We start from the raw sequence: 144,179 nt of genomic DNA on the forward strand, positions 1-144,179 counted from the left end.
AGTCAAGATGACTTTGGTTCTCTGATCAAGGAGGGAGGGTAATGTAGAGCAGATGACAAATCTCCAGGGAAACAAGGAAAGTGGTTAGTAGCAGAGACAGCTATGTTTGGCATATTGAACAGTCAAAATGTAAGAGTTAAATAGTAGGATTCAACACACACACACATATACACAACTCCTACACAAATTAAATATGCACACAAATTCACATGCAAAAAAACAAGTGTCTACTTTTGCTTTTCAGAACCCAGGAAATGTTTACAAAATTAGCCATAAATGAAGAAAAAGACATGAATCCTATCCACAGGTCATATTTTTTATCCTATCTCTATCCTATTCTCTATCAGATGTGCCTAACAAAAGCTAAATGGAAACAAAGCAACTCAAAATACCGAACACAACAAAAACAAAACATTTTCCTAACCAAGCATTTGGGAAACCAGCTTGAAAAAGGGAGGGTAGTGGTAGACAGCCTGCGAGCAGATTTCTAATGTTGGAGAAGTAAAGACAATGCCAGAGGCTGCACTTCTTGGCTACTCTATTGGCAAAATAGCTTTGCTTTTCCATCCTCTTGGGTCCCTGTAACATTTACAATTTTGTTCTGGTATCGCAGAGAACCTGATAGGGTTTTTAATTTGTCTGTGTCAGGCCAGAGGTTACACAGTAGGAGTTTTGCTCCTGGTAATAAGGAGATTGACAATCCATTGAAACACACAAGGAACTCCCCAAACTATTGAAAAAGGTAGGCCAAATAGATTTTTCTAACTTAATTTATAAATTGGCAAGTAAGTCAAAGATTCTATGGCCAAAGGTCTAAGTGAAAGAAGGAATTCAGCGGGATAGTTGGAATACATTACCTGGATTGGTGCTTTGGGGGGACTTGCATTGAACCAAACTAACTTGAGTTTCTGTTGTCTGGACTCATGGGGCATAATAGGACCCATCCAAGGCCCCTGGAGACTGTCTCCCCAAAGATGAAATCCTGAAAGTCTACACTCTTTCCACCCAGTGAAAAGTTGAATCAGAAATAACTACCAACCCCATCAGCTCCTGGAGTTTGCAAGAACCAACTGAATTTTTTTTTTCACTCTTGAGCCTGAACTCTGGGTCTGGACTCTGTCCCTCAGCTTGTCAAGGCTAGCCCTCTATCACTTGAACTACAGCGCCACTTCTGGCTTTTTCTGCTTATGTGGTACTGAAGAATTGAACCCAGGGCCTCATGCATGCAAGGCAAGCACTCTATCACTGAGCCACCTTCCCAGCCACTAGATGAAAAAAAAATTTTTTTAAAGAGAAAATAGTGTCTTGAGAATTTGGAAACACAGGCTATCTAATCCTCATGAAGTCTGAAGCCCAAAGTCTTATTTCCTGTGTGGACCAAATAGTAAACAAATGAAAAAAAACTCAAGCCAATAATTTAATTCAGTGTGTTCAGAGTCTGGAGGAGTCCAGGTGGCAAAAATAAATGCAAAGCCTTGATTTAAAAAAAAAAAAAAAACAGAACTTATCTTTATTTCAGGCCTCAAAGAGGTTCCATCAATAAAATCCCAAGGAAAATGAGCAGTTTGGGGTAAAAGTTACTATACTTACATAGAAGTACTTTGAATAAGAAAAAAAAAAGAGAGCAGAAAATAGACCACGCAGCTTCAAATATAAGAATTATCTCTCACACACAAACAGAAGTAGGAAATGACTAGGATTGCTATGCTGTTTTTTTTTAAGTCAAACTGAAAATATATATTGGAAGCCAAGAATTTGAAAGGAAAACCAAACAGATATAGAAAAGATACAAATAGAACTTCTACAAATGAAAAGTAGGATAACCACAATGAAAACTTCATTTAAAAATCAGAAAATGAACTTTAAAAATCAGTCCCATTCAAACAGTTCATATTTTCTCTTGTATGTGGAGGCTAGATCCAAAGTACAAGCTTACATGATAACATATATAGGGTTTTATGCATACACACACAAACTGACTGAAGAATGGTATACTTAGGGGAGGAGTCCAAAGGTGTGACTCCTCTGAACAACTAATGGATTGCTTAAAAAAAAGAAAAAGATTACCAGGAAGCGAGGGGGCAGGTACACAAAAGGAGGGAGGAAGGGTGAGTAAATGTAGTCATTATATTCATTGTGCATTATAAGAATTGAACTATGTAACTTGAGGGTAGGAATGGGAGGGGGAAATAGGGAAGCTCAATGGAAGGGGTGGCATTGATCATGATGCATTACACTTATAACCTGACATATGAAATTGTAACTTCTTTGTGCAACTACTTAATGAAAAGTATCAGTCTCATTTTACAAGTTTGTTTCTAGGTTAAGAAGTTAAAAAAATTAACAAATGTAATAAAAGTTTTGTAGTAATGAGAATTATAAAACATTAAATACCTGAGAAATAACCATTCTCATGAATGAGTTATTACAAAGTTACCAATTTGCCCCAGATTGATTTCCATTAAAAATAAAAATAAAATTCCAACGACAATACTGGCAACTTTTGGGGTTTTTTTTATGGCTTTTGACAAATTGTCACTAAAGTGATTTTTGTGGAAGTGGATTTACAGTTTACTTGGAACTATCAATATTTTGAAATAGGCAAAACAATGTTGAAGAAGAACAAATTTGAAGGACTTACTCTACCTGACTTAAAGACGTATCATAAAATATAATGATAAAATCATAATATTAATATAAACAACAAGACCAATGGGAAGGAAAGACAGTCCAGAAATAGAGCCACAAATGTGTAAATAATATTTTAACAAAGTCTCTGGTCTAGTTTAATGAAGGAAAGAAAGCTTTTTCAACAAACCATGTTGAATTAAGTCAATTTCCGTATGGAAAAAAGCTCAAACTCACCTTTTACATAATAAACTTTTTTCTTTGGCAGTACTAGGTTTGAACTCAGGTCCTTCACTTACTAAGGCATTTTATCACTTGAACCACAACTTGACTCCTTTTTGCTTTAGTTATTTTTTAAGTAGGATATTACCCTTTTCCCTAAGGGAAAAGCAACTTCAGACAGCAATTTGTCTAATTGAAATTATAGGTCCATGCTACTGCACCCAGCCTTTATATGAGTTAATTTATACAGGCACCTGTGACTCATGCCCATAATGTTTGATATTCAAGAGGCTGCGATCCAAAGGATCATGGTTTGAAGCCAGCCTGGACAAAAATGTCTATGAGACTTCATCTCTAAAACAGCCAGAAAAAAACCAGACTGAAGGCATGGCTTAAATGGCAGAGTGTCAGTCAAGAAAACAAGAAATCTGGGTAAACTCAAGGCATTGAGTTCAAACCCTGGGACTGGAGGGGAAAGAGGGGAAAACTGCCAGAGAAAAAGTACTAATTCAAGATAACTTAAGGACTTAAATGTAAAAGCTCAGAATATAAAACAACTAGAAGAACATGAAGGAGGATATCTTGGTGACTGAGGATAGGGATGAAACTTCAATGCTCATAATTGTCCATGTACATTTGTCAAAGCCTAAATGTACACCAAGGTGATAATTATGTATCAGTGTCCTTACACTAACTGTAATAAAGATACAACTCTGGTGTACAGTGTCCACAAGGAGTATATTTTATGGGATTAGGGACAGGAGATGGTAGGAATTATATATAATTTCAATTAAAGTTTGCTGTGAACTTAAAATGCCTCTAAAAAAAGTCTATTAAAAATAAAGCAAAAGAAAAGAATAGTCCAAAAGAAAAGACAGACCATCTACAAAAGAGAAAGCATTAGACAAGTATCCGATTTTACATAAACAAAGGCAGACAATGACATGTTATCTCCGATTGTTGAAACAATCATGAACTTAGAATTCTATGTCCAGTGAATACATTGTTCAACAATGAAGACTGAATCAAAACACTATGTCAAACAAAAACAGATTGTTTACTACTAGGAGACTCAATAAAGGAAACTTGAAAAGATATACTCCAGGCAGATGGAAGTGATCTAAAATAAGAAAGTCTGGGGGAGGGTGAAGTCAAGAACTCAATGTATATCCTGCAAAATTAAGAAGAGTGAGGAAAGGGGTAGATAAGGGAGGATGAGTGAGGTTGTTGAAAGTGGACACTGATCTAGATATATTGTATTCATAAACTGCTTCCTTAAGTGGCAATTCCTTTGTACAACTACTCAAAGATAATTAAAACATTTTAAAATGAAGATTAGAAAAAAAAGTGTTAGAAGTGTTTGTAAATGTGGACACACTTATTTCTCTCTTGATATCCACACCTCTTCATCGTGTGATTTTTCAGCTCCTTTTATTTAAAAAAATTGAGTCTATTTCCCCACTGAATAGAAGACAGCAAATTGCCTTAGTTTCTCTAGAGCACAGATCACCTTGACAACAAATGCATGTGTATATATATATATATATATATATATATATATATATATATATATATATATATCCATCTCTATATACCAAGCAATGCTTTAGTTTCTCAGTGGACACCATCTGGGTGTCCTTTAGTTGAATTCAGTTCTGACTTGAAGACTTGGAAGAAGAGACAGATCCTACAGGCAGAAGGCTCAGTCTTAAAGGACTTCCATCCTCCTCTTCTCTGATCAGTATCAATTCTCAGATTGTTTTACCTGTGTTTCTGACCAACTGGCTATAAATCAGAGTGCCCACAAACTGTCTCAGATTTAATTAATTTGGTAGAGCAGCTTACAAAACTCAGGGCAACACCTGGGCTCATTGGTTATGATAAAGGATGTTACAATGAAGGATGTGCAGATGAAGTGATTCTTAGTTGTGGTGAGGTGTGGGGGAGAGGTCGGGGCTCCATGCCCATGCCTTCTCTAGGACTACCATCCACTGGGAACCTCCAGGCATCCACAAGATCTCAGAACATGCCTTATGGTGCCAGATGAACTCAGGCCCTCACACTCTCATTTGGCTTTCTTCCTCATGGCTGGCACTCTATCACTTAAGCCATGCCTCCATTTTGGGATTTTGCTGGAAGAGATGGAATCTCTGAGACTTTTCTGCCCAGGTTGGCTTTGAACTTCAGGTCTCAGCCTCCTGAGTTACTATTACTGTAGGTGAGCCCAGCTGGAGTATATGTTTGTATGGAGACTTCATTCTATAGATAGGATTGAGATGCATAGAGATCTGATTGGACAAGAAGGGAGTGATTTCATGTTAATAGTCAGGGCTGGGAAATTCAACAAGGCCTTGTTGTTTCTGCAACATTTCTTACTCAGAAGGTAATGATTAGGACCTACTTCTCACATGCAGGTCTTGTGACCTGCTTTTGGGTATAATAGGTTAGAGAGGTTTTTTTTTTTTTTTTTATGGATAGCAGCTGTAAGAAAGGAAGATGAAGGATTACTTTATATAACCATCCTTGGGGAAAAGAATCCTAGGTTCTGAGACCTATATGAGGGAGGAAAAAGAGGCCAGGAGATTAAAAGCATACATGTATAGCATGATCTCTACCTTTTGAATTTGGACTCAGTTCATTTTATGTCCACACCAACAAGGTGTGGCTGAAATGAAAATAGTGGTGTGGTACCTCTAAACCTAGCATTCAAACAGACGTGCTCACTCTTTCTCATTAACTTGGATCCCTGAGCTGTCATGTGAACAAGCCTAGGCCAGCCTGCTGGAGTATGCAAACCACCTGGAGCAGCTTGTGTAGACCATTGAGACTTGCTCAGAGGCCAGCTAACTTGTCACCTGACAGCAGACTCATGCAAGAGTAGCTGAGATCAGCTTGGATGACTTAGAGAAACTGCCCAGTATACCCACAGTCTCTTGGAAAATAACATATCACAACAATTATTTGAAGCCACTGAGTTTGGAGGTGGATTCTTAGGAGAAATAAGAGCAACAGCCAATAATGGCATAAATCAATAATATCTTGATAGAATGGGCCTACAAGTATAGTGGTGTGCTTTTTTGCATGTTTTTTAAAATAAATTAATTGTACAAAGGAGTTTCTTTGCAACCTTTGTATAGATTCACACAATATACTTTGATCAAATTTACCTCTTTTATCACCTTTTTTTTGGGGGGGGAAGGGGTGGTCATGAGGCTTGAACTCAGGGCCTGGGTGCTGTCCCTGAGCTCTTCTGCTGAAGGCTACTACTCTACCACTTTGTGCCACAGTTCCACTTTTGGTTTATGAGTGGTTAATTGGAGATAAAAGTCTCATGGGGACTTTTCTGTCCAGGCTGGCTCTGAACTCAGATCTCAGCTTCCTTAATAGTATTACAGGTGTGAGCTACCAGCACCTGGCTTCATTACTCTTTCTTAACCTTCTTCCAGCTCCCTTTAAAAATAGTTGTTAGTGGATTTTCTTATATTATTTTCATACATGAAGGGCTCTGAGGTTTAAAAAAGAGGATTTTCTCATATAACAAGAAATAAGTTCTCTCTGGGCATAGACCTGAGTTGAGGCAATATGGCCAGATGCACCAAGAAGGTGGGCATCGTCTATAAATTTGGCACCAGCTATGGTGCCTCACTCCAGAAGATGGTGAAAAAATTGAAATCAGCCAGCACGCCAAGTACACCTGTTCCTTCAGTGGCAAGATCAAGATGAAGAGGAGAGCTGTGGGAATCTGGCACTGTGGTTCCTGCATGGAAGCAGTGGCTGATGGTACCTGGACCTACAATACCACTCCTGATGTCACAATTAAGTCGCTAATAGAAGACTGAAGGAATCAAAAGACCAGTAAAAGCTCCACCATCAGAGATATCCCTACTGCACAATAAATGGGTTAATTTATATAACAACAACAACAACAACAAAGGAAATAAGTAGGCTTTTTTGGAGCTGGTGCAGTTGCTCAAGGAATTTATCAAGGATGCAGGCTCTTTTCTTTTTCTTTCTTTTTTTTTTGATGGGAACAAATACCATTGTGTAGAAAGTAGACTTCTTATCACATTTCACTGGCTAGAACTCTGTCACATACCTAGGTGCAAAGAGCCTGGGAAATTGACTTAAAAAAAAAACAAACCAAGGTGAATTACATCCCCTGAAATGAATAAAAATTTTGTTACAAAGCAAAAACAGGAGTATTTAGGCACCAGCAGCCTCTGCACTCTGATTTGGTGAAGGCATCTTATTTGAGGAAACAATCTGAAAGAAAAATAATCGATATATTTGGCATAGATTATGAGGTAGTACTGTACAGGGGAAAGGCATTGTTGTATGTCTCCCAGGCTGAGCTCTGCAGCTGACAACTCTTGATTTCTCCCCCTTTACATCAACATACCGGAGAGAATGACGGGTAAACCTTTGGAGAACCTGTGGACACTGTGTACGAAACTTACATTTGTGACAGATTCCCTTTTAGGCTTCCCAACAGAACAACGAGTTGATGTTATGTTCTCCCGGGGATAACATGCTAAAATCTCGGAGAGAACAGATCTATATCCAGGGACTGGCAGAGCTAGAATTCTAAGGAGAGGCTGAAGGCCTCCCAAAGAAGAGGTTTCTATGGCTCAACCCTTTTTTTTTTGTCCAGTCGTGGGCCTGAACTCTGGGCCTGGGTACTGTCCCTCAGTTCTTCAACTGAAGCTTGCGCTATACCACTTGAGCACCACTTCTGGCTTTTTCTGCTTATGTGGCACTGAGGACTCAAACCAGGGCCTCATGCATGCAAGGCAAGCACTCTACCACTGAGCCACCTTCCCAGCCCTATGGCTCAACCTTTTTAAAAAGACAAATAGACTTATTCACTTTATTTTGAATTATAAAGCCAGTGTGTTTTGAAGTGGGCCCAGTGTTCTGTGAAGCAAAATTACTGAGAAGTTGCCTACAAATGCTGATTCCTGCACTGCCTCCGGGGAACCTGAAGCCAGAATCTAGGCCCAACACCAGAAAAGTCCCACAGTGTGGGACGTGGGGGGAAGACGCGCCGGGGAGGAAGTCTGAAGCCACAGCTTACAAAACAGCGAGCCATGATTTTAAACTTAAAATTTATTGTTCCATTTTAACATAGATTATGTATTTATGCCTCATGAAAATTTCCTCCTCATATCAGGAAGACAAATTTTTTAAAAATAGTCTGTTTCTCCTTCCTGTCTCTTAGTTTCCTAGTGAACACACTGAATTCCACGGAAAATGTTAAGGACCCAGAGGTGTGTCATCCAAGAGATCTATCTTCCTGTTGATTAGCATAGTTTCTATAAGGCAAAGGCAGGGATTCAAACCAAAGTAAATTCTGACTAGAATCATCCAGAACTGGAAGAGGATGGCAAAGGAAATGACACTGTTTACTATGTTCCAGACACAATTCCAGACATATTGTATCATTAAAGGACCCAAGAGATGCGATTCAATTCCTTTTACTTATAAAGGGGATAGGAGTCATTCTCAGTACCTTCTGAATGATGATGAGAAATACCTTTTGAGATCAACCATCCTTTCATTTCATTCATTCATTCCATTAAAAAGAAAAAAAGGTCTCCTAAGCTTTTAACTTATGCAAGACACTACGAGAAGGAGCAGCAAAAGGGCAATTGAGTTTTCAGATGTAACAAGGCCAACCAACTCTCCTTTGAAGCCACCTGGGACTAACAAGATTGGGGCTGGAGCCTTCCAGAAGCAGTCTGTCTGACCTCCATGGGCTTGAGCCAGGAGCCCACTAGAGCCCCAGAGAGCAACTCCAAAAGGTTAAGCGACTTGCTCAAGTAAGTAACCCAACCAGGAAGGGGCAATAGCACAGCCCTCAGACCCCAGCTCCAACTCCCTTTCCAGCTCAATGAAGTCTTCCAAGCTGGAGAAAATGCTCAGCAAGTAGTTTTAAAGTCTTTTATCCATCCATACGCGAGTGCTGCTACCCAGCTTTATTTAATTCCAGGCTCAAAGCACACAGAAAATAATTTTCTTTTTCCTTAAAAGGTTCTGCGGAAAGAGAAAAAAACCACTCATTCTCTGCGCCTCTGCAGCAGCCTCGGTGTGGCTGTGTTTGTGTCTGTAGAAAGGACTCGTCTGACAGGAAGAATTACAAATCTGGAGCTCGTTTTGGCATCCCAGAGGAGGTGGGCGGAGCGTCTCACAGTAAATTGGCAATTCAGAATGAAACGTAGTGTATTTGGGTTTTTTAGTGACACCTCAGAATTATTACACGGGCGTGTCCAAGACAGTTTGAAGTGATGATGATTGCTCTCCCTCAGCCTAGAGGAGCTGGTTGCTCAGTAGAGGTGTGGGGGGGGGGGGTAGGAAGGGGGGGTCTTCTTCCTTTAAGGTGTGTGGGACTCTCGAGGTCCAACCAGGTTGTGGACGGGTTAGGAGGGAAGCTTGGATCCCCACTTTGGGATTGTCCTGGAGAGGGGGAGTCTACCTGGTGAGGGGGTGTGTCGAGCTCATGGTATTGGGAGTCTGAGGCTGGGATCTGAGAACTTTGGGCCTGGATTTGGGGGACGTGGGCAAGGTTTGGGATGGACGTTGACAGCAGGAAGAAACAGGGGACCGGGTCACCTGTCTCGATGGGGGTGCTGGAAAGTTGAAGCGCGGCTCTGGGGAGGGCAAGTCGCAGCAGATGCCCGTCCGGACCCCAGTGTGTGGATGTGGGGTGGATGTGTTGGGGTTGTCGGGGCAGGGCTGGGAGGGGGCGGGGGGCGTGCACGTGAGGTCAAAAGTAAAAGAACAGAGCTTCCAGCGGCACCAGCCTTTTCCACCTCTCACAGCGGTGCATCCGGGGCGGGAGGCTCCGCTCCGAGGCTGGCGGGACCCTACCTCCTCCTCCTCCCCCCGCCCGTGGCCGGCGGCGGAGCTGGGGCAGCTCTGTCCGCACCAGCGGTTTGGGGGCGCTGCCTGGGAGTATGAGGGCGTGGCCAGCGGCCGGAGCCAGAGGCTCCTCATTGGCTGTCAGGTTGGGCCGTGGGAGGGGTTTGCGGCTGGGTCCCGCTAGGGCGCTCGCAGGCGGTGGGAGGCGGGGCCGGAGGGAGCCGGGCAGCCAATGGGCGCGCGTCCCCCGGAGCAGTTACAAAGGGCCGGAGCCAGGCCGCCGCGGCGGCAGGGGAGGTGGGGCGAGGCGAGGCTTGCCGAGGCGTAGCGGCGGCCGGGCCGGGCCGTGCCACAGGCGGGTGGCGGCGGGACGATGGAAGCGGCGGCCGCTGCTCCGCGTCGCCGGCTGCTTTTCCTTGTGTTGGCGGGCGCGGCGACGCTGTTCCCGAGGGCGACGGGTGAGCAGCGGTGGCGGCGGCGGGAGGGCGGGCGGGCGGGCGGGCGGCCGCGGGGCGCGCGGGCCGGGCCCGGCCTCTGGCTCGCTCTTGCTCTTTCTCAAACATGGCGCGGGGCCGGGGGCGCAGGTGGCGGTGCTGGGCCGGGCCGGGCTTTCCTGAGCCGGCGGGCTCCACGCGAGCCCGGGACGGGGCGCCGCGGCCAGGCGGGGCGGGGGGCGTGGGTCCGAGCGTGGGGCGTGGAGTGGGGGGGCGCAGGGGGCCGCGCCGGGGAGGAAGTCCGAGGCCGGCCCGCGCCGCGCTCTCCGGGGGGCGGTGACGTCGGGGGCGGGGGGCGGTTCGAGGTCGGGGCTGCCCGACGAGGGCGAGAGTGGGCCAGAGAGCCGGCTGGGGGCGAGGCCGGCGGGGCCGTTCCTCCGCCGGGCACCGTGTGGCCTTCTTCCGGGCTCCCCGCGCGGGTAGAGCGGCGGGGAGCGCGGGCGCCCGGAGTGGGCTCCGAGCCCGGAAGGCGTCCTGGGGCGGTGGGGACGGGGCGCCGTGGGCCGAGACCCCGGGTCGGCCGGGCTTGCCCTGGGCTGGGGCGCCCCGGGAGGAGGCGGCTTCCCCGGCCGGGGTGGAGGGTGGTGAGGGGCTCCGGGAGCTTTTTGTGTGAGGTGAGCGGGACGTTCCCGGCGCTTCTCCGTCTGGAGGGGTTGGAGGGAGTCCCGGGACCCTTAGGACGCCTTCGCGGGTCGTCTTCGCCGCGAGAAAACAAAAAACGGAAACGTGAGCGCGGGTTTTCCTGCGGTCGGGGAATGCGTGAATGGGAACGATTCCGTGGGTTTCCTCGAAGGATGGACACGCATTCCTGGGGACGTGTCTTTTCCCCGAGTGACAGTTGTTGCGGGGGACAGATGTGCTCCGCGTAGCTGCTTTCCACAATGTCAACTCGGGTTGGAATCGGTGGTTGTCAGTTTACTCCGGCGAAGGAAGGAGTGGAAAGCTTGGTTAGCAACAGAATCAGACTCCCAGGCACCGAAATGTTGAGCGACAGCACTGGCAACCCAAACCTGAAGTTCGTTTGTGTCAGAAGCTGCACAGCAAATGTTAAAACAACAGCAGCAACACGCGCAGAACACCCCACATCCTTTCAGCGCCTGGATGCCAGTTAATCCTCATAGCTACTGTTTATTAAGAACTTACATAATGTAAGTATAGAAAACACACCTAAGTGCATTATTCGACTCCCCCACAACGAATCAGTCAGGGCTCCTGGCAGGTGCCCTCTTTATAGATGTAAAAGCTGAGGTACTGAGTTAGGGCTGTTTCTCAAACCTCTACACTTGATACATACACCTAAGCAGCATAGCCCACTTTTCCTTTTCAGTCATCTGATGAGCACTTGATACTGACTGCTCACTTTCAGGTTTTGCTCTAACAACACACATTTCAGATTGGCGTGTTCTGGTTCCTGGAATATTCTTGAGCTCTGAGGCCTGCATTAGGGAAAATAAGGGTGTTTTAACCTTGGCCTGAAGAGAGAGGCAAGATAACTACGTGCTCAGGTGGGAGAATACATATAATTATGTATCAAACATAAGTAACGTTTTCACAGCATTACTTGAGTAGGGTGGTTTATTATTTTCCACCTAGGTTAAGAAGTGTTCTTGCATTTAAGTAACAGTACTGACATGGATGCTCAGAGCATGGCTTAGTCTACGTGGGTGCTCTGAAGGAGCATGCAGTCTGCTTGGGCACACGCACCCTACAAAGCTGGTGTCGATGCTTTGTGACTGAAAGCCTGGGCCATCACCTTGTTTGCTTGCCCAGGTTGGTTATATTGATATTTCAGCCCATCCTTTCATACAGTCTAAAGAAGCTCATTCTTTCCTCTATAACTTAGCTTTTCTTGAACAACTTGATGTTTGTTGTTCCTTTTACTCTGAGAATTAGTTGTGGGTTTTTAAAAATTTAGTTGTACAGAGGGGTTACAGTTACATAAGTAAGGTAATGGGTACATTTCTTGTGGAACAGTGTTACTTCTTCCCTCCTTTTCTTCCACTTCCCCGTTCCACTTCCCTCCCCCTCCGAAGTTGTAACGTTCATTTCCAACATTGTGTCTTCTGAGGATCACTGTTGCATTGGCTCACCCTTTGCCCTACGTCTCCGTTTCTGTGGTTCCTCTTCCCATCCCCCAAATCAGATAAACGTATATACAAGGCACAGGGTACCTGTGTCTTTTGGTTCCTTTACCGGAGCTTGAATTGGGCCTAAGCCCTCTCTCTTAGCTTTTTTTGCTCAAGGCTGGCTTCCTAGCATTTGAGCCACACCTCCCACTTCTGGCTTTTTGGCCATTAATTGGAGATAAGTGTCTCAGTTACTTTTCTGCCTAGGCTGGCTTTCAATTTCGACCCTCAGATCTCAGGTAGGATTAGAGGCACCCTGATCTGTGTTTGCTTTCTCTTCTGTATTTGCTTTCTCTCCAACATAAATTTTCTATGGAAAATGTTCCTTTGCCTCTGGTATACGGTTTAGTACTACTTCCTCTATAAATATTCTGTGTGACAGTACTGTTTACTTTTATTTGTATTTGTTTGTTCTATAACTTTTTCTTTTGAAAAAAAACCTAAAATCCCACTCTTCCTGGATGTGCAGCTATTACTTTTGTCCTGCCTGTTTTGCTCCAAATCTAGTTGTTTTTGAGTGTTTCTTTTTCCTTTCCATTCTATTTATTTTGTGTGTGTGGGTGTGTTGTGCATACCAGTACTGGAGTTTTGAACTCCACTTCTGGCTTTTTGCTGGTTAATTGGAAATAAGAGTTTTGAGGTTTTATCTGGCTGACTGGCTTCAAATTGAGATCCTCAGATTTCAGCCTCCTGAGTAACTAAGGCTATAGGCATGAGACACACTGGTGTCCAGCAAGTGTTTTTGTTGTTGTTGTTGTTTGTTTTTTATAATCATCTAGGCCTTTCTTTTTTTTGTCGGTCGTGGGGCTTGAACTCTGGACCTGGGCGCTGTCCCTTAGCTCTTCAGCTCAAGGCGAGCGCTCTACCACTTGAGCTACAGCGCCACTTCCGGTTTTCTGGTGGTTTATTGGAGATAGGAGTCTCACGGTCTCTCCTGCCTGGGCTGGCTTTGATCCGAGATCCTCAGATCTCAGCCTCCTGAGTAGCTAGGATTACAGGCATGAGCCACCAGCGCCCGGCTTCCTCTAGGCCTTTCTATGAACTATTGCCAAGCTTATCTTCCTGGATTATCCCTGTAAAGGTTTATAAGAATTCCCATTTGTAGTTACCATTCAGAACAGCACTTGAAGTTTATGATTAGGGTCACCTTCAGATATTGAACCAGGTATCTCACTTTTTATTACTGTAACCTCTCACTTCTAGTGATTTCTCTTCCCCATTGAGTCTTGACTGTTCAGCTTTTTCTGTACATATATAATTTTACCCCTTTGGTTGCTTGAGAACAGTAGTTATCAGTCCTGAGTTCTATCCTATAGAAGTTTAGTTCTATTTGAACTCTTTACTTTCCTAAACTGTATAGCACTTCTACTTGTGTTGTCCATTTCTACCATCTTGCACTGTTATTTAATGGTATTAGAGTTTATTTTAGGTACCCAGAGGGCAAGAGTCATGGCTTTCTTTCATAGCCTTAGAACCTAGCAAATATTCTATTCTACATAAAAGTTATTGATTAAATGACTAAGCAGTCCTATGGTTTTTATGTTATTGAGTGGTAATTTATAATACTGCATATATATAGTCAGGAAAAGTTGCAAGGTATTGTAAAAGGATCAGTTGATTATTTAACTTAGTTATTAGTCCCAACTTCACCACTAGATATACAGACAGTATGTGATATCTACTTGGCCTAACTTGTAAGATTGTGAGATCAAATTAGTGTATATTTGAGTTTGAGTTTGCCATTTTGTGTTGCTAGCAATTAATAGGACTAATAGTCAACCAGCAATTTCCATTGGATTCCTTGTGTTTTGATTGGTTAGAATCCTGGTAATGCCAGTTAAGTACTTTTAATACTTCTATAGAGACATTAGTATTCAAAGAGGCAAGCAATTAGTATAGGCAAAGGTGATGGGGTAGGTTTCCTGGACACTTTCATATTTAAACTGACTTTGAAAAGGTGTCTAGAATTCAGACTGACAGAGAGCAAAATATGATGAGTATTAAAAATTTAATTGTGTTCTCAACTGTCCTGGGATCTACTCCAGGCCAGAAATCAAAGCTTTTAGTGGTAAGTTTCTCTTTAGAATTAGGTTCCTCATTCTGCATATACTTTGGGGGTTGGATGTATAAACTCCTATCACTTTTCCCCATTACTAAAAACTATAACATGTATCTGACAAAAAAACAAAATAAGTGGGCTAAGGGAGGGAGAATAACATACTGCTGGGCATTCTAATGGTGAAAGGCATAGGTGTATCATTACTTCAGTTTATAGATGGAAAAATAGAAAGATTAGGTGAATGGCTTAGGGTCCAATAAGGGCCAAACTGAGACAGGAACTTTGATTTTCTAATTTGAAATCTTGTGACCTATATGGTACTTTAAAGTGTGAAGGCTTAGAATGACTTCCTAAGTGAAGTAGATCTTAAATTCTATAGAATTTTTGAAAAGACAATTCTACAGTAGGTAGGAGAATGATCAGAGATTAAAAATCCTCTAGTGAGCTGGGTGCTGGTGGCTCATTGTGTAATCCTAGCTAGCGAAGAGGCTGAAATTTGAGGATCATGGCTCAAAGCCAGCCTGAGTAGAAAAGTCCATGAAGCTCTTAAGTCTAATAAACTCAGAAAAAGCTGGAAGTGATGCTGTGGCTCAAGTGATGGAGCACTAGCCTTGAGCAAAAAACTCAGAAACAGCACCTAGGCCCCAAGTTCAAGTCCCAGGACCTGCAACAAAAAAACAAACAACAACAACAACAACAAATACTCTAGTGAAAGGCCAGTGTCTATTGTTACCCATAAAAAGATTTAGTACAGTACTTACTTGTTGATTGAGAAGAATGAGCTGAAAGTAGTTTGAAATTTGGTCTTAAGTTAATTACATTGAATTAGGTTGTAACTGAAAGGCTTTTATTTAGACCTAGAATTATAAGTGATCTATTTAGTTGTTGAAATTAAATGGGAAAATAAGATGATGAAATAATCAAGGGGGTGGGGCACTGGTAGCTCTATAATTCTAGCTAAGTGGGAGACTGAAATCCATAGAATCTCAGTTTGAGGTCGGTCTGGGCACCATGAGACTCTGTCTCCAAAATAACCAACAAAAAGCAAGACTGGATGCATGGCTTAAGTAGTTGTGTACCTGCTGAATAAGCAAGAAGGCCCTGCATTCAAGCTCCCAAACCACCAAAAATCTTTGTCATCCAGAGGGAGAAAAATCCTGCTCCTGTGGGGAGTGTGGCTCCTGTTGCCAGCCTTCACTGAAAGGTTCTAGGTCTGTTTGGAAATGATTGAACTGAATGAGATTCCACACCATTCTTGTAGTATTGTTGTATTGCATTGAGTATATTCATTTGTAATTTAGGTTTTGGAGTTTGTTTATATATTATATATTTATATCGCTAACATATAATATAATTAGTATACACACATACACACAGATACACCTCACTCTCCGGTGTTTATTTTGTTCAACTATGATTTAGCCTTTCTAAGGAATTACACTTAGTTCTCCTCTGAATCTACCATATTTCAGTTAATACATTTGTATGTCACCTAGAGTGTTTACTTATATGCTTTTAAACGAGTTCTAGTTTCCACATATGAGAGAAAACATGCAACCTTTGTCTCTCTGGGCTTAACTTACTTAACACAATTTTTTCCAGCTCCTTCCATTTTTTTGCAAATGCTATAATATCATTCTTTCTAATGGATGAGTAAGATTCCACATTTTCTTGATTCATTTGTCCATTGAGGGGCATCTGGGTTGATTCCATACCTTGGCTATGGTGAATAATGCAGCAATGAACATGGTTGTACTGGGCTTTACTGTATCCTCTTTTGAATAAATGCTTGAGTGGAATTGCTGGATCATAGGGTAGTTCTATGATTAGTTTTTTTGAGGAACCTCCATACTGCTTTGCAGAGAGATTGAACAAGTCTGCATTCCTACTAACAGTGTACTAGAGTTTGTTTTTTGGTGATACTGGCCTTTGCACTCATAGCCTTGTGTTTGCTAGACAGACACTCTACCACTTGAGGCACACTTACCCAGCCCTTTTTGCTTTTATTTTTTTCAGATAAAGTCTCAGTTTTTGCCTGGGCTGGCCTACGCTGTGAACTGTTTATTTACACTTCTTACTTAGCCAGAATGATAGATTTGTACCACTGTACCTAGCTTTTTATTGATTGAGATGAAGTCTCAACTTTTTCCCCAGACTGGCATCAAACTAAAATTCTTCAGATCTCAGCGTCTTGAGTACCTAGGATTACAAGTGTGAGCCACCACAACTGGCATGTATTTGAGTTTTAAAGGTGACATTATTCTGTGGATGGCCCTGGTGATGTAAGAGTATATCTTTTCAAGCCACGAACACCCTACAATTGTTTTTTAACTGTGCCTTTTGCTGCTCTCTCTTGGTCATGGCTTACGTAAATACAGTGTTCTTTTGAACAGATGGACTGTGGTTTGTTACCATGTGATTGAGTCACATTTTTGCTTCCTGCTTCTGGAATTAGGGCATATTTCTTAGGGATTTTTATACTTTGTCTTACAGAATAGGCTCCAGGAGACTTTTGAAGTCTTCTCAAATGAATGATCTATCTTGACTCAGTCTAACTCCTAATATTTCAGATAATACTAAAGTCTTTTGTTGTTTTGTTTTGTTTTTGGTGCCAGTCCTGGAGCTTGAACTCAGGGCCTGAGCATGTCCCTGGGCTTTTTGCTCAGGGCTAGCACTCTACCACTTGAGCCATAGCTCCACTTCTGGCTTTTTGGTGGTTAGTTGGAGATGAGAGTATCACAAGCTTTCTTGCCTGCACTTTGAACTGCAGTCCATAGAGTGCTAGGATTACAAATATGAGCCACCAGCACCTGGCACTAATACCTTTCTTAAATGAATTTTTTCAATGGCATATCTACAAACATTAAAATCTGCTGCTACTGTGAGTTGGATCCATATTTAACTATGTAGGTTGTTTGTTAGCCAGAGTGATTCAGGTAGGCTTCTGGGGAGTTTTTCTTTCTTCAATATGAATTTTTAATTGGTTAATTCCCCCCACCCCTTTTTTTTCCTTAAATACCAGTGGAGTACATCTAGTTTTGTGGGTTCAGTTTTATAGATCAGATCTGGCCTTTGATATATCTTCTCCCTCAGCTTAGCAATCTGAGAGCAATACATATAATGATTTCTAACTTGAAATACAATTTTGATTAGTCATATAGGTTGTTTTGACATTTCTTGAAAACGTGTAAGAATGTGCCAGCTAGTCAACCTGCTTTGTCTCATTTAATTTCCATAATGAGTCCTGAATGGTAGTTGAACTTTTTACTTAGGTGCTGTTTAATTCCCAAAAGGGGTGTGTGTGTGTGTGTGTGTGTGTGTGTGTGTGTGTGTGTGTGTGTGTGTGTGTGTGTGTGTGTGTGTGTGTGTGTGTGTGTGTGTGTGTGTGTGTGTGTGTGTGTGTGTGTGTGTGTGTGTGTGTGTGTGTGTGTGTGTGTGTGTGTGTGCGCATGCGTGCCAGTATTGAGGGCTTGAACTCAAGGCTTCTCACTCTTGAGAGGCTTTTTTCTGCTCATAGCTGGTGTTCTATCACCTAACACTCTACCAGTTGAGCCATGCTTCCACTCTGGCTTTTTGTTGGTTAATTGGAGATAAGTTTCAGCTTTGTCTACCTGGGCTGACTTTGAACCATGTTCTTCAGATCACAGCCTCTTGAGTAGCTAGGATTGCAGGCAAGCACATCAGCCCCTAGCTTCCAAAAAACTTTAAAAAAAAAAATCCATTTATTCTTAGGTTTATGTCACCAGTGGTCAGAAGATAATTGGTTTTGATGACATTGGTTCAAGATTCTCTCCCAAGTTTTTCTTCAATTTTCTTCAACATTAAAAAAAAAGTCACTTCAGTTAAAACAATTATAAACTAACAATAGACAAATGATTGAGTCTTATCCATGAACTTCTCCTGCCTGCTTTGCTAGTAATCGCAATCTGGTTTATATCTATGAAAGCCTATCAATTGAAGAGCTGGTTTCTATGTTTTCTAAGACTTTAGTCTTGCTGCTAATGGATGAGGAAGTTTGCATGTGAGCATTCCAGAGTAAGTAATGTTTATGAAAACAGTAGACATGTTGTTAGGACCACTTCAGCAAGAATGTTGTATTTTTCAGTACTGGGCATTGAACTCAGGGCCTCAGAATGGCTCTACCACTTGAACCATGTTTCCAGTCATTTTGAGTTTAATTTAGTTTTTGGGAGTACAATCTCATACTACTTTTTTTGATGGGGTAGGAAGTAGAATCTCATACTGCTTTTTAGAGGGGGTGGGGAATAGGATCTCATACTACTTTTTTGGGGGGTAGGGAGTAGCATCTCATACTACGCTTTTTTGGGGGAAAGGGTGAGGGTAGGATTTCATACTAATTTTCTCCAGTAGGCTTCAGAGACCTTCTTGTCTCTGCCTCCCCAGTAGTTAGGACTATAGGTATGATCCACCATACTCTGCCTTCAGCTTTTGTTCATTAAAGTTTTGCTTCTTGAAACGGAAGTGTACTCAGAGGCTTGCAATCTTTCTTTGAAGTTATAGTTTCTAGATAATTTGAATCTCTCTGATGGGATTTAACTATCTAATGATAGTTGATTACTTATTTGTATTGGATTTATATATGTTAAAATTTTGTTTTTAAGTGTAAGACAGGCACAGAATTGAAAATAACTGAAAATTTTGAATTGGAGAAAAGAAAAAAACATTACCAGCCAACATGAACTTTTTTGGCTTTTATCATCTCTCATCCCTATATAGTTTTTTGATGCAGTCTGTAATCATTTTATGTTTATCAAAGCTAATAAAATTGTTTTGAAGTTGGCAAAGAGTTTCAGAAAGAACTAATTTGTTTTTTAGTAAATATCTCCTAATGATTAAGATGATGAAAAGTATAGAAAAACTAAAAGGAAGACTTTCTTTTCAATACATATTATAATTGTAGGAAATGTCTTCAATAAGAAATTTGGCTAGAGAACAACTAAGGGGAGATGAATTCTGACTTAAGCAGGTTGTAGTAGAGATGAAGGTAGCCAACTGGACTTGTTCAGGAGGCAGTGGAGGTAGCAGACTAGACTCTGCTTCAAATGGAAAAAGACCTAGGCAAAGAGCTGACTTAATAATACTCTCTTTTTACTGTAGCATACACACGTGTCTAACACCAAAGACATAGGCATTTAGAATGTGATCTGGTTGTATTGAAACTTTTTGATCTCTGGTTCCTGGCTGACATAATAGACAGGAAGTTTGTGTTTGGAACATTATTTTGCACTACTGGCCTCAGGTCATGGTTGTTGATGTTACAGGTGTCACTTTGCTGTTTCTTGGAGCTCCCTGAGGGCTATCTTGTTCATTGCTACTGTTTTGCTCCACTAAACAAACACTATCTCTAGTCTGTCTTTAAATTTCTGTTTAGATTGACTGAGAGGTTTTTTTTCTTTCCAATTTTGGAGACAGATTCAGTTTATTTGGAATGAATTGAAATTTATTAAATTTCTCAGAAATGTTGTAAAATCTTTGTAAGAATAGACACATAGACTCCTCTTTGGGGTCCCTTTCCGAATGAAGTCTCATTAAACTCCTCTTTGGGGTCCCTTTCCGAATGAAGTCTCATTACCTTTCCCGGTTTTCCTTTCACTTTCAATAAATTTATTCTTGTTAATTTAAAAAAAAAAGACATTTGGAATTAGGTTCTAATTAGTATATCTCTCTGGGGACTCAGTTTTTTAATGAGATTTAACTGTTGGCTTACATGATCACTGTGAAGATAGTAAACCAGTGTTTATAATATGCCAAGCACAAGCTTGACTTGAGTAGGTATTCAGTCAATGAGAATTATTATATTTTTAAATAAGCAAAGGACTGTCTTTCGGAAGAACCAGAGTTACTTGATTGAGAAACAAATTTAAGCTCAAGATAAGGAGCTTTCTATCAATAGTAGCTGTCCAAATAGATCTTTGTATGGTAGTATGTTCTGTGTGACTGGACATAGTTAGGCTGAGGCCAGGTAACCATCTGAGAAATTGTAGAAGAAATTTCTTGGATTAGGTGGAAGGCTAAACTTGATTATCTCTAAACTCTGTTTTTACTTTAGAATTTTGTCCTTTTAGAGGTAGTCCAAACTTCTTTGTTGTTAAGCCAACATACATACAGGCGGAACTACCTTAGAATTTATGATTTCAAGATGAGCACTGTCTTGTATCTTTCTTATTGGATGAGAAAAGTTTACTTATTAATTGGCTTATACTTGAGCCATTTTACAAAAAAGATTGGTAAATGTAGAAACTTGATAATTTGCATAGATCTCACTGCCTATTAGTGAGGTACCATGAGGATTTCATTACTTCTTTTGTTTAGGTGTGTTACTGAGGTGTGAATGCCTGACTTTGTGCTTGAAAGGCAAGTGTTCTTCCACTGAACCACACCCTTAGCTAAGTCTCCAATACCAAGATGCCAGTGCTCAGGAGAATCTCCAAATGGTAAGGGGATATTGCTGTTCTTTGGCCGACCTGGTTCTTGTTCTCTACTTTAAAAAAAAGGATTCAGCAAGCTTGAAATAAAATTTGGCAATATCCAATAAGTCACTCCATGACTTATTAAGGATAACTCACTTATTCTGCAGTTGGCTGCTTTAGATCTGTTCTAGTGTTTCCTTGATCTCACTAACAGGGCTGAACCTTCTTATTTTTTGTTCACTTGCTTCAGGATAACCGTTCTATTTAGATTTCGTAGGTGTGAACCTCACTGATTACATAATAGTGTATATTTATAGTTCTAGGACACCTTGTGCAGGCATCCTATTACATTTCTACAATATAAGATCCCGAAATATGCAGTGAAATACAAATAGGTTTCATGAGAAATGGAAAAACAAACAGCTTTTTCTACTAAAAGCTAGGAACTTAAGCAAGCAAGAGCACTGACCATGGGGGATATAGCTAAACATGAAGATTATGGAGATAAAAAAGCAGTAACTATTGCTTTTTATTTGTATGTGCATGCATACACATGAGATATACATATCATTCTTTTGCTTGATGTATTCATTTCCAAATTGAACTATAATATGCTCTAATTGAGTCTCTTTGTTTAGCACATGGCTGTTGATTTAAGTATTCTCCAATTGAGAAGCTGACATTTTAATTTTGTTATTCAATGCGCAGCAGATTTAAATAAAAACATCATGATGGTCTATTGTGGATTTCCTTCAACAATAATTATATGCAATTGTTTTCCAAAATAAAGAAGTTAAAGTAGTTATTTTATCTCATTTTACATTTGGATAAAAACAATATAGGCCAGGGTCCAGCTTCTTGTCTTTCTCAGTGAAGACAATTATTTTGCAAGATTTTTTTTGCTGGGCTGTCCTGGACCACCATCTATCTCTTACGTATAATTTTTGTGTGGCTGTGATGACAGGCTTGTATCACCATGCCCAGCTTTTTGGTGGAGAAGGTCACTGTCTCCCATTTAGTTAGAACTGTTGATGCGACCCTCTACTCTCACTTCTTTTGGATTTTCTACAAATACAGTGCATCATCTGCAAATAATGACAGTTCTGTACTTGTGTTCCTTTTTCTTTTTTTTCTGCATTTGGTGAGACCTAAAAACATTGCTGAGGAGATAGAGTGATAATTACCCTTTCCTTATTTATGATTCCAAGGGAAAGCTGTCATTCATGGATTCTGAGGTACAATGCTTTCTTTATGCTTTTTTCTTAATGTGAATAGCTTCGCTTTTTGAGATTTTAAAAATTATGGTATGTTGAAATTTTATCAGTGTTTTGTTTTTTACTTGTGCTCATTATCTTCTCCAAATGATTTTCTTTTCTTTCTTCCCCTTCCTCAGGTGTCATCTTGTAGAGAAATTTCCCTTTCCTGTGTCTCTCTTTACTTGGCACCACTGTTTGTTGGTGGCTTTTTGTTCTTGGCCTTGTGAACTAAAGGCAGGAGTTGCATCATTTCATCACAGTCCTCTCTGTTCAGGTTTTACCATTCCCGAAGGGGTAAACTTTTACCTTTGCACACATTTTGCTTTTCTGGGGAAAGGCATTTAGGCCTTGTACCCTGCTTCTAAAATTATTTACAAAGCACCCCAACTCATGTCTTCAACTGGGTCCTTTGGTGTTTGCAAGGCCAGGTGTTAACCATCTCTGTACTCATTGGTGGGAGGTTACCACTCTCTCCTTATAACTCAGATTTTACACCTTACTCATTAGCTCAGAATCATCTGTCACTATTATTTATGATCATCACCACACCTCTGTATTCATGCAGCCAAGTCACAATGTCTCCTACAGCCACTTGTGTCTTCTAAAAAGCCAGGGTTGAATTCTTTGTCTTGTTCTACTTGGTGGAGAACACCACCAAGATTATCTGATAATTTTTTTGTTTTTCTTTATATTCTTTGAGAACATATCTGGATTACATTGATGTAGCTCTTAAGACACTTCTGACAGAGACATAACTGATGCAGTTTTGCTTCCTGTCCACTGTTCCATTAGTGATATGGTCATTTCCCTATCCTTAAACAAACTTTCAAAATGTCAATTTTAATGGTTACGTAGTCTTCTAATTATGATTATATCATAATTATTTATAGTTATTGTATTGTCATTGGTAGTTTCATAATTTATAAAATACTATATAATTTTTATAATTCATAAAATAAGGAATCTGCATACTTATTGTGTCTTTGCTTTAATCTGTGGTTATTATAATTATTACTGTTTTTGAACTCAGGGACTCAAGTTCAAGTGGTAGAGCTAGACAGATGAGCTACCACTTGAGCCACACCCATTTTTGCTCAGTTAGGGTCTCATATTTATTCTCTGGTTGGCTTAGACTGTTTTACACTTGTTATGTATCAGGGTTAACTGGTGTACCACAATACCCAGCTTCTATTGAGATGTGATCTTACTTTTTACCTGAGATCCTCTGGATCTCAGCCTGGCATGAATTACCACACTTGGTTCTTACTATTTCTTTAGACTAAATTTTAAGGCGAATTTATGGATCAAAAGGTGTTGTAAGGTCTTTAAAGGCTTTTGGTATATATTGGCAGATTGTTTCCAGAAAGCACATAAAGTTTTGGACTTGGCATAAAGAGATTGTAATCTATGGGATGAATAGTCAGAGTTAGAGTTTTGAAGGGAATATGGGGAACCTCAAATAGATGTACTATATATTTGGATTTTTGAAGTTCATACATTTTTAAAAAGTATTAGTGGATATGTAGTGAAGTCTGCTCCTACCACTGTCCCTTAGATCTTTAGTTCCTTTCCTTTGAATCTGGTATTACCTATTTTATCTTTCCAGGGGAGGGGGATAATATATACATATATTAGTGCTGGTTCTGGGGCTTGAACTCTGGACCTCGGCACTGGCTTTTGTACTCAAGGCTCATGCTCTACCACTTGAGTTTTGAGCCACAGCTCTACTTCTGGCTTTTTTGGTTTTTTAGTGGAGATAAGGAGTCACATGCAGACTTCCTTGCCTGGCTTTGAACTGATATCCTCAGATCTCAGCCTCCTGAGTATCTAGGTTTATAGTTGTGAGTCCCTGATGCCCAGTGTTACTGTTTTGACATGCTCACTTTGACATGTTTGCTGCAGGATAATCCTAAAGAGGTAGAATTGAGAAGAGCGACTAGATCATTTGAGAAATAAATCCCAAATGGTACACTGGAGGGAGTGGGTAGCCTAGACCTTAGCCAGGTCTACAGAAATAAGCAGAAAAAAGTAATCTACTTGATATGCTTAACCTAGAGATGGAAGAGGGAGAAAAGAGAAAGGAATGGTTTCTTTGAGAAAGGGGTAGATATGATTTAGTGTTGAGAATGGAAAAATGGGTAAAGTATATAGTATTGACTGGATGATAGAAGAATTGTCATTAGTGCCTGAGAGAATTTGTCATGTATTAACTTTCACCTTCATCTTTTGTTGTGGTGTGAAGTAAATGTGTGTGTGTGTGTGTGTTAGTGAGTAGGGTAAGGGAAATTAAGAGACATTATCAACAAAGTCGTCAGGATGGTGAAAGATTGGAATTTGGTATTTGCTGAGAAATCTTCCTTTTTCTTTTAAAATTGCTGAGATATCACAGCAAGAAGGAGTCTGAATCCTTCAAGGGTCTTTTTTTTTGTTGTTGTTGGTTGTGGGGCTTGAACTCTGGGCCTGGGCACTATCCCTGAGCTCTTCAGCTCAAGGGACTCTCTACCACTTGAGCCGCAGTGCCAAAACCAGTGGTTTTCTGGTGGTTAATTGAAGATAAGAGTCTCACAGACTTTCCTGCCTCGGCTGGCTTTAAACTGTGGTCCTCAGATCTCAGCCTCTCCTGAGTAGCTAGGTTTACGAACATGAGCTACCAGCACCTGGCTTCAAGGGTCCATTTTTAAAATTATGATCTTAGAGAAATAATGGTGCATTTGGTTTTGAATAACTTGGTTTTACCCAACATCTAGATAAGCTTAGCAATGTTTCCTTGAAGCAGTTACAATATGAAGTTACAGTGCAAGAGAAAGCCAGACAGTTTAGATAGATTTGAGATGTAGCAAAGGGCCCAGTGCAAAGGAAATAGGAAAATATAATGTGTCAGTAAGAGGAAGTTTTCTCTTTGCCCCATATCCATAAAGCACACTGAATTCAATTGGAAGGTCAGAAAATTTAGAGAGATGTTTGAGTGGAGTTCTGAATTGAGAAATATGGATGATGGAAGGATACAGAGGGCAAAAAACCAAGGTTTGAATAAAATTAATTCAAACCCCAGTATGGAAAAAAAAAAGAATTGTCAGTTCCATATATTATACACTGGCTATTTACCGCTCTGCTTCTCTAGAAAGAAATATGGGCTTCTAAACCAACTCTTGGCAATCCTGGCATTAAGTAGAAGCAAGAGTGTTTCCATATGTGACCTTCAGACACACTGAAATGGAGTAACCATGGTTAATGCTCTGTAGTTGTGATCAAGAGCCAGGATCTCCTTGAGAATTATCACCTGTACTATAATACAATGTAGACAACCCTAAAGTTCCTGCTGGTTTTTATATGGCATTACTTCCTCTAACATGGTTGTGTTTGGTTTCTGATAGTCTTGCATATTACACCAAGATCTAGGAACAAAATACTGATTTACTGGCAATATTTGGAGAGCTCATTGATTTTTGTGCAGGAATTTTAGTTAGGAATAAACTTAAGTTAAACTTCAGTTGCAGAACACTGCAAACAAAGTGATAATGATTGAATGACTAATACCTCCTACAGTGTTGTAATTATTCATTGGTCTTACCTTTCTGTCCAGAAGGCTGGAGCTTTCTTTTGACCTTAATTGTGAAATGTATTCAGATTTTAGAAATGTTAAAAATGTGCAGACATGTGCATCTTGGAATTAAGAAAGCTGTGCCTGCTAGTAGAGATTTGGGTATGGAAACAAAGTTGTACATTGTAGTGGAAAGGTACCAAGCAGGTGTTTGGTTCTTTGCTATCAAGCAGAAAGTCTAGAAATCCAAACATGAAGTGTAGGGTTACTTAGCATGGGGATACCAGTATAGAAAATACATGTATTTTATTTATGTTCATGAAGACAGTCTAGTGGAAATTCATATCCACATGTGATCTGGGTATAATAGTGTTATAATTATTTTGATATTCTAAAGTTCTGATTTTTTCATAAAATGACAGAACTAAATTACAAGTAGATGATATTCAATTCAAGGTTTTATGTTATTTTGTCAATCCAGGATCCTAAAGTGGGATTTTGTGCACTGTTTTTTGGGCAGAGAGTTTCATTGTTGGACTACAAATAAAAATCACATTTGGAACAATGTCATTTATCACATGTAATAATTCTGTTTATATAATGTGTGTTAATTTCAAAATGTGTTAATGTATAGTATCATGTTTATCTGAATAAGATTTTGAACTAGTTTGGATTTGTTATATTCATTTTGCTGATGAAATATTATGGTTGGCATCTTGAATAGTTATTTAAATTTATGATCTAGTGACCAAAGATGAAATCCTAATACTAAGGAAAAAATGCAGTCAGGATAGCTTTCTCACTTACAATTATTTAGAAAGTTGGATATCCTCTGTGCCTAGACAAGGCTGTGAAAGATTACCTTTCTTTCTGGGGAGATTGAAGTCTTCTTTTGACCTTCATTGTGAAATCAAACCCGTGTGTGTGTGTGGCCTGGAACTGCTGTGTGTGTGTGTGTGTGTGTGTGTGTGTGTGTGTGTGTGTGTGTGTGTGTGTGTGTGTGTGTGTGTGTGTGTGTGTGTGTGTGTGTGTGTGTGGCCTTTCTTTCTGGGGAGATTGAAGTCTTCTTTTGACCTTCATTGTGAAATCAAACCCGTGTGTGTGTGTGTGTGTGTGTGTGTGTGTGTGTGTGTGTGTGTGTGTGTGTGTGTGTGTGTGTGTGTGTGTGTGTGTGTGTGTGTGTGTGTGTGTGTGTGTGTGTGTGTGTGTGTGTGTGTGTGTGTGTGTGTGTGTGTGTGTGTGGCGCCTGGAACTGCTGTAAAGCTTTTCTTCCTCTCCTACCTCAGCAGGATTAAAGTACTTGGATTATTCTCCTTTGGGACTCTGGGTTTTATTTTTTAATATATGTTATTGTATAGATACTGTGCAGGGTTACAGTTACACGAGTAAGGTAATAAGTACATTTCCTATCGAGCATTGTTACCCTCTCCTTTGTTTTGACTTTAGGTTTTAAGTATCTGTGTAATCCTTATTCTTCCCCCCTGGTGAACTACTTAAGTTCACATAATAGCCTACATAGTACCTTGAAAATAGCGTTGCCCAATGAATGATTGCAGAATTAAATGAGTCAACCTGAGGGCATAGTGCTGTGGAGTGGATTTGGGTTTTGGGGTAGTGGAAGGTCATGTCATTCTATACCTTTTTAAGGTACATTTGCCCTTCACAAACATTTACAAATTTAAACAAAACCCTAGTTTAATAGAAGAGCAGAGAAGGAGGTGTCCAGGGCTTTGATCTGTCCTTTAATTAAATAAATTTTATTCTTTAAGAAATACGAACTTCAGCATCTGGGTTCAAGAGAATCCTTAAATTTGTGTTTTAATTTTCCCCTGAACTATTTTACTATACGTAACTGCAGTCTTGTGTTCAATAAAGACTGTTAGCGGCAAAAAAAAAAAAAAATTCTTATCCTTGCCTGGGTAATCTTTGTTATATGGTATTTATATTTGTCTATGTAAACATGACTTATTCTTATCAAAAGATTCTTACTGAAAGAGTAGTAAGAGAAACCTTGAAGCAGTGAGTTTTTCAAGTTTGCCATAATGACCTCTTTGAAAGAAAAGGCACAGAATGTGTTTTTCATGCTGTTTCTTAAATGATACAGACATGAAACTATAGACATAAAACCCATATGTTTCTGGCTTATTTACCACTGTAAACCATATCTGTAAATTAAATACAAAGAAAACTACAAAAAATTCAAATTAATAGAATTGTTCAGTGTGACAGATGATGTTTAGATTTCATAGTAGAAAAACATAGCCTTAGGCCTGATTTCATTTTAAATCTGTCTCAGTATTTTATCTTCAGTGACAATAAAAGCTACAAATATAAATGAGATAGTGTTTTCAGTATTTTAACTTTTGTAAAATAAAACCTGCAAGTGCCTGTTCTTATCAGTAGTACTGTACAAGGTGGTATTAATGACTTTTGGGCTTTGTTGATCAGTTTAGGGTAATGAGACCTTATATCTAACCAAAACACTTGCTAGCAAGCATTCTTCAAATCTCAGTTTTAATGAGGTGTCATTTTGTTCCCTGGAAGACAGAGCTAGCATTATTGAATTATTAAATCCTCATTAAATGGTTTTCTAAACCCATTGTTGCTGAAAGTGAAAATGGAAAAATGACATAGAATACTTACAGTCACATTCCTACTAATGAGTTTTTGCAAATTGTATTACCAGGACAGGATTCACAGAAGGCTTATTATAGTGTATATATGTGATATTGGGTGTTAGTCTATTTGGAATTTACCATGCCTGTTTTACTCTATACGTCTGTGATTCAAGTTTTCCCTTGTATCTTTTACTCTGGCAGAATTACTGTAAAGCTTGTATATAATATGCCACAAGGACATTTGGCCTGAATGTGCTCTGCACACAGCTGTAGAAGCAGCAGTAAAAGTTTAGTAACAGTGTTTATTGAGATAGTGGTTACTTACAATCAGAATATTTATCATTATTTTTAGTTTATCTCTGAAATGAAAATGTGTACTTAATTCTTAGTTTCCTCCTCCTTTCTGATATGATTGTGATATAGTAAAGTAGTAATTTAGCAGATATTTTTCTGAGCATTATGTAGGGATTCATAATTCAAAGAATATGCAAAACAAAACATGCCCTTCCCAGGGTAATGTAAGATACCTTAATGACAAACTATAAATATATGGATTTGTGCTTATCCTGAAGCATGCAGAGGGATGTGGGAACAAATTAAAAGGAGTTGAATAGGCTTTTAAAGGGTAAGAGGCTGAAGATGGTTTGTTTAAATCAGGCAGAGAGAGGATATATGTAAAGACCAAGGTTATAAAAAGATAGATCATAATGATAAGAAATTTTTGATCCTTAAAAGTCTTTTTTATTTTAATTTTATTGTTAAGATAATGTACAGAGGGATTACAGTTGCTTAAGTAAGGTAGTGAGTACATTTCTTGTCAAACTTGTTATCCCTTCCCTCATTTTTCTCTTTCTGCCCCTGCCACCCCCTTATAAGTCTTAATTGAACAGAAGATGTTTGTTTAGCACTTAACCTCATATATACTGGAGCATCCATGTTGATTTTAGACCTTAAGAGTATTGATGGCAGGATTTTTTAGACAGTTGCAGTTACTGCATTGTATTATAATGATCTGCATAAGTACTCAAAGCTTTTGGTGGAGTAACTGATGAAGGTAATGCTTAGAAACACAATTGAGGGGCCCAGAAGGTGGCTCAGTGGTAGAGTGCTTGCCTTGCATGCATGAGGCCCTGTGTTTGATTCCTCAGTCCCACATAAGCAGAAAAAGCCGGAAGTGGTGCTGTGGCTCAAGTGGTAGAATGCTAGCCTTGAGCTGAAGAGCTGAGGGACAGTGCCCAAACCTTGAGTTCAGGCCCCACGACAACAAAACAAAAAACAAAACACAATTGACCAACTACTCAAGAGTAAGGACATTCAGGGGAGGAGGATAATAACATCTTGTGGTAGGGTCTTAATGTTTTCTGAATCACAGACCACTTTGTTCTGTTGAATTCTATAGAACTTCTTGAAAATGCAAGTATGTGCAACATTTGGCTTTTAGTTTCATGGGATTCATGTATTCTGAAGCCAGTCCATAAATTCCTAGGTCAAAGTCTTTCCCTAGGAAATTGCACTCGGTGAATTTACACTTACCACCTAATATCAATATGAATAACTACTGTCTCTTGTAACTGTTTAAATAGGTTTATGGTTATGTCTTTTTCTTGTACTTTTGTTGTCGTGGTGGTTTTTTTTTTTTTTGCTTATTCATTTGTTTGTTCTTTAAGGTGAGATCTTACTATATAGCTCAGGATGGCCTCTAGCTTACAATCACCTTATGTAGTCTCCAAGATCCTAGAAAAGTACAAGAGTGTATCACCACTCCTGGGTCTCTTGTACTTTTCTTGAGTTTCCTTCATACTTGCAAAGAGTTAAGTCAGATAGTTGAATTGTTTATGAAGAAAGAATTTTTTTCTAATGGTTATGGCAAAACTTTGCTGGCCTGTTAAAGGTGGGGTGGGGAAGGATGCCCATGACTCATAATCCTAGCTGCTCAGGAGGCTGAAGTATGAAGGATTGTGCTGTGAAACCAGCCTGTACAGAAAAGTCTGTGAAATTCCATCTCCCATTTACCAACAGCAAGCAAGACTGGAGATTGTTTCTAGTAATAGAGCAATAGCCCCTGAGTGTAAACACACACACACACACACACACACACACACACACACGAAACATACAAAAAGATAATAGACTAGAGTATAAATTGGGCCAGCAACTAAAAAGTAGCTGCTTCAGGAAAATCTGACATTTTTGTCAGTTCAGTAGTTCCAGGACCGCCTTCTGGTATAGTGATTTGGTAGAAGGATTTATAAGACTCAGAAAAGCTATTATAAGTTATAACTATGGTTTATTACAGTGAAAAGATACAAGGTTAAAATCAGCAAAGGTGACTTCTTCCACTAGCATATCGTTTTTGTGCTGGTCCTGAGGCTTGAACTTGGAACCTGGCTATGTCTTTGAGCCCCCCCCCCCCCCCCCCCCCGGTTGTGGGGCTTGAACTCTGGGCCTGAGCACTGTCCCTCAGCTCTTCAGCTCAAGGCTAGTGCCCTACCACTTGAGCCACAGCGCCACTTCTGGTTTTTTTTCTTTTTGCTTATGTGGTGCTGAGGAATCGAACCCAGGGCCTCAGGCATGCAAGGCAAGCGCTCTGCCACTGAGCCAACTTCCCAGCCCCTCTCTGAGCTTTTTTTACTCAAGGCTAGCACTCTTATCAGTTGAGCCACAGCTCCCCTTCTGACTTTGTTTGGTGGTTAGTTGGAGATAAGAGCCTCATGGACTTTTCTGCCCAGGCTGCCTCTGAACTGTGATTCTGAGATCTCAGCTCCTAAGTAGGTACTATTACAGGCATCTAGTTCTTCCTTTTCTTTAATAATGACATGTGACAGCACATGGTGTTACCTGCACCTTGGTGTCTAGAGTTATTACTAAGAGGTCAGTTATTGTTTTAATCAGATTTTTCATTGCTGTTAGAGTATACCTGACAGAAGCAATATAAGGCAGGAAGGATTTATATTGCTCATGATTTTAGAGGTTTCTATCCATCATAGCAAGGAGAGGGTGGCAGAGCAGAGCCACTACATTATGTTAACCACGAAAGAGAGGGAGGGAGAGAAAGGCTTTCTCCTTTCTTCCATAGGGGGCCCTACCCCAACAGCAAAAATAGGTAATCACATCACTGGTATAAATTAACTTATTGAATTGATACTACAAGCCAGGCCCTAAGGCAGACAGAAATATTCTTATCAAGGATAATATTCCAGAGATTCAGAAATTGTCCCAGGAACTCGTCAAGGCCAGTTTTAAAGACAAGTCTTTTTTGGGAATGTATAGAATTGAGCAGCTCAGCCCTTCTGAGTTGAACAGTAAATGTTCAGGGAGTTGCTATGCTCCTGACCTGCAGTCTGCTTAGCTGCTTCTTTTGTAGATGTAGTGGACCTCCTCTTGTTTCATACTAGAGACCCCATTCCATACACGCAGGGTTTTCCCTTTCCCATGCCAGTGAGTAGTCATTTGAAAGTCTTACTGGATTTAGGGACATATCTTTTGCTTTGTAGCTTCAGGAAACCACAGTGAAATATAAGTACCCATGTGCTATCTATTTAACAAGTTTTTTTTTTTTTTTTAAATGCTGCTGTGTATTAGACCTAGTGTTAGATGGTAGATTTAAGGAATGATTGACATATGTCCGTGGCCTTAAAGAACTTAGATTCTTACTGGGGAAAGTATTGTACTTCAGGGCACACTCATTAGAGAGCATGGCTGAGGGAGTGTGTATCTATATAGATGAGATGTTGGTAATAATTAAACTATCCTAAAGGGGTCATTTCTGCAGTGATTCATAAAATTTTAAGTAGCTATAAATGGACCTATATTCTCCAGTTGTGGCTATGTTGTGTAGGTGATTGGAATGTAAATGAATTGCTACTGATATAGTCTGCTTGACTTCATTCAGTGATAGTGACCCCAAGCTAGCTAGAATATATGAATTTCTCAATAGTTTGCACAAAGACAAATAGAAAGTGTTTGGCCCAATGTGCATTACTACATGACCATAAATCCACTAAATGGCATTTCCAATCTACAGTGTGTCTTGTGGTAGTGTTTTCACACATTGCTCCTCAGTTGGGGTATATGTGAATTACAGTTTTGGGAGGTGTAATCATTAAAAAATGTAACCATTAAAAATGTACATTGTTTCAAGTGGGAGGGCAAATACTTGTTATACCTCAACAAAATTTTATATGACAGTTTTTGTTTTCTGTACTTAGAAGCAAAATACTTAGGAAATACTTGGGGTGAAAATTTCACTTATTTCCTTGGGTTTCTGCAAAATTTCACTATATTTCCTTGGGTTTCTACAGATACATGACTCCCAGCAGAATTTGGATACTCTAAGAGTAATGGAGAGTTTTGTGTTTTGAACAGTGAATGCCAATTGTATGATAATAGGTTCAAGAATATATTAACAGCTGGGTGCTTGTTGGTCACACCTGTAATCCTGGCTACTCAGGAGGCTGAGATCTGAGGATTACAGTTCAAAGACAGCCTGGGTAGGAAACTCTGTGAGCCTTCATCTCCAGATAGTCACCAAAATGCGGGAAGTGGACTATGGCTCAAGTACTAGAATTCCAGCTTTGAGTGAAAAGCTAAGGGTCAGTATCCAGCCCCTGAGTTCAAGCCCCAGTATCACCACACAAATACAAAAAACATATATTAACAGAATAAATGTTGGATAATTTCACACTTAATCTTGCTTTTTTTTTTTTTCCCCTAATGAAGTCTTGTTCTCTTTCTAGCATTACAGTGTTTCTGCCACCTATGTACAAAAGACAATTTCACCTGTGTGACGGATGGGCTCTGTTTTGTCTCTGTCACAGAGACTACAGATAAAGTTATACACAATAGCATGTGTATAGCTGAAATTGACCTAATTCCAAGAGACAGGCCATTTGTATGTGCACCCTCTTCAAAAACTGGAGTTGTTACAACAACGTATTGTTGCAATCAAGACCACTGCAATAAGATTGAACTCCCAACTACTGGTAAGTCATTCTGTAACATTTTTATTTTCTGTATAAGAAAGCTTTTAGACTCTAAATATTATTTCAGAACTGGAAGGGATTTAGAAATTACCTAGTCCAACTTGTTCAAGGTAGAGGAAGAAGTTACTTGATTGTATTACAGATAAGAGTAAACATGAGCCGTGCACTGGTGGCTCACGCCTGTAATCCTAGCTGCTGAGGAGGCTGAGATCTGAGGATCACGGTTCAAAGCCAGCCCGGGCAGAAAAGTCCATGAGACTTATCTCCAATTAACTGGAGATAAACTGGAAGTAGTTCTGTGGGTCAAGCTAGAGTGTTTGCCTTGAGCTGAAGAGCACAAGGAAGCCCCAGAGTTCAAGCCCCACGACCAACCAAAAAAGGAAAAAAGAGTAAACCTGATTTTGACTACTGGATATGCATTAAAGCAGGTAAATAGCCTTTTAAAAGTGAGCTTTGATGAGTCCCACAGAACAGTATGTCCTTAGGGATATCCTTTTTTTCCCCCTTAGAGTGAATCTCTTTAGTTTTCTCTCTCTCTGTCTCTCTCTGTCTCTCTCTCTCTCTGTCTCTCTCTCTTTCTCTTTCTCTCTCTTTCTCTCTCTCTCTCTTTCTCTCTTTCTCTCTCTCTTTCTCTCTTTCTCTCTTTCTTTCTTTCCTTCCTTCCTTTCTTTCTTTCTTTCTTTCTTTCTTTCTTTCTTTCTTTCTTTCTTTCTTTCTTTCTTTCTTTCTTTCTCTCTTTCTTTCTCTCTCTCTCTCTCTCTTTCTTTCTTTCTTTTTTTTTTTTTTTTGCCAGTCCTGGGGCTTGAACTCAGGGCTTGGGAACTGTCCCTGAGCTTCTTGCTCAAGGCTAGCATTCTACCACTTGAGCCACAGTGCTACTTCCAGCTTTTTCTGTTTATGTGTTACTGAGAAATCATATAACTCATCCTTCTCATGCATACAAGGCAAACACTCTACCACTAAGCCCTGTTTCCCTGCCCCTGTTTTCTTTTATTGTATGGTTCTACTTTATTTACTTATTTTATTTTTATTACAGAGGAGTTACAATTACATGGGCAAGATAACGAGTACATTTCTTATCAAGCATTGTTGCCTCCTCATTTCCCCTTCCCATACTCCTCCCTTCCCCCCACCCAATCATCCCCCCACTCCCCACCAAAGTTGTTAAGTTCATTTTTCGACCTAACGACTTGTACATCTCATTGTTGCAATGGGTCCTGATTCTACTTTTTAAATCAGCTTTTAATAGGAAGAGATTAACAGCAGCACTGAACAGTCTAGATGCATTTTTTTTTTTTTCTCTAAAGATGCTTTTTATATTTTTTGGTTGGTCATGGGGCCTGAACTGTGGGCCTGGGCTCTATCCCTGAACTCTTCAGCTCAAGGCTAGCGCTCTACCACTTGAGCCACAGGTGCCACTTCCGGCTTTTTCTGCTTATGTGGCACTGAGGAATCGAACCCAGGGCCTCATGCATGCAAGGCAAGCACTCTACCACTGAGCTACTTTCCTAGCCCTCTAAAGATGCTTTTAACTTTGTAGTTTCACCTTATTTATGACCTTTACATATAAACTAACTATATATGATTGCTAACTCTTTTTTTTTTGGTTTTTGTTATCAAAGTCTTAGTAGAACCAGCACTTTGAAGACTTCATTGAGTCTTAGGACTGGATTAATTTTAAAGTTCTGAGTTAAACTTTAGTTTATCTCTCTCCATAAGTCCCACATTCCTACTGTAATAATTGAGGAATATAAAAATGAGGGAAAACTTATATTAACATTAGCAGGCTAATCGGGAGAATTTCATCACATGCCAACACTTGTGAGGAATTGCTGTGGTTTTTATACAAATGACTAGATGTGTCAGGAGTTAGTGTTTTTCTGGCTGCTCTCTGCCTAGTGATTTTTCTAGCTAGAGTGCACTTACTAATCTTACCATACACCTGGGCTTTCCCTTTTTCCTTGCCAGTGAGAAACTGGAAAGCTTGCTTGGATTTAAGGATTTAAGAATTTATTAATCATACAAGATATAAATAAAAATATCCCTAGCAAAAACCCACCAGTACCTTAGACTGAGGAATTGGGAATGAGATTATTCTGTAAGGGCAAAACTGAACTCTCCTTGGCAAGTAAGTTGGTTTGGTTTCATTGTTTCAGGAACAGATCAATTACTTAGAGATGGTACAAGTTTTATGTTGATTAAGTAAGGAGTACTGCTTTAGTTCAGAGGAAAAAGCACAGTTATGAAAGAGAGGCAGCCCTCTACTATGACTTCACTAGCTGTCATTTCTTTGTGACATTATGTAGGCACCTGTAATTCTAATATGTCAAAGAAAATGGTAACTCTTGAATTTTGCATTTCCACTGTTTGAGCTTAAAATGTAGAATAGAGATTTGTAAGATATTGTGAAGAAGTTACTTCATTTTTAATGGTAAATAAAGTCCTCATTTCCAACTCCAGAGTAAGGAAACAGCAAAAATTACCAAAGAAAAAGATTTGGAGCTTTCAAAGACAGACTGAACTGGATAAATTAGCGTATTGTTATCCTATGAAATAGTCTTAGCATTTGCTCAGGAAGAACTTTCAGGCAGTCCAAGGTCTGCTTCAGTTGTTCATTACAAAATAAGGACATTTTATAATTTTAGAGAAACTATATTTTTTAAAACTATGTTTTATCTAAACATAATGTTGAGAGCAAACAGCAGGTTGGGATTATGTAATTTTATGTCAATTTAGAGAAAAAGACAATAAGTGAACAACTGAAGATATGGAGGACAAAGCTTGGTGATCCAAAATGCTTATTATAGTTTCGGAAAATAACATAGCATACAGAAAAGATCAAGCAAGATTAGTGAAAAATATTTAAACAAATTATAGTTGTTAGCAGAATAATTTTCAAGAATGAAAAAAACCATATAGACACTAGTTAGCCTATAAAAAGGTAACAAATATAGCTATAACATCTGATGTAAAAGATTGTCACACCAAAATCTGTCAATAAACCAAGATTTTTCATATACAAAAACAATAGCCATCTTTAGATAATTAAGTATTCAGTGGATATTGATGTACTTCTCCCTAAAGTAATCCAAATGAAGATCTCAAAAATAGGAAAGATATGATATAAAAAAAATGGTGGTAAACAGCAAATAAGCAAAGCTTAGGATGACTGTCAGAATAATTGTAATTAACCTGTATCCAAAATAATATACAAGATTATTAAAAAGAGATTATAAGAAAATAAATGGTTGGGACTCAAAAGCCCAGGTGATTAAAATAGTCTAAGAAGAATATATGTGTACAAAACTCTACTTTAAAAATAAGGGATATAGGGGCTGGGAAGTTGGCTCAGTGGTAGAGCGCTTGCCTTGCATGCCTGAGGCCCTGGGTTTGATTCCTTAGCACCACATAAGCAAAAAGAAAAAAGCCGGAAGTGGCGCTGTGGCTCAAGTGGTAGAGCGCTAGCCTTAAGCTAAAGAGCCGAGGGACAGTGCCCAGGCCCAGAGTTCAGGCCCCATGACCAGACCCCCCCCCCCCCAAAAAAAAGGGATATAGTCAGGTGCTGGTGGCTTACCCCTGTAATCCTAGCTACTCAGGAGGCTGAGATCTGAGGATTGTGGTTCAAAGCTAGCCCAGGCAGGAAAGTCTGTGAGACTTATCTCCAGTTAACCACCAGAAAACTGGAAGTGGTGCTGTGGCTCAAGTGGTAGAGCGCTAGCCTTGAGCTGAAGAACTCAGGTTACAGTGCCCAGGCCCAGAGTTCAAGCCCCATAACTGATTCCCCTCCCCCCCCCACCCAAAAAAGGATATATTTTGCTTATAAAATAAACAGGTAACAATCTTAATGTGAATTATTTCAGGGTGGTTAGGAAGAAGGTAATTTTTTAGGCTTTTTATCTGTATTTATACATCTTTTCTCCCTTGCCATAAGCATATACTGGCCTTGGAATAAGAAGATAAGGCACAAGTACTTAAGGAAAAAAAAAAGATGACTTTAAAAGATATTTGTGGTAGTTTCATATTACTGGTTCCTATACTAGTAACAAATGGATGGTCCTAAGATACTGGTGGTGGTTGGCCTTGTGATTTTGATATGGCTGGAGACCATGGGAAGAAGTGAGAGGGTGCTGACAGCTAGTGGTCCTAAAAGGGAACTCAGTGAGGAAAGACTACATGATACATTTTGTTCTGGCCTTGAGTCCCATGAGTGGTTCCGGTGAAGCTCTGGGGCTAAGTGGTGGCAATAGGCAGTTAGGAAAGGTGGGGAAGTAGGAAGACGTGAGTACTACCTACAGTGCTTTGTTATTGTTGATGTTTATTTCACTTGGGTCCCTTTTTCAGTGAAGCAGTCACCTGGCCTTGGTCCAGTCGAGCTGGCAGCTGTCATTGCTGGACCAGTCTGCTTTGTGTGTATTTCACTCATGTTGATGGTATATATCTGCCATAACCGCACTGTCATTCACCATCGAGTGCCAAATGAAGAGGATCCTTCATTAGATCGACCTTTTATTTCAGAGGGTACTACGTTAAAAGACTTAATTTATGATATGACAACATCAGGGTCTGGATCAGGTAATGTAATTGTTTTACTTTTTTTCTATGGAGTTTTTTAAATTACAGTATTTATTATAATTGTTGAAATTATAGTATTTACTCAATTATAGTATTTATTAGTATTTGTTTAAACCTTAAGACATATTATTCCAGGTTTGAGCCTAATAAAAGTCGTTAAGCTTTGTCTATCGTTGACTATGGCTAATTAAGTGTAGATAAATTGGAGCTTACTTTTTTTGTTCTTGGAACAAGTGAGTCAGCTCCACATTTGTATTAATTTCAGAGTATTCTCATATAATCTCATTTGTTTTTCATGAATATATGAGGTAGAAAGGATGAGGGCAACTGTTCTCATTATATGAAGCTGAAGTTCAGGTTTTTTTTTTTTTTTTTTTGCTGGTCCTCAGGCTTGAACTCATGGCTTGAGCACTGTCCTTGAGCCACTTTGTGCTCAAGGCTAGCACTCTACCACTTGAGCCACAGCCCCACTTCTGACTTTTTCTGAGTAGTTTATTGGAGATAGGAGTCTCACCACCTTTCTGCCCAGGCTAGCTTCAAAACTGTGATCCTCAGATCTCAACCTCCTGAGTAGTTAGGATTATAGGTGTGAACCACTGGTGCCCAGCTAAGTTCAAAGATGTTTAAATTATCTACAGCTACCCATTCTATTCAGGACTGTTTAGCAACTTTATTTTTGTATTCAGAAGTTGGCATGATATAAATGTGTTGAAATTGGGATATTATTTTATCAGGTCTGTGTTTTTTTGTTGTTGTTTTAGTTAAACCAATGAAATTCTTAGTCATTTCCTTCAGAAAAAATATAACCACTTTATTATTTAATATAGCTTTGTGGGCACATGGCCCCTGAGATGTTTACTTTTCTGTTTTTTTGATTTTCATGGGATCAGAAATAATACTAATTGCCAGAATCATCCAAGGTAAATTTTAACATAAATATTTCACTTTTTGTGTGTGTGTGTGTGTGTGTGTGTGTGTGTCAGTCCTGGAGCTTGAACTCTGGGCCTGGGCACTGTCCCTTAGCTCTTTAGCTCAAGGTGAGTGCTCTACTACTTGAGCCACAATGCCACTTCCGGTTTTCTGGTGGTTTATTGGAGATAAGAGTCTCATGGACTTTTTCTGCCCGGCTGGGTTTGAACTGTGATCCTCAGATCTCAGCTTCCTGAGTAGCTAGGATTACAGGTGTGAGCCACCTGCGCCTGGCAATATTTCACTTTTAAACTGAGAGGGAAGTGTCTTTTACTTTTTTTTTTTCCTTTCTTTCATGTGGTTGGGAAGGATACTGAGGGTGGAACATATCCCTATCCACTGCAGTTTAGGAATTTGATACTTGGCCTTCAAAGTCCAGTATAAGCTTGGTTACTAATTAGTTCTGTGAGCTTGGTTAGGCTATATTTCCTCTTTGAACTTTTATTTCCTCATGAGAAATACAGAAAAGAAGCCAGGCACAGTGTCACATGCCTGTAATCCCAGCATTTGGGAAGTGGAGACAGGAGTACTGTGAGTGTGAGGCTAGACTGGGCTTAATAGTGGCACCCTGTCTCAAACAAATGAACAATCAAAAGAAGAAATGCTGGGGCTGGGAAGGTGGCTCAGTGGTAGAGTGCTTGCCTTGCATGCTTGAGGCCCTGGGTTCGATTCCTCAGCACCACATAAGCAAATACAAAAAAGCCGGAAGTGGCGCTGTGGCTCAAGTGGTAGAATGCTAGCCTTGAGCTGACGAGCTGAGGGACAGCGCCCAGGCCCAGAGTTCAGGCCCCACGACCAGACCCCCCCAAAAAAAAAAACGAAGAAGAAATACAGAACACATTCTGTTATTAAAAATAAAGCAATTTGTTAGGACTTTACAATGACATATCTCTTTTGAAAACTATCAGCATCAGAAAAGGGCAGCCTTGAAACACAAAATCATATTAATGATGTGGAAAGCCCACATAATGAAAAATGTCTGTATTTTAAGGAAGTTAATATTTATTTATGCTTATGTATATCAGTACATTTGTTTAAGTACCATGAGGAAACTTATTCTTTGATCTGAAGCCTTCTGTAAAACTTGACAGTATATATTCAGTACTAGCTTGTTCTTTCCCTGAACACACGCAGACTTTTCCTGGAGACCTTAAGGCAACCTTAGGGGCTCCTTGAGCCAGTTTGGGAATAAGGAAATTACAGGTTAGACTAAGAAGGAGCAGCTTGAGTATTGAAGATAATGATCTTTGGGCATTTTAAGGTATGTGTGTGTGTGTCATTGATTTGGAGTTAGTTCAAATGGTTCCCAAATAAATTTTTTTTGATTTTTTAAAAATAAGTTATTCTGATCTGAAAGTCACAGAAAACTGGGGTGTCTGAAGATCATTTGAAATTAAATCCTCTAACAGGTTGCCAACTTGTACCTAGGGAAATCAAAGCAGCTCATGTTCACAAAGCTCACTTAAATAATTAAAAGCATGAATGTGTGCATGGCATTGATTTCTAAACAAGCCTATATTTGCCTTTTAAAATATAGACATGAAGAATTGAATTATTCTTTTTCCACTTCATGTATTTTTTAAGGTTCATCAGGTATCATAGCTCTGTATTGTCTGAAAGCTTCTCTGTTTCCTTTTATGCCTTGCTTTGCAAATCTTTGTCTACATCATTTGCTTTTCTGTAGCCTTGGGCAAGTTAGCTGATGTCTCATGCTTCATTTATTTCATCTTTAAACTAAAAGCCATGACCAGTGAATGTTACTGGATTATTGTGTAGTTTGACTAAGACAAGACATTTGTTGTGAAAACAATTGGTAAAATTGAGTCACATCCAGAAAAGCCTTCTTTCTCTTTCTCTGTGAACTTCTCCAAGCAGAAATTATCTTCTCTTGAACAATGGCAGAAAAATCCATTTCCCTTACAATTGTAAAGCCTACTGGTACCTTGTGCATAAGACTCATGCCTGTGAATACGCAAAATGATTACTCATAATACTGTTTTTAGTTCTTCATTCATTGAGGAAAAGGTAAAACAAAGCATTTCCTGTTTAGAGTCCGCATGTTCATTACTCATTACCAGACCATATTTGAGGAAGGACCTTATTTCTACCTCTCAAAGAATGTACTTTTAACTTCAGAAAGACAGGGAAGACTGTGAAGAACTGGGTTGTAGCAACTCTCTGAAGATAACCTAATCTCTTGTATTAATTTTAGTCACAGGTTGTATATGTATTCATATTTAAGCTGTAATTAAATTATAAAGCATATACCAATTTTTGAAAGAATGAGGTCTGTGTTTGTTAGATTTTATGTGTGCTTGTGGTCGCTTGTATTTTATGTCTATTATTCAGATCTTATATCCAGGTTTTATATATGCAATTTCCTCTCACTGTTTTTAAGAAGGGGAAACAGAGTAATATAGTAATCTAAATTTAGTATGCTTATTTTTGTCACTAAAAGAAAACTGTTATTTAAAAACATGCTTAGGTATTCATATGGGTTAAATCCAATAGAGAATATCATGAATCTAAATTTGGTTTTTAATTTTAATTCTGCATCTAGAATCCAGTGTGAAGGGGAAGGAAACATTTCTCATTTTCCTGTTAATTTTTCCTGAACATTACTATTTATACAAGTATTAAACCTGATGGGAATTTCTGGGCTTCCTGTGTATAATATTTTCTTTATTACTCATTTGTATCCTCTCAATTTAATCTCTCGAAGTGAACTCCTCAATATACTTTAAGTGTGTGATGTGGCTCGTATATGAGGCTTTAAGAAAATTTAGTGAGTCATTTACAGTAAAAAGCACATAATGATTAGAAGTTGGTTGCTCATAGTATAGAGTTCCTTGATTTATTTAAATCAGATGTTTTTTCACAGATCTTTTTTTATCTAGAGGTCTCCTTGTACATAAAACAATTGTTTTATATTAGACTGTTAGCTGGGGAGGGTATACAAGAAGAAGAAAAGACCCATCTGAGAAATATAAAAACAAAAGAGAAGGATTTCTGATTAATTTCTGACTACATTTGGACTTAGAAGCATTTCATATCAGAGAATCAAAGGGTAGATAATTTCATTTACTGTCTTTGGGCTAATTTGATCTAGTAAATAGATCTAATATAAATTATAAATGCCATATTTATGTCTACATATATTGTATAAATAAAATACTAGTATAGAAAATTATGTTAGTGTATTTTTAATGACAGTTCTTTCATGAATAGAGAATATGATATTAAATGATTGTCCCAAATATAGAATATCTTTCTCTTGGGTTGGGAATGTGGCTTAGTGGTAGAGGGCTTGCCTAGTACTTGGTTCCTCAGTACCACATAAAGAAGGTGAAAAAGAAAAATTACTGCAATAGATTAAAGCACATCAGACTTCCAGAAGTCCATTTGTATTAGTAAAAAAATTAAAAGAAATGGTGCTGTGCCTCAAGTGGTAGAACACTCACCTTGAGCTGAAGAACTGAGGCCCAGAGTTCAAGCCCCATGACTGACCTAACGACAACAACAACAAAATTTAAAAACACTCTCTTTCTCCTCCCCTTTCTCTTCCCCTCCCCCTCTCTACTTTTCCCCTCCCCTCTTCTCCTCCTCTCCTCCCCTCTTTTCTCTCTCTTCTCTCTTCTCGCCTCTTCTTCCCTCCCCTCCCCATTCCTCTCCTCTACTTCCTCCCCCCCTTGCCCTCTCTCCTCTCTCCTTTCTCTCCTCTCCTGTCTTCTCTCTCTCTGCTGGTCCTGGGACCTGAACTCAGAGCCTGGGCAGTGTCTTTGAGCTTTTTAACTCAAGGCTAAGACTTTCTTGCTTGGGCTAGCTTTGAACTGCAATTCTCAGATTTCAATAGCTAGGATTAAAGGTTTAAGCCACTGGTCATGGCCCAAATATAACATCTCTTAAATATGTAGATGACAAGTAAATTCTTTTAAGTGAAGTAAGTATGACTATATTTGAATATAGGTATTTTGGAGTAAGCAAGGTCATTTATTAAAAACAAAACAACTTTCCCACTACTTTGTATCATTCTTTCAGCTTTTGTGTCACATGGGCCACTTAATAGCAAGTCTTCAGTCTACCTTGAAGCAGTTTCTATGATACAATTTATTAAAACTTAAATCAAGGTTATTTCAATATTGTTTATTTTTTGTGCCAATTTTGGGGCTTGAACTCAGGGTCTTGGTGCTGTCCCTGAGCTTCTTTGCTCAAGGATAGACTCTACTTGAACCATAGTCCCACTTCTGACTTTTTTTGGTGGCTAGTCCCAGATAAACATCTCATGGACTTTCTGGCCCCATCTGGCTTTAAACTGTGATTCTTAGATCTTATCCTCCTGAGTAGCTAGGATATCAGGATTTCAGTTACAAGTATCTGGCTATTTCTGTGTTTTTCTGTTTTTCTTATCATTTTTTTCCCCATCTTACCAAAGTCATCTTTCTAAAATAAGATTTTAATATTACTTTTCCCTAATGATTGCCCTTTTTGAAAAATCTCAATGGGTTCTCTTTATCCACCTCATTGGTCATTACACTATCCTTCAGTGCTCTTCATGTTCTGGTGATAGCCTCCCTTCCCTTCCATTGATGGCTCTTTAATTAATCAGACTGGTTCCTGAAACATGCACTATTTATTCTTTTTTTTTTTGGGGGGGGGGTCCTGTCGTGGGGCCTGAACTCTGGGCCTGGGCACTGTCCCTCAGCTCTTCAGCTCAAGGCTAGTGCTCTACCATTTGAGCCAAAGCACCACTTCCGGCTTTTTTCTTTTTGCTTATGTGGTGCTAAGGAATCGAACCCAGGGCCTCAGGCATGCAAGGCAAGCGCTCTACTACTGAGCCACTTTCCCAGCCCTATTTGTTCATTTTTATCACCTGCCTCTACTGCATACCTTTCCTACCTGTTGTATTTCCTTTTTCTACTTTGGTTCTGTCCCTGTGGTAAAGGACAGTCAAATTGAACTTAATTTACAATGCCTACCCTGACCTTATAGGCAGGAGTTTCTGGACTATTTTATTGTACTATTTTATTTATTGTTTTGTTTTGTAAATGTAGTCTATATCTCCTCGTGACATTTAAGTTCCTTAAAGGTAGAGTTTCAGGACACCTACTAAGTCACTCTATATTGTGTGTTATGGTTTTTTGAGGCACATATTTCTGATTATGTGAATACTATTTATTTTTGTCTTTAGGTCTACCACTGCTTGTTCAGAGAACAATTGCAAGAACAATAGTATTACAAGAAAGTATTGGCAAAGGTCGATTTGGAGAAGTCTGGCGAGGAAAGTGGCGGGGAGAAGAAGTTGCTGTGAAGATATTCTCCTCTAGAGAAGAACGTTCATGGTTCCGTGAGGCAGAGATTTATCAGACTGTAATGTTACGCCATGAAAACATCCTGGGATTTATAGCAGCAGACAATAAAGGTCAGTAGCATTTGCTAACTCTTTTTTTTTTTTTTACATGAGCAAGGTAATGAGCACATTTCTTTTTTTTATTTATTTTTATTTTATTTTTTTTTGTGAACATGTTGTACAGAGGGGTTACAATGACATGGGCAGGATAATGCGTACATTTCTCATTTGCTAACTCTTACAGAGGGTAACAAAGTCTAGTTAAGCCTTTTTTAAAGATCCAACTACTAAGTCTTATTATATTTGGTGAGAAATAGATTTAGATCCTAAAGATGATACCCATTTAGCCAAATATAAACTTTAGGAAACAGATTCTTCTTCAAGATTGTCTTGAGCTAGGCGCCTGTGGCTCATACCTGTAATCCTAGCTACTCAGGAGGCTGAGATCTGAGGATCACAACTCAAAGCCAGCCTGGTTAGGACTCTTATCTCCAATAAACCACCAGAAAACTGGAAGTGGTGCTGTGGCTCAAGTGGTAGGATGCTAGCCTTGAGCTGAAGAGCTGAGGGACAGTGCTCAGGCCCAGAGTTCAAGCCCCAATGCCAAAAAATAAAAAAGCAAGATTGTCTTACCTCATGGCTAAATGGTTCTAAATCTCATATTGGCTTAAAATATAGAACTATAATAGAAAGCCACATACTTGTGTTATTTTAGTTCTGGGCAGTTGAATATTATAAGGTAGAAAAATTTATAAACTGTGGTTGGTCAAAATTTGAAGTAGAGTAGGGCTTAGATATTTGTTTCTTTGTAATTTCTTCCAACCCAGTAGGATATTTTAGTATAATAGTATAATAGACCAATGACCTTATTTGGGGGAAGGTAAAAATAATTTATCAATATATTCTATATTCTGAGATAGTAGGGGATAAATATTCATCTTTAAGTAAGCTCTGTTAAAAAGAAATGGTCCTTCTCCAGCTGCCTGTCTGTTGTTACTTAGGTGGACACACCCATAACACAGGTGCAAGGCCAAGCCAAGTGCGTTGCTGAAGGAGCAAGAGGCTGCCTCGGTAGAGTCAGTGTGATGGTGATTGCAGCAGTGACTTCAGACTCTGCTTCACCTGCTTTCTGGGCCTCAGTCAGTACTTGTCTCTACAGTTCCTACTTCTACCACATATCGTTCTGTCAGACTCATGTTGTGACCCTCCCCTCAACATCCTCACCCTACATCAAGTGTATTTCTCAGATTTTCTATTACACAAGCAAATGAAAACAACTAAGCCAGATGCTGGTGGCTCACTCTTATAGCTACTCAGAAGATTGAGATTTTGAGGATCACACTTCAAAACTAGTCCAGGCAAGAAAGTCCACGAGACTTACTTTCAATTAGCTACCAAAAAAGCTGCAAGTGGAGCTGTGGCTCAAGTGATAGAGCACTAGCCTTAAGCAATACTCAGGCACAACACCTAGGTCCTGAATTCAAGCCACTGGAGTAGCAACAAAAATTTAAAAAAAAAAAAAAGCAAATTCTTACCATTTTTTTGTAGCTTGGCCAGACCTTTAGGCATCATTCCTTCTATCTCCTTCATTTCCTTTAGTGGTATTTATTTCTTCACAATATTAACTGTTTGATCTCAGATGGTGGGTATGGATTTTTTCCACTTCTGTATTTTCAAATTATTTACAATAAGCATCTTTTACTTGGTTAAAAAATATATAAATGTATATGCTTTATATACATATATTTGCTTTATATATATACATATATGTATATTTACAGGAAATGTCCAACGTGTGGAAAAGTAGAGAATAGTATACTGCTTCTTCACCAGCCAGCTTCAGTTATCAGCTCACTGTCAATCACTGGTCTCTGATGTATTTACATCTAACCAAATTGTTTGTAACCAATCCCAAATTACCTATCTTTTCATCTATAAACATTTTAGTTTTAGCTGGGTGCTGGTGGCTCATGCCTGTAATCCTAGCTACTCAGGAGGTTGAGATCTGAGGAGCATGGTTCAAAGCCAGCTGGGGCAGGATAGTCTGTGAGATTCTTATTTACAGTTATCCACCAGAAAACCGGAAAGTGGTACTGTGGCTGAAGTGGTAGAGTGCTCACCTTGAGCTGAAGAGCTCAGGGACAGCGCCTAAGCCCAGAGTTCAAGCCCCATGACTGGGAAAAAAGGCAAAACCCCCATATTTCAGCTCTTATCTTTAAGTGATAAAAGAGTATCTTTTATGAAACAACCACTCTAAATGATTTTCAAATATCCTGTCTGGTTTAGCTCTGCAGTTGTCTCTTTCCAAAAAGACAGGTTGTTTATTCAGATATAGTCCCAAGTTCACATATTGCATTTGGTTGATACTTCTCATACGGCTCTTAAAAAATCGTTGGTTTCCCTCAACTGTTTTAGTGTTTGTTTTTTTAAATTTATTTGCTGAAGAAAGTAGATGGATGGTGCTGTGGGCTCATAAAATTCTGTAATTTGCTAATTACAAAGACAATATGGAATGTCTCTTAGTCATCTATATTTTCTTTAAAACCTGGCTTTAGAGGCTGAATCTAATTGAAGTTTTAGTGGTTTTCCCTAAATACATACTAAGTATATTATATGCTTGTTAGAGCACAAGAGACACATAATGTTTGATTATGACAATAGACAGTGATTGGCTGTAGGCAGCAATAATCAGTGGCTACTAATACTTCAATATTATTTAAGTTTTTAAAAAATAAACAAAAATGATCACACTTGGACCAGTTCCTTTGTTCTTATTTTGTTCTTCCTTTGACCTACTTAATTCTTCCCTCAATCCTTCCATAATCCTTTCCCTCTTACTCTCTTTCCTCCTTTTTGTTTATTTTTGAAACAAGGTTTTGCTATGTAGTCCAAGGTGGCTTGAAACTCTTTGTATAGGCAAGACTGGCCTCAACTCGTGATCCTCCTGCCTCAGCCTCCTAAGGCCTGGGATTAATGGCTCATTTACCACACTCAGCTTATTCTTGTTACTTTTTTCAGCATCTTACTGATTTTATAAGAAGGCTAGAATTCTACAAATACTGATTGTTCTCTTAAAGGTTTTTCTATTCTGATTTCAACTTCTAAGTGACTTAGATCTGTATTTTGAAGCTTAAATCTCACGTAGTAGGGCATGTAGTAGGGTATGTTGCAAGTTGCAGACACATGGGCAAAGATGCCAGAGCTGCTGTGTCTGAACTGATTCATTTGTTAAAAAGCAGCAACTAGCCAGGTGCTAGTGGCTCACACCTGTAATCCTAGCTACTCGGGAGGCTGAGATTTGAGGATCACAGTTCAAAGACAGCCTTAGCAGGGAAGTCATGACAATCTAGTTGAAGCTCTGAGTTGAAGCTTCAGGACTGGGACCAAAAAAGGAAAAAGAAGAAAAATGAAAAAAGGGCTGGGATGTAGCTCAGAGGCAAAGAGCTTGCCTAGCAAGTGCAATATCCTGGGTTGAATCCCCAATACCAAGAAGGAAAGACCAAAAAACAAAGACAAAAAGAAAAAGCAACCACGTAAATGGATGCTGCCATCTGGTGGTCACTGTAGGAACTACCTAGCTAGCGCTACTGGTTCTTCCCTGTTCCTTTTATCTTCTTTGTCAAGGCTTTAATGGACTTTACTCAGAACCTAGATCTTCCAACCCCAGGTCCCTTTTCCTTTATCTTTATCTTATTGACTTGGCTAATTGCATCTCATACAGCCCTGTCTATGCTCTATCTCCCTGGTCAGTTGCCTCTCAAAACTCTACCTACCTATGTTCTTTTTTATTTCATGTTTGTGAGCCTTTCAAAATTCAGTCATGGAAGCTAGTCATGTACTTACAGAAAAAGATGGTTTGTATAGAGTCATAAGGGTTATGAAAAAAAAGTTAAAAACTAGGGTTACTAATTTAGTTCTTTGGAAAATAATGAGAAAACCCCCTTTAGAATCTGAGAAGTTCCATCTCCTTCCTTAATCTCTTCTACTCAGTGTTGTTGTTCTTGAAGTAACAACCTTCAAAATAAAAAATTCATGAATGTCAATTTTTTCTTCAGTTTTATAGCCAATAGGAGGGGAAGAAACACATTTTAAGCTCTTAATTGCCAAGCATTGTACTACCTGCAATTTGAAAGTCTAGTACTGTGGTCTCTTTGAAATCTTAAGTAAAACAGAGTAAGATATGATGATTTTTTTTTTTTTTTTTTGCCAGTCTTGGGGCTTGAACTCAGGGCCTGGGCACTGTCCCTGGGCTGCTTTTGCTCAAGGCTAGCACTCTGTTTATGTGGTACTGAGGAATCCAATCCAGGGCTTCATGCGTGCAAGGCCAGCACTCTACCACTAAGCCACATTCCCAACCCAAGATATGATTCTTGTATAAAGAAAAATCAGAGGCCTTAGCTAAGAAACTTGTCTGTGATCATGTAATTGATAACAGGTTGGCCCTTGATCCCAACCCAGGTCAGAATGAGTAAAGTATAGATCTTTTACTGAATTACTCTGTCTCTTAAAGTTGTAAGGCATTTTTTTTCTTTATAATTCTGTATTTTTCTAGTTCCTATCTTTTGTGGACTGGTCTAACCTAGGAGCCCATCTAGCATCTTTACCATTTCAAATTCATGTAACAGCTTGCAAAGGAACTTTAGAATTCATATTCATAGTTGTTTAGGTTCAGAATCACCTTGGGTATAACTAGGTTCAGTCTGCTTATGTCATAGGCACTGCTTTGTTGTTGTTGTTTTTTAAACCAACTTCTTACTTGGTATCTTTGTGAACTATATCCATGGTCTTTGGCTAAAGATCATCACTATTAATGGAGGCTCATTGTCTTGTTGTCTACCCTTCTAACCCCATTGTGGTCAAGTAGGCTCCCTGATACTTCTCAGTTCCTTCCCTGTTGCTAGGGGTTTTGGGTTTTTTTTTTTATTTCCTTTTACTTTTTTATTTTTAAAAACTGGCGTAGAACTCCTAATCTGGCCCCAGTCTAGGCATTTAAAATCCCAGACTTGCTACTGTGTCAACTGACTACAATTCATTGGCTCCTTAATATTATTTATCCTTGCGTTATCTCAAGAATAAATGGAGGGGCTGGGAAGGTGGCTCAGTGGTAGATCACTTGCCTTGCATGCCTGAGGCCCTGGCTTCGATTCCTCAGCACCACATAAGCAAAAAAGAAAAAAAAGCCGGAAGTGGCACTGTGGCTCAAGTGGTAGAGCACTAGCCTTGAGCTGAAGAGCAGAGGGACAGCGCCCAGGCCCCGAGTTCAGGCCCTACGACCGGACCCCCCCCCCCAAAAAAAAACAAACAAGCAAACAAACAAGAATAAATGGATTACTCTGAGTATCTAAAGAATGCGTATGTAAAAGTATAGAACAAACTTCAATATATAACAGATTGTGAAGGAAATTCAAACTTAAGGGGGAATCAAGTTGTAGTAGTATGATATGGAGTTGAGAGTAATAGTGATTTGTAACTTTGAATATATAAGCCATAAAGTTTCTACAACTCAGCTGAAACATCATTATTGTTTTGCAGACAATGGTACATGGACTCAGCTCTGGTTGGTGTCAGATTATCATGAGCATGGCTCCCTATTTGATTACTTGAACAGATACACAGTAACTGTGGAAGGAATGATCAAACTTGCTTTGTCCACAGCAAGTGGTCTTGCCCATCTTCACATGGAGATTGTTGGTACCCAAGGTAACTCTTCAAATAGTTATTATTTAAACTTTAAATTATCATGAATGTAATGTGTATTAAATAGAAGTCAGCCTCAGTAGGGGTATTTAGATAGATTTTATCTTCTTGAAAACAACGTTTCTGTAGAAATATCTCAGTGTTAAAAGCCTGGGAATTTGTTTAGAGATTTTTTTTTTTGTAGGCATTATAACAACATGGATATTTTTGTGAATTCTTAAAAATGTAGCATTCAAGCTGGGTGCTGGTGGCTCATGCCTGTAAAGCTAGCTACTCAAGAGGCTGAGATCTGCCAGCTGGACAGAAAAGTCCATGAGACACTTAACCTCTGGTCCTGAGTTGAATCCCAGTATTGATGCATGCATGTGCGTGCATGCATACATGTATGTGCGTGCACGCGTGCACGTGTGCGCATGCACACACACACACACACACTTGGGATATCAGTCTGTAATTAGGTTTCTTGTAAAGAATTCATAAGACACCAATAAACCAATAACTCTTTTCATCTTCAGTTTTTTTCACTATAAGTCTTTGAGACTTATGTTCTTTGAGCATCATATTTTGGCCCATCATATCGTTTCCATTTTCTTTAAAGACAGAATTTCAGCAACTTTTGGTGTAGTGAGTCACTTGGTTGTTTAGTAAAAGTCTAAGTGTTGCAGGTGATGTTGTAGAAAAGCTTTCATGACTGGAGGATGACTTTTGAGCCTAAAGGGGATGATTGTGACTGATAATTCTTCTTAATAAATCATGGTTAATTTTTGGTTCTTTAGGTAAACCAGCCATTGCTCATAGAGATTTGAAATCAAAGAATATCTTGGTGAAGAAGAATGGAACCTGTTGTATTGCAGACTTAGGACTGGCAGTAAGGCATGATTCAGCTACTGATACAATTGATATAGCTCCAAACCACAGAGTAGGAACAAAAAGGTACACTTGTGAATAAGTGGTATTTAGTGATTCTTGAAATCAGTTTCTTTTCCTTCTTCTAATTAGTATGTGTGTATCTTTTCTGAAATTCAAACTTGGTACTTTATTGGACTGGCCATAGGAATATAGTGTCATGGTCTTTTCTGTTCTGAAGCCAAGATTACCTGACTAGTAAGGTGTCTGATAATAAAAGACAGCACTTCCAGAAAATATTTTCATTAATTAGGTTAGTTGTAATAGTAACTGATTTTTGTAGGTTATTGTCTATTCACCACCATCTTAGTAGGTTTCATGTGTGTGTGTGTGTGTGTGTGTGTGTGTGTGTGTGTGTGTGCTCGCACGTATGCATGCACGCATGTGCATATGCTTATTTAATGCCTTCCTCAAATGCTGTATTGTAGCTAGTCCAACTGTTCCCATATATTAGCTTACCTGTCTTCCTTAGAATTGTATGTGTTGTGTCCTTTGCTTTTTTTTTTTTTTTTTAACTTACATCCTTCTTTTCTCATAGAAAGCCTTTTCTGAGCCTCACTCTTGAAAAGTTTTTTTTCTGATCTCAGTCCAGGAAGGGCTATCATAGCACAGTGAACCTACACCATTTTCCATATTATGCTGTAACTGTCCATTTATGTGTCTTGTATGTTCTGTTGGATTGCAAACTGCTTGTTTGCAGCCTTGTAGTGCAAGTATCCATCACAGTGCCTACCTGGCATGTGGGAATCTTTTCAAGAGAACCTATTGAGGTAACCCTACCAGTTAAGAATATGAACAATTCATATGGATGGTAACCTGAAGAGCTCAGATTTCTGACCCCAAAGCCTTTGTTTTTACCAAGCAGAACATTTCTTCAAAACTACTGCTTAGACCTTGAACAACGCCAGCAGCTTTAGCCTGTCTAAAATGTACTTAGATTTCCAGATGCAGTGAGAATTCAGAACTCTTCATTGGCTTAAGAGATCCTCAACAGAGGTTGCTGCAAGTCTTCATGCAAGTCTTATAGGTCTTGACCTATAACCTTCGCAGGGTCTTTGAAACTTTATAACCTTGTAATGTAGTTTCAGCGTGAAAGCTTGCACACACTTTTATCTGTTTGTTCCCTGAAGTCTCTGCCATTCTTTAAATCCTGCTTTAGTTTAATTATTGTTACAAATTAAAATACATAGTCCTAGCATACGTAGTACATGAAGCTGGTATTCATATGGTTATATTTAGTTATAATTGTTGTATATGTGTCTTCACAAGCCAAAATCAGATTTCAGGTGGTTTGAGAACTCAGGGTGAAACTATCGTTAAGCTTAAAACTGCTGTTTCAGCATTTCTTGGGATTTAATAGATGTCATTTATTTACAAACTGGCCTGGGTTTTCAGATATTTTTCTTGAGTCTGATATGATCTCATTTTTGTAAATTGTGTATATGTATATGTATAGAGAAATGTTGGACAGGATGTTCATTCAAATGTTAATACTGGAGGTAAAAGAAGGATATTTTACTTTGTACTTTATATATTTAGGAAAGTTTTTTAAAAAACAGGAATGTGAACTATTTTTTTAAAGTTAATAATCGTCTTGTAACCCTAAGAAATTTTTTTTAAAAAGTTAAAAAATAATATGGTTGCTATTGAACAAAGTAGAATTTTGTCTTCTTTTTAGGTACATGGCTCCTGAAGTTCTAGATGATTCCATAAATATGAAACATTTTGAATCCTTCAAACGTGCAGACATCTATGCAATGGGCTTAGTATTCTGGGAAATTGCACGACGATGTTCCATTGGTGGTAAATGGCTCTTCTTTTTCTTTACAGTCCATTATGAGCAGAAGTTGTTCAAGAATTGACTTCATTTTATTGAATGAAATTCTACAGTTAACAGTCTGACAGGTGATCACTGAGAATGCCAGAAGAAAAATGATGCTAAAACCTGGAGTAAAGGAAATGACAAGCCATGCCAGTGCATAGCTGTATCCTAGTATTGACTTTGTTTCCATTTGACTCTCAGGCAGCATCAGAACTCAAGTCTTTCATTATCTTGGACTGTGGTTATTAGAATGAATGGCTGCTTGTGAGGTCATGCAGAACTGGACCTTGTCAAACTTTTTTTCCCTTGAGATTGTGGTTATTTCCACCAGCTTGAGTAATATAGTAGTAATGCAGTTACCACTACATTAGATTAGGTTTCATTTTAGATGAGAGCATTTGTCAGTGTTTACTGAAGAAACAATATCTTACCAGGTGCAGGTGGCTTACACTATATTTCTAGCTATTCAGGTGGCTGAGATCTGAGGGTTGTGGTTCAAAGCCAGCTGAGGCAGGAAAGTCTGTGAGACTCTTCTCTCCAGTTAACACCAAAAAAAGTTGTAAGTGGTGCTGTGGCTTAAGTGATGGAGTGTGGCCTTGAACACTCCAGGCCCTGGGTTCAAGCCCCAGAACTGGCACACAGATTAAAAAATTATCTTAGGCTTTGAGATCCAGCCTTGGCTAAAACCTAGGACTGACCCAAGGCATTGAGGGACAAGAGTATGGGAACTGTAGCAAATAGACATAGTATTGAGGGATATAAGTAGAAGGGACTTTGATTTCAGAGTTCCCTTACAGAGTTCATATCTCATTGATAAAGACTGTATATTCCAGTACCCAGAAAGAGGCTTGTACAATCATTGAACAAAACCTTATTTGCTCTCAAATAGGGTTTTAGGGGAAAATGTCAACCTGATCAGTATAGCTCATAGTTAGCCCTCATTATAAATAACTTTTGTCAATCTCATGGCTATGCTTAATTTCAAGGTGTGAGCCAAATGGTATCTCAGTTGTGGCTGATACAGATAAGTGCTTTGTTCTAATACCTGATTTAGTAATGGGTCATTGTAACAGTCCTCTTAGATGATACTTGTAATTGTGTGCCATTGGCTGAAATAGATTTTTTTGTAACCACTGTAGGAATTCATGAAGATTACCAACTGCCTTATTATGATCTTGTACCTTCTGATCCATCGGTTGAAGAAATGAGAAAAGTAGTTTGTGAACAGAAGTTAAGGCCAAATATTCCTAACAGATGGCAGAGCTGTGAAGTGAGTATTTCTCCTTGACACGAATCCATTTTCTAAATTGCTTGTGTTTAGTATGAAGAAATTTTGTTCCTTAAGGAAAACAGACTAGAATTAGAATTTAATTTTCTTTCTTTTTCAAAGCATTTAAACCAATGAATTAAAGTAGTATGCTTTTCATGTTCAACTTTAAGTACATTAAAAGGATCAGAGAGTATTTGTAATGGCCATTGGCAGATCTCAACATTAGTAGATCTGCCAGATGAAATAAGACTACTGCCTTTTAGGTGAATATCTCCCTCCCAAGAGTGCAACCTAAAGTTACTGGACAGATACTCATAGGAATTAGGAGACCTGTATTCTAAATTGTCTGGCTCCTATTTCACAGTGGAACTTTGGACAGATCACTTTACTTCTCTGAACTCAATATCCCTTTGTAAGATGAAGAACTTGTCTAAGATGATTATGAAGCAGTTGCCAATGATTTTGGGTTCTTATTTATCTGATGCCCCAGTGACTGTTAACCAAGAGTTTGGGGAAAATGCTTTCCAACAGTGTCAACATCTTCTCATTCCTAGCTTTTACAAAAAGTTTTAAAAAACTGTGGCAGTTATTGTAGTAATGTAGCTTTTAGATCTGACATTTTGTAGCTTAGGAGTAAAAAGGTGGTCATGTAAGTAATTGGTTCTACATCTTAAAATAATGTAGGACTCCAGGGAAACTGTATCATACAAAGTATGTTACCTCCATAAATAATTAAGTATTCAGGCAGGCACAGAAGAGAAACAGGTCATCATTGTTAGAGAATTTGTATGTAACGTCATTTGATAAATGATAATATCTGAGGTTTTTTGAACATTTTTTCTATGAAAAGCTTTAAGTTCATAGCAAAATTGAAGGCACATGGGTTGCCTGTATGTCTCACCCCCACACATGTATTACTCTTTATCTTCCAGATAGTCCATTGGTCACAAATGATGAGCCTATTTTGATATATCATTATCACTTGCACTGCATTGGGGTTCACTGTTATTATTGTGTATTCTATTACTTTGGACAAGTGATAACTGTATAATTATCATTTTATGTAGCAGCAAACAGAAAATTTTCATGGCTCTAAAACCTCACTATGTTTTTATAGGTTCAAGTCACCACATAAGCTTCATCTTTCTGCTTTCTGTTTTTTCATTTGTGCATGCTTCTATATTGATCTTTTGGGGGAACCAGTCTCTTGGCTCCTTCCTCTTTGGCTACTCACATTTCCAAAGGACATTCTTTTGTTTTTTGGTTAGTCACGGAGTTGTAGTTAATTTCTCAGCAGGAGCAGATTCATTCTTTTTCTTGTCAGACTGGTTTAAGGTTCAACTTTTTTTAACCTTTTAAGTCTACTAAGTAAGTTTCCCTTGACTATCTAACAGCTGGCACTCTTACCATTTCACATGGAAACGGAAGTCATTTCCATTCATTTGCTACTAGAAGTAACACTAAAACAAAAATCATGTGCAGATATGATTTTAAAAGAAAATTTACAGGTAGAGATTCTAACTCAGATGAATGGTTTGTGCATTCATTAGTAGTATGTGCATTAATTATTTTTCTTACATTTCTTGTAGGCCTTGAGAGTGATGGCTAAAATTATGAGAGAATGTTGGTATGCCAATGGAGCAGCAAGGCTGACTGCTTTGCGGATTAAGAAAACTTTGTCACAACTCAGTCAACAGGAAGGCATCAAAATGTAATTCTGCAGCTTTGCTGGAACTCTACTTTTTCCCAGATCTTCTCCTGGGTTTTCATTTGGGAGGTCAGTTGTTCTACCTCACTGAGAGAGAACAGAAGATATTGCTTCCGTTTGCAGCAGTGTAATAAGGTCAATTGAAAACTTCCCAGGATTTCTCTGGACCCAGGAACAGCCATGTGGGTCTTTTCTGTGCACTATCAAAGCTTCTTTCCCAGGAAAGTTTCAAAATATTGTGTAGTCTACCTTTAGTTTTTATTAACAAAACTTTTTTTATTTTAAAGATGATGCTGGTCTTAACTTTGGGTAACTCTACTTTGTTGAAGATCATCTTTGAGGGAAAAGGAGCTGGATTGTTGAGTTATGTAAAACATTTATTTTTCAAGAAAATGATTTACTCCTGGTTAGTACATTCTCAGAGGATTCTGAACCACTAAAGAGTTTCCTTCAGACTTTGAATGTAGTCTTCTATAGTTTTTCAGGATCTTAAAACTAACACTTATAAAACTTGTATTTTGAGTCTAAAAATGACCTCATATAGAGGTGAGGAACATAATTTATGCAATTGTATTTTGTATACTATTATTGTTCTTTCACATATTCAGAACACTACATGCCTTCAAAATGGGATTGTACTATACCAGTAAGTGCCACTTCTCTGTCTTTCTAATGGAAATAAGTAGAACTTACAAAGTCTCTGTGTTAAATCCTTTAGTGTTTGAATTCAAGAAGTTATTTATGGGGTAACACAAACTTTTTGTTGTTGTTTTTAGAAGGGTTTTGTGGTATGTTGTCAGTATTCCATTTTGAAAATGCCTTTTTCCTACCGAAATGTGCTTGAAACACTAAAGAAATGCAGTGGCATTAATAAGTAAATGGTTATCATGGTCATGTTGGAATATTCTCACATTGAGCTTTTTAGTTTGGTTGTATTATCTGAGTAACTTCGAAAAGTCAAGTGGCACTCTAGATGCTTACAGTGCTCTAATAATTGTTCCTTTATAGCAAACAGACTGTTATCTATATGGAGAAGTTTTGTCTAGCTGCTTGTGAAAAGTTGTGTGGTATTCTATAAAGCCATTTTTTTTCTTTATCTCATCAAAGACAGTGTTATTTTTTTTTAAGAAAGTAATTACACTGAAGATTAGGATGTGGGTAATGTTAAATACTAGGCTTTTTTCTAGGCAGGCAGAGATAGATTGAATAGATGTGTTTGGTGGTCGCATAGTCACACTTTTTACTTAGTGTGTTTGGTGGATTCTCTGTGAGGTTAGAAAAGAGTAAGCTTCACTTTGAGGAAGGCAGCTGTTAATTCAGTCTTTACTTATCTCATGAAGATGTTGCAACTGCTTGATCTACATGGTTACGTAATAAATTCAGTGCTCCTCTAATAATAGGAGAGGTAGTAGCTAAAGGACATTCTGAGTAGAGGTTTTACACTTAAGGATATTTTTTAATTAAAAATACATGTTCAAAGTAAACTTGTCATGGTTTTTTCATGTGAAGTTGAAATTAGCTTGTTAGTGACTGCTTTTTTACTTCCAGTTCTGTGTTTGCAGGGCTTTTACAGTTTTCGAAGGCTTTTTTTTTTTTTTTTTTTTAACACTGTGATCTCATTCAGAAGGGGAAAACTGGCTGTGAGGCCAGGCTTTGATTTCTGTGTTGTCAGTTCCCCATAGAGGGGTCAGAAGAACCTTTTACTGTATTTGGGTCAGGAAGAGATTATGAATGCCTGAATAAGTTACATTCTGATAATGTCTTATCTGTTACACATAGAATAAATTTGGAAGACTATTTGGTCTTAAAACCAAAGCAGTTTTTGAATGAATGACTTATAGGAATTTAGTGTCAGGAACATAATGGGGAAAATTTGCTTAGAAGTCAGTATTTTGACTACAAATTAGAGTTTTCTCTGTCGTTACCATGATTTCATTGGAGTAAATAAGTTTGAGAAGTTTGTTTTTCATAGTTGTTTTATACTTACCTGCTTAATAAGCTCTAGTTCTATGATCAGGTACTGTTTTGGGGTGTTTTGTTTGCTATTTCTAAGCCTTTAAGACCTGCTTTATGAAGCCCAGGGGACCAATGCATTTTATCACTAAAACTATTTTTGTATAATTTTAAGAACATGCCAAAAGTTGTCTGATTTAAAGTTGTAATACATGATTTCTCACTTTCATATGGGGTAATTAATGTTTGCTAAAGATATTCCTTATAACATCAAAGATTGAGTTACAATTATACTGTTCTTGCCTTTGTGGATAAATGTACTTTTGATATATCAGGGATTTTTTTTTTAAGTTGGAATTTAGTTCTAAATTGAGTTTACATGTTACTATGCTAATTTCCCTTTTGGGGGTAGGGGTAGCTTGATGAATCTCAATTGACTAAAATTGAAAATAAAATTAACTTAAAAAATGTCCTAGAACATTTACTGTGGCCATAATAGAAGATAAATTTGACTTGAATAATACTTCAGTCCCACAAAAGCAAAATCCTTGTTTATACTGCCTATCTAAAGATGCTTAATTTCTGATATTTAACATGACTAAAATGTATCTTCTGTCAAATTAACCTACTTATGTACTCTTGTCAATACTCCAGAGTAGTGACAGAGAAAGAAGTGTGACTTACTGGAGTGTAGATATCCCTGGTTCTTCCTTCATATTTTCAGCTCTGTTTCTCCCAGTCTACCTTTCTGCTTGCTCCTGAGAGACCCTTTTCCAACCTCAGCCTTTTGACCAAAGGGTTGCTTTTGAGTCTTAAGGGTAAAATGGTTGATGGAAATTGTGGGACATACTTTCATTACCTTGAGTTGTTGGATGTGGTAGGTAGTAGTCTCTGGGTCTGGACAGTAAATGAAAGAGGCTTGGGGATGCTCCTGCCAATTGCTTTGCTTTGACTCTTTGCCATGGATAAGAAATAGGATGACCGCAAGGTAGCAGCTGTGGCAATGGAAGTTGTGACAGAAGCAAAGGCCTGTTGTAGTCCCTTGAAGGACCACAAAGTGTGAAGAGCTGAGCTTGCAATTCTGCTGTAATGATAGTGCTCAAGAAGTGCCTTGAGTTAATGAACAGTGCCCCGGCCACCAAGAATTCCAGATTTCAGTTCTCATTGCAAAGTGTAAGTCGTCACCTAACCACAGTGCACACATGTGTGAGCACTTTTTTTTCTCTGAGAACTGTCATATATTGGCTATTTTGTAAAATAAAGTACTAATAAGCATGCACAACAAAATCAGTATCCCTCTAGACATATCAAAAGTTTATTTTCCGTGCACTAAAGTAATGATTGTAAGTCAGTTGTTTCTTTTGTTTCATGATTGTGGCAGTGTTTTAACTACAAGGCATGGGGATTCCAAGTGCTGGTTCTTTCATAAGTCTGTAGAAAATACTCAAATATTTAGAGATTCTGAAGAATATTTCTAGATGTGTACTGCAGCTTAGTAAGTCTGGTTTGGATGCTGGAGTACCAAGAGCCCTCTTTCTAGGAATGCTGTGAGGATTATCATTACAATATTTTTAGTCTTGTTACATAATCTTATTTGTAAACGTAAACTTAAAAAATATGGTTAATAACATTGAACCTGTTTCTTAACACTTAAAAAACTTCAGTGAATTTGTTTTTTTTTTTTTTTGATAAGATTTGTGAATTGAGTATCACGCACCATGTTTTGATACCCCCTTTTCACGTTGTGCCAATGGAATGGGGTATTTAATATTTCTTTATATGTCAAGGAGATGCTTCAAAATGTCAATTGCTTTAAACTTAAATTACCTCTAAGAGACCAAGGTACATTTACCTCATTGTGTATATAATGTTTAATATTTGTCAGAGCATTCTCCAGGTTTGCAGTTTTATTTCTATAAAGTATGAGTGTTATTTTGCAAAATTACTGAACGGTACTGTATTGTTTATATTTGTACCCCAAATAACATCACCTAGACTGTTTTTTATTGTACTTGTGCAAATTTTTTTGAATTTTGTCAGTATAAGCTTTGCCCTTTAAGGTATGTACAGAACATGTCCATATAAATTTTCATTTAAGTTGAATGATTTTCAGATGCCTGTAAAAGAGGAGAGAACATAAATTGCATTTCCCCATAAGTCTTTAAAAACTATATATTGTATTTGTAGTAATATTCCATATGACTGTAAATAGGAGATAGAAGAGTGATGCTTATGTAAGTTCTTAACACTACAGTAGAAAAATGGAAACAATGCAAATAAATTCCTTTTTCCCAAATGCCAATGGCTGCATTCTTTTCTGGAGGCTGGGTATGAATAAGCTTCCAGCTCATTCAGGCTATTGTCAGAATTCATTCCATTCTATTCCATGGGGTTGTAGGACTGAAGTCTCCATTGCTCTGCTGATGTTTGACCAAACATCAATCTTAATTGGCTCAAGACCCTCTCTTCTATCATTAACACCACTCACAAAAGGTGAGTCCTTTGTATACTTCCTTTCTCTGATCACCCTTCTGCCTCAACCCTCCTCTAGTTATTCCACTGCCTCTAAATCTTTAGCTTCCCTCCTCTGCTTTTAAGAGTTCATCTTATTTTACTGGGCCCATTTAGAAAAATCCAGGATAACCTCCCTAGTTAGTAGCTTCTATTGAATATGCAAAGTCCTTTTACAGCAGTACCAAGATTTGTGCTGGATTAAATAATTAGAAGATGGGAATCTTTGAGATAGATATATTTGCCTACCATAATAAATAGGTTTAGTTTTCCTTCTTTAAATGGCAGTAAATTATATAAAACTAATTATAACACTATTGTGAGGTATATATCAGAAGTGCAGTGTAGAAATAAAGTGATATTAGAACAAAGCTATTTTTATTGGAATTACATTAGCCTTAATCTAGAGAAGACTAGGATAATTTGAGACACATATTATTGCAGCAACCACTGTAACATACTAAAAAAAAAAATGAATTGGAATGGCAGCATACTAAAAATAGGAAACATAAAAGGCAGAAAGATGTCTTTCTGTGTCTGATAGATCTCCCCAAATCCTGGTTATTTCTTAAACCCTCTAGACTTTCTAGAAAAACTGGTGAGTGCCAGCCCACAAACTGACATAGTACAAGAAGACAAGCATTCTCTGTATGCCCAAGGAAACCAAAATAAGGACAGGAAGCAGATGGACTGTGGGTGGGCAGACCAAGCAGTTTCTGGAAGAGGGTTACAATTATAAAGAGGATTGTGCTGAGGCTTGAATGTGTTGACCCATTTGCAGATCTAAGACAATACTGGCTATTAAGATGTGCAAGCATTTTTAAATTGCGAGAAGATAAGAAGAGAAAAGGCTGAGCTATACTTGTTTTAAAGACAAAAGTCATTAGGTCAAAGTCACTTCAAAGACGATGAACCAGAGAAGCAAAAATACATTAGATATGAAATGAACTGAACACTCAAAGGCTAGAATTGATCAAGATCATTAAAATAAAAAATAATATCAACTATCTGGGATCCGCAGAGGCACACTTTAGCTTCAGAAGCCAGTCTGGGCAGAAAAAGCACAGAAAACTCAATCTCCAGCTTATTAACCAGCAGAAGGCAGAAAGCAGAGCTGTAGCTCAAGTGGCAGAGTGACAACTAAGTGAAAAAATAATGGACAGTGCTCAGTCCTTGAGTTCAAGCCCCAGTACACACACATGTACATGACACTGCTGTTGGCTAATTTGTCCTGATATAACTCCCATCAGAACAATACATTTTTTCCCCATGTGTGCATAAAACATTGACATGAAAGACCATATGCTGTGCCATAAAACAATTCGGAAGGAATTTTAAAAGGACTGAAATAATAGAAAAGAAATTGAAACTAAGAAGTGGTCAACACATTTTGCAGGTCTTGAAATATACAAACACTTTTAAATAACCAAAGTAGAAATTTCAATGTATAATGAAGATAATTTCCACTGAATGATAATGAAATGCATCTAGAGTAGTGATTTAATGAAAATTTTGTAGTTTTTAAAATGAATACCTTAAGAAGATAATGAAGATAATAAACAAATGCAAAAATCTTTTAAAAAAACACAGTGTTAACAATCCAACAACAAATAAGGAAGTTTATATACTAAGATCAAATGAGGTGTGTCCTATCACTGCCAGTCCCATTTAATATCCAAAAATCTGGATTATTCATTATGGACTCCATATCTGAAGGCACATGGTACCACAAAGACCGCTAGGTGTATCAAGTTAGTGCAGTGCTGTTCTGTAGTGCTTGATTTAATTTACCCAGAATGCCACTCAACTTCCACTAACGACAAGCTATTCTAAAACAAATTTAAAACTTTAAGCAACACTACTGGCCCTTTTTGGGTTAGGAGGGTTTCCATAACTTTTATTTTTCTCTTGGGACACCATTTGTTTTGGAAGAGTCATATTTTTACAAAAGTTAGAGGTGGAAATGCTTATCAGATCACATGATGGATCTAAACACAGCTGATGAGAATGTAGTATTGAGTTTCCCGTCAACTGAACTGCACATCTTGTGTACAGGAGCCCTAAATTTTATTCTGTTTTTGAGATTTTGAAATTCCTTTGTTTTTCTTTTTTACTGTTTGGTCAAATCTACATATAATCTACAAATAAGGCAGGGTTAATGTTTCAAATTATGAGAAGAAATGGTAGAGCACATGATTGACTAAATAGAGAGCATTTGATAGGATATAACATCCATCTATAAATAGGATAAGTATTACTGGACAAACTTGATGTAGAATTCTTAGTCTAATGAAAACCATCAGTGAGAAGCCCACAGCTAATGTATTTAATGGTGAAGAGAATGATTTTCTACTTAAATCAGGAACAAGGAAAGATTGTCTACTTCAGAGAAAAATAATGTGCAAAGCCCTCACTCCTCCCCTCCAAAAACTGACTTAAACGCATTCAGATTAGAAAAAAAAATGTTAAAGTATCATCAGAAGTAACAATCTTGTGTGATCCTAATGAAAATTGAAATTATACTAGCAGTGACAATTCCCCAGGAATTAAAAAGAAAACTCGCATAACAGAATTAAGAAATTTACTAATTTACTAATTTATTTCTCTAGAAAATAATGAGTAGAGACTGCCCATATTGGCTAGAGGATTCTACTATTACACAGACTTCTCAAAGTGGATTACAAGTGCAACTATACCCTGGACGACGTGTTCCAGCGGAACTGTAATCCGTAGATATCCGCCACTGATGCCCAGCTAGGAGCTTAAAAACAAAAATCAAAACAAAACAACCTTGACAAGATTCTAAAACACACTGAAATAAGAAGAATCCAAAATAGTCAAAATACTTTGAAAATAAAGGTGGAGTAATTTCCTAATCCAATTTCGAGATTACTGTAAGGCTGCATTCATCGAAGCAGTTTGTTGGCATACAGACAGGCATTTAGAAGAGAACCCTTACATGCATGTCCAGTCAATATGTATGCCAACGCAGAGGAGAAAAGGAAGTGTTTTCAGTTAATGGTGTCCATGACAATAGGATGCCCATGGTTAAAAAGGAGGAAAAAAGGCAGTGAGGAAGGTAGAGCTCATTCTAGACCTAACAGCATCAAAGCAGTACAATTGCTAGTATAAAACAGATAAATCTTGATGACCTCGACTTAGACAATATGGCTTTAAAGAAAAAAATTAATAAATGGATTATGGTTGCCAACATTAAAATCATTTGGGCTTTAAAATACTTGAGAGCAAAGAGAAAACAGCAACTAAAAAGAGGTACTTTGAAATGAACTGGTAAAAGATTAGTGCTCAGAGTATACAAAGAAGTTACAGCTCAGAAGGACAAGCAAGCAATCCAGTTTTAAAAATGGCCATGAGATGTTTTCAGACATGCCCCCGGGAAGGTACAGGAATGTCTAATGAAGACAATTCTTTCTTAGTATTTCCAAATCATTTGACCCGCTAACTTCATTTATATTCCCCTGTGGACCCTCATAGGGATTTAATATTTTTACTCTCCTTACTCCTTAAAGGAAGCAGGTTGTTTTCACACATTCCCTTCCCAAATACCTAACCCCAGAATGAACAAAACAGGATTGGTGGTTAGTTGGCCATCATCTCTGCTAGACAGTTGGACACTTATTTTCTTAGGGAACCTGGCAAGGCCTATTTGGGGTACTCTAGGGCTTCTCAGAAGGGTTCCCAACACACTTTGTTATTGATGCTACATCTTTTCATACACACATTCCCCTCTAAGTCCCTGTTGCTATGATAGTATTGCATTCTGTGGATCTGAGGCTGCCAGTTGTAGCTGGATGTGAAAAATACCCCAAGTAACATTTTTGACTTATTTCTGTGACTCTCCTGCCTAGGGCCCAGGACTTAATCTCAGGACAGGCCTGGAGAAAAGCTTACTGATTGAACAGGCACCCGGTTACAGGAGTCCTACCTGAGTAAGTACGATGTGACCCGGCAGCTATGGAGGTGGCTATTTACAGGGGCAGTCTTCCACCCTGGGGATCCCCAAAGGCAGGAATCCCAGCTTTCATGCAAGGCTTTTTGTGAGTTTAGTTGGTAGGTTTAGTTTTGGTGTCTTTCCATCCTGACCTACCAATCTTTCACCTTCCCTTGCTAGTATATTTTATTCATCATTTACTTCCATTGTCCTTTTACTGATTTGCATTTTTCTCATGTGATGTTACTTTTTAAAACATGGTCTCTTGGGGGTTGGGAAGGTGGCTCAGTGGTAGAGTGCTTGCCTTGCATGCCTGAGGCCCTGGGCTCGATTCCTCAGCACCACATAAGCAGAAAAAGCCAGATGTGGCACTGTGGCTCAAGTGGTAGAGCACTAGCCTTGAGCTGAGGGACAGTGCCCAGGCTCAGAGTTCAGGCCCCACGACCAGACCCAAACAACAACAACAACAACAACAACATAAAACATGGTCTTCTGCTTAGAACTCCACACCTTTTAGTAAGATCGAAATTTGGGTCATTTTGTGTTATTTCAAGTGAAAGAATGTTTTTCTGAGCACTGCTTATCTAACAAATCCTGCCCGTACTATTCATCTCTTTGCATCTCTTTTCTTACATTGTCTTCCTCCCCTCTCACCCTAGAATTCTTACTTCAGTTATCCTAGACCTCATCCCATCTCAGGGCCTTTTTGAACCAGATGATTTTGGAGTCATTCCAGTTCTCCTATTCGGTGATTCTGACATATTTTTTACTCTATGTTTCTTTTCTAAAATCAGTAAGTAAATAAAGCCTGTTTTGGTCATACTGAGATGTTCATATTTTCAACCTTAATTTTTTATCTCATTTTTAAATTTATTTACTTTTTGTTGGTCAAGGGGTGCTGTCCCTCAGCTCTTCAGCTCAAGGCTAATGCTCTACCCGTTGAGCCACAGCACCACTTCACTGCCTGGGCTGGCTTTGAACCATGATCCTCAGATATCAGCATTCTTAAGAGCTAGAATTATAGGTGTGAGCCATTGGTACCCAGCTAATTTTTTATTTTACTTTTGGGTGAGAGAAAAATCACTTATTAAGACCACCACAGACAACCCACAACACACATACTAGAAAACCTTTTTATACTGTTTTTAAAATGAGAGGTTACTAATATTTTTTTCACAGCTTCACAATCATTCCTGTAAATAATTACAAATTAAAAGGCCCACATTAAGACAGTGAAGGGCTAGGCACATTGACTCGTGCCTGTAATCTCAGCTACTGGGGAGGTGGAGATCAGGAGGATCACAGTTCAAAGCCAACCTCTGACCAAAAAAAAAAAAAGTCTGGCAAAAAAAAAAGCTGGTGTGGAAATACATGTCTGTAATTCCAGCTGTGAGAGTGGCCATAGGTTAACAGACTAATGTCCACGGTTGGCCCCTGGAGAAAATAGGAGTCCTTACAAAAACAAAACAAAACAAAAAAACTAAAGAGCCAGGCGCTGGTGGCTCACACCTGTAATCCTAGCTACACAGGAGTCCGAGATCTGAGGAGAGTGGCTTGAAGCTAGCCTGGGCAGGAAAGTCCATGAGACTTAATCTTTGATTAACCACCAAAAAGCCAGGAGGGCTGTGGCTCAAGTGGTAGAGCATCAGCCTTAGGTGAAGAGGCTGCAGGACAGTGCTCAGGCCCTGAATTCAAGTCCTAGTACCCTCTCCAAAAAAGAAAAAAAAAATTCTGGCAGAGCAAGATGTTACTCTTGCTTCCCTTCTCCCTGTGTCCTTCTGAGTGCCTGGCTCCAAGCCTTTGCCTTACTGTGGCCTGGTTAGAGATTTGCCACCCTTGGGTAGGTTCTTTATTAGGGTGAACAACATCTACTTCTTACACTGTGACCGCCGTTTCCCTAGCTTCTCTCTGTGAACCCTGATTTATTACACAGTCCGGTGAGCTATGCTTCTAGTGATAGGCAACCTTTCAAAAGGTAATGTGTTAAAAAAAAATTAAAAAGATAGTGTGCTAAAAATAAAAGATTTTTAAAAACAGTTTACTTAGTTCCAATTTACTTATTTCAATATTTGTTTATTTCCAATTTACTTATTTTCCAAATCATTTTCAATAGGTGGCAGTGTTGCTCTTTCATTGGTTTTTCATCTGTGAAAGGTTTGTTTTCTTTAAAATTGTTATTATAAAGTTGATATACAGAGGGGTTACAGGTACCTAAGTCAGGTAATGAATACATTTCTTTTTGGACAGTGTCACCCCTTCCCTCACTCTCTCTTGGTTTTGGTTTTGTTTGAATTAATATAGCTTCGGAAGGAGAGATCCCTAAAATGTGTTCTTTTGATTCAATTTGAGTGTTTCGTTTCAGGCAATGGCCAAGAGCAGTAAGTCCATTAGGCAGACTAAAAATTGAATAAATCTTTAATATTCTAGTATTGAAAGTATTTTAATTACATTCTACATGCTTATGAAATGTCATTAAATTTAGTAAGTAAAAATGAAAGAATATGTATATTTTAGATGGGAATTACATACTATTACACACACACACACACACACACAGTTCCACACGCATCTATGGGGTCACATTGTTTCTATTATTCTGCAACCTACATCTGCTTTTTTCCACTGTGTATGACTTCCACATCTATATGTAGGTTCTTCTTCTTACTTACAGGGTTTATAACATTTACATTCTGTTCTAGAACTGTAGACATCTGAATACTTCAACCCTAATAAAAATAGCATTCACCATACTGTGTTTACATAAACATAGTTCCTACAGGAAAACTGTGATCAGCTGTGCAGAGGAAGAGGAAAATTCCAGCTATTTAACCCTTGGCACACAGCTGTCTTTTCAGTTTTACGTCCTTCACTTTTCCTCACTTTTTTTTTAAAAATTTGTTTTTAATTTCATATTTTGCCTCTTTGTTTTTGCTTTGTGATACTGGGGATGAAACCAGTGCTTTGTCCATACTGGGCAAATGCTCTGCCACTGAGTATAACTCTAGTCCCTAATCTCATTTTCTTGAAATTTCATTCTTATATGCCTTCTATTTTTCCCAAGTACTTCTTGGAGTAATTTGTAAGTTTGAGTGCACACATGACAAAATTTTCTCGCATAGCTGATGGCTGGCAAATTCATATTCAAACATATTTTAGGCCCCAAATTCATATTCCTTTGGCATTCTAAAGGCATGGTTTTAGAGAATTTCTGATAAGAAGTCTTATGCTAGTCTGATTCTCCTTCTCAGATGACCCTTTTTTCTTTCTTTCTGGAAACTTCTAAGACTTTCTCATTGTTCTTAGGTTTCTGAAGTTTCTACCATGAGTATTTATCTAGGTATGGGTCTTATTTCCATTTGTCCTGTTCAGTATCTGTTAGGCTCTTAAAATCTGAAGACTTGTGTTTTTTCCAGACTTGGAAGTTTTTCTGTCATATCTTTGATTTTCGTTTGCCTCCGACTTGTTCCATCCTTCTAAAACTCCTGTTGCATTGAGAGATGTTGTCCTCGTGTGTCTTTTCTCCACCCCCTGGCTTTGCTTCCATGTTTCCCGTTTTGTCTCTTCCATATGTTCTCAGAGATATCTTCGACGACGTCCAGATAATGGGTCTACTTCACTGTCTTACCATTCCTTTATTCATTCTGTTTCTTGGATTTAAAAGTTTGTAAGCCTCCTTTTAAATTTCTAGAAATTATATCTTCTAAAGCTTTTTCTTTTTTCTTAATGGCAGGTATCTCTCACGTTCTCTCAAATCTCTCCAAAGACACTTGATTTAAAAAAAAAAGTATTTTCTGCTGTCTGCTTTTCTTCAGTAATGGCTTGTTCTGTTTTTGTTTCTTTGTTCAGCTCTTCATACTGTCAATTTTCCTCAAATGTGTGGTAACCTATAGGGTGTCTGGATACTTTCATAAATGAAGGCTTCAGCGAGAATCTGGTATGGCTTGTTTCCTAAGAAGCCCCTCCTGAAAGGCAAGACTAGCCCCAAGTTCAAAGTCATGGGCCATGTTAGCAGGTGTGGCTCCAGCCTGCAAACAGCATCCTCGGGATGCCCACACTTGCAAATGTAAGCAGGGCTTGTGCACTCTGCTGTGTTTTCTCACTGGGGATAAGTTTTCCCCATCCCTCCTACCCCTAACTTGCTGGACATGACTGGTGTGGAGATTTTGAACACCCAAAGTCTTGATCTGCTTTTCTCTTAAGTTCTAACACACATTCTAGGATCCTTTCCTAGATAAATCACCCACTTTTAAAAAGAGATTTTTAAAAATTGTTACTATAAAGGTGATATACAGAGAAGTTACTATTACATAAGTCAGGTAATAAGATTTCTTTTTGGACAGTGTCACCCCTTCTCTTGCTCTCTTACTTTTTTTTTTTTAAAGAATAATTCTGAGCTGGGTGCTAGTGGTTAATGCCTCTAATTTTAGCTACTCAGGAAGCTAAGATCTGAATATCACAGTTGGAAGCCAGAATGAGCAGTAAAGTCTGACCCTTATCTTTAACTAACCTCTAAAAAGCTGGAATTAGAGCTATGGTTCAAGTAGTAGAGCACTAGCCTTGAGCAAAAAAAGCTCAGGGATAGCATCCAGGCCCTGGACTGACACAATAATAATAGCAATAATAAATAATAACAATAATAATTATAATTCTGAAGTCCTAATATCCCAAGCTACAAGATTTCTAATCCTAGTTGCTCTTTGTTGGTTGTGGATATGTAGACTGTGATGCAGGTCAGTTGCTGTGATGGTGGTGTCCCTGTGGACTGCTCTGACATTCTCTTGAGTGTGAGTTGCTTTGCTACTCCCCTCGAAGAAGAAAGCTCATAATTCTCGTGTTTGGAGCTGTAGTTTTCCTGTGTTCTTTCTTGTGTGCTTTCTAGCTTCCAGTACTTTTCTCAATAGATTTTCTGTCTTGTTTGCTAGCCCTCATATGATTTCATTCTTTCAATAATCCCTTTTATTTTATTCTCGTAGGTCCATGGTATAGTGGAAAAGTGGATGAGTGTGTTTAACTTGTGACTTCTAATCTAATGTATTTTGTTAACAACCTTTTCCTTAATTCATGTGGTTCAAAGGGCATAAGAAAGGTACACAAAATGAAGCATACTTTTTATCCTACTCTATGTAAAGATGACTCATTGTACTTTTTTTTTTTTTTTTTGGTGCTGATCCTGTGGCTTGAACTCAGGTCCTGGGTGCTGTCCTTGAGCATGTATGATCAAGGCTAGTACTATACCATTTGAGCCACGGCTCTACTTCTGGCTTTTTTGATGGTTTATTGAAACTAAGAGTCTCGGGGGCTTTTCTATCTGGACTGGCTTTGAACAATAGTCCTCAGACTTTAGCCTCCTGAGTAGCTAGGATTATAGGTGTGAGCCTCTAGCACCTGGACTCTTATATTTGTACAGCTCTTCTTCCTTTAGAAATAAAGATCCAAAGTTTATTTGGGCTCCCAAGCTGCTCAGGTAAGGAGGACACTTCCTAGGTTTGTCCATGTGATTAAGATGTGGCCAGTGATAGGTAAGTAGAAGCACTATGTTTCATGCTTCAGAGACTCCCCTAGAGGTGTGGCTATGCCTTGTCCTTTCTTTACCCTCCTCCTTGACTAGTTGGGCTGGGGATATGGAGGTGAGCCATCCTCATGTAGGCAGAGGACAACACAAATTCTGTATGGATGCAGAGCAACAAAGTGGAACCTGGGCCCTGGCACTTGTCACCATTATTCCTGCCTTGTTTAGTGAGAGAGGAGGGAAATGCCTTCCTCCTCCTCTTCTTCCTCCTCCACTTCCCCCTCCTCCTTCTCCCAGTCCTGGGGCTTGAACTCGGCCTGGGCACTGTCCCTGAGCCTCTTTGTGCTCAAGGTTAGTGCTCTACCACTTGAGCCACAGTACTACTTCCAGCATTTTCTGAGTGTTTTTTTGGAAATAAGAGTCTCACAGACTTTTCTGCCCAGGCTGACTTCAAATCGCAATCCTCAGATCTCAGCTCTGGAGTAGCTAGGATTACAGGCATGAGCTGCCATTGCCCAGTTTGCCATCTTCTTGAAGTCTTGTATTTGGGGGGTCACTTCTCATAACAGCCTGTATGGTCTTAACTGATACAGTAGTCTCAGCTCTAATACAGTAGTCCCAACTCTCTTTCCTGGATGCAACCGTGTGAACACGTTGCTGGATCCATCCAGGAATAGTTCATGTATAACTCATTCAGCACACGCACCCACGAATGAATGCATGCAAACATACATAAACGCACATGCATACCTATAGACCCTTTGCCTTTACAGAAATAAGGCTGCAATAAACAGCTATTTCTTAAAGAGGTCAGGCTCTGTCTTCTTTATGTTGACAGGCTATATATCCTCAAACCCCCAAACTCTGCAGCTGAATGGTTCTCCTCCCTCCCTACTGGAACATGTTCTGCTGGGGACTCATTTTTCTTTTCCTTTATAAAAAAAGAGTGGCAGAATGGTCCCAGCCATAGAGAATAACGCCTCTGTGAGGAGTTCGTTGACTTATTTGTGAGTGAACCTTTCTGGGATCTTTGGATGACAGAGTGACAGGGATTGGCATGTGTATGTGGGGGGGGGGGGGAAGGGGGGGATCTAGGTGGATTCCCAGGGGACCTATTCCTATAACCCAGCCGTGGTGCTGCTCAGGAAAGGAAGCAGTTGTGCCTGGGCCCCTGGCCTTCCTCTCCTCTCCCTGCTGCCACAGTTCCATGCTGGGTTTAGGACCCTGGCCTGCTCCGTGAGGTAAGGTCCTGGAGGTTGGACAGTGTCCACTCAGGTTGGCCTGAAAGGCATCAGGAGCCATCAGAGCTCAAATTGCTGCTCTACAGGGGCTTTCCTATGGCTCCTTTTCCTTCATAGAAAGCCAAGTTTGCCTGTCCCTGGTTTTCCTTATTTCCCAAGGTGATACTATCTCAGAATCCAATTAAATTTTCCCTCTGTTGATGGGATGAAGCAGTTTGAGCTAATGTCCCCTTGATTGAGAGCTGGCTTTCCTAACAGACTGGTAGGAAATGACCCCTCAGTTCTATAGGGGGTGTACCCACAAAAGCTTTCACTTACGAACCCAGAAAGCACCACTGGGATTTTTCTCAGTCCTTATTCTGATCACTGAAGGGTTAAACACGTGCAGGCTCTGCTGTCCTCAGGGGTGCCAGCTGGTACGCCAAGGCCATTAATCATCTGGACTGGGGCTGCCTCAGCCACACTTACAGCAATTAACCCAAGGTAGAGGCAGTATTGTTACCGCCCCATACCCTCTTTTGCACACCCAATTACTCAAAATTAACATTTACCAAGCAAAGTGCCTGTTAATTGGAAGGGCAGTCAAAAGAAAGGCCACACACCTAACAGTCTAACTTAATAATCTCAAAAGCAGCCATTAATTAACAAGAGAACATTTCCATTCAGATCTTGTTTAGAGAGTTATCTCTGTGTCTGGGTTTCTGAGCTCAGCTGTGCACGCCAGCCGCCTTCCAGAGCACCTTGCTAACAACTCAGATGACTGGAGAGAGGAGGGAAAAAAAGCCCCACTCATCAATAAAACTTCCCTTTGAAGAATGCACCCCCCGCCCCGCTCCCCCCCCCGCAGTCAGGGGCCTAAGGGATTCCAGGAGATCATCTATTGCTTAGATGGGGAAACAGGAGCAGACGCAAAGGAAGATAGTGGCCTAGGGTCAAGGGTTCCATACTAGCAGTGGCCTCCCTGACCTGGTTCTTGCGTTGCTATGGCCATGTGCACACAAGTTCCATGGTGCACGATGCCAACCAGTTTTACCAGCTGTCATGAAGCGGAGTGAAGCTCAAGAGGCCTTTGAGATGGGGTGGGGGTTGGGGAATGGGGGGAGGAAAAGGATCTGCTCTGCAAGGGTCTTCAAATTAGCTCCCATCTTCCCTTCCAACCTGTAAATTGAATTGGCAGCTACACCCCAGTCTAGAGAGTCCTGGAAGACATGCCTTCCTGTCTTCCTTACTCTTACTTGTCAGCCTTGACCCATCTCCTTCACCCACAAGGCCTGCCCACTATATCCTGGGCATCACTTCAACCTAGCTCTTCCTTTCCTGTGCACATTCATGGTCCCCTGTCTAGCTCGTCCTCCAGCCATCTGCCCCTGGCTGGTTCTTTCTCAGCTTCCATTCTCTTACAACACCTCTCCTCTCCTCTCTCTGTGTAGGAAGCGTGGCTGTCCTCCTTCCTCCCTCTGGAACTCCACTTGCTCTGTGGAAGGCCTGTCACCCTTCAGCTAGTGATAGAGGTAGCCTGAGGCCCTCTCTTGGGCCCTGAGCCTCCTCAGAGCATTGTTCCTTCTCTCTCTCCCTTAGTGTCTCAGGTCCTCTCTGCACCAGTGACTCCCATTCAAGACAGCACAGCTAGCCGGGTGCTGTGGCCCACCTGCCCCTACCAGCTACTGGAGAAGTAGAGATGGGATGATCACTTGAACCCCTAAATCAGAGGCCAGTCAGAACTATGTAGCAAGACTCCCATCTCAAACAAAACAACAAACTAAAACAACCTTCCAAAGATGAAGCAGTGGCCATCACTTTCTCTCCTTCCCTCAAGTAGACATTATGCTATTGCCTCTTGTTACCGCCCTCCCACTCTCAAATCCCCATCCCCTACCTTCTGACTGCCCTGGTCATGTGGAACTTCCTTGTCATGACACCCAGGAACATAGTCTAGGTTTTGTTGTTGTTGTTTTTAGTATTATCCTCCCTCCTTTCCTCCCTTCTTCCTGAAACTAACCCTCACACCACTTCCTAATGCCCTTCTTGTGTTTGCAGACGTTTCTTTCTTTTCCTCCCAGGATGTCTGTGCCGAGTTCCTTCTCATCCACTCAGTGGCTTCCATTACCAGCTAGATGAGAAGGCCATCAAGACAACTAGACCACAGTCTCCAGGATGATGCTCACATCTCCTTTCTGAGTTCTGACCTGACTCCTGAGCATTAGAAAGCATCTCACCTGGGAGTCTTGAAGCGTTTTCTACTCACTGTGTTCTAGGCAAGCTCATCACCTTCCCCTGGTTCTGCTTTCCCTCCAGGTTTGCCACATCAATGAAAGTATCTCAGCCCTGCTCCAACTCATGTCCAATTGGTCAGTTAACTTCAAGCCCCACACATTGACCTCCAGTAAGACTCCCCACTGCCATGAGTTTGGCTGTGTCAAGTTCTAGGCATACTTCTTGCCGGCAGAGTGATCCTAATAAACCTGGGGGTTTTTTGTGTGCTTGTTTGTTTTTTTTGTGGCTTTTTCTTTTCTACAGTGTGTGTGTGTGTGTGTGTGTGTGTGTGTGTGTGTGTGTGTGTGTGTGTAAGTACTGGGGCTTGAACTCAAGGTCTGGGCACAGTCTCATAACTTTATTTGTCCAAGGCTTGTACCACTTGGTGATTAATTGGTGATAAAAGTCTCATGGATTTTCTTGACTGGGATGGGTTTACTGTGTGATCCTCAGATCTCAGCCTTCTGCATAGCTAGGATTATAGTCATGAGCCACCAGCATCAAGTCATTAAGCCACCTGGCTTAAACCTGGTTTTTAAATCGTCACCCCATTGACTGGCATAGCATTGGCTCCTTGATCAGATTCTGTTGAGTCCTCCATATCATGCCAGTGTGACATACTGGGAAATTCCTGGAGTAGTATGAAGGTCCTAATCTCAGCCTCAGTTTTCTTTTAAAAATTAAGACGAGGCCAGGCACCAGTGGCTCACACCTATAATTCTAGTTACTCAGGAGGCTGAGAGCTGAGGATCGATGTTCAAAGCCAGCATGGGCAGGAAAGTCCATGAGACTCTTATCTCCAATAAACTACTCAGAAAAAAAACTAGAAGTGGTGCTGTGGCTCAACATGGTGTAGAGTATTAACCTTGAGCGAAAGAGCTCAGGGACAGCATGGAGGCCCTGAGTTCAAGCCCGTTGATGGACAAAATAAAATAAAATAAGCATACCGCTGATAATATTTGACATCCCCATTTTTGTGCTGTCACTAGGGCTTGAACTCAGGGTCTGGCACTGTCCTTGTACTATTTAGCTCAAGACTAGTCTTCTACCACTTAAGCCACAGCTCCACTTTTGACTTTTTTTTTCTTTTGGTGAATAATTGGAGATAAGAATGTCACAGGTTTTCCTATATGGGCTGGCTTCAAACCACGAACCTCAGATCTCAGCCTCCTGAGTAACTAGGATTATAGGCGTAGCCACCAGCACCCATCTTAATATCCTTTTCCTAAATAGTGTAACATTTCCATGAGGTGCTCTTATGCCCATTGTATAGCTAGGGAAAGCTGAGTATTACAACATCCTTGTTCACAAATACAGTCAGGCATCATGGATGACATTTCAGCCAGTGACAGATCAAATACAGGACAGTGATTTCCTGGGATTATGTTGCCTAGTGAGTTCATATCCATCTTAATTTAAATGCATGATACTTTCATAATGATGACATCACCTCACAATGAATTCCTCAGAACTGATCTCTATCCTTAAGCACCATCTGACTGGTTAAAGCAGGATTCAAACTCAAGTCTCACATTTCCTATGCTCTTGCCTTGATCCCGAATGGGAGATCAGAGGTGAGAGATTCCAGTGACTCAGAGGCCACTCTGCGCAGACCATAGGCCTAAGAGCCCCTCTCATATTGCAAAGGTCTTTTCCTCGGGACCATGGTGTCCCTGAGTTCTGGGTCAGAGAACACCCACCCCATCTCTGTTACAGATGGGACAGATGTCAGATGTGTAAAGGATCAATCGCCATCTGCCCAGGCTCCCCTTGACAAGCTGATCTTTCTAGTAAACATCTCATTAGCTCCTGCCAGGCTGCAGCACCTGCTGACAGGACTGTGAGTTGAGGGGAGGGGCCCTCAGCTTTAGAGAATGGCTCTAATCTCTCTGGGGTCTTTGGTGCCCTTGGAGCCAGCTAAACTCAGCTGGAATATACCTTGTATGCACTGAAGGAATCCACATCAAACTTCAAGGTTTGAGTAAATTCTGGAGACATATTCTTTTTGTTTCCTCTAGGTTTTGTTCATGACCCACCATCTAAAGATGACCTCCCCACATCCATTCCCTGGTAAGTTGTTGTTTTTGGGGCTTGAACTCTGGGCCTAGGTGCTTACCCTGTGCTCTTCAGCTCAAGGTGAGTGCTCTACCACTTGAGCCACAGAGCCACTTCTGGTTTTCTAGTAGTTTATTGGAGATAAGAGTCTCAGGGACTTTCCTGCCCAGGCTGGCTTTGAACCATGATCCTCAGCTCTCAGCCTCTTGAGTAGCTAGCATTACAGGCGTGAGCCACCAGTGCCTGGCTCCATGGTAAGATTTTATAGCTTCGGCTTTTCCCCCACTAATGATAATGCCTGCTGTATTGCCCAAAGTGTGAGTAGGTACAGTCACACTTCCCCATTCTACAGGAGAGCGAGAGACTCTGAAGGTTCATTAGAGGAGTCAGGGTTTGAATCTAGGCATATCTCACTCTAAAACCTCAATCCTTACCTTCCATGTTGGTCATCCTAACATTACTGGGACAAAATCCAGTAGATCCCTTGGATCCATGGACAGACACATGGTTACAAGGCCTTTGAGAAACATGTGGATCTCAGGATGCACAGAGTTCAGCTTTCTAAAATCAACCCAGTTTTCCTATACTGTATGCACAGTAGTTCTGAGCATCCAGAGCTCAAATGGAATGAGCTACGTTACCGTCACAGAAACTACACATGGATACTACTCACCGAGAACCAGAGCTTATCTCAAGTTCTTTATCTCAAGTATTGTGAATGCATGAGTCATTTTTTCCCAGAGTGACACCCAACTTCCGATAAAGACAATCCATCTTTCAACAATCTAAATCTTTCACTTTGCCATTTTAATTAAGCACATCCACTTTGACCATGCTTACTGGATGCCATCTGCTTTTTGGAAAGGCAGATTTTTCACAAAATGGATCATACACTGATGTAAACAGAAGGAGTGATAACGAGAGACTTGAGTTTCTCCACACCAACTGGGTTGTGTAATGTGCACATTTTTGTTTTTGCAATCGCTTTCTACCTTTTTTTTTTTTTTTAATCATACTTGATCAAAAACTCATGTAAATCCACAAGTGAGCTGGGCTTATTGGTAACACAACTTAAGGGAGGGAAGGTTCTGACTCATGGTTTCAGACCATGGCCAGCTGGTTCCATGGCTTGGGGAGGCCTGGCTGGGGCAGAGCATCGTGGCAGAGAGTGTGGATAGAGAGGCTGTCCACCTCATGTTGGCTGCAAAGCAAACACAGAGAAAGACATCAGGGTTCCAGTTCTGCCTCCGATTCTGCACTTCCTCCAATGATCTAATTTCCTCCCCCTGGGCCCCTTCTTGGGAAAAGTTCCATCACATCAAATCAACATCATTGTGAAGGCTGAACCTTAATGAAGCTTGTGGGCCTTTGGGGTGTGCTTGGGCAAACTGGATTGCCCAAACTTCAGCATCCGCCTTGACCATATTTACAGTTTGTGAACTTACTTGACTAACGTCTGGCTTTCCTAGCCAAATTTTGAGCTCTACAAAAAAGGACTGTAACACAACCCCAATACAATGAGATTTCTTTTTGTAAGAAAGTGATACAAGGTTATTATACATGAGTTTATTCAAGCCTTTATTGCTCCCAGGCTGGTTTTTGTTGTTGCTGGGAGAAACTGTTTGCTTTTGCTATGTAAATCTCTCATTTCCCAAACTACCTCCCTGAACCCAACCTACTATAAGTGATCTCACATCAGCCTAGAAAGCATCCTGACACAGGCCTATAACTCCCATGGCATGGTTCCTTTTGGATGCTTTCCAGGCAGAGAAAAGGGAAATAGTGACATCCTGCCAAGAGGTGACTTCATGCTAATTGGGGTGAACCTGGAAAGGGGCAGCTGCTGCTGCTGTTGACAGACAGAAATGTGGCTTCCTGGTACCAACCTTCACTTCCTGTATTGCTGGGAGAGGAACAGCCTGAACTCCTACTGTCTGACCAGAAGGCCTTTGGCTTGGAACCAGTGAACTCAGTCTCTACTACCATGCAATGGGAAGATAAATAGAGAACACTGAGGAGATAACTGAAACCACCCATCATCCCACCGAGACAACAAGGTTCAATATGCTGCATGGTAGTTGAAAGTTTCCTGTCTTCTCTGTGCCACACAGTACTTGCACACAAAGAAAGGCAAATGTACTGGGTATGGGGTTCTGTAGCCAGTTATTCTCACAGAGCCAAGTATGGTGACTTTATTTCCATATTAATGCCAGCAGGCATGTTGCATTGGTAGTGGCTCTGTGACATTGTAGCATTCGTATGGTAAGTGCTTTATTTACTTCATCATCTATTGATGGGTGCTGTTCAGTGCTTTCTCCTGTTTAAAGAGTTCTGCCTGGGACACCCTGTGTCTATTCTTGTGTCTTCACTTGCATTCTCACCCCCTAAAGCAAGCTTTGTTAACAGTAACCCCACTATTTTGGACCAATAATTGTTATTCTGAGGGACCATCCTGGGTGTGGGTCCATGGTCAGCCCCTACCCACTATATACAAGTGCCATGCTGCTCTGATGTAATAACAATGTCTATTGACTGCCACATGTCCCCTGGGTAGCAAAATTGCCTCTGCCTGTAAACATTTGTCCTAAGGGTAAAAGGTCTCAAGGTAAAATTAACACTTGTTAATGTTAAGATTTTGACTGAACCAATTTGATTTGTTGCTTCATATTCCAAACAACTGTAGATGTGGCCAATTTAAGGCAAAAAGAAGCCAAGGTACCAGTATTTCAGGCCTGTAATCCATAGCTGCTTGCATGAGAAAAAGTATTCTTTTCTGTCAAACTAAAGTGTATTTGGTATTGTGTGTTGTTATATCCTGGAACTATTTGCTTTATTTACTTTAATTGGAACTATTATTTGTGCTGCTTGTTATCCACTAGCCATGTTAGGGAGATACATCATCTGTTGAAGATGTGGTAAAATCCTAAGTGGAAAAAAAGCAGAACTTTCTATAGGAATTAAGGAATGGCCCCGTTTCTAACCTTACTGTACCTACTTTCTAACCTTACTGTACTGTATGTAGACGGAGCCTCACTTCTTGACAAGGAGGAGGGACACTTTGGATTGAGATAAAAGCCTAGCAAACTGCCCTGCACAGTGCGCTTGCCTAGCTCTGGGGAAAGGAATGGCATTGCACCCTTTTGCACAAAAGTAAGTTGCCTTGATGGCATCTGTATCTCTTGTGTGTCCATTCATGTCTGATACCCGGAGAGCCACTGTGGCATTTCTAACACTCAGGAGACTGAAACCTGAGGATGGCTGTTCAAAGCCAGCCTGGCAGCAAAGAATGTGAGATTCTTATCTCAAAAACCAAAAATGAAACAAAAGCAAACCTTACAATATTGTACTATTAAAAAACAAAAGAAAATCAAATAGTAAAAGTGTAAGACTAGATCATTCACCACAGAGACAATAGTGAATGAGCAACTAACACTTAGAAAAATATATCAGCCTTATTCTAGTAGCTACTTACTTATTCCTAAACTCATGCAACCCAGAAGTTTGAGTATGAGGCCTAAAATTCTGGTTCCAGTGTCACAGGCAGGCGAGAAGCAGTGTTCCCACAGGTGCCTTCCTGGGGCTCTAAACTGTGTCCCCCCATTCTGCCTCCAACCCTCCCCCCAAATCTACCTTTACATTAAAACCTGCTGGATATGCCTAATGCCTTCCCACCCCAGGTGGAAGTTCAGCTCTGAATGTGGCTGTTAGGAGGGAGTGGGCTCTGGGAAGCCTGACCTGAGGCTTGACAATAATTAGTTCAGGTTAATTATTGCCAATCGGTAGATTTACAGCCAGAGAGCCTCTTTTTCCCCCTAAGCTGGGACCTCTGGAGGTTTCTTTTATGAGCTCTGAGCCCTGAAGGAAGTCTTAGAGTAATGAATTTTCCTATAATCAGATTTGAGGGTTTTTTTCCCTGAGCCATGCCGTCAATGGGAAGGTTGAATGCTTACTGGTTTATTTGACCACAGACAAGAAAGGTGAGGCCCAAGGCATCAAAGACGCTAACTGTATTGGAAAGTGACAAGACATGTTAGAGACACCTGCCTCTGCGTTTAGAGGGCGTGGATTTATTTGCCTGAGTCTAGGGGAAATACTTTGGGAGTTTTTATCTGGAGCATCAGGGAGTAAGAATCCTGCTCATTCTCCAGGTGAATTGGGACATTCACCTTGACCTTGACCTGGTTTCCTATGGAAGCAACACTTTGTATACTTGTTTGTAGATATGGAATTTCTTGCTTCCCTTCCAGCCTCCCTTCCAAAACTGCTGCATCCACCCCCTCCCCGCCCCTCACTCCAAGCACATGCACTCAAGTCTCCTTTCTGCCCCTCTCTGACTCACACCCAGGGAGCACTGGCAAGGTGTCCCCCTCCTCCAGCCCTGGGCTCTTCTGAGGTTGCTGCAGGATGGTGTTTCCACTCAGAGCACCTGTGGCTCACTTCTTGCAGGTGTTTATCCGGAGCTGGGGGGCTAGGGTTGGCAGTGAGGCAGGGGATGACAGCCATCAAATGGGGCCTATGGATGAAGATCTCAGCTGCCCAAGGTGAGAGGACTCTTGAGGCTGGGCAGTCAGTTTTTCAGAGCATACCCAGTTGGGCTGAGCCTGCTTCTGGAGGCCAGTTCTATCCCTTGTTCCTTATTTCCTTGCCTCATGGCCTGCAATCACCTCTCCAATGAACTGCTTGCACCCACGTCCTTGGCCAGGAGTCTGCTTTGGGGTAGCCTAGGCTGAGACAGATTCTCGTCCATTTCACAGAGAGGAAAACTGAGATTTAGGAATAGGGCAGTGCCTTGTCCAAGCCACCCAGAGAAGGGGGCTGCTGATCAGGCAGAGAAGGATCTCTCTCAGGTGGGAGTGAGGACCTGCGGGATGACTCTTGGTGCTCTTCTAGCTCTTCTCCTTGATCTTTTTTTTTTCCTTTTTAGAAGGGTTTAAGGAAAACAAAGTCAGAATTGGAAGTCTTCTTCCAGGTTTGGGAGGAGTTTTCTCCTGTTATAATTTGGGATTGCTGCTAACCTGCCTGTGTTTTCACCTACATACCTTTCATCCCTGTCTTAGATACCTCCCAACCACACCCATCTGCATTGCTCTCGTTTCTGGAGACCCATGTTAAGCTTGCCACCTCTGTTCTAATTGGCCAGCTGGGCCATCAGGTTTGTGGGTCATTACTTTCCATGCATTTTGTCTTATAAACATTTTCCTCATCTTGCCTTATTCAATTCTTATGAAACAGATCTTCTGATTTGGTATCTAATTCAGAATATGTCTTCCCTTTTCTATGGCCACATTTGGCTTCATGCAGTGAGTATATTTAACAGTGTATTTGGACCTTATTATCTGGTTTTTAGTTTCTCTGTTACTCAATGTTGATAAAGCCCATGTTGAGATTTTGTGGCTTGTAACTTTTCAACACATCTACGAGAACAGAGAACTCTCTGGGCCCAGTGTAGGGGTTTTCCAGAACCACAGCCTCACTCATTTCCTTTTGCTTGCTCTCACTTGGCCAGTTTCTCTCTCTTGACCCAAGACAACAGTGATGAGTTGTGCAGAAGCATGCTGTGATGCTTCTGCAGTGATGGCTGGCCGGCTGGAAGCTCTCAGAAGTGAGGCTGTAGCAGCCATGCCAGGTCTGATCTTGGGGCAACATTGCAAATTGACTTTCTCAAATAGTACAGAGGAGAAATTTGGAGACATGGCTCAGCTTTTGAGTGTTTATGGCCATCAGAGCCAGTCAGAGGAAGCCTTCGCTAGCAGCTGTCTCGGCAGACAGCTAACTGGCAAAGAGGGCCTCCTGCAAGCCAAGTGGGATGGGGGACAGAGTGGGGGCAAAGAGGGAGGCAGGCCATGAGGCCTCTGCCCTCCCACCCACCCTCTGCGTCTTTGCATCCTCCTCCAAGCTCACCTCTTTTTCTTTGTAATTGCTGATTTTCTTTCACCTTAGGGCAGGTCTCCTGGGTGACATGAAAGGAATTCTTGAGACAGTGATTTCTACGGAAACTCTCATCCCCTCCCTTTTCAGAACCCATATACTGATTTTAGACAGGAATTTTGTGACGGATGTGGAGTGCAAAACCCACAGACGTGATGGCCAGAGGTTCCAAGAGGGGTGAGAGGGTGAGAAGCACCTGGTAGTATCCTAATTCCAGGAAAGGAGACAGGAAAGGGGCAGCCAGAGACACAGCCATGGCTCCTGGGTAATGGCTGGGCTCAAGCTCCACAGCTGCCTCCCACCAAATACGGGCAAGAAAGCTATCCATACACACGGGCCGATTAATACTTGTACATACAAATATACACATGCAGCCTAACACACACGTGCACACACAAGCACATAAGCATACACATACACATGTGTGCACAACACATAGGCAAATACACATACACACATGAGGTGAAGCTAAACATCTAGAGATGCAGTCAGGATGGGGATGGGAGAATTGGGAGTGTTTGAGATCTGCAGGAAATAGCAAAGAGCCTCTGCTGACTTTGTTCTGCATGAGTGTAAGTTGCATTGAACTGCTGATCACAGAGGCCCTGACAACAGTGGTCTGAACAGAAATAGAGGTGTAGCATCAGATTGCTTTGGTGCTTTCATCATTCCACCAAACTCTTGGGCTCTTTCTTCCATCTTTAGTGAATGGCTTTCTTCTACAAGTTCACATCATAGCCCAAGATGGCTGCCAGTGCCCTTAATATATTTATATCTATGCATCTATACCTATGTATCTATAAATATTGATACAGATGTATCTATAATCTATGGATATAGATAAATAAATCTATCAATCGACCAAATGCCCTATCTATCTATCTATCTATCTATCTATCTATCTATCTATCTATCTATCTATCTATCTATCTGTCTGTCTTGTACCTATTTGTGTTTCGGGTAGGAATAGGAAAGTGGAGAAGAGCAAACAATGCCTTCTGAACGCCTCAGACCCTCTGAAGTAGTTTCTTGAAGATCCCTCCTAATATCTTCGGCATGCATCTGACTACCTTATCTGCTGAGAAACATGTTTTCACAAGCAGAACACTTGCCATATTAAGCAGTTGAGAATTCTGTTTCTAAGGAAGAGGAGACTAGTCAACTGGGCAACCATTAGCAGTTTTTGACTCAGGCTCCAGGAGGACAATGAACAAAGAAAGAAAAGCCCTCCTCTAGCCTCTTAGTGTGGAGAACATGAACATTCATAAGCAGTTAAAGCCCAGGACCTAAAGCTATAGTCCGTTCACTTTTATTGTCTTGGTGATGTTAGAGGGAAGGTCTGGCCTGGGGTTGGAGGAGACAGAATATTGTCTCTGGACACTGGTACCTCACACCTGTAATCCTAGCTACTCAGGAGGCTGAGATCTGTGGATTGCAGTTCAAAGCCAGCCCAGGCAAAAAAGTCCCTGAAACTGTTATCTTCAATAAACTGCTCAGAAAAAGCCAGAACTGGTGTTGTAGCTCAAGTGGTAGAGTGCTATCCTTGAGCAAAATAAGCTTAGGGACAGTCCCTGTCTAGAGTTCCAGCCCCAAGACTGGCTAAATAAGTAAATAAAATGATGCCAAGTGCCAGCTTCTGCTTAGGTCTCAGCTTGAGCATGACAGTGCTGAGGACTGAGGAGTCCCAGACACTTCAGTGGGCGGAGGGGAGGGGAAAAGGGGGGAGGCAAAACTCTTCAGTAGATTGACCTGACTTGTAGATTTTATTTTCTAAAAACTGACATTCCCAAGCTTATTGAACTACAAAACTCACTTTTTAAATGGAGCATCACAGGAGAGAAATGTTCCCCAGAGTAAGCACTTGGGGGAGATGGTATGACAGCTCCAGGCTTCAACCTTGCTCTGCTGGATTTCTCAAAGTACCACCCTTGGGATACCTACATTACAATGTTCTGAGCTCCACTCAGTTACTTTCTCAGGCCTGGAAATGTGCATTTTGCTAAGCTCTCTAAGCTGCCCTCATGCTCACTGAAGGCTGAGGTCTAGTTCGGTGACAGAGCAGAACCTCCACTTTACAGATGCCATGACTCCATCATTTTCTATTCAGATTCTTCCTCCCAGGCCCTCGAAACTCATTTCTGTCACCACCATGGTCCGTTCAATACAGCTTGCATTTATCTTTATTGCTGATCTGTTTATTGATTTAGGCCCATCTCTGCCATCCGTCAAGCCTGGATCACATTTTAATCTTGTCCTCTAAAGTGGCTGAGATCCCTTCCAGCTTTGTGGCCTCCAGAAATCTGATTAGCTGGGTCTTCATTCCATCCTTCAAGCCTTTAATGAAAATATTACGTGGCCCTGGTTTGGGGATGTTAGTAGATAGGGGGCCCCCACACCTGTCACTGGCTCTTCCCAGTGACATTAGAGGTGAGAAAACATCTCTGCTCTAGGTTGCCACTTCCTCCCATATGAATATGCATAGAATACAAATATATGAAGAAACGCCTATTTATTTATTCATTCACTAAGCATTAGTGCTACAATATCCTTAAGGCACTGTATCTTTCCACTCATCAATGGGACGCTCATCTCAGGTGAGGAAATACACAGGAAAAATGTGCTGCAGAAAATCAGCTTTTATGTTCAAGGCAGCCCAGCTCTATCTTTAAGAGGCATATGATATGCAGCTTTTTGTAGATCACCAGAGCTCACTTCTGCGATTTTGTCCTCTGAGGAGAGTGCTGATGTCACCTCTCTATAGAAGCTGGATGAGGTGCAGATGACTTTGTTCTTCATAACCCCTGGAAAGCACTTTGTCCACTGGCCACAAGGGGGCAGTGGTCTCACATACAATCACACATTTCCCACACAGGCCAGGCCTCCACCTAAGAAATCTGAGAATTTGGCAGAGTGGACTGTGAAGAAGAGAGAGATGATGGGAATTCCATCCCCACTTTTAGGAAGTTGGTGATGGCATGTTCCAGTCCTAGGGAGTGGGTGGTTTAAGCATGGCTCCTTCGGTACAAAGATATCTGATTAAGGAAATGGAGAACTGGATTCAGACTGGGATAGATACTCTAGCCTTAGGAGCCTCCTGGGTAAGGGAGGAAGGATAATGCTGCTTGTCTCACCCACCTTACCCAAGTGATTCCAGGGTTTAAATGAGACACCATAAGAGACTCTAATCAGGGTATAAGAGTTTGGGTGAGCTAAGTCCTCAATTGTTGCAACATAAAATTTATAAATTGTTAATTTAAGAAGCACTCTAAGACATTTTTTTGCAGTGATCACTAGAGGCCAGAAAGCAAAATTCATTAAGAGTGGTTTCTTATCCCAACGACTTAGGAAGCAGAAATGGAATTGAGGTTCAAGACCAGCCTTGGCAGCAGCTATCAAGTTCCTATCTTGGAATTAGGCTATGCATGGTGGTATAAACCTGTAATCCCAGCAACTTGGAAACAAAGGCAGTAGGATCACAGGCAAAGATAAACTCTGGCAAAGGTGATAGATCCTATCTGAAAGACAGATTAGAGCAAAAAGAACTGAAGGTATGGCTCAAGTGATAGAGTAACTGGTTAGCAAGTACAAAAAAATTGAGTTCAAATCCCTGTATGGTTAAAATAAACAAGTGGTTTCTTTTGGAGAGTACAGTTCTGGGTGAAGAGGCACTGACATTTTGATTGGTCACTGTAAAGTTTTCCTCTGTTATCTGGTTTTTGAAATTAAAATTTGTTGGTTAAAAAAAATCTGCAAACCAGGTACAAAGGGGATATAGGAGCTAGTCTATTTCCCACTTCTTTTCACCAACTCAGAGGCAAACACAGTTCTTTGGAGCCTAAGGCTATTAAACAAGTGCAGGCCTTTGCTATTATTTATTATATCTTGGAGACAGTCCCTAGCTACATATTTAAAGCTTCTCCTTTTTAAAAATAGCTGGAGAATACCTATCATATGGGTATACTATGATCTAATCGGTCCCATCCTGTTGGATATTTGTTTCCCAATTTGTTTACATATGTGCTACCCAGCTAGACTAAAATCTAAATAAAACATTGCTGGTGGAGTGACCTGGTCTGAGCCCTGGAAATTGTGTTTGTAAAGAACCTGTGTTCACAGTCCCACCACCAGTGTCTTGTCAGTGTTTTGCCTTGATTTGGGTGGGTGTTACTGTGGTGGGGTCTGTTTTCAGAATTGATTCCTTCCTTCCTCATTGAAATAAATGAAGTCAAGACTGTTATATAATATTGCTTGCTATGAAGAGTTCTAACTTCAGTTTTATGTTCATTACATCTTTTTTGGCTGTCACTTATTCTTTTAGTCAACAATAAGTTGTTGAGCTCTTTTTATGCTATTGATCTAGCACAAACATTGTGAATGGATGGATGGATGGATGAACGGATTCATAGTTGAGTGGATGGCTGAGTGGATGGACAGATGGATGGATGGATGGATGGATGGATGAACAGATGGGTGGATGAGTGGATGGACAGAGAGATGGATGGATGGATGGATGGATAGTTGAGTGGATAGATGGATGAGTGGATAGATAGAGAGATGAATGGATGGATGGAAGATGGATGAACAAAGAGATGACCAGGCCATATTTCTGCTATAGTTCTAGTAACGGGGTTAATGTAGTGAAATGTTAGGGATCTGGGATAATCTTTTTCCAAAATTAAAAAAAATGCACACACATGTACATGTATATCTTAGCCAAGTCTCCAGAAACAGGCATCTTTGTGGCTACATACAGTGTCTGCCCTGCACTTGCCTGTGGCTTCCTCAGCTAGCCAAAGCTTTCTCCCCTATCCATGTCAGTGCTGCCTTTACTGGTGGGTTGTTTGTGCTACCCTTCCAGCTTTACTTGAAACACCAGGCCCTTCTTTTTCTAGCCAGAATCCTCTTAATCTTACCCTGGGAGCTATTCCCTTTGTTCTCACTACCTCCCCCAATATGAGGACCCTCAGCTCCTGCTACACAACATAATCAGAAGCTGGATGCATATTTAAAAGCAAGTAGTATATTAACAATTTACGTGGAGGTTGTAAGACCCACAGTGAAATATTCCATCCCCTCCTGCCGAAATTATCATTCCAAACCACGGAATACATTAGGTTTTATGATCTACTTGCTTCTTGGGGGAAATATAAATCTTGAAACATCTTCTTCATATGACAGAGCAAAGAGTCCCCAGGGACACAAGATGTTTAAGAACATTAACTGAGAATCAGAAATAGTTGACGATTAATATCAGGGTTTTTGTTTACGAGCACAAATAAATCCCAGGCCGTAGGGCTGACCTGCAACAAAGTCTGCATGCGATGGGAACTCAGGATGGCAAATGATAGAGGAGAAAAGAATCTGAATTTAAAGATGGGGGAGGCAGGGTTGTGGCGTTTAGAAGCTAATATTTTTCTGGCCATAAATTTGTATGCTGTTCACCTATTCCTAGTCACCAACTCAAATAAAAATGATCAGTCCTAGGAATTTATACTGCTGCCCCAAAGACAGCTGAGCTTTGTAAACGGGGTCTTGTGAAATGGGGTGGCCTCTTTTTCTAGGATCACTGAAGGAGGGCCCCTCATTTTTCCTTCATCCCCAAGGTGAGGAGCCAGAGGTAGTATTAGGCAGGAAGGATGAAGGAGGGGTGCATTGGATTTTGGAGGCTTGAATGCTTGCAAATAGGTTGAGATGGATTGGGATGGAAAGATACTGCTTTGGGGGGTGAGGAGAACCCTGTTTGCCTCCCCTCTTGTGAGTCTTGGGTATGTAAGATGCCCAAGATGTTTGGAGCTGGCCAGGTTTCTTCCTTGGTCCAGAGCTGTCATAGACTGCCCATGGCTCCTAGTCTGGTGTGGAATCCTGTGAGCTTTGCCTCTGACCCCCTTCAGGAATACTTCATACCACACTGTGTGTGGGGGACTTGGTACTTGTGTTATTTCCTGTTCCTTTTTCAGATCCTGCAACTACTGCTGGGTTATCTTTCCTCTTGAGCCATTTGTTAAGCAATGGCTTACCTTAAAACAGTTCAGAGGTCATCTTCTCTCTGGGGACTTCTTAGAGTCCTTTGGGGAGAGGTAGTATGTTGGTCAGCTGGCTGGCACTGTGACAAAAATACCCAAGACAATCAATCTTAAAAGACAAAAGGGTTATTTTGACACATACTTCTGGAGGTTCCAGCCCATGGTTACTTAGCTCCATTGCTTTTGGGCCTGTGGCAAAGCAGCACATAATGGCTGAAGTACATGGTAGAAGAAGGTGCTGTTCATCTCACAGTAGTCAGGAAGCAAAGAGAATGACCAGCGTCCCGCAGCCTGCTTTGAAGGCATGCTCCTGTCTTCTAAGACATCCCTTAAGGTTGTCCTCCTCCTCCTCCTCCTTCTCCTCCTCCTCCTCCTCCTCCTCCTCCTCCTGCTCCTCCTCCTCCTCCTCCTCCTCCTCCTCCTCCTCCTCCTCCTCCTGCTCCTCCTCCTCCTCCTCCTTCCTTTTCCTCTTCCCTTCCTCTTCTTTTTTGCCTTTTCAAGTTTTTAAAAAAAATTATCTTTAAGGACTGGGAATGTGCCTTAGTGATAGAGTGCTTGCCTCACATGCATGAGCCCTGGGTTCCTAACTACCACATATATGGAAAAAGCTGGGACTGGCACTGTAGCTCAAGTGGTAGAGTGCTAGCCTTAAGCAAAAGAGTCTCAGGGACAATATCCAGGTCCAGCATTCAAGCACCAAGACTGGCAAAAGTATCTTTAAGATCCTCCTCTTGGTGAACTTTTTCTTACCATACTGTCACTGTCTGAGAGCAAGTGTGCCAGGCTGCCCCTGGCCTTCCTGATTTCATCTGGGTTCCTCAAAGTGATTACTCAACCTTCCCTCAGAACACAAGGCGGTCACCTCAGTCCTCTTATCCTGCTGACCCTAGGAATTAAGGAACACTCAGGACAGAATGGAAAACAAATCTAGAGACGAACACTAGCGCTTCAGGAAGTCACTGGTCCCAAGGCACCCATTCCTGCCTCACGCAGAAGCTCATGCTGCCAGAATTTTCTATAAAACCTTGTTCTCCAGTCCACTAAGAAGAGGACTGTACTTTTGTTCCCCGAAAAAACAATGTGTGATCCTCTTTTTGCCTGGAAAAATTAATAAATCTGAGCTGAGTACCAGTAACTCATGTCAGTAATCCTAGGTCCTCAGAAGGCTGAGATCTGAGAATTGTGGTTTGAAGCCAGCTTGAGCAGAGAAGTCTTTGAGCCTCTTATTTCCAATAAACTATAAAAAAAAAGCCATTAGTGGAGCTGTGGCTCGAGTGAAAGACCACTAGCGTGAAGCAAAGAGAAGCTCAGCACCCAGGCCCTGAGTTCACACCTGGATTGGCACACACGCAAAACAATTAATAAATCTTTAGTTCATTTTCTTCAACACATATTATCTTTTAGTAGTTGTACAAAGAGATTTCAATTCAACATATCAGCTTGTGAGTTCAAGGCATCTTGATCAATGTCAACCCTTTCATCATCCTCTCCCGTCTCTCCCAACCATGTTCACATATGTACATCGGATATTATTTGCTCAGGCTTTCTCTTTCCTTTTATCTGCCCCCCTTTGACTTCCCCACCCCCCTGACAACATAGGCTTCGGCTTCCTGGTATTCATTTTGTGAAGCTATGAGTTAGTTGTTTGAAGAATTTCCACTTCTTAAAAGTTCCATCACTTCTAATAATGCCAAGATGGAGACCAAGTCTTTGAGCTGCAGACCACTGTTAGGCACTTGAGATCCAAGCTAGGGGAGGTAGTTTTTCCCTTTTCTAACTTTGTAGTCAACCCTAAGTGTCACTCTCTAGAGGAAGAAGGTCTTTTGACCTTGCCGGACACAGAAGGGGGATATGTTTCTTCTCTCCCTGGTGTTGGATTGCACCAAGTGACTCACAGAGACAGTGGAAAGACATCTGACCTGAGGCCTGGAGAAGCCATGTACCTCCTAAGCTCCCTTGTACCTCTTGTATTTTCCATGAGAAGAAAGTGTTCTCAAACAGACTATAGCTCACAGGGAGCAAATCTGAACCTAGCCTGGATGTGGAGCCAGCTTTCGTGACCCGGCCTGCCTCTGAATTGAAAATGAATAAGAGAAATGCTGGATGTGGGAAGTCACTGAGTTCTGAGGTGGTTTTGTTATGCAGCGTCAGTGATGCAGAAGCTGACTTGTACACCCACATCTTGGGGCTGAACTCCAGAGAAGGTAGTATCTGCCAAACTTTGAGGAGTTAAAAGTTATCAGGATTAGCACTCTAAACCCCTCAGAGGAGCCACCTTTGTGCTGGTTCCATATCTGATACGGCATAAAAATGGTAAAGCAGCCTTTGGTCAATGAGAGGTCTGGCTACAGGGGCAGGGATGGTGTTCCTAAATGGATATCTGAGTCTTGGAGAGAGTCCAGGAATCCCCCTGTAATTGGTAGGGCCTGGGGAACCTTGGAAGAACCACTTGACGCATGTAGATTAGAGTTGAGCTCAGGGAAGCAGAGGCAGGACTCAGTCATATCATGCTTCTCCAGCATACAGAGTCCCAAACCAAGGTTGCACAATTTCATTTGCCTTTAACCATTATGTTCTTCCAATTTCTCTAGGTTGTGTATTACACAAACAACAACTCAAGAGTTTTAGAACACTTTGAAGAATCAACCACGTGTTCCTGAAAGGTGTTCTAAATAACATTCTGAATAACATTGCGATCATCACAGCAGCTCCGGGGTGAGGGTCCCTGAGTCTGAAGTGACAGGTCTCATCAGCTCCATCCCTGGGGAGGAAACCTTTCTTATTCTAATCACACCTTTCCCTAAAGTAACTTTTCTACTTCCGTCCCCACCACTCTCCTGGCCCTGTAGTCTGAAAGGAGGTTATTCAGACAGCTGGTGGACAATGTTTCTCCGGATGGCTTAATTGGAGGAAAGGAAACCTGTAGAGAGTCTTATCTGGGGGTAAGCGTCTCAAACATCCAAGATTATGTCCCTGTCACCTCATGACCCATCCTCTTCATGCCACCTTTTAATTTTGGTAGCAATTACGGTGTATATGGATAATGCCCATTAGCATATTCATGGTCATCTCTTCATATTTATTGTCCCTACAACTCATTAATCTTCATCTACTTTGTGTGCTTGACAGCTCAATCTATTTTGCAATCTCTGGGAAGCAGCCATAGCCCCCCAAAGCCTTTGTTTTCCTGTAAATAAACTATATTGGGGACCAGAGGACAATGGTGCATCCCGTGTGATTGACACCGGCCACAGCTACTAATCAGGCTGGGACTTCATCGCCAGCTGAGTCGAGTGCATTATGGGGCTATTGTTCCAATGCTGCCAGGGCAAGAACACACACGGCCAGTCACCTTCGCAAGATGGGCTGATTGTTCGTCAAGATTAGACCGAGTTGCCTTATTATCTATCCATCCTAGACAACAAGGCATCATACCCAAACAGACGCATTTACAGCCATGGCCAGTGCACCAGCCAGATTTGAATTGCTAATGCCTAATCTGCCCAGCACAGATGTGCAATGAATATTTGGATGTTGTTTTTCCCATCCGTTGAGGAGGATGAATTGATGAGGTGATGAGTATTTAGTGATGGGTTCTGGCTCAGAGCCAACAGCAGAGTTGGAGCACTTGCACGGGTGATAATCAGATTACCCCCAAAGTGCCTTTGCCACAATGCAGCAAATTTTGTAACAGCCTAGCAGGGCCTGTTTCTAGCTGGAAGAAAGTTTTCCTTCTAGTCTGCAATTCGATCTTTGGCTAGACTTTTCAGACTTGCAAAAGATAGAAGTTTGCATATATATATATATATATATATATATGTATATATTCCTTATCTGACATCTTTTAAGGCTATGAGAAATAGATTAGGAGCTAACTGCTTACGTTTGGATTTGATGTCACTGTTTATCTGTTAAGGCAGACAGGTTAAAACAATTCTACCAGCAATATACAGCTGATGTGAGGATTAAATTAGTATATATGTACAGATCTAGTCTCAGAACAATACATGCTTAGTAAGAACTCAACAAATGTTACCATTTGTTGCCAGTAACGTCATTATTATTGGTCATTTCTTTTGTTTTTTCCTCAGTCAACTTAGTGACACTGGAAATAAAGCCATCCTCATTTCCTCGGGACCTCTCAGGGCCTCTACCATGCTACTTTATCTGGTATCTTAAGAAAATGGAATCTTTTCAATACTTGTATGACTATGAACACTTGTCCCTAAAACATTTCTGGCAGATGTTTTCCCAGAACATTTTATAGAAAAGTTTGCCATGGAAGGTAATGGAATGCTTACAAAGCTGTGAAAGAAAATTGTGGTTCAAGGGGCTGGGAATACCAATCCAAAGTAGTGAGGAATTACTCAAGAATGGAAAGCTATTGACTTCATTTCTTTATCTTCCATGCCTCTCACAAGGGAGGTTTTATAGAGTTCGTAGTAAAATTCATGTGGAATAGAAGCTGTGGGCAGAAGGCATGTGGGAAGGGATGGCTTGTCTGCCAGGCCTCCTTGGAGTTTTTTCTTTTTTTTTGTCCGTTGTGGGGCTTGAACTGTGGGCCTGGGAGCTGCCCCTGAGCTCTTCAGCTCAAGGCGAGTGCTCTACCACTTGAGCCACAAGGCTATTTCCGGTTTTCTGGTGGTTAATTGGAGACAAGTGTCTCACGGACATTTCTGCCTGGGCTGGCTCTGAGCCATGTTCTTCAGATCTCAGCCTCCTGAGGATCTAGGATTACAGGCGTGAGCCATTGGTGCCCAGCTGGAGTTAAGTTTTAAGCGGTTCTCCATTCCTGAGCACTGGAGAGAACACCTGCTTACCTCACCTCAGAGACTGCTTGTTTCCTTCCTGGCACACCCCCTGCTCCTATTCTAGCCATATTTCCTGTGATTCTGAAACATGGGATCAGCTACAGAGCTCAGGGTTAGGTGGCTGATATTACCTGGAAAGCCATATCTAAGCCCCTTGCCACTGGCCTTGCTTCATTAACATACGTGAAGGCCCCTAAACCAAGGGGGGCGGGGGCGCTGCATGCCAGGGTCCTTCACTGAGCTTCTGGTCTGAATGTGAAACTAGATCTGTTCCTTTCTGGTGAAAGAACCACTAAGATAGAGGCCTTGGCTGTTAGTGGATGTTTCCTGCCACGAGGAGTAAAGTGGTCTATAATGGAAGATGACACATTATAAAGAGATAGTGTTTTGAGTTGAGTTCCTAGCTCCCTTTGAATATTAAGTGTTAGCTGCATGTAGCCCCCTGCAGTTTTCCTTCAATTCTGTGAGCTGTCTCAGACGTTTCCTAAAACCTCTCCTTTTCTGCCTAAAGCTGAATTTCTGATCACTTTCAACCAAGAGTCTGGACTAATACAATCACTAAACATGCCAGTGTTTCTTGTGTCCTGCTTGTAATCCCATAGTACTTTATTGAACTGAAAGTGTTGTTAGGTTTCTGGGCTCCACAAGGCAGAGCTTACATTTTGGCAGAACGCAAGCAAGTTAACACAGTTATTTGGCTTGAGAAATAAATATTTCTAGTTTTTTGAGATTGTTTTTTAGCATCTCACTAGGTAGTTTTTCAACATTTTCACATGCCTGGTATTTATTCAGATTTTTGCTTTTGCTGCCTGTATTTGCTGTTTTTAATTTTTTGTTGTCATAAAATGTACAGGGGTTGCAGTTACATAAGTCAGATAATGAGCAGGTCACCCCTTCCTTTGCTCTCTCCCAGTTTTTCTCCTGTCCTCACCTCTAAGTTGTATAGTTCATTTTCAGGATACTTGTATTTGCCTTTTAAATTTAAAAATATTCAGTTTTAGGGGCTGGGAATGGGGCTTAGTGGTAGAGTGCTTGCATGAAGCCCTGGGTTCCATTCCTCAGTACCACACAGACAGAAAAGGCCAGAAGTGGCACTGTGGCTCAAGTGGTAGAGCACTAGCCTTGAGCACAGAGAAGCTCCAGAACTGGCAAAAAAAAAAAAAAAGTTTTCGAATTTAAGGCCAATTACTTTACCTCTGAGATACTTGTACTAGCAAATATATATATATATATATATATATATATATATATATAGAGAGAGAGAGAGAGAGAGAGAGAGAGAGAGAGAGAGCGCAGAGTATCTCAAGTAGAGCATTAGTTGGCAACATTAAATGTCTAATATGTTGTAAAATAGTTTACTTTTTAAAAATAAAATATCATTACTTCCTCTTTTCATGTCAAATTCTTACTTCCTCTTAAAGATGTGTCTCTGACACATAATTGTGCACATAATTATGGCACAATGTGGTTTTGATATATGCATCCAATGCATAACAGTCAAATCAGGTACTCTGCATTTCCATCATTTCATTTGTTTATAGTATCCTTGGGACGAGAACACTCCCCAGCCCTCTTTTCTAACATTTTAGAATACACAGTATCCACTGTGGTCATCTGTGCAATGGAACAAGTGCAACTTTGTACTCATCTCTCCTACTTCTTCTTTCTCGCTTGCTGTCCTTCCAGCCTCTATTCATTACTCTGAGATTAACCTCCAGATTCCATGGCAGGTGTAAGATATTTCTCAGTAAAGCCACTCTGTCTGGGCTTTTTACCCATCCCTGTAAATTGATTTAGGTGACTCAGTCACTTCTGAGTGGCTAGGAATGCAAAGAAAGGACATCACAGGACAGAGAGTAGCCCTGGCAGAGGTGGCCAGAGAAGGGCTGACTGGATGAGGGTGTGTGTGTGTGTGTGTGTGTGTGTGCAGTGATGTTCTGATGTTCCTGTGCTTCATTTTCTGTAAGGAAGATACAGAAGATGATAGGGTAGATGTTCCTGTGTGTGTGTGTGTGTGTGTGTGTGTGTGTGTGTGTGTATGTGCAGTGACGTTCATGTGTGTGTGTGTGTGTGTGTGTGCAGTGATGTTCGTGTGTGTGTGTGTGTGTGTGTGTGTGTGCAGTGATGTTCTGATGTTCCTGTGCTTCATTTTCTGTAAGGAAGATACAGAAGATGATAGGGTAGATGTTCCTGTGTGTGTGTGTGTGTGTGTGTGTGTGTGTGTGTGTGTGTGCAGTGATGTTCTGATGTTCCTGTGCTTCATTTTCTGTAAGGAAGATACAGAAGATGATAGGGTAGATGTTCCTGTGTGTGTGTGTGTGTGTGTGCAGTGATGTTCATGTGTGTGTGTGTGCAGTGATGTTCTGATGTTCCTGTGCTTCATTTTCTGTAAGGAAGATACAGAAGATGATAGGGTAGAACAGGTGTATGGGGCAGGTCAGGAGGTGAGGATGGATTTGAAGTGACATGGTTGGTCTGCCCTGAGCTGGACAGCCCTGGGCTTGTGTACAGCTCCTCTGCTTCTTGGCTGCAAGCCTGAGTCTCACCTGTACAAGTGCCCATAATAACCTAAAAGGATGCTGTGAAGAGAACACGTGACACCACAAGCCTGGTGCTGGTGGCTCACACCCATAATCCTAGCAATTTAAGAGGCTGAGGCCTGATGAGAGGATTAAATGAGGCTTTTGCTCTGGGTCATCTATCCCCACGGCCAGGGAGGGCTGGTTCTTTAAGTGCTAGGATTACCACGGGTGTGGTCTTGACAGGTCACTTCCCAAACCACAGCTGGGTTTGGAAGCTGTGAACATCTCCAGTGGGCAAAGCCAACCAGCCATGAGTCAAGTCAGAAACTCAAAGTTCATGGCAGACAGGACTGTGCAGCCCTTTCAGACCTGCAAGAACAAGTTACCAGACGGGGCTTAGGACAACGAAGACAAGCCAAAGGCCTATAACCCACACAGCTATGATCTATACAGAAATGGTCACATAAGCAAAAGATCTTGTGTTCAAGAAAGGTGAACTGTGGCGACCTATCACAATATGAAATCACAACATGACTGACTGATTCTAGTCTTCACCCCTGAGGTCAGAGCCTGCAGGTTTTACTGGAAAGGCTGAAGTTTGTCAAAACACATACCAAGCCACAAACTGCAGAAGACCTATCTATCTACTGGATACTAAGTGTTCAAACAGTGTTAGAAAGTCCGTAGAACTTAGTCTGTTAACAGTCTAATTTTGCAGAACTGTTTTTGTTTGTTTGTTTTTTGCCAGTCCTGGGGCTTGAACTCGGGGCCTGGGCTGTCCCTGAGCCTCTCTGTGCTCAAGGCTAGTACTCTACCACTTGGGCCACATCATCACATCCGGCATTTTTTTTTTTTTCTGTTTCTGTGGTACTGAGGAATTGGACCCCGGGCTTTATGCATGCTAGGCAGGCACTCTACCACTGAGCCACCTTCCCAGCCCCGGAACTGTTTTGTTTTGTTTTGGTACGGTGCCAATTGGCCCAAATTCTCCTGTGAAACATATGCATGTGAGGATTTCGAACCCCCAAAGGAGCCCCCGCCATTGTTCTGATGGTGTCACACAGACCCATTTCCTACATCCCCAAACTGCAACAGTAAGCAGGTAACGTGTGCTTCGAAGCACTCAGCATACTGTGGATACCTATCATAAGTACCCTATGAGACAGTTATCCCAGTTCACAGGGGAGCGCGTTGAGGGGGCAGACCCTGTCTCAAGGCCATATGGGCCGTCAGCCTCTTGGGAGCTGATTAATATGGAACACATGGCTACTGATAGGTCTTGTTTTTATTAGGTGTAAAGGTGCTTTAAAACTTGGCTTATTATTTGCACTTGGATTAACAAGTAAATAATGAACAGTAAGACTAGTGAATGCCATAGAAAAACTGGGAGCTCACTTGTAGTTTGAGATGTGAGCGGTCAAGATAAGGTTCATGGAAGGCCCTGAAAGATAAAAACATTTGTGTTCTACACAAATGTTCAGTCAGTGCAACACTAATATTAACAGAGCTGGTGACATAAGAGCTTAGATGACATTAAAAACTAGGTCCTAAATAAGATGTACACTATAGTTTAGGTCTTTTGTTGTTGTTGTTGGTCATGGGGCTTGAACTCTGGGCCTGGGCGCTGTCCCTCAGCTCTTCAGCTCAAGGCTAGCGTGCTACCTCTTGAGCCACAGTGCCCTGGTGCTGTCCCTGAGCCTCTTTGTGCTCAAGTTTAGTGCTTTACCACTTGAGCCACAGCGCCACTTCTGGTTTTCTAGTGGTTTATTGGAGATAGGAGTCTCATGGTCTTTCCTGCCCAGGCTGGCTTTGAACCGCGATCCTCAGCTCTCAGCTTCCTGAGTAGCTAGGATTACAGGCATGAGCCACCAGCACCCAGCTCAGTTTAGGTCCTTGAACTAAGTATCTCACTTGCTAGACAGGCCATGTCCTCAGCCTTTTGCTTGTTACTTTTTGCATAGGGTTTAAACATTTTTGCCTTGGGCTGTACTTAGTCCACGATAATTCTATTTACGGTTTCCTGAGAAGCTGAGAACAAAGTTGTGCCAGGACATTTGGCTTATTTGTTGAGATAGGGTCTTTTTGCCTGTGTTGGTCTCAAACCATGATTCCCCTATGCCCATCCCAAGTAGCTGGAAGTCCAGCATATACCACCAGGTCCAGTCTTACAGCTTACATTTTAAATGTCCCCAAAGGCCTGTTTCCAAAACCTAGTCTCCAGCTAATGGTGCTATTCAGAGGTGGCAGAACCTATAGGTGGAGCCTAGTGGAAGAAAGTCAGATGATTGGTGCATGCCCTTGATGTTGGAATCCTGGCTCTTTCCTGTCTTTGCTTCCTGGAAGCATTGAGGTGAGGTCTCCTCCACACATCACATGCTATTGTCATGATGTACTGAGCTTCCACAGACCCAAACGGCACAACTACACAACCACAGACCGGCCTCTTAAACTGTGAGCCAAAATGAACCTTTCTTCTTTTCAAGCCAATTATATCATGTTTTGTCACAGTACTGCCTGGCAAAGTGATTAACACAATGCACGTCACATGTCACAATACGCTCATCATGTCTGGATAGTTTACCAGTTCTGATGCTAGGTTTGGTTATCTTATTTAGCAGCACCAAAAGAAATCAAGGAGGCTAAAATCTAGTGCTTTATTGTCTTTTTACTATGCGGAACATGTTTTATCACGTCTCAGAATGTAAAAAATACAACACATCATCTCTATAAAAAACACTGCATTCTTGCTATCGCCCAGACAGGGGTCGGTTTAAGCAAGGATTTCTTAGCAGCTGACAGTAAATACTTCAGTGAATGGAGTCTGGGAACCACAGCAGTCTGTCTTCATGCTCTGAAGTCATATTAACCAATTTTGATAACCATATACTTAAAGCAAGAAAACCGATTAAGGCACAATATAATTAACTACTTATATGCAGAGCAACAATAATCCAAAAGATATAATTCAAATATTCTGCCAAAGGTGGAATCTACCATTTTTCTAACAGTAGTAGGACTTGGAATGTTTTTCTGAAAATGTAGGTGGAGGTGTCTATTAAAAAAAAAAAAATCCCTCTATACTAGATTCTAGGTTCCTTTTTTTGGTCTCAAAAGTGTTTTTACAATCCATAAAAATGATGGTAATGAATGCAGCATAAAGACTTTAAGAGAATGTGATTATACTAGCAGTTTGGTCACATACTGGTAGAGCTGTTCTGTAAATGCCTCAGAGGAAAACTTCTCCTTTACCCTGGCCCTTCCAGCCAAGCCCATAGTGACTTTTAAGGATGGTTGGTGGATAAACTTTTCTATTGCTTCTGAGAAGTGTACCGGGTCAGGCTCACACAAAAACCCTGTAACGTTGTGGACGATGGATTCCAAGGGTCCACCTGAGTTGACAGCAATGACTGGGCACTGCATGTACATGGCCTCCAGAGGGACGATACCAAAGTGCTCATTGCTGGGTGTGTAAAGCACACACGTGCAGCCATGGAGGAGTGAGATTTTCTGCTTGTCTGAGAAAGAGCGCAGGAAGGTCACATGCTGGTCAAGGTCGGACTGCTGGACTTTTTTCTTTAATTCCTGATAGTGTTCCACATTCTCTAGCACTCTCTCATCGTAACCACCTGCCACTATCAGATGAATCCTCTCCCAATCCTGTGAGGCCAACCGTGTTCGCAGCTGGACTAGAGTCTCCAGTGCCAAGGTCAGATTTTTCTTCCTCTCATATCTGTTGATAGAAAGGAAGAGGAATTTTTTCCCCTCAGGGACTAGGTCATCAAGTTTTTCAGGAACAGCAGAGTCAAAGCTGGTGACATTCAGAGATGGGTAGAGCACATGAGGGTCAATGTGAGACAGGGACTTGAAGGTTTCCTTAAAAATAGCAGCTGTGAAATTGCTGTTGACCAAGATACAGTCTGCCATGCCTGTGGTGTACTCCTCTAGCCAGTCAATTGGGGCTCTGTACAGCCGTTTCAGAAAGGAATCTCTCCTGGTGAGAAGCAGATCTGGGAAGTGACAGTAGAACAGGATCTTCTTCCGCCGTCTGGCCAGCTTGAACACTGGGATACAGGCAGACACCTAGCCAAAGCAAAGTCAATGGCAGATAAATAACTTGGACAACTTAACCATAACCAAACCAAAGGCACAGATACCTACCAGGAAACCCACCGGGTCTCTGGGCTCCTTCTGGGCACTGCCTGATTGAGCACTGTGAGCACTCATCCGTGCCCAGTCTAATGACTGATGCATAGAAGGCTGGTAGACATTTGCAGGATGAATGCTAAACATTTAAAGTTCAAAGCAAGTGTTTAAAATTAATAATACCCGATAACATTAAATGTGAGGTGAAAGGAATACACTATCATTTCAAAAGGTAAAACTAACAACATTGAGATGCTTTTTTTCACATCCAGTTTCCCAATTCTAGTTTATATTCGATATTTTCGGGCCTAAGTATCTCAGTTCGGCAGCCACATGGATTCCCACAGTGGACAGTGCAGCTACAGGAGCTTTCTCCTTCTAAAAAACTAAATAAGTGGGCTGCAGCTTAGAGCAGAGTCCAGTAAGAAGACTGCCAAGGCTGGAATTTACAGGGCAGAAAGGCCGCCTTAATTTCTTTCTTTTTTTTTTTTTTTTTTGAGCATTAAGTCATTTCACAAACTTATGTTCTTGCATTTTTACAATTTATTTTACATGCTACCCTTTAAAAAAATTGTGTGTGCGCGCGCGCGGGGGTGGGGGTGTGTCTTGGGGCTTGAACTAGGCCTGGGCACTATCAAGGATGGCACTCTACCACTTGAGCCACAGCTCCACTTCCAACTCTCTAGTAATAGTGGATATCCGGTACTTTCCCTGCCCGGGATGGCTTCGAACTGCGATCCTCAATTCTCGGCCTCCGGAGTAGCGGGGATTCGCGATGTTTACCACCGGCGCGCGGCGGCGATCTGTCGCCCGGTGCAGACGGCAGGCGTCTCCCTCCCGGCGCGCTCGCAGGTCGGCTCCGATCGCCGGGCCGCAGCCCACCGAGGCCCCCGCCGCCGTCTCACCTGGTCGCACACAACCACGTCGAACTCCTCGTCGGCGAGGAACAGCACGTAGAGGGCCAGGAAGACCATGCGCACGTAGGCGCAGACCGCGGCGCCCCGGCCGCCGGGGCCCAGCCCGCGGGGCAGCCAGTCCCCGGCGCAGCGCACCGCCAGCCCCCGGCTCTCGGCGAAGCAGTGGCCCGGGTCGTAGTGCGCCGTCCAGATCTTCACGCGGCACCCGCGCGACTGCAGCGCCAACGCCGCGTCCAGCACCAGCCGCTCGGCACCACCCACACCCAGGTCCGGGTGCAGGAACAGCACCGAAGGACCAGCACCCGAGTCCGGGTTTGGGTCCTGCTTCTCCGCCATGGCTGGACAGCCGCGCCTGCGCACAGAGCCCCGCGACCCGAGGGGGCTTTAAGCCCCGCCCTCTGCCTTAGCTGGCCATTGAGGGACGACCCCGCCTCGCCTCGCGTACCTCCTTAAGGCCACATCAGCGCAAACCTGTGGGCACCTAGCAAGTGCCGGAGAAAGTTTCACATCAGACTTTGGTTATAGCTTCTCTCTCGGAGGGAATGGGTCGTTTGAAGCAGAATATAGTACAATCAGATCATTTGCAAGGGATGTACTTCACATTTAGCCTCTAGGTAAGCTGCGTTCTGCAGAATTTCTGCAGGCATATCCTAGGGCAGCCAAGGCGTCCTTGGAGCCAGCGAGGACCCTGCCAGCAGGCCTGGGGGCGGGGCCTGAGCTCATCTTTCCTGTTGCGGGTCCTCTGGGTGCTCAGCAGTCTTCCTTGCGGTCCTCGGTATCCTCTGCTGTTTAGCTGCGGTCCGCTTTTTACCCTCCGGAGCCCTCCAGCTTCCAGCATGGTACGCGGCCCCAGCTTCCGCCCCTGGCTCCCTGCTTTCCCCAGGCGCGCCCACTCCTGCCCGGCGTCCCCTCCTCCCTGCGGCTCCTTCCCTGGCTCCCTAGCCGCCCTCGGGGCCTCACGGTCTGTCTGCTTGTCTTCCTCCACAGCCGGGCCCGACCCCCAGCGGCACTAACGTGGGCTCCTCAGGGCGATCGCCCAGCAAAGCGGTGGCCGCCCGGGCCGCGGGATCGACTGTCCGGCAGAGGTAAGGAGCCGGGCGGCTCATTGGGCGCAGAGATGGGATCCGAGAGGTCTCTGGGCCTGGGAAGGAAATCCCAGGGCTTGAAAACACTCCTGGAACTTTCAGGCTCTCCAGGCCGCAAGGAGTCTGAACTGACGTGGGCCAGGGGAGAAGCTGAAGGCCTTTTGGGAGGGGAGGCATCATTTCCATCTCGGTTGCTCGTTTTCCTGCCCCTTTCTTTAAGAAGGAAAGTTAAAGTAGATAAGGATCAGGGACAGTCGAAGCTGAACCGTTGATACTGATGTAGGTAGGTTGGTGACCCAGGAGCTGAGCTTTGCCTTTACATTCCTGCCCAGAGGTCCTGTGCACCCCACATTTAACATGGCGTGTCTGGCTGCAGTCTTCTTTCACACCATTTCCTGTAGGTGGGACAAGCTGACTATGAAGAGGGCTTGGCCAGTTGGGGTCACAATCCTAAAAATCCTAGGTACTCAGGAGCCTGAGATCCAGAAGATAGCGATTTGAGGCCAGCGTGAGCAGAAACTCCATTTCCAGTTAACCAGCCAAAAGCTGGGCAGGAAGCATTGACTCAGGTGGAAAAGCACCTGCCAAACAAGCCTTGACTTCCAAACCCAGTACTGACCACAGACTGTGAAGATGGCCGAGGTGTTTTACAAAAGCAAATCTAAAACTGATGGCTTGCAGCTCAGAGAAGGGAATTGTAATACAATGGTCAGAAATGGCAAGTTCATTCTAACTGATAGTGTACTGTCCTTTAGATATCCGAGGGAAGTAGTTTAGAAACTGAGGGCTTAGAGTGTTGTGTTGCTCCCTTGGATTTCAGAGATCTTTGTAACAGATGGATATGTGATGTGGAGATTTTAAATTTCAGAGCTGGATGGCATCTTACAGGGTTCAGTGTGGCAGGGCCAGTGTAACCAGACATAGTATAAATGGCTGTCTATAGAGGGACCCTACTATATTCTCTTTTAGAAGTTTGCTGTGGGCTAAGTATTTTGTGAGTGTAATGGTTTACGTGATTTTGTGAGTGTATCGACTCTGTAACTTTTTAGAAGAAAGTTTGAGGTTCATGGGTAATAATGCTTTAGATTATATAGCCTGTAGATTTTCATCCTTTGTGAATAAAATCATAGGGTTAATCATATCTTGGGAAAGAAGCAGTACAGGATTTAAGGTCAGAACTAGGGTTGGAATACTCACAAAGCTAAGTATAGTGTTGCTGTGGGAATGAAAAGGAGCAATAATGCATCAGAAACAATAAAACCACGAAGTGCTACACAGTGTTCAAGCAGAATTAGTGGGAATCAGGGACATTAAGATAGTCATTGAATAATTATTTAAACTTCTGCTGCTTGGCAAACACTTTTAGCTTGGAGAATGTATGAATGAACAAGATAGGCAGAGTTTGTCTTTATTCTATGAACCTTATTGCAGTGTGGGAGTTCATAAATAAAACAAATACAACATGGCAATAAGGGCCATGAAAAGAAGTAAAGCAGGGTAGGGGATTAGAGAGTGGTAAAAATGGCTGTTACTGTTTAAGGTATTCTGGGTGGGCTGTGTCTGAGCACAGAGCTGAAAGAAGCAAGAGAAACAGAAGGAATGGTTAACTGAAGTCCTTGAGCTTGGTGTGTTCCAGTAACTGAAAGCAGGCGATAGTGTTCAAAAAAGGATGTAAACAGGTGAAAAAAACAGTTTGTGGGGCTGGGAAAGTGGCTCAGTGGTAGAGTGCTTGCTTTGCATGCACAAGGTCCTGGGTTCGAGTCCTCAGCACCACATAAGCAGAAAAAGCTGGAAGTGGTGCTGTATTTCAAGTGGTAGAGCGCTAGCCTTGAGCTGAAGAGCTGAGGGACAGCGCCCAGGCCAGAGTTCAGGCCCCACAACTGACAAAAAAACAAACAAACAACAACAACAACAGTTCGTTAAGGTATGAGAAGAGGAGGGCAGTCATACACTGGTTAGAAAGAGAGAGCCAAATAGACCCAAGTAGAAATTGAAGAGAGTAAAGTGGGCTCTGTTATTGGCTTTACTTAGCTTTCCAATGAGGGAATGGACAATGTTTTGAGTACATTTTGTATTTCTAGTGGTGTTCAGGCATCTCCTGCACACCAAGTGCTAGCAGAAATATGGAATCTTCCATACTCATTCCTCTGGGGCTTCTGACATCCTAGCTTTGAACACAGGAATTGGATTGGCAAGATGCAGGAGTCATGGCCCACACTGGGTTTTTCTTCCAGTTGGGAAGAGGAGGGACATTCAGGAGCCTGCCCCATAGATTTAAATGGTGTGCATCTTTGCACGTGAATGCTTTTTTCTAAGTGCATGCCTTCATCTGTAAATTCCTCTACTGTTTACAATGTGTGCCCCCAGACAACAGTTATACAAGAGTGTTCCAAGTTCCCAGCCTGCCATGTAGTCCATAATGTCTGAAACAATGCTATAGTGCAGTAGGCCCAAATTATTAACCCTGATTGCTTTCAGAGTTCTATGCTGAACGAACAACTCCTCCTGCTGGACCCAGGACTCCACTCTCCCACTCATGCAGCAGGGCAGGGCAAGCTCCTTGGGCTGTAGATAGCCTTTTTGCATATAGAGTGTGGCATAAAGGCCGTGGGAGGCTGAGAAGGGCATTAGGACCAGAATTGGGAGGCAAGTGATGGTAGGGATTGGGTTTTCACTTGCATGTCCGTCCTATTCATTCTTCCCTTTGCAAACAATCCAGAATCAGCAACCTACACCATAAAGTGGGACTTTAAGGGAGGGGCTATTGAGACAAGCCTTTTCCTCTCCTCTTTCTTTCTCTTCACCTAGGGAGATGAATGGGCCAAAGAAGATGCCTTTCAACTCACCACTTACCACTTCGGCCCTGTTGGAATAACTAGCATAGGGGCAGTAGGTCTGGTTAGCAGTATTTCTGTTAGGGTGCTTCTTGGCCCAGGCTGCCTGTACCACAGACCTCATGTGTGCTGAGTCTCCAACCCTTTGCTGTGGACAGGTTCTGTTTGGGTGTTTCCCACCACTTTTTACTTCCTGCCACTCTGTCCAAGATGTATATTATATAGTCAGTTCATCAAAATAGCAAAGCTTCACAAAGTACTTTTTTTTTTTTTTGGTTGGTTGTGGGCCTTGAACTCTGGGCCTGAGAGCTGTCCCTGAGCTCTTCAGCTAAAGGCAAGCACTCTACCACTTGAGCTACAGTGCCACTTCTGGTTTTCTGGAGGTGTATTGGAAACAAGAGTCTCATGGCCTGTCCTGCCCGGGCTAGCTTTGAACCATAATCCTCACATCTCAGCCTCCTGAGTAACTAGGATTACAGGCGTGAGCCACCAGCGCCTGGCACAAAGTACTTTTTAAAATACAGTCCCATTTTGGGGACTGTGATATAATTAAAACTTAATGCTTTTTGTCTCTTCTGCAATAAATATAGTAATTTAACACTTTGGTATAATTTTGATCAAATTATATAGATTCAGGACTCTTTTAGTACGAGGATTTCTTACTTGGATTCACAGAAATACGTGTGAAGAGAAACTGACTTTGCTCAACCAAGTGAGGTGGCTCATGCCTGTAATTCCGGCTACCTGGGGATAGAAGTAGAAGGATCATGGTTGAGGTACCCTGGCAAAAAGTTAGTGAGACCCCATCTTAACAAATAAGCTGAGAGTATTAGCTAAAATGTCAGCTATGTGTGAGGTGTAGGTAGGAAGATCACGGGTCCAGGGCTGGTTCTGGGCAGAAGTAAGACTATCTGAAGAATAACTAAAGCAAAAAGGCTTAGGGGGGTGGAGCTCAAATGGTAGAGCTTCTGCTAGGCAAGCATGAAGCCCTGACTTCAAACCCCAGTACTGGGGTTTGAACAGTTTTCTTGACCTTTCTAAATTATCCTCATGTATGAAGTAGGAAATAGTAACTTTCTCAGGGTATGAGTACTTACTGTCATATGACAGTAAGTACTAAGTTCATAATTGTTGGCATTATAGCAGTAACTCTAAAATTTGAGTACTGGCAAAGACATTTTTTTCCCTATTTATTTATTTTAAATTGGTGCCAGTACTGGGGTTCGAACCTGGGCTCAAGCCCTGGTTCACTTAAGTCCCTTAGCTTTTTTGCTTAAGGCTGCTGCTCTGGTACTTGAACCACAGCTTCACTTCCAGCTTTTTAGTGGTTAAATTAGAAATAAGAATCTTAGGCACTTTCCAGCCCATGCTGGCTTTAAACTACAGTCCTAAGATCTTAGCCTCCTGGGCAGATAGAATTACAGGCATGAGCCACTAGGGCCTAGCACCTTATTGATTCTTTTTTTTTTTTTTTCTTTTGGGGTCCGGTTGTGGGGCCTGAACTCTGGGCCTGGGCACTGTCCCTCAGCTCTTCAACTCAAGGCTAGCGCTCTACCACTTGAGCCACAGTGCCACTTCCGGCTTTTTTTCTTTTTGTTTATGTGGTTCTGGGGAATCGAACCCAGGGCCTCATGCATGCAAGGTAAGCACTCTACCACTGAGCCACCTTCCCAGCCCCACCTTATTGATTCTGTAAAGGCACAGTGGTAGCCTATGTTATAATGTGGTTCAAAGAAGTTCCAAGGAAAGGCCCTTGGTAATGTTTTTCTTTATTTCAGGAAGAATGCCAGCTGTGGGACAAGGAGCGCAGGCCGCACGACCTCGGCGGGGACCGGAGGGATGTGGCGGTTCTACACAGAGGATTCCCCGGGACTCAAAGTGTAAGTCTTGGGATCAGAACCCATGTGCGCATCCAGGGTTTCAGAGTGTGGCGTGCTGCCTACCTTGCTTGTGACCCATAAGGGCTTCATTTGCACCAGGCAGGCCGGGTTGTCACCTGCCCATTTGTCACTTTAGACAGGTTAGGCCCTGAAATGACGTCGGTGTGTGGCGTGAGTGAAAGGCATGGAGGCTCCGCCTGTCGCCCTGTCACAGTAAGTGATGGCAGCAGGGAGAACTGGAGGGAAAGCCACTAATGAGATAAGATTGCTCTTCATTTGGTGATCCTGCCTCACGCTGGGAAAGAGAAGGAACCATTTGAATAGGAATTGGGTGATTTTTCACGTCCTCCTGGAGGCACAGGCTGATGTTATTACAGCCTAATGCAAGTTTTCCCATTAGGCTATGTCACCAGAAGTTCCCCAGCCTCCTTGTGTGTGGTGGTGTTTGTGGGTCCAGGTAGGAACATGGCACTTTCTGGAAATCAGTGTGTGAGGGAGGCGGGTATCCAGGACCCCCCGTCCCATGCTTGCCCGCCTCACTTGTCAGGGTGCCTGGTGCTGTGGCCAGTCCAGCCCTGCAGGCCTCTGCCAGGCCCCTGCCAGGCCCAGAGGCTCCAGAACACCATTCTGACTAAACTTCATGCTAGGACAGGGTTCCTAGCGGCAGCGGTCATGAGGAGCGCTAAGTGCATCTCACAGCACCTTGACCTGCATTGCAGGTGTAGTTTATGAAGGCTTCCTTGGAGTCCTGGAGATTTGGTTGGCTCCATTACTGTGATCCAGGAGACTTGGAAGAATGTATTTGGGAGGTACTCCTTGGGTGTGGGGGTGTGAGTTGGTAGTCTTCCTTCCTGTCTCAGTTAGAGGTAATTTTCCTGAGAATTTCAGAGGCAGTGTGAATTCCTTTGTTCAATGGGGATCTGGTGGACTTGTTTTAAACCCTCTCCAGAAGGCAGGCAAAGGTGTTCATTCTTCTGTGGCCGAGTCTGGCTCATGCCTGCTGGGCTTCCTGCTTCTGAACAGCCAGACTCGCCATTTGTGTCTAGGCCTCCCAGGAAGTGGCTAAAGCCCCATAAACCACATTCTCACCACAGCAGAGATAGGGGCTTTTGGTGAGAGGACACAGTTGGAAATTTCTGCCTATAAATCCATGTCTGGGAGAAGTCAAGCAACATCTTGGTGCTTCATTTTTCTCCATCAGGTTGATAACTAGAACTTCTTGAGAGGTATTGTAAGCCTACTTTGTGAGTATTCATTTATGTATGAATAGCCCAGCAGTGCTATAAGATAGGTATTATGATGAATGACACTTTACAAGCGGGAGGCTGAGGCTTGAGAAAGGTAAGGGATGGGGCTTCAGTGACAGGTTTGAGAACTACTGAGTCTTAGGCTCTGGGACTACCCTCAGCTTTGTGTTCTGGTTGAGGTTTTAATAACATCTTATAGTAAGGGAGTAAGATGGAGTACAACGTGATGTCATCTCTTCCTGGATCTTTTACCTTTGTGTGCTCCCTCAGCTGTCCGGGTTTAGGAAGCATGGAGTATGGTAGCGGAGACCGTAATCTCTGTACTGCTTTTGTCCAGTCATGGTCACTGTCACTCTGCTGGTGATTATGATGATTCCTCTTCCGTGGCCTTTCACTCTCTCTGCTCCTCAGTTGTATCTGGGGCGTGTGGGCAGGAAGAGTTAAAGAGGCAGCGCCTGAAGTAAACTTCACAGCTTGTGTAAATTCAGGGAGTTCAGTTTTCTGTTTAAGAAACCCATCTATTAATTTGTAATTGGAAAAACATTTGATGTAGGGAAGGGCAGATGAGTAAAAATCTGTTTATTTCCTACATTGGATACATAAATGTAACTGGGTCTTAATGCCTGGTGCCTAGAATGTTTGTTCCTTGAAGACAGGACCTTGAGGCAGTCAAAATGGACTCAGAAAACCTGAGTTCAAGTCTCTCCCTGTCCCTCTTGTATGTTGTAAGCAAGTAATAATAGTTCCTGTATTCCTCAGTTTTCTTTATGTATCAGATGAAATTAATACTTGTCTCATGAGTTTGTTGTGCAGGTCATATGGGGTCATATGTTTAAAGCCATCTCATCAATTTTTTATATAACGTGATGCTCATTGTATCTCTAACACTTTGTAATTCGATGGGAAAGTCTGTCTTTGTGAGAGGTGATTTTTTTTTTCCCCAGGATATCTGAGTATTTCATTGTATGTTGGTTGTGTGTTTCACGGAGAGTGAGTCCAACTGCAGTGCCATCATCATGCCATCACGATAGCTTTGGGAATATTTTTAGATGACGTAAATAATGCCCCTGGATACTTCGGAAGCCCCCACACTGTCCTCACTTTGCCCCTGGGCGAGCTTGAGTGTAAGCTCTAATAATACCTTATTACTAAAGCATGCATGCCTTGTCTTCTTATTTCTAGTGGCCCCGTTCCAGTTTTGGTTATGAGTCTCCTGTTCATCGCTTCTGTATTTATGTTGCACATTTGGGGCAAGTACACGCGTTCGTAGATTCGGCTGCATCCATCTGTCATCTGAAGAAGAAGGAAAAAAAAAATACACCCAGCATATCTTGGACCAAAAGTGAAGTGGTTTTTCTGTTCACGAGAAAGAAATTTTCTGTAAGCGTATTGTTTTACAGGGAACATAACACGAATTGATTGAGGAATCAGATTTTTTTTCTATGTCGAATAAACTTTTTAATTGATCTATCCCAGTCTGGTTGCTCCTGTCTCTGTGCTAAGGCCTTTGTCTGCCTGTAGGGTTGCCATTGATTAGGTGGAAAATTGTCTTGTGGAGATTGTGTTCTTGGCTGGATTGACAGTCCCTCACAACTGTGTACTCATTCAAACTCCAGGATACCTTAATTAGCCTCCGTGTGTTTTTTTCCCCCAGGGTATTTTTGTCCTGGGGATTGATATTTGGGGTATTCTGTGATGACTCTGCCAAGAAGATCTGTGCTCAAAGGCAATTTGATACCACAGAACAGTCAAAGAATTGGAAACCAGAAATCTTGGATAGATGTTTGCTCATTCTGTTCTTCTCAGATAGGGCCCTGAGATAGGGCCCTGCTATGTAGCCCAGACTGGCCTCAAACTTGCTGTCTTCCTGCCCTTACCTCCCTGGTGCTGGGCTGACTTACAGGCATGTGCTACCTGCCTGGCTCCTGTCCTCTGTCTCTAAAACACTTGCTGATTTTCTCCCCCCCCTCCTCCAATTCTTAATTCTCAAAATGTACACCAGGGTTCCCATCTGTTTATTTCTCCTTCACCTAGTTTGAAAGGGTTAATTGGATAAATTGGATTTATCAATAATATTTTGTTTTAAAAATTAAAAGACCTTTAACATTAGAGTGTAATGTTGACACATTTCTACACTAAGTTTATTTAATTCCATCCCAGTGGAAGTTTGTTTTTTTTTTCAATTATTTAAGTAGTTATACAAAGAAGCTCCCATTCTCCAAAACAGTATATGAATACAAGGTGTCTGACAACATTGCCACCCATCACTCCTAACCCATCCCTTCTCTCTTTTTTTTTTAAATTGAGATTAGGTGATTACATAAATTTCACATATTTCACAGTATTGTGGAATAGTGATTTTTTTTTTTTATTTTTTATTTTTTTGGGTCCGGTCATGGGGCCTGAACTCTGGGCCTGGGCGCTGTCCCTCAGCTCTTCAGCTCAAGGCTAGCGCTCTACCACTTGAGCCACAGCACCACTTCCGGCTTTTTTCTTTTTTCTTATGTGGTGCTGAGGAATCGAACCCAGGGCCTCATGCATGCAAGGCAAGTGCTCTACCACTGAGCCACCTTCCCAGCCCCTGGAATAGTGATTCTTAAAGTCACAAACACATTTTAACCTTCACAAGGCACATTGTCATTATCATGGTCTATACAGTTTGTGAATTCTATGGGCTTTGACAATACAAATCATTTCTTCCACATCAGGTGATGTTTACATTTCTTTCCTTTTGCTTAGTGTAGGCTGTTCCCTCTTTCCCTCTCATTCCTCCCTTCCCATCGCTGTCTTAGGGTTGCTTCTTTTTCTTCTCTGAAGTTTTTGAAGTTCAACTTATGGCTCATGCTGTCACTGTGAGATCTTAGCACATAGGTAGAATTTGCTCGTTTGAGCAGCTGAAAATTTCAAATCCAATTCCTGCAGCAGATGTTGTCCCTGGGGAGCTCCTGACAAACCAGCAATGGGGAAAAACGATGATGAGGTGAGGGAATGAAAAAGATGAGTAATTGAAAGTCACATCTTCATCCAACAGTAAGGCTGCTTCAAACAAATTCTTTGAGCATTGCAATGGTTTCCTAAGTGCTCTTTAAAATTCCTAGATGCAAAGTTTTTTGGCTGCATGTTGAAAGTATGTATTTTCGCAAAAGATTTCTTAGGGCAATCTACTGGGGTGGGTGTGAGGGGGTGTGCTCTTGTAAATCTTGGCTAAATGGTATTTTATTGGGGGAGAAATTGATGTAAAATTGGTTTCTTGGATTCTGTGGGTTGCGTATTGCATGAAACAGGTGTTCGTTTTTGGAGAGCAGGAAAATCAATTTCATTTGGAAGAAATTGAAGCTGACTTTATCTATGATGGACTTATTTTTCCTGATGGGCAGATTAGTAGAATGACAATGGTCAAGTTATACCTTTAATTTGGAAAATGATCTGATTGCATGTGTGTCTGTGTCTGTCTTGTCTTTTCCTAGACTGATGCTGTGGCCCCCACAGGGGTATTTGTGGGTTAGGGTGCAGGTTCCTGTCTGCCTAGCTGTGATGGTAGTGGGTAGTGGATGGGGAGCTGAGAGCTGTGGCGTTTTTTGAGCCAATGATTTCTAAGCAGATGCTAGATTTCAGTGGTAGATGAGATATTTCCATCTAAACAGAAGGAAGGAAGGTTGGAGTTGGGTGTAAAGATGTACAACAGCTATTAGCTGCTTTTGGCCGGATGACATAATGCTAATACTGTCACTGAGAATCACAGTGTTCAAGCTGGTCCTTTCGCTCTTGTTCAGCTTTTATTGTGGTAAAATACACATAAAACTCGCCATCTTAACCATGGGGGCAGAGGCAGCTGATGAGTGACGTGGGAAAGTGAGTTACATGGTGACTGTAGTCTGGGGAGAGGTTTTTAAGTTCAATGGAGAAAAGCATGTTAGGGAAAGGCCAAAGTTCCTGAAACTAGTGGTGGATGGAAACTCTAGAAATCTGTTTGGTCCTGGTGCATTGTCTTTCCTTAGCCACAGATTTATTATACCAACAGCTGTCAAAAATTTAAAAAAAGAATAAATCTTCAAGATAAAGACTTTAAATTCCTGTGTGTATGTTACCCACTCCATCCTGTGTTATCACTTGTGTTTAGATTGTTCTGTCAGTCTTTCCTTGACCTTAACTTTGTGGAAGTAGGGGCATACTAGGGATTGAACTCAGGGCCTATTGCTGTCTCTGAGTTCTTTTGCTCAAGGCTGGTGCTCTACCACTTGAGCCACAGTCCACTTAAGGTTTTTGGCAGTTAAGAGATAAGAGTTTCACAGACTTTCCTGCCTGGGCTAGATTTGATCCTCAGATCTCAGCCTTCTGAGTAAGATTACAAGTGTGAGCCACTGGATCCTGGTTTACTTAAGTTTTTTGAGATGTATTTTTACTATGTTGTCTAGGCTGATATTGAACTTGGGCTCAAATGGTCCTTTTACAATAGTCTCCAAGTAACTGTGCCACTTTGCCGTAGGGTTTCTTGTTTAATTGGCAGTTTAATACCCCATTTTGCACAGAAGGAAACTGAAGTTTAAGTTGTTCAGCCAATGAGTGGAAGAACTGAGATTTAGCTTTACTTTTTTTTTGGTGCCAGTCTTGGGTTTTGAACTCAGGGCCTGGCCATTGTCCCTGAGCTTTTTTGCTCAAGGCTAGCATTCTGCTGCCTGAGCCACAGCTCTACATTTGGCTTTTTGGTGGTTAATTGTAGGTAAGAGTTTCACAGACTTTTCTACCCAGGCTGTCTTTGAATGGTGATCCTCAGATCTCAGCCTCCTGAATAGCTATGATTACAGGTGTCAGCCACTGGTGCCAGGCTCTAGCTTCACATCTTTGACTGACGTACTAGAGCCACATAGATGAGACTCCTAAGTACTGATTGGGGGGGGAGGGGGTAGGCGAGTGTCACAAAAGTAGAGGTACAACATAGAACTTCTAAAGTTCAAGAATGTGTGGCACTGACCGTGGATGTAGCTTACAGCCTTAGTGTTAGGCTTTCTGTGCTGTGATTCTTCTGTGGCTCTTATGGTTATAGAGGAAGGATAGTGTTTATTTATTCAGAAAACATTTACTGAGCGCCCTGTATCACACCCTTGCAGTGGGCTTTAGAAATGACCCAGCAAGGAAGCTTGTAGCGTAAAGGGCTGGGTGTTGGAATGAATGTGAGTCCTTAGTCCCGTCTGAGCTGCAAATGACAGAACAGCTGTGTGTTTATGGAGAAACCAGGCAGGAAGACTCTCACAGACCCTTGCCATTAGCACAGTGGTAACTTTTGCAGCCACAGTTTCACTAGTGTGTATATGTGTGACAGGCCATGGCACCGTGATCTGTGAAGCTAGCTCTGTTCCATGCCTCCAGGTAATGCTTCTGTACGGTCCTGTGCCCTGCAGAGGAAAACCAGGAGGGGGGAGAGTTCTTCACTTGGTTTCAACTGTTGGCCTAAAAACCCAATAGGATTCTGGGATGCCCTATCTGGAAGAGCATTATGTTCTTCCCTTTGTGCAATAGGGGATGAGCCCAGAGAAGGGAAGGGGCTTGCAAGAGATTGCACAGCAATTCTGTAGCAGAGCAGAGGCCAGATCAGGCTTTTTGCTTGCAGATCAGCTGTCCTCCCTGGGGCTGCATGGTTGAGCCTGTGGCTGGGTTCTCAGGAGAGGGGGCAGGGTTGGTCAGCAAGGCTAGCTAGTCATAATGAATACTTGTTAGCAAGGTTAGGACAAAGTCAAGAGGTTCATGGGACTTCCTGGGAAGACAGCATAAGGAAAAGCAGCCACCAGAAAGAACAGGACCACAAATATGAGGTAAGCCAACCCCGAGAAGCTGACAAGGAGGGTTTGAACAAAGGCTGACCTGAGTGTCCTTCCTGGTTCCTGTGGCAGCTAGTCCCTCTGAAGACATTAAAATCAGATGACCCCACACATGAGCTGAATAGACATCCAAGCTGTAGTCCTATTTATTCTGGATGAACCCATTTCAAAGAAGCATCTACAAGTGTATGCCCTGAGAGAGAGAGAGAGAGAGAGAGAGAGAGAGAGAGAGAGAGAGAGAGAGGGAGAGAGAGGAGGACTTCACTGTGTATGAAGGGGTTAAGTTGATGGCGCTGACTCTGGCCTAGGGCAGCATGGTAATCGATCATGCAGCTGTCCGTCCCTTGTCTTCCCATGTGTTCTATACAAGCTTGGAGTTACCAGTGAGAAGCTCTTATCTGAATCGGCTTGCCGGGTAGAAATTGGGGCAGCCTACTGCTTAGATAATTGCTCCTCAAACTTCCTCTTGCACCAGGGTCACCTGGAGGGATCTGGCTGTTGCCGCCTGGCAGGTTTTGAATCTCCTCTCTCAGTGGAGTCACACATGGTCAGTGCCCAATCAGCCATGTGGATGTGCTCATTTTGTTCCTGTTTTGCTTCTTTCAAGCCTCAACCATGGTATGGTTAGTGTGGGGGAAATTTACCCTGTCTTTTATGACTTTTGCATTGTGTGTCTTAGTGACCTGTGGGTATGCATGGCATGTAGCATGGACTGGGCAGTCCCCAGGGGCCAGACAGGCCTGATTCTCACCTTGCCTTCTCTCATTTTGACTCAGTAACTGCACCTCCTCTTCATGGTAAATGCTGCCAGAATGAATAGCATAGTCTTGGGAGATGCCCTCTGTGACTTCCTTTTCCTCTCTGTGGCAGGCTGCAGGAGGCTCATCACTCTGACACCTCAGAGTGAGGACTTAACAATCCTGCCAGGCAAGAATTTCCTTCCTGAGTGGACTCATAAATATTGCGGTGGCCTCCTGCTTCCTGCACTGCAACAGTGTAAGAAGCGGGGAGTCTTGGCTCTGTCCTCTTCCCCAGATCCTCCCTGCAGGAGGCTACTGAATCCACATTCGCTCTGTGCTTCTGGAAGAGAAGGGAAGGGCGTCACTAGGGAGCCATGAAACATTTATATTAATGCTATGTGTATTCTTTGCACCGTTTGGGGCAGTCTGTGGGTAAGCCGACATTAAAGTAAACGTAGGCACGTGGTGACTTGTCATTCTCTCTGCACTATGGTGATCTATCCCAGCTCACTGTCTTTTTCTTCTTCCCCCCTTTTCCTTCCTTTCTTTTCTTCCTGCTCTTCCTCTTCCCAACCTTCTTTTCCATCTAGCCTTCTATTAGTCTCTTCTGTTCTTTTATTTATCAGCTGGAGACGTGACCATAATTGGAGAAAGGGTCTTGTAGTCAGGGTCAAGTTAAGCTGGGATCACTAGAGTGGGCCTGTCCAATATGGTGGATGTCTTCATAAGAGGGAGGGTGGTCATAGACAGCCATAGAGGAAGAATATCACATGAGTTTGAGGACGGTCATCCACCAGCCAAGGAACTGCTCTTTCTTCCAACAGCCCTCAGGACAAGCAAGCCTGCCAGCATCTTGGCTTTGGGCTTCCAATCTTCAGAATGCAAGGCAATATATTTCTGTTTTTTGGGTTTTGTTGTTGTTGTTGGTGGTGGTGGTGGTGGTGGTGGTGGTCGTCGTCGTCGTGGGTCTTGAACTCTGGGCTTGGGTGCTGTCCCTCAGCTCTTCAGCTCAAGGTGAGTGCTCTACCACTTGAGGCACAGTGCCACTTCTGGTTTTCTGGTGGTTAATTGGAGATGAGTCTCACAGACTTTCTTGCTTGGGCTGGCTTTAACCATGATGCTCAGATCTCAGCCTCCTGAGTAGCTAGGATTACAGGCACGAGCCACTGGTGCCCGGCTTATTTCTGTTATTTAAGGCACCCCCTTTTTGGGTGTTTTATTACTGCAGCCCTAGCTGCACTTCACACCCACAGGTGTTAAAAGAGAAGCCAGTCCAAAGCCCCCTGAAAGACCAGCTTTCCTGGTCTTTCACATCCGTAGCTGCTATTCAGTCTCCTGATCTCTGAACCCCTAACTTCTCCATCCCTAGCTTGATTGGTTTCTGTTTTTCCAGCACCTTCCTTTGGAGAATAAGACATTAGTGCATCTCAAAGCAATTTTTGTTGTTTTTTGTGCCTGTTTTGGGGCTTGAACTTAGGACCCGAGTGTTGTCTCCCAGCTTTTTCACCTTAAGGCTGGAGTTCTACCACTTGAACTTGTTGGTTAATTGGAGATAGGCTCACAGACTTTTCTGTTTCAAACTGTGGTCCTCAGATCTCAGCCTCCTGAGTGGCTAGAATTACAGGCATGAGCTACTTACTGGTGCCTGGCAGATCTGGGGGCCAGGGCCCTACTCTACCCTCCAAGTTAGGATAAGTAAGCATCCTGGCTGTTCTAGGGCATAACGCTTTGAGGAATAAATCTAAGGTAGTCCTGGGCAAATGGGCAACTGGTCACCGTCCTTCAAGTTTGTGGCTCTTAAAAAAAATATTTTATCCAACTAATGATTGCTGTTTTTCTAAAGGAAAGCCAGTCCCCATTAAGAATTGGGTTTATCTAGATCTAACTTGGAAGTGCCAGACACCTGGCTTCCTGAAGAGAACCTTCCAGACCTATTTCTTAATGTCATATGCTCTGCTTCGTCCCATCCAGGTTGCTTCTGGAGAGCTCTGCCCTTTCCTCCCCTCCCCCAGCTCTGCCCACCCTATTTTTCAACATTACTGCTTTTAATCTCCTTTACCATCCCCTTTTCAAAAACTTCTTTCCTGATTTAATTACTATTCCTCTTAATTCAGTTTCATTCTCTTGATTGTCGTTAAACTCTTAAAGTTGTTTGCCCAAAGAATTTAATGGCCAGGCCCTGTGCTTAGAGATTAATGGTGGTCATTTTGCCTTCGAACACAGGTACTTTCTTACTTCTCTTTAATTGTCTTAGCGGGGAAGGAAAAGGACCATCCTTCTTCCCGTGACTTCTTGGAGAGTAAACACTGCTTGTGGCTTCCTTTTCAGAGAGAGAAAGCCAGGCCTCTGAACATTTTCTTGAACATTCTACTGACCAATCTCATCAGCATCTAGGCATTAGCCAGGCAACTCCAGGCTCCTCCAATGGGCTCCAGCCATGAACAGTTCTAGTGCTTGTGACTGAGAGATGTGTTCTTGCCACTGAGCTCAGAATGGAACAGAGGCTGCCTCTGCCCCAAGCATTCTGCTCAGCAAGGTCACAGCCAAGGCCATGGCTCAAAGGAGCAGGCACACTTTGAGCTGAAACTTCCTGTCCCTAGCATGTCCTCCTTAGGAAATAAGAGTTGTCTGCCTGTGTGCACCTGTCTGACATCCTCTCTATTGCTGCCCTTTGACCTTTAAGAGAATTCCCCCCAGACTCAACCCTTATTTTTCCACAGCTCAGTGACTCCCACATCTCCTCTGGTTTCATGTGTAGACCCTTGCCAAGTGGTTGCAAAGGCAGAGGGGAGACCCAGCGCAGGCTGCCTACTTTGTTAGGGAGTGCAGTGGACCGCCCTGTGTGGGTGAGAATCAGGAAGTGTGGGTTCCATGGGACTCCTCCAGGGTCTAGGAAATTAGTGAACATGTAGTCTCCTGGCTCACCCAGCTCTGAGCCCAGTTCCATGCCTATGGGCAATCAGGTGTAACTCCATCAGAAAAAGAAATAATAAGCTCAAGCACCTGTTAGCTCATGCTTGTAATCTTAGCTACTCAGGAGGTTGAGATCTGAGGATTGCAATCGGAAGCCAGCCTAGGCAGGAAAGACCGTGAGACTCTTATTTTCAGTAAATTATCAAAAAAAGCTGCAAGTTGAGCTGTAGCTCAAGTGGAGGAGTGCCAGCTTTGAGCAAAAGAAGCTCAGGGACAGTGACTAGGCCCAAGGGCAAGCACCAGGACTGGCAAAATAAAAAAAAAAAAAAAAATGTAAGGAGAGAGCTGACTTTATGTGAGGAATACGTGAATAATTTCAAGGAAAAGAATTCATACAGTTCTTGGCCCATACTATAAGCTGTTTTGCATTGGGTAGTATTGGGTCCTATATAAGTCACAGAATCTCTAGCTCAGAGGTCTGAAAAGGGAGTTGGAGATCTCTAGGTCCTTCTTCCCACCCTCTCTTAGCTTTTGGCCTGGCATCTTGCTTGGATTGCTCCAGTGATGGGGAGCATCTTGAGGAGCCCTCTCCTTTTGGGGACTACTCTGTAGGTGGAGGTAGGCTCACAGGCCTGCAGGGGACGGGAAGCCCGTCCCCCCTCCCCGACAGTTCCCATTATGCAGGCTATCACTAAGAGATAATTCAACACCCAAGTCAGTGACTTACAGTGGGGCCTCCAGACCTCGTGTCCGCTCCACCCCAGTTCTTAGAGTCCCTAAGGCGATGATGTGGTGGGTTGAAAGGAAATACAGCTAATTCAGACAAAGTTTATGGACAAAGCCTGGAAGACCATGGAGGAACCTTTGAAATCACCCTTTCCCTGGGTTCACAAGGATCATAAATGATACCATCCATCTCTGGCTATTCATGCTCATTAAATGTCAGAATACAGAGATTAGAGCTTATGAGAGCCTCCATCCCCATTACCCGGGCCTGCTGGGCTCCGTTTATGATGAAAAAGGCCCTGGGGTGTTTAATGAACTGTCTGATTTGTCTAATAAAATCCTCCCTGGCCAGCTGATGTGAGCATGTCACATGCTCTCGTATTATTGGGGGCAGGACCAGAATGCCTTCCCAGTCCCCACTGTGTTATTCTGTTTTTATTTGAAGGAAAAAGCTTGAGGGGAAAGCAGATTTTATACTGTAAAGGTACGTCAGTACCTGGATGTGAGGAGTTAGAACTGTGCTGTCTTCTCAAAACAGGCTTGGGATCGTTTCAGGCTAAGAGAGGAATTGAGTTCACAGCTCAGCTCATCATGGGTCTATACTAATCTCCTAAGAATTAAGATTTGTGAAATAGTGGATTTTCACATCAGGTGTCTGTAGAGTAACATAATGCTGAGCTCGTTTTCACTCTGTGCTGACCAGATTTTTATCTTACTTTAATGATAAATGTTATAGATGTGTCTGAAAGGCCACAACAAGATTGGGCCTTAAAATTTAATTTGATACTAGGCTCTGGTGGCTCATGTCTGTAATCCTAGCCATTTAGGAGGTTGAGGTCTGAGGATCATGGTCAAAGCCAGCCTGAACAGGAAACTCCATGAGACTCTTAACTCCGCTTAACCTCCAAAAAGCCAGAAGTGGAGCTGTGGCTCAAGTAGTAGGTAGCTTTGAGCATAAAAAGTTCACAGACAGCACCTAGGCCCTCAATTCACCAGCAATGGTACAAAAACAAATTAAAAAAACAAAAGCCCAGTGCTCTTGACCTTGGCCTGTCTGGAAGTTGAGTACACTGCCCTCACCACCCCTTCCTTAGAGTTCTCCATCCCCATCCAGTGATTCGCTGCTGGCACTATGATTGGCCAGCATTTCCCCACATCGTGAGTGACTGGGCCTTAGTCACCTTTCTGTCGTATGGATGAGACAGTGGAGCAGGGCAAAGGGGCTCCAGGCCATACCCCTCGAGAGCCACCCGCCAGCCTCTGTGCACATGCGCCTCGCACATCCACCTTGTTCTCTCCCTCCAGTGTAAGTCCTGCCTTCCAGCCTTTGTTGAAATTGGGATCCTGGGCTCAAGCACCCTTCCTGCCTTAGCCTCCTGGAACAGTGGAGTCTATAGGTACAAGTCACCATGTCTTGCAGGTTCTAATGATTTAATCATCGAATTATCAGCAAGTATTTCTCCTCTTCTTCCTCCTCCTTCCCTCCTCTTCTTCCCTCCCTTCTCTTCCTTCTTTCCCTCCTCCTCTTCCTCCTTCCCTTCTCCTCTTCTTCTGCTTCCTCCTCCTCCTCCCCCTTCTCCTCCCCCTCCTCCTCCCCTTCCTCTTCCTCCCTTTCTCCTCCTCCTCCTTCCTCTTCCTGCCCTTTCTCCTCTTCTACTTTTTGCTCTAGGATTTGACAAAACTCAGCCTTGTGCTTGCTAGGCAGGCGCTCTAGCTTTTTGAGCCATCCCTCCCCCACCCCACCTTTACTTTATTTTTTGATAGGGTCTTGTGGTTTTGCCTGTGGCCCTTCTTGCAACTTGATTCTCAGGTGTAGTTGGGGTCTTGATCCTCTCAGTCTCTGCTTCCTGAGTAGCTGGAATTATAAGTATGTGCAACCATGTGTGGCCTTCTTCCTCCTCCTCCTTCCTATTTATTTATTTAGAGACAGAGTCTCACTATATTGGCCAGGCTGGACAGACAGGATCCTCCCATCTCTGCCACCTGCTAAATGCTTCTTTGAGGATAGAATGTGTACATATTTTCCTAGCTATGGTTTTAGCATGTCTGATTGTGCTTTTAATGGTACAGGTTTGTGGGGTACAGTGTGATAACTTGGTATGTATGGCGTGAAATCAAAGTGGTGAGTATTTTCATCTCCTTCCACACAAAATCGTCGTTGTCGTACCTACAGTAGGTGCAGTGATTACCGCATAGAATTCTTTGGCCTTGACTGGTGTCCCTGGAGACCAAGTAGCACTGGAACAGTGGCGCAGGGTTTCAGCTGAGGAGCTACTTTTCTCCCAGGAGGGAGAAAAGGTTTTTTTTTTTTCTTTTTGTTTTAACTCTGAGGTTCTGGGAGAAGGATTCACCTCATTTTCTTCCTTCTATCTTAGGTTTTGAAGTCCTCTTGGGGTGTCCCCCTCTCTGTTTAGAAAAAGAAACCATTAGATCTTAGGGGTGGAAGTATATAATAGCAACAGGGTTAGGCAAGGGGTGCGGAAGGGGGGGGGCGGGAGCAGGAAAGAAGGGGTCTAGGGAGGCGGAGGGCCTCACCTAAGGTACCAAAGCTAGACTGGAGAGAAGAGAGAGAGGGGGAGGGGGGACAGAGAGAGGGAGAGGGGGGGAGAGAGGGAGAGAGAGCGTGCTTCCTTTTGTGTGTCTGATCACCAAGGGGTCCAGTCACATCAGTCCCTCCTCCGGCCCTTCTGATGATCAGGCCATCCAGTGGATGGACAAGTTGAGACCCACCCAGATGCAGATGCTCCCTGGAGGTCCCTCCTGCCCCCCACACAAGGTGAACGTGGCGGGACCTGCAGGGCGGGCCTGCAGGGGACTAGGTCTCTGAGCGCCCGTTGGTATAGGGAGGCTGCCCTGCAGGCAGAGCTCCACCCCCAGGTTCTCTGTCTGTGTCCTGCGTTCAGCAGGTGGCCCTCCATGATTCACTGTGGCTGTGGCTCTGGGCAGTGACCACAGTGGTGGACTTTTATGTCTCTGGGTAGGGGCTCCACTGAGCTCCTCCCGGGGAGATGGTCCTAAGGCCTGCCTGTGACCTCAACACTGAGGCCTGGCCGTTCCCAAGATGCACACAATGACCCCTGCTCCCCAAGCACGATATTAGAGCCCTGCTCCGGCTCACCTAGCCACCCATGTACACCCCGTGTCCTCCACGTGAGGACGCTTGGCTCCACCAGGGAAGGCCACTCACTTTCCCTCTCTGTACCTTTGCTCTAGCCCTTCCTTCTAGCTTGTCCCTGTTGGGGAAAATATTCTCCTCATTGTGCTTTTTTTGTTGTTGTTGGTCATGGGGCTTGAACTCTGGGCCTGGGCACTGTCCTCAGCTCTTTAGCTCAAGGCTAGTGCTCTACCACTTGAGCCACAGCGCCACTTCCAGTTTTCTGGTGGTTTATTGGAGATAAGAGTCTGATGGAGTTTCCTGCTTGGGCTGGCTTTGAACCGTGATCCTCAGATCTCAGCCTCCTGAGTAGCTAGGGTTACAGGCATGAGCCTCATTGTGCTTTTAAAAACAATGATTTGTTTTTAAAGCAATGTGTATACATAACATAAAACAACATTTTAGCCATTTAAAAATATACGATTCCGTGGCATCCAATGCCCTCAACTGTTGTGTAACCATGGAACTTTTCTTCATCTTTTAGAACTATAAACTCCATACCCATGAAATGAGGGTGTTCCTCTCCCTACTCTCCCACAGGTGCCCAGCCCCTGGCAATCTAGCAACCACCTGCACCCCTCCTGTCTGAATTTGTCCACACTGATAGGAGAGGACACAGACACTATTGGTCTTTTTGTGACTGTCTTAGTGCAGTTGGCCTAATATCTTCAAGGTCATCCAATGGGAAGCATGCACCAGTATTTCCTTCTATTAAGGCAGAATGATATTCTATTGTGTGCATACATTTTGTTCACATGTTTCCATGCATGTTGGTGGGCTTGGGTTAATTCACCTTTTGGGCTCTTGGGATTTAATTTGTGGGCCAATATGTGGTCTGCTCTGGAGTAAATTCCACATGCACTTCTGTTGTTGCTCACTAGTGTCCAGTCAGTGCCTGCCTGTTAGATCAAGTGGTTTGATCATGTTGTTCAAGCTTCTAGTTCCTTACTTATCTTCTGCCTGACTGTTCTAGTCATTATTTAATTATCATATTTTATTGTCATATTTAATTAGCGTGCATTTGATTAGCATGTTTTTGATTGTCCAAAATGTTTCACAAAAACACGTTTTCCTTCCTTCCCCCCACTTCCCTCCCTCCTTCCCTCCCTCCTCCTTCCCTCCTTTCTTCCTCCTCCCTCCCTCCTTTCTCCCTCGTTTCCTCCTTCCCTTCCTTTTTGCAATGCTAGGGATTGAATCCAGGGCCTTGGGAATCAAGAGTTAATTATTGAACTCTCCAACTGATATTGTAGAATGACTTTAATCTCAAAATGTTGTCAATTTTTGCTTTATTTTGACTGTCTGTTATTGGGCGCACCAATTCCTTTCTCATTCCTAATGTGCCTGTGTAAATGCAGCACTCTCGCTGTCCTCTCCTTTGCCTCCCAGACCCCAGGCAGCTCTTCTCCTTTGCGCTCACTGTAACTTCCACATCCTTCTAAATGCCACTTTCTGTTTTACTGGTCATCTTCCCAATTGGTGTGTCTCAGGACACAGAATTGAGTCCTGTATGACTGCATCTCTCTCTAGAACCTGGCAAACTGGTGCAGTCTCTAGTCCATTAGCAAGCGCCCAGTGAATGTTTGTGGAATGCACATTTGTTACTGGAAACAATTGTTGTGTCACCTAGATTTTCTTCCTGGGACAAAAGTACTTATTATTTGCAGGACTTCTCAGCACCGTTCTGCTTTTTTGTAAGCTACCTTATGGCCTCCAAGTTCCTTCCCTTGCTGACCTTTTTTGGCCTGCCGTGAGGAGACGGGACAGGGCGTCCCTGCGCAGATGAGAGCACCCAGACTGAGAGAGGCTCAGTGCCTTCCAGGAGCAGGGCTGGAGCGCTGCCTTCCCACTGCTGCTTGTCCTGAAGTCACCCTCAGGCGAGAGATGCTGCCTGGCTTGCTCTTGGGTTCCCCCTCACCTGCCCTGGGCAGCCTGACCCATGGCCTCAAGTCACGGGGAGAGTTTAGCCTGTCCTTCGGTGACACTGGCGAGAGGAGCTTCGAGGATGAGGACGAGCCAGGCCTGACTCAGAGCCTCATCTGCCAGCCCCGGAGCCAGCTGTTCCCCCCGGCCACAACACAGGAGTCACGCCTGCCTTGGGGGATGACATCAGGTGGCGTGAAGGGTCCCATTACCATCCCTGGCATTCACTGGTGTCCCCAGTCCCACAGCCAGGGAGAGGAATGCAATATCAGCCTGGCACCAAGGGGTCTGAGCGAGCAGCTGACTCTCTGCAGGGAAAGCTGAGATGAAGCCCCAGGTTCAAGGCTGGCCGTCTGCCCCAGGACAGGGATTGCTTACCGTCTGACCCAGTGCTGGGTCAACGATCTGGCCCTGGCCCCCTGCAGCCTAAATTCTACCTTTCATCTGACTGTGTGACCTTCACTAGTTCCCTGTCCCACCTAGACCCTTGGCTCCCCCTGTTGGCTCAATGTGAGGTGTACAGAGAACAAGTTTTGTGGGGTCACCAGTTAAGTTTGGAGCCCTGTTCCTTTCGTTGTTAAGGGAAGTATTTCTATAAGGATAAGTAGATGTCACACAACCATCTGCTGGGTCCCACCTCCCCCTTCCTCACCACATCCTGAGACGACTTGGGACCTCCTCTCGAATTTTCTAGAAAGAATTTAGCTTCATTTGGGAGTTGAAGTGATGAGCTGGACTGTTCATGGTCTGTCAGCGGAGGGACTCGAGCAGCAGTCTTCACTTCTGGGACTCATGTGTCCTCAGAGGTATGAGATGTTTGGACCAGGGAGAATTTCAAAAACTTCCTTCTAGTTTTGATGCTGGGTTCTTTCCTAATGTGTCTAGGACTTAAACTTCATGTTCCCCTCTTGGGTCACAAGTGGACTGAATGAGAGTGATTGAGATGTGAAGCAACTTTGCTATAGGCCAGTTCAGCAGGACGAGACCTCTGACTGAACAGTGGCAAACGGTTCAAAATGCACAGCCTCACCCCATTTGTAAAGAAATACAGTCAAAACAGGGTTCTTAGGCTCATCTCTTGCCCACAGTAGAGGATTTAATGGGCAGTTATAAGAATGTGCAAATGTACCTCTACACACACACACACACACACACACACACACACACCAGGGTAATATGTAGGTACTGGGAACACCAGAGCTTCTGGATGGTGCTTGTCCCTGAGTGCATGTCATCTGGGTAGGGTGGGATCGTGTCCTGGGCACTAGTCCCTTCTAGGATTGCCTTCATGCGAGAGCCATGATTTATTTCCCACCGACCTCGGGATTGTCCCAGGGGATTCCAGAGGCGTCATGGGAGCGGTGAGTACCCATTATCCTGGGGCCACCGGCCGGCCAGCCAGCCAGCCGCTGTCAGTGTTTGCCACCACCACCTGCTGATTGGCAGCTGGCAACGGCCACCCGGGGCCCTCATGACATGTGGGTCATGTGAGAGGCTTGGCAGGAAGCTGGTACTCGCCGATTCCTGTGTTTGGGTGAGAAGCTGTGCCATGGAGCCGTGGGCATGACCGTCAGGGGTTCACCTTCATGTGCCAGAGGAAGGTCTGTGCCAAGAGCCCTCCTGGGGCTCAGCCATCCTGTTCTGGGGGCTGGTGAGCCCTGCCACGGCCACCTCTTCTGGGAACAGTGATCACTTAGGTCATTGCTGGAAGAGCCTGGGCTCCTGATGCTGAGCTGGGCTGTGAGCTCACCCGGAGAGGAGAGGAGTGGGGAGAATAACGGCTTGGGAGGAAGACAGGAAGATTTAGCAGATATAAAATAAACCAGTGGACCTAGACAGGTCAATGCACCTGACCAGGGAGACGTGACAAGAATGCCCATTAATCCATAAGGAGAAAAAAAGGGACAATACGATAGATTCTATAAACTGAATGTAACTCAAGGAATTATCCTTCAGTTTTAGAAGATATCCTTCTGGCTTAAAAAAATAATACTGGGGATTGAATTTAGGACCTTGGGCTTGTGTAGACAGCGGCGGTACCCCTTAAGCCACAGCTATCGCTCTTTTGTTTGTATTTTGTTTTTGAAATAGCTTCTTATTAACTTTGTCCCAACTGGCCTTCAACTCGAGATCTTCCTGCCTATGCCTCCTGATTGTCAGACCTCAGCCTTCTGCATAGCTAAGATTATAGGCATGAGCCACCAGCACCTGGCTTTAAACATGGTTTTTAAAATCAGGTCACATAATTGACTGGCATAGCATTGGCTCTGTGATCAAGGTTGAGCTTTTTAGGGCATGGAACATGCATCATACATTGAGTCAAGCTTTGTAGACTTCACTGGACACACTGGTGTTACATACTGGGAAAATTCCTGGACTAATATGGATTAGTATAATCTCAACTTTGGTTTTCTCCTTTTAGAAAATAAAACAAGCTGAGCATTGGTGGCTCAGGCCTGTAATCCTAGCTACTTAAGAAGCTGAGATCTGAGGATCTCAGGAAAATCTGTGAGACTCTTATTTCTATTTAACTACCAGAAAACTACAAATGGAGTTGTGGCTCAAAATGGTAGAGCACTAGCTTTGAGCAAAAGAGCTCAGGGACAGCATCCAGGTCCCTGAGTTCAAGCCCCATGACCTACAAAAATAAAAATAAATTAATAAAAATGGACGGGGGGGGGAGAATTGGGTGTGGGGGGGGGAGGATGGGAAGGGATGGGAAGGGGAAACAAAGGAGGAGGCTACAATGCTTGATAAGAAATGTACTCATTATCTTGCCCATGTAATTGTAACCCCTCTGTACAGTATTTTCACAATAAAAAAATAAAAAATAAAAAAATGAACATCCTGCTGATAATATTTGATTGTGGTGTGTGTGTGTGTGTGTGTGTGTGTGTGTGTGTGCTGGTCCTAGTGCTTGAATTGAGGACCACTGTCCTTGAGATTCTTTTTGCTCATGGCTTAGTGCTTTACCACTTGAGACACAACTCCACGTCCAGCATTTCTTTTTGTGAATAACTGGAGACAAGAACGTTACAGACTTTCCTGCCTGGGCTGGCTTTGAACCATGATTCTCAGATCTCAGCCTCCTGAGTAGTGAGGATTACAAGCAGGAGCCACCAGTGCCTGACAGAAACCCTCTACTCTTCAGCCATCCTCTCCCAACCCCCCGTCTTATCCTCCAACCCTCGGCTGCTCTCTGTCTTGTCAATCTGTCTATCCCAGACCTCCCATATGAGCACGTTTCTAAGGTTCATGCCACTGTAACATGTATTAGAGCCCCATTCCTTTTTCCTGCTAACCGATCAATACTGGTCCATGGCACAAATATACCACAGGTAGCTTACCCATTCATCACTTGATGGACAGCTGGGTTTTTCTACTTGGCTGTGAGCACTGGCAAACAAGGTTCTATGTAGAGGTGTGTTTCATTCTTTGGGGACATATCCAGGAGTGAGCTGTAGGCGGATCAGTCACTTCTGTGTGTTTATGCTCAACCCCAATGTGACCCTCCTATGTTATGGTCACAGTGGGGCTCACTGTCCACATGCACCCAGGAGTCCACACTTCCATCTGCATTGCTGTTTCCCCTGAGTCTCTCATCTTATTGGCTACCAAAGGCCCAGTCAGAATGTTATTTCCTTCTTATCCAGGGCTGTCTTTGGTGGAGGCCAGATTTTGCTGAGTTATAACACAAAACCTTTTCTGCCTTAAACTGCAGGCTTTTGTGTCCAAGTCTTTCTGCCTATCTTAGATTATACCCCTTGGGCTTTCTCCAGACTGGTTGTGTGTGTGTGTGTGTGTGTGTGTGTGTGGTGGGGAAGGGCTTCTTTTGTACTCCAAGTGCTTTGCACATAGAAGACCCTGCAGACACGGTCGATGTCCTCTGTGATTGAATTATCCCGAGATGATACCTCTGTTTCCCATACGGCTATCGACAACCCTTCACCTCTTCTCAGTATGAAAACGCACTCTCCAGACAGTGCTCAGGGACAAGGTGAAGCTGCCGCCTTCCCTTCCTCTGGCCTGTTCCTCCTGTCTCCAGTCTGCCATGGGCATCTCAGCCTCTTCCTCATGTTTCCAGCTAAAATCGAATGAATTTACTCTGAAAAAACAAGATTATGCATTTGGATCCTGACTTCTTTGAGCATGGTTCATGACTTTGAAATTTATAAACACAGACAGCTGTCTTCCCAGATGACCTGCCAAATCATATTCCCTTAGAAAGCAGAGCTCAATTAGATGCTTAGAGCAGGGCGTAGGACAGGGGGTGAGCTGACTTCCTGCCCTGTACAAGGTAGGAGGCACCCTTGACAAATGCCCATCTGCTCTTAGTTCAATATTTCCAATCACAAGTAAATACCTTCTTCTCCAGAACCCTCGAAGGGTAAGGCAACTCTCTTCTTCATCTTCTTCTTCTTTTGGTGGTATAGAGGTTTGAACTCACAGCTTCACATTTGCGTGCTATCACCTGAACCAGGCTTCCAACCCCTTTTTGTTTTGATTTTTGTTTGCCAGTCCTGGGGCTTGAACTCAGAGCCTGGGTGCTGTCCCTGAGCTTCTTTTTGCTCAAGGCTAGCACTCTACCACTTGAGCCATAGCACCATTTCCAGCTTTTTCTGTGTATGTGGTATGGAGGAATCAACCCAGGGCGTCATGCATTCTAGGCAAGCACTCTACCACGAAACCACATTCCCAGCCCTGTTGTGATTATTTTTGAATTGGGTCTTGCTCTCCCCTCCCCCCCCCCCCCCCCCCCCCCCCCCGCTGGCCTGGACTTTGATCCTCCTATTTATGCTTCTTGCTTTAGTGAGGATGATAGGCAAGTATCACTATGCCTGTAGAAATGGGGGTTTTGTAATCATTTTACATGGGCTTGTCTCAAATCTCAGTCCTCTTGATCCCCACCTTTCAAGTAGGTAGGACTGCAGGTGTGAACCACCAGTGCCTAACCCTTGACATTGAACTCAAAGCTCTCAAGCACTGAGCTTGGATTGGCCTCTGTCAGTCTCCTGATTGCCTCCACTCACTTATTCCAGCACCACCCTTCAAATTTTGAACACAAGACCATGGCTTTGGTATATGTTATCTAGATAGAAGAACCCCAGTTCCATCCGTTCTCAATGCTTTGTAAGAAATGGTAAAAATAATAGATGGTTGGTAATTATAGTAGTTTGCTCCTTTTGTCTGTGGCATGTTCCAAAACCCTAGTAGGTGCCTAATACTGCAGATAATGCTGAACCCTGTGTACCCCACAAAGTCCTATGGAAACTGAGATGGCTGTCCAGAGGCCCGCAGGTATGTGGTGTATCCAGTGTGGATATGGTGAATGAAGGGAGGGCTGAGAGGAGCCACGGGAGCTTTTATCATGCTTCTCAGAGCGCTATGCGTTAAAAAAACTTATGAGTTGTTTATGAAATGTTCCAGATACTTCTTTTTTTTAAACAAGGAAACTCAAAATGAAGAAAGAAAAATTATAGATAAAAGGATTAGTGTATTATGAATACTTCCAATTAAAAAAATAATAGACTGGATCTGGGGGGCTCATGCTAGTAATCCTAGCTGTGCAGGAAGCTGAGATCGAAGGGTGGTGATTTAAAGTCAGCTCCGGGGCAGAAAAGTCTGAGTCTCTTATCTCCAATGAACCAGCAAAAAGCCAGAAGTGGAGCATTGGCTCAAGTGAAAGAGCCCCAGCTTTGAAGGTTAAAAACTAACGAAGGGACAGATCACAGGCCCCGAGTTCAAGCTCTATTACTGGTGTGCATGCATGCACACACACACACACGTGCACTAAACATATTAGCTAATGCCAAACATGACAATATTAAATGTGCCCTCTTTCATATCTAATTATTCAGCATTTAGCATGTACCAGGCATTGTGCCAAGCACTTAACATAGCATAACCCTTTGCTCTCATAATAACTGTGAGGCCCATGATCCATGTGACAGATAAGGAAACAGGCATAGAGATGATACACACCCTGGCCAACATCTTGTAGCATCCTGTGGAGATGGTTTTGAATGCAAACGTCTTCTTGGAGCGCAGGGGAACTGGTCCGTGGGCTGGTTGTAGAGGGCTGGCTCTGTGGGATGGAGGGTCAGGAGACATGGCTTCCACTCCTAAACTGGGACATGCCCCTGCACACACCATCCCTCCGGCCTAAATCAGCACCAGGCTGAGCTAGAACCTGTGGACCTTGCTTGGCCTGTAATGTCAGCATTTCCAGCCTTGGAAAGCTCTAGATTCTCGGGTCTCACAGCTTGCAGGCTTCCTCCGTGGCCTCCATTCTGTCTAGATAACAAATGCGTTCCCCTCCTCTTGTGCTGGTCCATCTGTGAGAGCACTCCAGGGTGAGTCCTGGCTCCTGTTTCCTAGACGCATGCGCAGGTCTCGGTCCTGGGAACTTCTGCAGGTTGGACACTTGTTTCTTGCAGCACCTGGCAGAGGCGGGGCCGGGCGGGAGGACTGTGGGGTGGTGGCGATGCCGTGTCACCTCACCTCTGCTAGGTGGCGCTGCAGCCCGAGGGAACGGAGCCCCAGCGCCGCGGGTCCTGCAGGTGGACGCACGCAGCCCTCCCCTCTGGGATGGGCCTTTTCTCTGCCATTCCTGGAGACCTAGGGAACTGGAGGCTGCTTCTCCCTGCTTCCCCCATGCGCCCGAGAATTGAATCTCTTTCCTTAAGTTTTTGGAAGAACCAAAGTGTATTTTGTTCCTCCTTCATGATAAACATGAACTGAAATGATGACTTTGTTGTACCATTTAAATGACTGAGGAGTTAAACTTAGTAATCCCTAACCTTGGCCAGAGCATAAAGCGAGGGTTTTTATTTATTACCAGGTGAGTGTAAAAAGAAAAGTAGAATCTTTCTGGAAGGAAATTGGACAATATGTAGCCTAAGCAAAGTACAGACTGATGATAATTTCTCTTTTGTTTGAGTGCTTAGACACACAAAGCTTTAAGGTCCAGGGTCATAATAAGAGAGTTATTCTAAATACACCAACGATTAATCTGAAATAGTGACATGGTTAAGTAAATGATGGCCTGACCATGTGATAGAATATTATGCAGCCATTAAAAAGTCATCTGCTAAATTTGCCACATTGTATATTCTCTCCAGTTCTTGTTTCCTTATTGGTAAAGTGAGGATAATAATGTTGCTTCTCTTGTGAGATTGTTACAGAGATTAAAAAAATATTTAGAAGGTTTAAACAAACTATTTTATTAGTATTTATTAGTGCTGGGTAGGGAATAAGGATTTAATAAATGTTAGCTTTTGTCATAAGATATTTATCAAAGAAAGACTGGAAGGAAATACAGCCCAATATTAATGATGGCTAATGTCAGGTGCTAGAATTTAATATTCTTCTTAACATTCTTTTTAAACTATTTTTTTTGTCTTTTTGGTACTGGGGACCGAACCCAGGACGTTGCACTTGCTAGGCAAGCGCTTTGCCACTGAGCTACATCCCAGCCCTTAACATTCTTTTATAAAGTGTGCATAAAGCAGAAGTTTTTAAAATTGAGCATCTATTATGTAATCTTAGACCACAGTAAGTGCCCAGTGAAAGGCAGAGAAATATTTTATTTTTCCTTATTCTATTACTTTAAATTTTCACAACAAACATTTATTAAACAGCTGGGTGCCAACGGCCTGTAGTTTTACCTACTTCAGAGGCTGAGAACAAGAGGATCAGAGTTTAAGGCCAGCCCAGGTTGAAATGTTTGTGATATCCCTGTCTGTTTATAGTTGGGACAGTGGAACATACCCTTATCCAAAGCTATGTGAGAGGCTATATTTGGGAAGCTCACAGTGCCAGGCCAGCCTAGGCTGACAGTCAAGCCCACAAGACCCCATCTCTATACATGGAAGCTGGATATGGTAAAACCACCTGAGAGCCTAGCAACAGTAGGAAGGAAGCCTAAAGAATGAGGTGAATCTCAGCTGGAGATAACCAGTGAGAAACAGGCTGGGCGTGTGGCTCAGCAGTATAGCACCAGCCTAACAAGGCCCAGAGCTTCAAACTCCTAGTTACCCCCCCCCCCCCCACAAAGCTATTTACTGTAGCAAAAAATGCGGCAGTGGAAGTGCTTTGTCTCCATTCATCCATTAGCCAACCCTAAAATGAGTTCTGTGCCAGGCATGGTGCCAGCCACCAGGCTAGGTGGCAAGGCATCTTTCCCCTTCTGTAGGGAAAGGCTGCAGTTATCATTCCTGCCCTGAGCCCATTCTGCTGTAACTCTCCCTTCTCCCCCCTTTTTTGGAGAACCTGTGCCTTCTGTGACTCAGTAGTTTTCTCTTTCCCCATTTCTTCTCAGACTTTCCTTTTTTCACAACAAATTCCATGACTGTGGAACCCGCCTTCCCCTGATTCTGTCCCAGGCCGCACTCTCCCTTTCCATCCAAAACAAATAGCACCCGCACCTCCCCTGAGAATGGAGTCAAGATCAGAATCACTCCTGCCTCTTTTAAGTGTAAATAAAAAGGAAGCATATGAGTAAGCTGGGATTGCAGCCTGAGAGGAAAGGATGACTAGTGTGATGAACGATATGGGGAAATGTGACTATTTTGGAAGACTATAGAAAACAGAGTGGGCCTCCTCATGGCACACACCTCCCAGCCAAATCAAGTCCAGATGGGGTCAGAGGTCATCACTGGGGAAATCGGAGGGAGGAACCCAGGACCATCTCTTTCCAGGTTGGGGAATAGCTTCAGATACAAACTTAAGATACAGGAAGGCTTATGCATCTAAAGAATCATAACACTCCCTCTCAATCAGCTAAGTCCCAAACAAAATGGGTGGTGAACATATTTTACAAGATTTATGACCAAGATCAATATCTTCAAGATAGCAAAAGTCCCTATAAACCCATCACAAATAGGCAAAGTTAGAAGTGACAGCCTAGGAGAAAGTTTTTGTAGCAGATAAAGTATTAGCTGAATCAATATGGAAAGAAAAAAAAAAGAGAAATAATGCATCAGTAAACTAGCAGAGGAAAGAGGTTGTTTCTGGAGAAGGAATTAAAAAAGGCTGAAGAGGATTCTCAGCCTCATCAATGACCAGGGAAGTTCAATTCCTCCTCCTCCTCCTCCTCCTCCTCCTCCTCCTCCTCCTCCTCCTCCTCCTCCTCCTCCTCCTCCTCCTCCTCCTCCTCCTCCTCCTCCTCCTTGTCCTGTTCTTCTTCTTCCCCCTCTCTCCTTCTTCCCCACTCCTCTCTCCTTCTTCCTCTTTCTGCTCTTCCTCTCCTCCACTGGGAAATTCCTTTTTGGAATTGGGAGTGCATGGCTATCCCCCCAGCATTCAGGAGGTGAAGTCAAGAGGATCTCAAGTTCATGGCCAGTCTTGACTACATAGCAAGATGCTCTCTCAAAAAAAAATTCAAAAAAAATTCTATTTCACTCAGAAAATTGACAAAAAAAAAACTTGGCTAAGAAGAAACAAAGTGCAGTAGATCTGCGGAGAGCAGGCAATCCCAACCTTCTCATGGCTGAGGACTAAGTCAATCACTGGCTCTTCTGAAATGCAATTTGGCAGTGAATTAAAAAAAACAACGTATCCCTTTTTGTCCAGCAGTTTTGCTTCAGGGAATAGAGCATCAGGAATACCCATGCATGTACACAGAGATGTGTGCACATGTGTATATATTCTTGGCTGTAGTGAGTACCTGTTTGAACATGAACAGATGTATGAGCATTAATAGTGCACAGGAGTTTTACCTGAGCTGTTGGAAGGGCTTGGGAATACCTCAGATATCCAATAAGGGAAGATCAGTAAATAAATGATATACAGCCTCTTCATGGAATACTATACAGCTTGTAAAATGAATGAGGTAGATTTATGGTCCAGAAAGGAAGATATGTTCATAAGAATTAAAAGTTGATGCCCCAAATCATCACTTTCAAAATCACCTTGTAGTGCTGCATGTAAGCTGATTCCTTTTGGGCAAACAAAAAGGATGTCCCCCATGGTCAAGTCCTCTGTGGAGAGGTGTGGACGGGACCTTGCCGGCCAGGGCTGACCCTTGACTGCTGGCAAAGCTGACAGGCAGCCCTGGTCCCAGTATTCCCTCTTTACATGAAACAAAACAAAAACAAATCAGCCATTACTTGTAGAAGGTGGCAAATCAGCGATTACTTGTAGAAGGTGGCCTGGCTGAAACTCAGCCCTATCCATTTTGCAACATGTGGGAAGAAATGCCTCACTCCATTCGTCATCCCTTCCCTTCCTCCCTTATACAACTACCAGGAGCTTGTTATCTCCGTATCGCCCATCACTGTGGCTCATCTGGGTCATGCCACTCACACATAATTGTGCTAATCCCTTTCAGGAAAACGTCTGCCCAACCTACCTCCCACGGCAGGCCTGCCTGTCCTTCACAGCTCACCGCCTCCATGGAGTTGTCTACAGTGTGAGAGAGCAAGCAAGAACGAAAGATCATCTGACAGTCTAGAGGGCGAACTGTGGCCCTTCCATCTTCTTGCTGGTGTGAAACTATGCCATTAAAAAGAAAAGATCCTAAGCAAAGGTGGGGAGGGAGGGAAGCAGGTGGTTTGGACATGGAGAGAATTCTTCCAGACTGCGCTTGATCTAGAATCTCCTCCACCAACCCAGAGACTGGAGTTTGAAAAACTGTGAATGAGTTCATTTGTTGTTTGGTCATACATCTGCCAGCAGTTATTAAAATGAACGTGCTACTTGGGTTGGGGGGTGTTGCTCAAGCGGTAGAGCGCCTGTCTAGGTAGCAGCAAGGCCCTGAGTTCAAACCCTAGTAGTGCCCAAAGTAAAATGGACATACTCACGGCTGCATCATGGCACTGCATGGGGTCTAATGAATGTACGGCTTTGGATTAGACTTGCCCCATCCACAGAGCATTGTGTTCTCACCGCTTTCAACTTTGAAAACTGTCCCTGGCTTTCATCCTCTCATGAAAATGTGTAATCATTTAATTCAGCACCACCCCTCTTTATAAAGGGCAGAGTGTGCGTTAATTTGATCCGAAGCTGGGTAGATGCCTTTTTTTTTGGTGTGTATATTTTTTAATGTTTTTATTGTGAAAATACTAAACAGAGGGGTTATAGTTACATGAGCAAGGTAATGAGTACATTTCTTATCAAGCATTGTTGCCTCCTCCTTTGTTTCCCCCCTACCATCCCTTCCCTCCCACCTCCTCAACTACACTTCCCCCTATCCAGCCACCCCCCTCCCCAAATTGTAAAGTTGGTTTTTGGACATAGCGTCTTGTACATCTCATTGTTGCAATGGGTCAACCTGTATCCCTATTTAAACAATTTGTTTTTACCTTTCCCCTCCCCAAATTATACCAACATCAAATACAGTGAAAACAGGGTTATACCGTGAGGGAGGAACATACAAAGCAACAAAAAAATCACATGGTACCTTATAAATACGTTAGAAACTAGAGCAAGAAAGAAAAAAACACGTGTGTCCCTATCTTGGGGTTCATTTTGCTTAACATCATCTTATCTGGTCATATGTATATAGCTTTTGACCATTTCTGCTTGTCCCAGACATATACTAGTTATTGCAAATAAGGGAAACCATGGGACCTATGTTTCTTTGGGCCTGGCTTACTTCACTTAATTTTTTCCAAGTCTTTCCATTTCCTAACAAATGGGGTGATGTCATTCTTTCTGTTGGAGGTATAGAATTCCATTGTATGGTAGATGCCTTTCTACATCTACAGAGTTCCATATTTCATGGCTAAACTGGAGGTTTGTGTATCCTCTGGCTCTAGGCACTGTCTCTTTTAGGAAGGTCCCTACTGCCCACAACAGGGTGTCTGGATCCCCTGGAACCTATGGGTTCTTCATCATAGACATTTCAGCTTTGTGTCACAGCTAGAATAGTTATTCTCAAAAAAACAAAGAGTGGGGAAAGTAGATGCTGTTGAGCTGGGGAAGGGGAGAGTTCTAGAGGTTCATGCTGGGTGTGTGGTTAGAAAAGCATATTCAGTTATTACAGCATCATTTTAGGTCTGGAAAATGCAAAAATAGCCAACTTATTCTTAGTCAAAACTGTAAGATATAAGACAGTGAAATCTTTATGGTTGTTGAGGGGCATACAAAAGATAGAGTAAGAAAGCATTCTATATTTGTTTGTTTTTAATTGACCCATTTAGATCAGACCTATTTTATGGAGTACAGTGCAATATGTTGATACATCTATACCTTGAATAATGTTCAAATATGAGTAAGCGGGTCTGTTTCCGCAGACATTTATCATTTCCTTGTGGTGAACATAATCAAAATAATTAATGGTAGATTATTTTAAAAAACAAAACCAAGACATTATATTACTAAGCACCTCAGAACTTCTCTTTATCCAACCATCACTTAGCACTCATTGATCAACTTTTTTCATTATAAAGCATTCTAAATCAGCCAGTAAAAGATAAAACTATATTGGAAATCAAGCCTACGCTACAACAGAGAATAGTCTAAAATAAACATTTAATAGGAGGAGCTGCAGGAAAGCAGGAATACCATCAAGAGAATGAAAATGACATAAAGTAAGTGACAAGAAGTCAGAAAGAAAATGGCTGACACTGTGGACAGACGAAGGAGAATCAATGTATAGAAGTGAGGGGATTTCTAAGGAAATTGAGTTTCTCTACAACAGATAACTTTGGATCAGGACTCTTCTACAAAAGCAAAAATATTGTTTGAAGTAGTTCTTTTATGCACAAAGCATAATTTTTTTAAAAAAATGTTGCACAAATGGAGACATTCTCCTCAAGTATTACATTTGTGATGCTGCCAAATTTTACTTGGAGATAAACTTGAATTAAAATATCAGAAAGTGTCTTTTTTTCCCTTGTATATAAAACTAAAGTCAAGGGTCAAACTGATGTGTTAACAACACCAAGTTTCTTTGTTGTCTGCAGAAGAACCAGTCATTATTCATTTTGCTTTGAGTTGTAACAAATCTACCAACGACCTGGATTTATTTATTTATTTATGCACAATTGATGTTAGATATTTGAATAAGAAGTGTGGCTTTCCAAAAGCCTTGTAGACTATCATCGAAGCCAATGATGGTTTTGAATCTAGACCTAAATTATTTGAAGTTGATGAATGGAATTGGAAAACAAAATAGTTGATAAGTGTGTCCTGACAATACTTTAGCAGTGCTGGGCCTAAATAAGGAGCACTTTTCAAAGGGAAATTTTAAAAAATATTCATCTGGCCGGGTGCCTGTGGCTCACGTCTGTAATCCTAGCTACTCAGAAGGCTGAGATCTGAGGATCTCGATTCAAAGCCAGTTCAAGCAGGAAAGACCGTGAGACTCTTATTTCCAATTAAGCACCAGAAAAGTGGAAGTGGCGCTATGGCTCAAGTGGCAGAGCACTAGCCTTGAGCTGAAGAGCTGAGGGACAGCACCCTGGCCCAGAGTTCAAACCCCATACAGAAAAAACAAACAAACAAACAAACAAACAAATCCCACAACTATTTCTTAGGGTAGATGAACACTTCTCTGACTTCACCGGGATTTCAACCTTGCTATCAAGAGAGTGATTTTTTTAAAAAAAAACAAACCAGGTAAAAGCTTTGGTTATTTGCTTTTCTCCATGAAAAAAAAAAAAAAAACAAAGTGTAGACAGCAAGTTCTTCTGTTCTGCATGAAGTTTATTGACAGTCAAAGGGAAATTTATTAGGAGCAATCCTAAAGCCTATCTCAAAGATAAGGTCAGCTGTATGCATTGAAAAGTGGATCGAACTTTGAGTAGAATTTAGTATATTTGTTTGTGAGCCATATTTGAAATAGTCAGTATACTGTAACTGAAATGTGAGGTATATAAAGCAAATTATTGCTCATTGTGTTAAGATAGCAGATATTCAGACCGTCATTTCCTCCTACTCCTAGGATACATTCTGTGTCTCTCTGTATCTCTTGGTGTGAGCTACAGAATGTTCAAACAAGATCTCCAGCACAGACTGGGACATTGTCTGGACTTCCCTTCTCTTCTTTGAGTCTCGATCTGGGAATGGTCCAGGTGGCCATGGGAAGAGACCAAAGGACATAGATGGGGTGTACCCAGAAGGTGAAGATATAATGTCCGCAGACATAATGTCCGTGACTGGGGGTTCATGACTGCTCCTATTCATGTGAAGTGTTTTGACTGCTAGAATTCCTCGTATAACACACACATCCCAAATGATTTAGATTGCCAGACTCCTTTCTTCAGCAGCATTATGTAGGACAGTGTTGATCAAACTCACTCCAGATGTGCTTTTCTAGGTGAGAGGAATAAATGCCATGACAGGAGGTATCCCAGTGTGTAACAATTGGGGAGCTTATGTTTTATAGAGTTGTCAGAAAGCAGACGATGGCCATGGCTCGATGGCTTGACGCCCTTGGGAATGGGTGTGTTGAAACCGAGCCCCAGGGTGATGGCATTAAGAGGTGAAAGATTTGGTTTAACTGTAACCTTGTTTGAGCTCTATTGGATAAATACCCAGGAGTGGGATTGCTGGGTTGTAGGGAAGCTCTATGTTTAATTTTTTTGAGGGCCCTCCCTATTGTTTTCTAGAGTGGTTGGAGGGGTTTACATTCCCACCAACAGTGTAGTAGTGTTCCCTCTTGGCTACATCCCTGCCAGCACTTGTTATTGCTAGTTTTCTTGATAATGGCCATTCTATCTGGGGTATGGGGGAGTCTCAGTGTTATTTTGATTTGCATTTCTTTTATGGCCAGAGATGTTGAACATTTCTTCATGTATCTAGTGGTCATTTTTACTTCTTCTTCTAGAAGTCTCTCTTTAAGTCATTAACCCATTTATTAATTGGGCTGTTGGTATTTGGGGGATTTCTTTTGTAAGGTTTAATTTTTTTGAGCTCTATGTATATTTTGTATATTAAGCACTTGTCTGATGGATAGCTGGTAAAAAAAAAAGTCTTTTCCCATTCGGTGGGCCTTCTAATGAGCTTGTTAGTTATGCCCTTTGCTGTGAAGAAACTTTTAAGTTTGAAACAATCCTGTTTATTAAGTTTTTCTTTGATTTGTTTTGTTTCTGGATCTTTACCTAGAAAGTGTTGACCTGTGCCTAGGAGCCTTAGTGTTTTCTCTACCTCTTCTCTTAACAAAGGGCTGAGCGGGGTGGGTGAGAAAGTTGGAAGAGATGACATTGATCAAGATGCGTTGTCTTCATAAATTACTTAGTTGAATGGCATCTCCTTTGTACCTACTTAAAGGTAATAACTTTTCAAAATTAAAAAGAGGTGAAATATTTGGGAGGTAATCAGGTCACCTCCACCTTCGGCATAGATAACCCTTAGCATTTACTGGGTTATGTACTTTCTCGAGTATATTCCTCAGCCAGGAAGTAAGGATGGTATACACTCAGAATCTTCAAATGTTTGCAAATACCTCTAGTTGTTATTGTAACTTGCTATATTGCAATTGCAATTTGGAGATTAGACTGGTTCTGGTTCTCTTTTATTTTTCAATTATTTTTTTTCCTGCTAGCTTCAGAAAGAAAAATAATGTTTTATATAGTAGAAAAATTAGAATTTTGGATTTTTTTTAAAGATTAGGCTCTTTCAAGGTCTCTTGTTTTTTTTTTTAAAATGAGTTCTTTATGGACTGGAAAAGTTCTCTTAATACTGAAGCTTAACTTCTGTTTACGTAAAATAATCCTAATGCTGCAGGTGGTAGCTCACACCTGTGATCTCAGGAGGCAGAGATCAGGAGGATTGTAGTTCAAGGCCAGCTTGAGCAGAAAGGGAGTGATCTTCTCTTGACTAACTGGTGTAATGGTTCATACCTGTAATCCCACAAATGGAGGGGACCATAGGTAGGAGTATTGCAGTCCAATGCTGGGCAAAAATGGAAGCGTCCATCCAAAAACTAAGACAAAAGCAAAAAAAAAAAAAAAAAAGTCTGAGGCAAAGCTGGAGTAGTAAAGCATCTGACTAGCAAGCCCAAGGCCTTGACATCAAACTGCCAAAAGAGTCCTTTATTACTTTCTTACCTTGGTTTTTATGGTGACTTCATTCTCTTTGAGAACACTTCATCTCCTGAGTCAGTCCTGCAGATATCCATTGTTTACTTCCTTTATGATTTTCACCTCCCCCCTCCTCCCTAGCTAGTTGTTTTATGGTGGGAACGTTGCTTAGACAAGCCACTGAGTCTATTTTCAGAAGCAACTACCTTCTCTTTCAGTTTATGTATTTAAAAGTTCAATGAGAGTGTTATGCTATTTAGATCTACACCTAAAAAGAGTTCTTTCTCTTTTTCTCTCTCTGGTGCCAGTCCTGGGACTTGACCCTGGGCTCTGTCCCCTGAGCTTTATCACAAGTGCTCAGCCACTTCAGCCACTGCTGTCCTTCTGGCTTTTTGGTGGTTAATTGGAGATAAAGGTCTGATAAAGGTCCTGCTGGCTTCATACCATGATCCTTAGCTTCCTGTGTAGCTAGGATCACAGGTGTGAGTCACTTGCTCCAGGCCTTCAAAGTTTCCTTTTCTTAAAAGAAAAATAATTATTGTCTAGCTGAGGACTTGAGAATCTTTCTTGCTGCTGCTGCTGCTGCTGCTGCACATTCCCATCTGTCTTCCTGCTTCCATTCCCCCTGAGAGCCTTGCTCCTTCTTCTTGCTGTCTCCTTTTTTCTGGTTCCAGTAAAGGCCCAGGCCTTGCGTGCTGTCTTAGGGCCAGTGGGGAGCAAAATGGCCGTCATGGCTCTTTCTCTGAGTGGAGGGAGGAAAGACATGCCATTACATAAGAGTATTCATCCTATTTCCTGTTCCCTGGCTGGTCCTCTGCTGGTCCAGGAGGCTCTGCCAGGGACGCACAGGAGTGAGCTCCTCACACACATATACACCTGACCCTTCAGGGTGAGCTGGTGCTCTCAGATGCGCCCTGGAAGAGGAGGATGAGGGAAGAGACTCAGAGACTTTTGTCAAGGAGTTACCATCCTCAGATGTTAGCCTCCAAATACATTATCACTTACGGTTTACAAAAAGACCTTGCATTTTCCAGCATCATTTCAAAGGAAAAGAGAAGGATAGGGAAAGAAGAAAAAGTGACGCACTAGAAACACATACGCTGTGTATCTCTGTGTGTGTGTATGTGTGTATACACAGCAGGTACAGTGTTATACTATATCATACAAAGTCCAGATGTGACCCCAACTGCAGAAGCCATAAACAGAAGTCTTTTGGCCCTGTCTTCTTTAGGCTCTGAGAGCAGCTGTCTCCACAGGCAGACAATTGGCCCGCAAGCACTTACAGGCATCGTGGGTCCTGAGTTCAACAACCTAACATGTTCTGTGCCCCACATTAAACATTTCCCTTCCTTAGTCCCTGCAGGCCTTGGGCTTTCTTTCCTGATACCCTGTATCCTATCATTTACATCAGGAGCTCTGTGAAGGGATAGGACCTTATTTGGTTGTGGGAACAGGTCGGTCTGTGTCTGCATGTGGTCTGTTACTTCTACTTCCTGTGCTGGGGACTGAAGTCTGCAGGGCAGGGGGTGGAGCAAGAATGATGGGCAGGAAGTGGGAGACACAGGGCAAACTGGAGCCCGCAAGGATTGGCAGGAAGCAGGAGATGGCTGGAATCTGTGGGGATCTTTCATTCACCCCTCTAACTTCATTCACCCAGGTGGGATCATTTGCAGAATTTGTCCCTTTCCCCAAGAAGCATAACCCACAGCAGGCCCATGGCTCAGGAAAAGGAGAGTCAGTGAGAACTGGAGGAGGGACAGTTTGGGCTGGAGACTGCAGAAACACACTAGAAGAGAGCTGGTAAATAAGATTGTATTTATTTATTTATTTTACAGATCAAGTTATAGAACCGTAAAAAGGAAGACAGACCACAGTCAAACTTTTATAAGCTTTGCTCAACTAGTCAGTAACAGGCTCTTAGAAATGTCTTTGCATTTCTGCTTCCTGTGTTTACTGGGAAGACTTACACGGTTGTTATTTGCAGAGTCAGGAGTTTATAGAGGGTTTGAAGCTAGAAGTTTATAGAGGTCTTCGTGTACTTGTTTGCATGCTGATTTTCTCAAATTTCTCATTCTGCTCTCCTGTTTTGGAGAGGGAGGTTATTGGTATTCTGAGGCTGAATTTGACAGCTCAAGAGTGAAAGAGTTGGGGCTGGGAAGGTGGCTCAGTGTTAGAGCGCTTGCCTTGCATGCCTGAGGCCCTGGGTTCGATTCCTCAGCATCACATAAGCAAAAAGAAAAAAGCCAGAAGTAGTGCTGTGGCTCAAGTGGTAGAGCACTAGCCTTGAGCTGAAGAGCTGAGGGACAGCACCCAGGCCCAGAGTTCAGGCCCCACGACCGGACACCCCCCCCCCCCCCAAAAAAAAAAAAAAGAGAGTGAAAGAGTTGAATTTTTTTTTAAGTGACAGAACTGGGGCTTGAACTCAGGGCCTGGATGTTGTCTCTTAGCTTTTTCACTCAAGACTGGATCTTTACCATTTGAGTTACTGCTCCACTTCTAGCATTTTGGAGATAAAAGTCTCATAGACTTTCTGCCTGGGCTGGCTTCAAACTTCAATTCTCAGATCTCAGTCTTCTGAGTAGCTAGGAATACAGGCCTGAGCCATAGGTGCTGGCAAGGTTGGATTGTTATCTTTTAGGATAGTCTTGGTTCCTTTTGGAAGGAGTATGGGATTTTAGGATATGCACTGTGCCGCTCAGAATGCTGTCTGGAGTTTAGCCAGGACAGTAGTCCTTTGGATTAATGCAAAACTAATCCAAGATCCTGTTCTCTGTAACAATTACCTTCAAGATCCCCACAGCTTTGGGGAGATGTACAAATACTTGATAATGACTCTAGTTCCAGCCAGAAAGTTTTTTTTTTTTTTTTTTGCCAGCACTGGGGCTTGCACTCAGTGCCTGAGCACTGTCCCTGAGCCTTTTTGTGCTCAAGGTTAGCATTCTACCACTTGAGCCACCGCACCACTTCTGGGTTTTCTAAGTCGTTTTATTGGAGATAAGAATCTCATAGACTTTCCTGCCCAGGCTGGCTTTGAACTTTGATCCTCAGATTTCAGCCTCCTGAGTAGCTGGGATTACAGGTGTGAACTCCCAGCTCCCAGCAAGAAGGTTCTTAAAGGTTCCCTGACCAAGCCATTTGTAGTGGGGAGAGGCTTTCCAGGAAACTGCAGAGAGTCATGCGCAAGCTCTTCTGCATGTACACTCCCCATTGGGGCGTGTGTTTAACTGGAAGAGCAGCAGGAAGTGGACCTGCATATCCTGTGGTAGTTTTCCATTTGCTAGCTCTGTTTTTAAATTTAAAAATTATTATTAAGTAGCTGTACATAAGAGGTGCCATTTCACAAAGCTGGTTACAAATACAATGTATCTTGATCTGTATCATCCCCTTCAACATTCTTACACCCCTTCCACCATCCCCTTCCCTTACTTTTCTTAATTTTGAGGTATAAACAATGAATTCTTGACTGCATTCTCCCCCTCCCCCCCCCCCCCCCCCCGCCCCACTTCATTCATCTTCCCCTATCTCCTTGGCCCAGTTTCCTTCTCTTGCATGTATCCATTTCCTGGTGCTGATTTTGTTGGGCTTTGACCTCTTTTTGAAAGATTACTTATTTAAGCTCTCCATAGAGTGTATTATACTTCAGTTAAATCATTTGTATAACCTGCATATCACCCAGTATGTTTACTTATAGATTTATAGGTACATTCTATCTACCACAAATGAAGGAATCCATACAACCTTTGTTTCTCTGGATCTGGCTTACTTTGGTTAATATAATTTTTTCCAAGTCTTTTCATTCTTTACAAATGGTACAATATTCTTTCTGATGGATGAAGAACTTCCATTGTGTATATACACCACATTTACTCCCTCCATATATTTGTCCATTGAGAGAAATATGGATTCTTTCCATATCTTGGCTATGGTGAATAGTGCTGTGATGAACATGGTTGTGCTGGTGGCTTTAATGTAACCTTGATTGTGTATATTGGATAAATGCCCAGGAGTGGAATTGTTTGTTCATAGGGAAGCTCTATGTTTAGTTTTCTGAGGAATCTCCACACTATTTTCCAGAGTGGTTGAATAAACATATATTCCCACCAATACAGTAGTAGTTACCTTTTTGGCCACATCCTCACCAGCATTTATTGTTATTTGTTTCCTTGATAGTGGCCATTCTAACTGGGGTGAGGTAGAATCTCAATGTTGTTTTGATTTGCTTTTCCTTCATGGTCAGAGATAGTAAACATTCCTTCATGTATTTACTGGCCATTCTTCTTCCTCTGATAAGTCTCTCTTTAAGTCATTAGCAATTTATTAATTGGGTTGTTGGTTCTTTGAGGGCTTATTTTTTGAGGGCTTAATTTTTTGAGCTCTAGGTACATTTTGGATATTAGGCCCTTGTCTGATATATAGCTGCTAAAAATCTCCCATTCTGTGGGATTTGCCAGCTCTCTTTTCTCCTGGAAGTGAAGACTCTCCAGGCTGCTGCCAGCAGAACCATGCTAAAAACCCCAAACTATCAAGGCAGTTCCCAGCCTACCCAGCTGCACACAGCTTCCCAGTTCCCACCCTGCCACCATTTGGACCTAATCCCACAATATCCCAGAGATACATAAAGGTCGGTGCTCTGAATTGAAGACATATCCAAGGTTACATAGTAAATCATGGCCAAACCTGGATCCTGGGTCTCTCCCCACCCCTTACAATTACTATGGGGTGTTCAGGCTCTGACAGTCCATTATTGTGCAGTCAGCTTTGGAACTACCACATATGGCAGGGTAGGGGGAGGTGAGTATTTCAATGGTGAATGTGGCTTTTATGTGAAAGATATCTTGGCACAAAAGTATTTGTGTAAAAGGCGGTGAAGAACAGGGGTGTAGAATGTCTCTCTGGGAGAGTGAGCTTGTCAGTTTAAGAAATCCTGATTTAGTGCTGATTCTCTTACCAAAATCATAGCTGTTCGCAGTTCCTCACATAGAGTCAAAAAATGTGAGTACTTGGGAATCTGAGGGGGAAAAAAAGAAAGGGAAGAAAACTTAATGACCTGTCCCCAGGAATAAATCTTCATGGTCACATAAACTAGGATGGCAGGATTTTTTTTTTTTTTTTTACTGTTCTTCAACACCTGAATGACTAATGTGTTCAGAGGAGGGACACACAGAAATTATTTCTCCGTACAAGGCAGCCCCTGTTTGCAGGCTCTTGGAAGTGTTTAGTGGAGTGGAGGAATGTGCTAGGGGGTGGGCAGTAATCTTGTAGTTTGAGACTCAAATGACATTACAGCCATGTCCTGAGATGTGCCTTGGCTGCTCCCAGAGGATCTAGAAGGTTCTGAGTTGACAGGAAGCACCTCTGACAGGCAGAGGCATTGTGGGGCAAGGGTAGCTGCAAAGAGCTCACAAGTCTTCAGTGGTGGATGTATCCATCTAGGCCGTTCTTCTCTCTCACCCAGCACTGGACTTGTGGGCTCTGCAGCATCAGAATCACCAGACTGGGGGGGTAGAAAAAGCCCTAAGATTGGTTAGTTGAAGACCCTGATTTTTCAGATGAGAAGATAGAGATTTGGGAATAAAGAGCTCAAATAGGCACCAGTGGTATATACCTGTAGTCCTCAGGAGGCTGAGATCTGAGGATCGTAGTTTGAGGCCAACCTTGGCAGGAAAGTCTGTGAGACTTTTATCTTTCTTATTGTAACCAACAAAAAGCCAGAGTAGATCTATGGTTCAAGTGGTAGAGTGTCAGAAAAGCTAAGGGACAACATTCTGGCCTTGAGTTCAAGTCCTACTACTACTACTACTACTACTACTACTACTACTACTACTACTACACACACACACACACACACACAAATAAGTAGCTCAGAGTCACAGACAGAAGGATGGGGGCTCACACTGCAGACACCCGGGTATCACCTAGCCTTCTCTACCATGACATCACTCCTTCCTTATTTGAGCTCAAGTGAATGCAAACATGCATACCAGCACAAGCAAAAGTGGTTTATGCAGACTACTGGCAATGTGTGATCCTCAACCCAAGCAATCCCATCAAAACATTCTCTGAAACCCATCACCAGCCCTAAAAGTCCCTCTTGCTGAGACAGTGTCTTAGCATCGACACCGGTGTCTTAGTCACCTCTGGGGATCATGCGAAGTGAGGAGGCTTTAGCTTCTCTTGCCACTCAAATAAAAATGGGTCATGGTAGGAAGGATATGTGGATTTGCTTCATGTTCTCTTCCTGTCCTCAGGACCACACTGAAAAGGACACCAGGAGGGTTTTGTTTTTTAAAATTCTTATGGTAAAGAAGAAACCGAGAGCCTTCTGAAGCAACAGTGTGTTCAGTGGAATCTCCTGTGTGCTGTAACGAAGTGTTCTGGGTGGGTCTTGTTAATGCCTCGAATCCGATGGTTGCTGGGCGCATTGAGTATGCAGAGAAACCTGTTCCACCCTGTGGCCGAGACACTGACACCTTCCAGGAAAGAGGAAGCTGAGCTTCCTGACCCCTTCTCAGAGCAGCTACAGCTGTACTGGCTTCACTCTGCCTGCAAAAGCAACTGCTGGAAGACAACTC

General features: G+C 42.2%; 3 protein-coding genes and 1 pseudogene across 4 annotated transcripts; 3 read left to right on the forward strand and 1 right to left on the reverse strand.

Annotated features, from left to right (window-relative positions):
- The first annotated feature begins 6,432 nt into the window (after window positions 1–6,432).
- Window positions 6,433–6,769, forward strand: LOC122121219 (annotated as a pseudogene).
- Window positions 6,770–10,033: 3,264 nt separating this feature from the next.
- Window positions 10,034–73,105, forward strand: Tgfbr1 (transforming growth factor beta receptor 1). Of its 2 annotated transcripts, none has more exons than XM_042695352.1 (11): window positions 10,034–10,166; window positions 32,970–33,215; window positions 37,557–37,787; window positions 43,945–44,175; window positions 49,636–49,803; window positions 50,577–50,733; window positions 52,385–52,509; window positions 53,668–53,798; window positions 55,388–55,509; window positions 63,840–63,920; window positions 72,710–73,105. In XM_042695352.1, exons 1-10 carry the CDS (start codon window positions 10,082–10,084, stop codon window positions 63,883–63,885), a joined length of 1,542 nt encoding a protein of 513 aa, XP_042551286.1. In that variant the 5' UTR covers window positions 10,034–10,081; the 3' UTR covers window positions 63,886–63,920; window positions 72,710–73,105. The 2 variants fall into 2 exon arrangements, with proteins under 2 accessions (XP_042551286.1, XP_042551281.1); XM_042695347.1 differs by having other exon boundaries at window positions 72,733–73,105.
- A 23,799-nt stretch (window positions 73,106–96,904) lies between these two features.
- Alg2 (ALG2 alpha-1,3/1,6-mannosyltransferase) lies at window positions 96,905–99,685 on the reverse strand. Its single transcript, XM_042695837.1, has 2 exons — window positions 99,313–99,685; window positions 96,905–98,344 (listed from the first exon to the last, which is right to left on the reverse strand). Exons 1-2 carry the CDS (start codon window positions 99,658–99,660, stop codon window positions 97,442–97,444), a joined length of 1,251 nt encoding a protein of 416 aa, XP_042551771.1. The 5' UTR covers window positions 99,661–99,685; the 3' UTR covers window positions 96,905–97,441.
- A 314-nt stretch (window positions 99,686–99,999) lies between these two features.
- On the forward strand, window positions 100,000–107,840 carry Sec61b (SEC61 translocon subunit beta). The gene is made up of 4 exons (XM_042698142.1): window positions 100,000–100,163; window positions 100,312–100,409; window positions 105,022–105,123; window positions 107,553–107,840. The coding sequence occupies exons 1-4, from the start codon at window positions 100,161–100,163 to the stop codon at window positions 107,638–107,640; spliced, it is 291 nt and encodes a 96-aa protein (XP_042554076.1). The 5' UTR covers window positions 100,000–100,160; the 3' UTR covers window positions 107,641–107,840.
- The last annotated feature ends 36,339 nt before the right edge of the window (window positions 107,841–144,179 follow it).

This window comes from Dipodomys spectabilis, unplaced genomic scaffold, assembly GCF_019054845.1.
Source record: "Dipodomys spectabilis isolate Male_0828 unplaced genomic scaffold, ASM1905484v1 ptg000006l, whole genome shotgun sequence".
NCBI lineage: Eukaryota > Metazoa > Chordata > Mammalia > Rodentia > Heteromyidae > Dipodomys > Dipodomys spectabilis.

Bases quoted from the DNA above. Each gene is read 5' to 3' on its own strand.
- Tgfbr1 (XM_042695352.1), top strand. From the start codon at position 10,082: ATGGAAGCGGCGGCCGCTGCTCCGCGTCGCCGGCTGCTTTTCCTTGTG. The intron at 33,216-37,556 runs GTAAGTCATTCT...TCCCTTTTTCAG, and splicing joins GATTGAACTCCCAACTACTG to TGAAGCAGTCACCTGGCCTT. The intron at 49,804-50,576 runs GTAACTCTTCAA...TTGGTTCTTTAG, and splicing joins GGAGATTGTTGGTACCCAAG to GTAAACCAGCCATTGCTCAT.
- Alg2 (XM_042695837.1), bottom strand. From the start codon at position 99,660: ATGGCGGAGAAGCAGGACCCAAACCCGGACTCGGGTGCTGGTCCTTCG. The intron at 98,345-99,312 runs GTGAGACGGCGG...TGCTTTGGCTAG, and splicing joins ACGTGGTTGTGTGCGACCAG to GTGTCTGCCTGTATCCCAGT.
- Sec61b (XM_042698142.1), top strand. The intron at 100,410-105,021 runs GTAAGGAGCCGG...TCTTTATTTCAG, and splicing joins GGATCGACTGTCCGGCAGAG to GAAGAATGCCAGCTGTGGGA. The intron at 105,124-107,552 runs GTAAGTCTTGGG...TCTTATTTCTAG, and splicing joins GATTCCCCGGGACTCAAAGT to TGGCCCCGTTCCAGTTTTGG.